Source organism: Anolis carolinensis, unplaced genomic scaffold (assembly GCF_035594765.1).
Source record: "Anolis carolinensis isolate JA03-04 unplaced genomic scaffold, rAnoCar3.1.pri scaffold_10, whole genome shotgun sequence".
Taxonomy (NCBI): Eukaryota; Metazoa; Chordata; class Lepidosauria; order Squamata; family Dactyloidae; genus Anolis; species Anolis carolinensis.
Genome location: NW_026943821.1, coordinates 11,090,843 through 11,225,407, shown reverse-complemented (window position 1 = coordinate 11,225,407; position 134,565 = coordinate 11,090,843). Strand labels below are relative to the sequence as shown.

The window sequence follows — 134,565 nt, the reverse complement described above, 5'->3', positions numbered from 1 at the left end:
AGCAGCATCCACCGCGGTCCTTTTTATCCTGGGCGACGACCGAGCCAGTATAGACTTCGTTTGGGTTTGATTCTCCATAATGCTAATGGGTTAGGTGCTCTTGGTTGTGCTCCTCAGCTGAGGCCTCTCTGGCTTGGTTGGACCTGCCGGTAGTTACACTACCGCCAGCACAGCCCTCAGTCATCATTGGAGCAGCTAAGCCCCCCCACCACGTCAAGGTGGCACCTGCGGGGGGGATTATTATTATTATTATTATTATTATTATTATTATTATTAGGAACCACAGTGGCACAATAGTTAAACCCTTGTGCCAGCTGAACTGCTGACCTGAAGGTTGGGTTGCTGACCTGAAGATTGCCGGTTTGAATCCTTGAGACAGAGGTGAGTTCCCGTCTGTCAGCTCTAGCTTGCGGGGACACGAGAGAAGCCTCCCAGCAAGGATAGTAACACATCCGGGCATCCCCTGGGCAACGTCTCTATAGATGGCCAATTCTCTCACACCAGAAGCAACTTGCAGTATGTTCTCAATTTGCTTCTGATACGATAAAAAGTTATTATTATTATTATTATTATTATTATTATTACTACTACTATTATTATTATTGCTGGACTGGGGTTACAAAAGTGAAAAGTGTTCCTATACGTGTAACAGTTGTGTAGAAAAAGGAATGTTAGCAGGTGTTGTTAGTGGGCAAGCAACAGTGAAATTCACTCTTATCATTAATGGTACAGGAGAGCTCTCCCTTCTTTGCCCTGCCAGCTCTATAACAGACACCACTAATGAGTTTTACAGCATTGCATATAGAATTATTTTCCACTGGCTCTTTGAAATGGTATGTCCTGTTTTGCTAGCTCATTCTGCAGCACGGGGAATTCTGGCACCACTATCACCATCTGATGGTAGAGTCCATCCTGACTCCTGCTAAGATGGCATTGTAAAAAGGCAGCACAGTGCTCAGGAACGAGTAAAAACTTCTGGATTCCATCAGTCTCCAGTTTGCAATGTAAAGTGAGAAAAAGGAACGAAGCCCACAACTCAGCGACCTGCATTCACTCTCACACACTTACACAACATGCCCCTTCCCAGCAAAACATGGCAATGCCTTCACTTGACATCCACAAATATTTCCTTGCGATTATTTCAAATTTGGTTGCATATAAAATTTTCACAATTACAACACAGTTCTTAGAAAAGCACAGCTCCCTCCGCCACCCCCGGCTTGGCGTAACACTGGGCCAGAGAGTTGACACCTTTTGCATTGCTCTGGCACAAAGGCAAAACCTCCCTTCCTTGCCCCAACCCCATTGGCCTTCATGGTTAGTTGTGGCAAAACCCTCCCTTTGGAAGAACAAGGTGTGGGGATGGGGTGTCTTGCTTGTTTGTCATTGTTGTCATGTTTTTAAAAAATGGAATCCTGGATTTTTGTCCCCCTCTCAGAGTCTGGGCTGGTTCTCCTCCTGCTGAATCTGCAGGGAAGATGGAAGCAATGGCAGCTGAGCAAGTCCCAAGACAAAAATCCCTGCAGGTTGTAATATTTTGGGGGGTGGGGTATTCCTGCATCGTCCCTCCCCTGAGTTACAAACTTGTACGGTGGAGAGGAGAACTATGGCCCTGTTTAAACTCACTGAAAATCTTTCCTTGTCCCTTTGCACCTCCAGAAATATGGCAAGGAAGCCAGTTTGAGGTCTGCTTCTCTCTTTCTATCTTGTTTCATTGCATGCTTCCTTTCCCAGCTCCTGGCATCTTCCCACAGCGGAGGGGGAAAGCCCCATGGACCACACGAGGAGCGAACCCTTATTGCCCCTTTATTGCCTCTTCTCTGTAGAGAACTCCTAGAAGGGGTTCTGTTCTAGGGCCAAGCATTATGCTACAGCTTGGTAAAGCACTTTGAATTTAAAGACCTGGCAGAGCCCCCCTTCCCCTTCTCCCACATCGCAACCTAGGGGTCTGCTTTCAAGAGAGTCGATTGGCATTCCCTCAAGGCAGAGGCGGTCCAACAATGAGGCGAATTAGGCGGTCGCCTGTGGTGTAGACCATGCGGGGGCGCTGTTGAGGCGGCGGTGGCGGCGGCGGCGGCGGAAGGCCCAGCCACCCGTCCACGCGGCTGCCCTCCTGTTCTCCCTCGCTGTCCGAGGACTCCTCGCCCACCGCCCACCCGTCGATGGGCCTGTGCCTGTGCGCAGGCCTTCCAATTAACCGTGCGGTTGATTGGAAGGCCTGCGCACGTGCACAGGCCCATCAACCATGCTTTTTGGGTGATGGGCCTGTGTGTGTGCACAGGCCTTCCAATCGACTGCGCGGTCAATTGGAAGGCCTGCGCACATGCACAGGCCCATCGACAGGCGGGCGGTGGGCGAGGAGTCCTCGGACAGCGAGGGAGAGCGGGAGAGCGGCCATGTAGATGGGTGGATGGGTGGCTGGGTCTTCCGCTGCCACCGCCGCCGCCCTGTCACCGATATTTATCAGCAATTTATTTGGGGGGGGGGCACCAAAATTCGGGAGAGGCGCCAAAATTCTGGTCGCCTACTCCCGAAAATTACCTCGGGACGGCTCTGCCTCAAGGGGATGTGGCAGATTAAGGCTGGGGATCAGGATGCCCAAGGAAGCTCATTTCACCCCCTCCCAAAAGTATCAAGGGTATTTCAGGCTAGGAGCAGACTCCTAAGAAATCTTTGAGTGGGGGTCCCAGGTGGGACTGGTTTGGTGGGTAAGAGTGGGGTCAGGACCCACGATACAGGACACTAACCTCAACACTGGTGCTGGCAGTTTAAGGACCTGCTCCGAATGGGAACAGGTGGGAATGCTCAGGTGGGGAAGGGGGGCTGGTGTTATATTTGTGGGTGGCAGCTGTGCTGGGAGGGAAGATCGACCAGCCCTTGATGGATACCTTCTGGCCCAAAGCTCCCCCATTCCTCTGCCCCAATGTCAGGCTGAGTGGCAGCAAGGGAAGAGACAGATTTTGCGTTGTGCTTGTTGATGTTGTACAGGTGAGGGGCTTTGGAAGAGCACAAATGCCAGGTGTTCAAACCGTCCCTCCCCACGTCTGTTTCAAAACGTGCCAGGCAAGACACAGGGTCCCAGCAGCAACTGGCATTTGGAAAGAGAGGGAGAAGTCTCTCTCCTGGTCAGAAAGTCTGCTATGCATCCGAGGATGTGCAGCAACCTGGCACTTCACGTTGAGACTCAAATGGAGTTGGCAGTGTTGCCCAATGACAGCGGGTAACCACCATCCCAGCAGTAGCAGCAGTGCCCAGCCGCAAAGCCAAGTCTGGCCAGTAAGCTCCTGAAAGTGGCAAAGCCAGGTGGGCCAACGTAGGCTCCCTCCTTGCTCCCACTGGCACAAATCCATACTTGTCCAGACAAGACCAGCTGCCAGTCCTGGGAAGCATCCATTATTCTCATTTCCAGATGGCATCAGCCACCCAAAGGGATGCCAAGGAAGACCAGGCCACGCCTGTGGCCTAAATCGTGGTGTAAATGTAGACAAAGATGATGACAAGTAGGTTGAGGATGGTGCCCACAATGCCCAACATGGCAAGGACTCGCTCCTCTCGGTCCTCTTTGGACTCCTTCGGCAGCGAAGGCATCCTGGGAGGGCTGGGCCCCTCGCCAGCCCCAGCAGCGACCCCGGGCACCATCTTCACGTTGAGCTTTTCCACCCTCAGCTTCAGGTCAACTTGCTAAATGGAGGAAGAAATAGAGGAGAAGGAGGCGCAGTTAGAATCAGGGAAGCAAAGTGAAGAACAGAGAATGGATCTATCTGTCTATCAACAATATGTTTCCTTTTTCCCTAAGTGGGATTCGAGGGGGCTCACACAAAGAATCAGTTAGCAAAAACTCTTAACAATAACACTGAAAACATCATTTAAAACTCATTACATCAAAGCCCTATCCATGAATGGTATAAAACCACTCAGAAGCATTTCTTCTTGTTACTTTGTGCCCTCAAGACATTTCTGATTTATGACAACCTTAAGGTGAGCCTATTACAGCAGTGGTTCCTAACCCTTGGTCCTTCAATTGTTTCAGACTTCAGCTCTCACAATTCTTAACAGCTGGTAGGCTGTCAGAGATGTCTGGGAATTGAAGTTTAAAACAATCGGAGGACCGAAGGTTGGGAACTGCTATATTACAGGGCTTTATGAGGCTGAGAGTATGTGGCTCACCCAAAGTCACCCAGTGGGTTTCCATGGCTAAGCAGGTAATCAAACCCTGGTGTCCAGATTTGTAGTCCATTGTTGTTGTTGTTGTTATTGTTGTTGTTGTTGTTGTTTAATACACAAGATTAGTAGATAGCAAACAAGATCACTATGCTGGCTCTTGTATTGGATCACACGTCGGACACTTCCCAAGTGTCTAGGACTATGTGATGTATCGGTGAATAATGCATGCAGATCCAAGTAGAGTGGCCTTTTGCAGCTGACAGATGGTAATTTTGTCAGCGCCGATTGTTTTTAAGTGCTGGCCAAGGTCTTTAGGCACTGTACCCAGTGTGCCGATCACCATTACGACCACCTTGACTGGCTTGTGCCAGAGTCTTTGCAGTTCAATCTTTAAATCCTCATATCGCGTAAACTTTTTCAGTTGCTTCTCATTGCTTCTGCTGTATTATTATTATTATTATTATTATTATTATTATTATTATTATTATTAATATTAATAATAATAATATCCTGCTTTATCTCTCCCAAAGGAGACCCAAAGTAGCTTAACAGAAAAAGCATTAGCATACAATTTAAAATATACAAATATGTAAACATTAAAACGGGATTAAATATAAACAGTATTTTAAAATATAATAATAATAGTAATAATAATTTTATTCTTATATCCCGCCCCATCTCCCCGAAGTGACTCGGGGCGGCTTACATGGGGCCAAGCCCGAACAGAACAATAAAACAAAACAATAAAACCAATAAAACCAATAATCAGACAATAAAAGCAAGTCATAAAAACCACATACAAGATAAAATGGTAAAACCATGGATAGGTTCAAAGAATCTAGGCCAAAGTGCTAAAAGTGCAAATAAATCATGTCATCAAGGAAAGGAGGTTACTCAGCTGTAATGGGTATAAAGTACTATTATAATACTGGGGAAGGCATTCACTAAAATGGACAACAGGTCGATCATACAGAAATCAGTCACCAAAAGCCTCCCGGAAGAGCCAAGTCTTCAGACTCATTCGAAAAGAGAGGAGGGTAGGGGCCTGACTAATCTCCCCGGGGAGCGAGTTCCAGAGCCGGGGGGCCACGACGGAGAAGGCCCTCTCTCTCGTCCCCACCAGCCACGACTGCGAAGGTGGTGGAAGCAAAAGGAGGGCCTCCCCCGACGAGCGAAGAGGTCATGCAGGTTCATAGGGGGAAATGCGGTCTCAAAGGTAGGTGGCTCCCAAACCGTTTAGGGCTTTGTAGGTGATAACCTGCACCTTGAATTGGGCCCAGAAAATAAACGGCAGCCAGTGGAGCTCCTTAAACAGTGGCATTGAACGCGCCCTGTAATTTGCTCCAGTTAGAAACCTGGCTGCCGAGCGTTGTACTAGTTGTAGTTTCCGGGCCGTCTTCAAAGGCAGCCCCACGTAGAGCGCATTGCAATAATACAGTCTAGAGGTAACTAAGGTATGGACCACGATGGCCAGATCTGACTTCTCGAGGTATAGTCGCAGCTGGCGCACAAGTTTTAATTGTGCAAAGGCCCTCCCGGCCACGGCCGACACCTGAGCTTCAAGTGTCAGCGTCAAGTCCAGGAGGACCCCCAAGCTGCGGACCTGCGCCTTCAGGGGGAGTGTGACCCCGTCAAGCACAGGTTGCCAATACCCCGATCAGACATACGACTGACCTGGAGGACCTCTGTCTTGTCAGGATTAAGTTTCAGCTTGTTTGCCCTCATCCAGGCCAATATTCCCCTTTAAAAACCATCAAAACATTTTCAAAGTTAAAACCCACATATTTATGCCAATTTGTTTACCTTTCAGAGACATACAAAAGTTTTAAAAACAGAATACAATGAGAAGAAGTTACTTATTAAAAGCCTGTTTGAAATAGAAAGTTGTCTGCCTGTTACCAAAAGGAGAACAGGGAAGAATGGGGGCAGACCTGGAGAAGGCTCTTGCCCATGTCCTTACTCAATGGGCCTGTGATGGTTGCAGGACATCAGAATGTGATCAAGATGACAGTGTTATTAAAGAGAAAGAACACACAAGCCAGAAGAGGCTGTAACTGTTGCCTGAGCTGCCTGGGAAGAGCAAGAATCTATCCTCTTTTCTCCATTGAGAGCAATCTACCTTTCACTTTGAACTAAGTTTGCAGCCCTTGAAGGACAAAGAGGGAAAGTGATAGGAAGAGAGAGAAACTGAACATTGTAAACGAATCTGAAAAAGCAAAATGACCAAGGATTAACTGAGACTGTGTTTGACACATTGCGTTAGTTGGAAGGCACTTTGCTGTTTCACATCATCCCCTGCTTGTCACCATCTGAACTACTTCTTAAAAACTTTGGGCATGTATAGAAAGACTGAGTGCTCCTCCTCCTTCTGATCTTCTCAAGGGCCTCTTCCAGGCACCAAAATGGTACCTGGACCCCAAACCAAAATGGCACATGGGAGACGGGTATATGAGGAATCATGGCCAGTTGTGAAAGATAAGACTGCAGGACTCTTTCACTCAATCATTTTCAGTTCAGTGCCAAATTGATTTAAGTGTGCAGTGCTGATATGTCTTCTGGGTGTCCCTGGCTCTGTTCTCTTTGCAATCAGAAACAAGGGTTAGCATTCCTCTTCTTCTTCCTTTGCTGTCCATGTTACTTCACCTCCCCCTTTATAACATACTAGTCTTTGCTCTCTTCCTTCACTCACTTCTAATAAACAAAATCCTCGGATATATTTATATCACTTTTTTACCTTGATAACATAATTCACATTCTCCCAGGCTTCCCAAAAGTGGTACAAACGCATTGCTATGATGGTATAACAGCATGGTGTGATGACATCCCTAGACCACTACCATGACCTATCAGTGAGAACACTGCTGCTCTAAATGAGAATTCTACATCCCAATTACATTCGCCTTCATTTCCCAAATTTCTAGCATTGCAGAGACTTCAGCATTGAAAACTATTAGCACCTAAAACTCTTCCCTTTGCTGTGTTTGCATTCCATTAGAAATGTTGCCTGCCCCCTTTTCTTGAGAGGCCTGCACTCTGTTTTGAAAACCTCCGTTGGGGTTTTAAATTACTGCAATGCTAGAAATTTGGGAAATGAAGGAAAATTTCCTCTGGGGCCTTCACATTCTTATATATGAGGCCAGTGCAAGCTCCTTGCTCTCTCTATCAAAACTCTCTACAGATACGCAGATGCTGAAGCAAGTTTGCTTTTGCCCTTCTTCACTACTCCAGTTCCATCTGCCATCAGTCATCCTGATCTCTCAAGCAACTCTGCTCATTCATAATATCCAGAGGTTTGTGACCATCATGGTCAAAGACCAAGAAATCCTAATTTCACCTTGCCCCTTTAGTTAAGATTTCTGCCTAAATTTCCATACAGGTAAATATGTTGTGTGTATTAAAGGCAATCTGTGAGGTGGGTACTTTTTATCATATGTGGTGGTCATGCAAAGAGGACCAGAAATACTGGGCAAAAATACATACGATTTTAGAAGAAATTCTGAAGGTCAGATTTGAAATTAAACTTGAACTCTATCTGCGTGGGATGTTAGATGAACAACTGAGTAGAAAATATTTATTTATTTTATTTTGTATCAAAAGCATGGCATAAATTAGTATAAAACTGGTAAAAATAGAGGGAGCACAGTAATGAAATATGTTTTGACCAAAAACACGCAACCGTGACCGCCTTGGCTGTAACCACAAACAATTCTTCCTCTATATATGAGGCAGAACGCTGCGGACAAGCATACAGATGCAGAATTGTCTAGTTGTTTGTTCTGCTCCACAGTCGCACAAGGTGGAGGATTCTTTGAGGTCGTGCCATTTTGCCAGGTTGTCTTTTGATCTGCCAACTCCACTTCTGAGTCTGTTCAGGGACTTCCAAGTTGCCCATTCTTGATTTGCCCCTGGAAGCAGGCCCTCATGGGATTGCGATTTCCTGGTTTAGCTGCCCAGAGGGATACTCTTGCTGGTGCTGAGGGAACATTACGAGGAATGGTGGTTCTCATGGAACTTTCTCTTGATTTGAGTCTACTGGGAGGAGGCTGATAGCCATGCAGTGGGCTTTTCCTATTTCTTTGGTTGTGGTCCAGAAACCACAATGTCTGGGACAATCCTGAATTCGACACCTTATATTGCATCACTGATATATTCATGTAAGCCCTGCATTGGAAGAGTGGAAATATCTACTCTTTTGCTGCTCCACGTCCTTTTACGATATACCAATAAAGTGCTATTATTCCATCCTAACTACCATGACTTCATCCCCTATTAAATTAATGGGGTTGTTATAAGTCAACAGGCAACTTGAAGGCACATATATACAGAGAGGAAACTCTTTGGTTAAGAATCCAACATGCGCCTTTTCCAACTTCCAATCCTAGAATTCCATAGGATGTTGCCATAGCAGTTTAATAATAGCATTATAACGGTGATGTGTAAAAGAGTCTTCGATCATGGACGACTATTTTGCACTACACAGTTACAACACTATTATTCCTCAAGCTCCTCCTCATTGAATATGTGTAGAAATGCTGTATTTGGATCCTGATTTGAAGAAAGAAAATGCCTTGCATTCCACAGATACCCTTAATTCCTACCTTTTGCAAATAACCCTTGTCAGCCCAAGCCCAAGCACGGGATCCATTGCACTTCAAAGATCAGCCTGCTGATGGTAGAGGAGAGGAGGGTCTGATCCAAGAATGAGATGCCAGATAAGTGGGTTGCTTTTGTCCTGGCTGTTATTGTGTGCTTTAATTTCCAACTTATGGCAACCCGAAAAAGGTTTGCCCTTGCCTTCCTGTGAAGCTGAGAAAGTGTGACTTGCTCAACATCACCCACTGAGTTTCCATGGCTCAGTAGGGATTCAAATCCTGGTCTACAGAATAATGCTGGTCTACAATGCTTAATGCTCAGGGGTGTACAATGCTTTAGTACAGGGGTGACCAAATGAGGCACATTTTTATATCTTGGACCTGTTCTGGGAACCACATGGACAACAGAAAAACAAAATAAAAACCCAAAGTGATTCGAAGTCTATTTCTAGTTCTCAAAAATGTTAAGCAGCACTTGAGCACCTTGTTTCCAGAAGCGTCCAATCACTTTTTTTTGTCAAAAAAAAAGGTCTGAGGATCCCGGAGGCGTCAAGGTTCACAAAATATAACACGTGAAATCCAAAAAGCAGCACCTCTTGCCTAAATCAACTCTATGAAATTCATGGGCTCACCATAAGTTGATAGGTGATTTGAAAGCATATATAAACACAGTGTCACACCAAACTACAAAACCCAGAATTCCATAGGATGTGGCTCTGGTGTTTAAAACGAAATCACTATGCTTTATTCCTGTAGTGTGGAAGGATCCTTTATGTGTTTTTCTTTCGCATTACAGGAGCAAGTTCATCTCCTTGCCCTGACACCTGACATTAGCATCCTGACCTGCTTCTTCCATGGTTTCCATCACCAATAAAACCCTGGCTTTGAATAGAATGACATGATCCCCACATTATACCAATAAAGGTGTGCAAAATGCCATGGAGCAATTGAGCAGAGAGGACCTAGTAATTCTGAAAAGTGCTCAATCTCCCAAATCTACCCCACCAGCACATCATTTCCCCCACAACCAGTAGTAGCTTTCATTTTGCTCTGCCACATGAATACTGTTACCAAATGTTCATGGCACATGAGGGTATGTTTCTGATAACCTCTTCAAAATTACAGTGGGAAAGGGAGCTAAGAGACTCACCACACACTGCATCAGGAATCGGAGGAGAGTCCCATGGGCACCCCATACATTGGCTCTGGAGGCCTTCCTTCCGTTGTCTCAATTCCAGCTGCCCCCGTCTGCTGAGAGCTGGGAAGGAAAGACAGCAGATCACAATTAGCTAGTTATGTTCCATGTCAGAACAGCCTCCAACCTTTCAGAGATGAGCATTGGGACATGCACGGTAAACAACACCAATGTGTAATCTCAATGACAAAAGCACACATGTTGGAAAGGACTAACCCTTTGTCTGGCTCTGTTGGAAAAATTTTGCTCTCTCTCTCTCTCTCTCTCTCTCCCACCCCCCTCTCTCTCCCACCCCCCTCTCTCTCTCCTCCTAAGGGGTTAAGTTTTACAGCAACTGAAGTAAACTGAGGGCTAATGTGGAATGTAGGAGGAGGAGAAAGAAACTTGGACCTCTGAAAAGAAGTTAGAAAAGTGGGATGGCAGAGGACTAGTTGGGGCTGTCCCTGCCAAATCAGGACTGTTGGATACAATGCAACAGTCAGTCTGTGGAATCATTCACCTCCCATAGCCTATGACTAAATATGAAGGAATTAAAATGAGTATCAAATCTTGACAAGCACCTTGAAGGAGTCAGAAAGATTGCTGAAAGGGGAACATGTGTGATAAGCACATGATGTCTTTGGTACAGTCCAAAGACAACCTGTTCTATAACCAAACCTCAGTATCTGTCACTTGGAAATAACCACTATTTCCCTTCTGGGTTGCTGTGAGTTTTCCGGGCTGCATGGCCATGTTCCAGAAGCGTGTTCCAGCAACCTAGTGATTCCAGCCATGAAAGTCTTCGACAACACATTATTTCCCTTCTGCTTATTCCTGCCCTCCAATTCTTCTGGTAATGTCTCATGCTCCATTTGAGACTGCAAGTTCCTTGGAGGCGGGGATCTGCTCATTTACATTTTGTGAATCACACTGTGCAAATAAGTGAGTCTTCTTACTCATTATCCAATTTAAAGCCATTGTTTAGTATCTCGAAGGGGGAGAAACCTAATGAAGTTCACAGTAACAACAGTATAAAAGTAATACAATCAACCTATCAAATGCATTTGTTGTAAAATCTGAGTTCACAAGGCAGCATTTCTGAATGTACATTGGAGGAAGTAACTGGCTGAAAGCGGAGGCAGCACCAAGGAAAGGTGACCCTTCTTGGGCATGAACACATTGGAACCACAAGAAAGGCCCCATTTTTCATTCTTGTTTGCCATATTCCCAACAAGAGGATAACTTGGAGAAGGGGCTTGGAAAGTGGATCATTATAAGGGCCTGGAAACCTCCAATGATCGAAGCAATGAGGGAAGGGGGACAAAGCTGGACAGGAGAACAATTTGTTGTAAACCCCTGTCCCTGCATGCGATTTGTGTGTCTGTGTCCATGTACAAAAGTCACATATGTAACATAGCACTATCTGTGCCTGCATGCAGTGACATGTATTTCTCAAATCAGTGAAAAAGCCATAGTATGTGCGCGAACTACATCCATTTGATGTACATGTACACAACCAGCATGCATAGTTGCAAATGGTGTCTGCCCTCTCTTCTCCCCACCGAATTCTGCTTTGCTAGGCCAAAGTAGGAAAAATATCTCCCCTCCATACGCACATCTCCCACCAAGCCTGCAGCTGTTGTATCTCTTACAGTACTATGGGTGTGTGTTTGTGTGTGCGCGCGCACGCATATGCATCTATCCTCCTATCCCCTAAAAGCAGTTCCTGTTGCATGGGTCAAAAGGCTGCCATTCTATAATGGCTGGCTACTGCAAATCTAGACAAGGAGCTGTGTGCGCCTGAGCACGTGTGTGAGCGTGTGCCTCCTTGTGCTGTCCACTCATGTGCTGTTGCTTCCACTACAATGTTGCACGCCTCACGCTCTTCATTCCAGCAAAACGTAATGCCCATGTCGCCTACGGTCACATCATGCTACGGCTCAAGCCAAGGGATGTGCTCCGCTCCGTGGCTGCATGTTTCTTGGTGCATCTGATCTAGATGCCTCTCTCTTGCCCAGTTGCCATGTTGCAGGCTGTGTGAGCTGTGCCTTGGCCACGTGAAAGTGTCTCGGTCCCTTGGTGCTGTTGCATCTCAATGTCCCTGCCAATGGCTGCAACGTCCCTGTGGTCTCCCATCCCCACAGCAGGAAGGTTGCCTTTTTCATATGGCATATTGGCTCCACAGCGGTGGCGTTCACCCCATACCTGTCTGGCGGCCTTCCCCGATGTGCTGCTTTGGCACTCCGCTCGCCCACAGTTGCCCATGGCTTCGGTCACTGGCGCCCGCCCCTTGCCGCTGCCGCCGCCTTTCTTTGAGCACCGTTAGCCTGGAGGGGGAAGAGAGGCGAGGGCTGGCACATTGCGTCCTCGCTGTTGTCACTGTCGTCGTTGGGTGGATAGGTGAGGGCAGCTAGCTGTTTCTCTCAATGCCTGCATGCCCCATCAAGAGCCTGGCATGTGCTGCATGGCTAGGGCCCCCAGTGGCATAAATGCACCCACAATTGTGACCCCTCCCCTCCAGCCTCCTCCCTGCCATATCACAGAAGCACCTAGAATGGCAGTCACAACGACTTCTCTCCTCCTCCTCTTCCTCCAGCCTTGGCAATGCCACCCTTTGCCCAATCCATGAGCATGGGGGATCGGTGTGCATGCATTGGAGGAGAGAGCCAATCTTGCCCCCCTCTCCTCACTCACCCCAGTCCTGGTAGGTGTCTCCGGCAAAGACCTCATCGGCTCCTTCGGCTGGTGATGCTTCTTCGGTGCAAACCAGGGGCTCCCATGCCCCCCCATCCTTCCTCGCCAGCTGAGCGCCTCTGCATCGGCCGGAGACAGTTGCTAGGCAACCGCCTCCAGGAGTTACATCCTGCATCGGTGCGAACCAACCCCCAAGAAGCCTCCCGGCGGAGGAAGAGCAGAGCGGGGACCTCTCCTTTGAGGCTGGGGTGCCTCACATCGCAGGCAGGGCCCTCAGAGGGAGGGGCCCATGGGCATTTATCTCCTCCAGCTCTCAGGCAGAAGAGCAGCAGTGGTAGTCTTTGCCTGCATCCTGCTTGCAATGCAACAGGAGAGCGCAAGCAATTGGCCTAGAAAAATCACCAGCCAAGTTAGCTAGGGGCGAAATGGAAGGGGAAGCTGTCTCTTCCATGCTATCAATGACAGCACCCTCCCTGGAAGAATGGTGCCCACCCAGGGAAGAGAATATTTCCCATTGCCCAGCCCCATGGAGCCCCAAATAGCTCCCTGCTTCCCAAAATACCTGCCAAGGGGCAAACAGGAGGTGCTGGCCTCAGTAGCACCTCTCCTTATAAATAATAAACTTTTATTTATATCCCACCACCATCTCCCAGAGGGACTCAAGGCGGCTCACAAAATACATCTCTGTGATTCCCTCGTATGAATGCTCTGAAAGTAAGGCATTTGTTGGGATCCTGGAATATTTGGAGGCTTCTCTCCCTGCCTAGAGCAGGGATTGTTGTTTGTTCATTCAGTCGCTTCGTGAATAACAGCAGGGATAACAACATCTGATTCCTCCCACTCCCACATTTGAGATACTAGTGGCAAACACTAACTGGAAAGGAAAAAGCATTGTATGCATGCTCACAGCCATCTACTCACCTCCCAACAAAATCTAAAGGGTGGAGGGACAAGTATTTGGTGGAAGGAAAAAGCACTCTGTATGCAAGGCTCAAATGCTCTCATTACCACCTCCTCTTCCACCTGCAAACTCAAAGTACGTAGGGAATGATGAGCTGCCTAAATATCCTAAAGGCACTAGATCAGGGGTCCCCAAACTAAGGCCCGGGGGCCAGATGCGGCCCTCCAAGGTCATTTACCTGCCCCCCCGCCCTCATTTATAATATAATATTTTTATATCAGTTTTAATAATATATTATATATACATATGATATTGATATTATCATGTTATACAATGTAATACTAATAATAATACCATATAATAATGTTAATTACATGTTATATATTACATATAATATTACAGTATAGTGGTATAGTTCAATAGAGTAATATATAAAGCTAATATTGTGCTATGTTAATAATATAATATATTGTATGTACGTACAGCCGCTCCAAGTCCGGGGTGAGAAGGGCGGGATATAAATGTAAAAAATAAATGTAGTAAATGAATAAATAAATAATTTTAGACTTAGGCTCGCCCAAATTCTGAAATGATTTGAAGGCACACAACAATAACAATCCTAATTAACTTGACTATCTCATTGGCCAGAAGCAGGCCCACACTTCCTATTGAAATCCTGATAGGTTTATGTTGGTTAAAATTGTTTTCATTTTAAAATATTTTATTGTTCTTTCATTGTTGTTGTTTTACACTACAAATAAGACATGTGCAGTGTGCATAGGGATTTGTTCGAATTTCTTTTTCAAATGATAATTTGGCCCCTCAACAGTCTGAAGGATTGTGGACCGGCCCTTTGCTTTAAAAGTTTGAGGACCCCTGCACTAGATCCTGTCTGCTCCTGGAAGCTAACTAGGGTCAGTTCTGGTTAGTACTGGAGGGGAGATTGGCAACAAATCAGGTGCTGTAGGCTCTATTTCAGAAGGAACCACCTCTGAGACTTCCTTGCAAAATAAAACCCTATAAAATAATCGTGTCACTATAAGTCGACAGTAACTTGAAGGCACCTACATACACAGGCACTGGAGGCAGATATTGTCTGTAAGGAAAAAGCATTTTGTATATGCCTGCAGAAATGAAAGTTTGCTGTTATACGCTCATTTTCCTTCCCCCACCTCATTCGCTCTCCTTTGCCTTTCCAAATCTGAAATGTTATGGGGTTATTGAAAAGTACTGGCTGGAAAGGAGGAAAAAACACTCCGTAGATGTTCACAGACACAAGTTTTGCAGTGATGCTCTCACAATCCTCTCCCCTGGCCCTCTTCATACCACAAATCAAAGCATGAAGGAACCCGTAAAGCTGGAAAGAGCTCTGTATATGCTTGCCTCCAAATTCCAAGGGCAAGTTGCAAGGGAAAAGCATTCATAAGCACAGAGAGTATATACCATAGTTATAATCTTACACAAAGCACTCTGTACAACCTCATAGCTTGGGAGCATGTATCGTTATAGTCCCATAGAAAGCACTCTATACATGCTCATAGGCACAAAGTACAATTACAATCTATGGGTGTATATCAAGTAAAAGCACTTGATACACGCCCATAGGCACAGGACATGTCGAGTTATAGTCACACAGAAAGCACTCTGTACATGCTCACTGGAACAACGTGTACTAATAATCTTATAGAAAGCACCTCATAAGCACAGAGCATGTATAGTTATAGTATTACAGAAAGCACTCTGGTCATGGTCCTAGGCACAAAGCATGTTATAGAAAGCACTCTGTATATTGGGTTGCTGTGAGTTTTCTGGGCTGTATGGCCATGTTCCAGAAGCATTTTCTCTTGACGTTTCACCCACATCTATGGCAGGCATCCTCATAACCTCTGAGGATGCCTGCCATAGATGTGGGTGAAACATCAGGAGAGAATGCATCTGAAACATGGCCATACAGCCTGGAAAACTCACTGCAACCCAGTGATTCCAGCCATGAAAGCCTTAGACAATACACTCTGTACATTGGCACAAAGTGTTCTAATAATCTTATAGAGAGCGCTCTGCATATCCTCATAAGCACAGAGCATGTATAGTTTATAGTATTACAGAAAGCACTCTGTACATGCTCATAGCCACAAACAGAAAGCACTCTGTATATGTTCATAGGTATAAGGTTCAAAGGTATAATTCTATAGAACAGTGCCTATACATCCCCATAAGCACAGAGCATAGCTATCATATTATAGAAAGCACTCTGTACATGCTCGCGGGCACAAAGTGTTGTAAAAATTTATAGAAAGTGCTCCATACATGCTTCTGAAGTCCTCCTCTCTTCTCATCACAGCTTGGCTATGATGCTAAAGAGAAGAGAGAAAGGCCAAGGAAATGAGAGAAAAAAGGGAGCTGAGACAGCATTGAAGGAGAAGGAGAAGAGTCGGCAGAAGGAAGCTTTTAAGACAGCAGCAGGACAGTTTGCCCCTGGGCTCTTGGTTCTGGAAAGGGCATTCACACAATCCCAGATACACAAAAACACACACAGGGAGACACAACTGGGTCCAAAGGGAGTGGGAGGGAAGGAGGGAATTCCAGCTAGTGGCGGGAGGGAAACACCAGGGCCAGCTGGCAAGGGGAGACCTGCCCATTGGAGTGGCACCTCAGGCAGCTGCAACCATTAGGAACTATGCCCCCCCCCCCCCCGTCAACAACAGCAGCAGTGGCAGCATTACATAAGACTCCTTGGTGGTGGGGCGGGAGTGTGCCTGGGGGGCACCGGGTGTGAACCGACACTGGAGCTGAGCTGCACTCAGGCTGACTCACACACTCCCAGCCTGGCAGCAGCACTTACATAAGCCAGAGGTTTCTTTTATTTTGGGTGGGGTGGGGTTTTTATTATTCTCCAGGCTCTGGGGAGATGGTGGGTCCCTTCTACAGGAAGGAATTGCCTCCTCAAATAAGAACCCTGCCCCCAAATGAAATGTGCCATTCCTCTCTAAATTCTTTGCAACCCAGAACACTGAAAATCATGCACATGTGTAACCCTTATTAGATTGCTGTGTTCGCATTCCCTTGGTAACTGGGTCTGCGCTTTTTCTTCGGAGACCTAGACTGTGTTTCTAAACGCTTGACTGAAGTTCAAAATCACTGCCAGGCTAGAAATGTGGGGATTGAAGGGAAAAGTATGGTGGAGGGAATCCTATGGGAGGGCAATGCCCTCGTTTTGCCTTCTCCTTACCAGAAACAGTGCGATGGAGTGTTTTGAGCATTGGACCATGACGAAGACCAGGATTCGAATCTCCTCTCAGCAATGGGAATGTAACGGCTGACCTGGGGCAAGTCAAATACTCTCAGCTTCAGAAAATGGTGAGAGCTTAAATTGGGAAAAGGTGCCCATATTCGGCAAGCACTCTGCTTTGAACCAGAGAGAAATATATATGCAGAAAGGATACTGGTTTTCAGTCAAATTCCTAGCCCCATCCAAAAGAAATTGTGCAGAAAGAATCCGAAGAGAAAGTGGCCATGCCAGGCCAATGTGCAAGAACAGGATGGAAACACAGAAGAGGGTCTTCTTGGTGGCTACTCCAAGGTTTTGGACTTCAGTTCCTAGAGACTAGACTGACATTTCCCTGACTATCTTTCCATAGGCGAAACTCTGTTGCTACAGCAGATCTTTAAGGACTGACTGATCAAAGGGAAAGAGTCTTTAATATTGATTAGTATACTCCATTTACCGTTTTTCTAGATCAAGAGACATACTTTTGATAATTCTATTTTACTGGGTTGCTGTGAGTTTTCCGGGCTGTATGGCCATGTTCCAGAAGCATTCCCTCCTGATGTTTCGCCCACATCTATGGCAGGCATCCTCAGAGGTTGTGAGGTCTGTTGGAAACTAGGCAAGTGGAGTTTATACAGTATACTGTATCTATGGAAAGTCCAGGGTGGGAGAAAGAACTCTGGTGTGTTTGAGGCCAGTGTGAATGTTGCAACTGGCCAGTTTGATTAGCATTGAATAACCTGGCAGCTTTACAGCTTGGCTGCTTCCTGCCTGAAGGAATCCTTTGTCGTGAGGTGTTAGCTGGCCCTGATTGTTTAATGTCTGGAATTCCCCTAATTTGTTTTATTCTTGTTATTTATTTAGCCAGATTTTATTCATTTTCATGGTTTCCTCCTTTCTGTTGGAATTGTCCACATGCTATGTCACACTATACAGAGAAGCCATTGAAATCCACAAGCATGTGGACAATCTCAACAGAAAGGAGGAAACCATGAAAATGAATAAAATCTGGCTACCAGTATTAAAAAAAACCCTCTAAAATCAGGACAGTAAATAAATAACAACAATCGGAAAACAGGGGAATTCCAGAAATTAAACTATCAGGGCCAGCTAACACCTCACAGCAAAGGATTCCCCCAAGCAGGGGTCAACCAGCCTTGAAGCTGCAAGGCCATTCGATGCTAATCAAGCTGGCCATTTGCAACATTCACACTTCCCTCCAACAGACAAGAGTTCTTTCTCCCAGCCTGGACATTCCACAGATATATAAACCGCCCTTGCCTCGTTTCCAATATATCTCACAACCTCTGCCATAGATGTGGGCAAAATGTCAGGAGATAATGCTTCTGGAACATGGCCATACAAACAAGAAAACTCACAGCAACCCAATGATTAAATCCATGAAAGCCTTTGACAACACAATTCTATTTTAACTTTTATACAAGATGTGCTTTAAGGCTTGCCCTTTTAATGTCTGTACGCCACCTTGAATTGCAGGACTGGAGATGGAGGCAGAAGATAAATATTTAAAAATAAATAGCATTTCACAGTGATATTACATTTCCCCTCCTTGGCCTCACAATAAGACTGGGAACCTTCCTGAAAAGTAAAAAGAAGCAAGGATCACACACCGGCAATGATCTTTCTTGGGGTCCTACGGTTTAAAACACCAAAAAAGTCCCCCATCTCTGCTAAGTTACATTCTGTATCCCGTCAGGGCCCCACAGAGAATCCAGAAAAAAGCAAGAGAGACCTTTCACTTTTTAATAATTATCATCAGTCGCAGACTGATACAAAATGAAATATATATATATATACTGTATGTAAAACATCTTAGTGCTGCAAAGACCACACAGCATTATTGCTCATCATGAACAGCTTTGGCTTTTCAGAGAAGGGAGGACAGAAGACTGGGATAGAAGTCTTCCAGGAAATGCTCCAGAGAGGACTTCCTACCAATTTATCACCTGCAAGTGTGATGCTTATGGCCACCTGCGCATGTGCAACCTGCCTCACAAGGGAGAAGAACGCCCTTGGAGACCAACACCCTGAGAAGCATGGAAGTCTCTTGGAGAGGGGCGGGACTCACTGAGCAGAGGACGGCGATATGGAGAAGGAGCACATCATTGGAGAGAGGGGTATACTTGATAGCAAAAGGTTTTGTCCCAGAACTTGATCAATGGCTCCCAAAACACAAGGCACACCAGTGGAAGGTCTGGAGAGACACACAGCCCAGATCTGCATCCCACCTAGTAAATAGGAGAGGCTTGCAAAAGAGACGTGGAAAAACTTGGAAATGGTTGCTGCAGGTGCCACTGTCCCTTTCACCACAGAAGAGGTCAAAAAGAGGTTTCACTGAGCCGCTGTCGAGATGGAGCCAGAGGCAGGCTGGGGGACTCTGGGGAAGCTGGACTCAGGCTGGGCGTTCTTTGGACAGCAGGGCTGGCACTGAGCCGCCCGTGCCTGGCTCTGGCCCCGAGCTCCCTGGAGCGGTTGACCCATGGACTTTCGGGCTGAGCAAGGTCCAAGGAGGAGGAAGAGGAACGGGCCAGCTCCTGACAGCGCTCAATGAAGCTCCCACCTTGACGTCTCCTGTCAAGGGCTCCTCGTTGCTGGAAATCAGGTTGGGGCAGGGGCTCTGGGTTCAATCGGGAGGGAAGGACTGGGGAGGCCCTCACTGGCTTGTCCCGGGCTCCGCTGACATTTTGGAACTGGAGGCTGTTGGTAGGACAAAGGCAGGTTACAGTTTCTAAAGGGAGCGGCATCAGTCTGTTGCAGGAAAGACAAGGGAATATTCAGCTATGGACTCTCAAAAGTAAAAAACAGGATTATGATAGAATGAACTCTGTGGACAATGGGCCTCATTTTGACAAGGGGCAAAAACTCAGACAAGTATAGATACACAAGCCACAAGTCATTCTTAGAGGTTTTTTTGCACTAAATTCAGAACTGTGCTTATTTTTTCTGAATCATGTGTAGTTCTTGTGATGTAGCTAATCAAATAATGAATGCACTTACACACTGATATCAATTAGATTCTATTGATACCAGTGTGTAAATGCATTAATTATTCAATTAGTCTCATAGAGAAAAAATAAACACAGATCTGAATTCAGCACAAAAAACTATATAAGAATGACCTAAAGTTATATCTGATGAAAAATAATTGTTGGCTTGTGTTACAGTAATATGATGCAAAATGTGCAGACTTTACAGTAGTTGCTGCAATGTATCTTTTAAAAAGTTGATGTGATGGGAAAAAATCAAGACGTATTTAAAATCAACATAAAAAATTGATTTAAACTGTGCTACTTTCATTTCTGATGATTACAAAAATTCTGATTTTGTTGGCTTGTGATATTTGCCCAAAATACAGGGCAGGCATTTCTTGGTTCATCCTGTGATGCCAGTAGATGAGGCACAGCTCACAGGTGGGCTCACTCCCAAGTCAGGAATCTCTAGCTTTAGGTGAGGGCCAGGGTAGGGGGCTTTTCTAGACCTCCCCCTTTCCATTAAATGTGTGTGCTTCAACCAGTCTCTACCTGACACTGGCAGCGGTGGGAGGATGTGTGGGGGTGAACGATCCAGCCAGGCTCATCTCGAGGGTGTGGGTGAGTGCCAAGTCACACTGTTTCAGCTCCTGCAACAGCTCCTCCTCCGAGAGACCGCCTGTATCTGAAGGATGGATGCAAAGAAGGTGGGAGCTTGTTAGCACAGTAATATGCGCAGGGGGGGAAATATGCCCTTGGCAGGTGCTATTCAGCCAGCCAAAGTCTCCAGGGAAGCTTTAGTGCTGTGCTTTGAGCAGCCAATGGTGCTACCCAACCTGCAAGCACAGCCATTCCCTCTATGGCACTCTGCCCAGCATCCCACTCTGCCCGCTTGCGCACTTGGTGCTTGTTCCACCATCTCCATGGCAGTTGTGAGGTCCCACATCTGGAGGCTGCCATTGCTGTGGCCAGTGAAGAGGTAGCGGCGTGGGCGGGATCCAATGCGGCTGGAGCCCTCGCACTCCTGCACCATGAAGGCCGTGATGGGTGAACCGTCCACAGAGCGCACTTCGCAGACTCTGTTGTGGGAAGGAAACAGAAAAGGAGCCCTGGGTGGGGAGCTCAAAAGCAGGCAAGTTGGCAGAGGAAAGGCACATGAGCCACAGCAAGATATTTTAATACTTCCAGAGGTGACATTTGGTTTCCGAAGTAGCAACAGCATTGAAAAAGGTCAAAGCTGCATAGCATACACCTCTTGCCAATCCCACTAGAGGTCTTTTAAAAAAGGAGGATCTTTTCCAAATGTGGGTGAAAAAGCAGCTTTTCTGAAAAAAGTGTCAAAATTGCTCATGATCAACCATCCACCTCCACATTTGAAGCTGACATTGTTGTTCTTTCCCATCCTGTTCTATTCAACTTGATGACCCTTAAATATGATGTTGGTTATTAAACTAGAATGCATATTGTGTGACCTGCATGCAGCCTGATTTGAGAGCAATTTTGGAAAACTTTCCAAATGCATGTAAAGCCACAAAAATAATCCCACCCCACCAGTACCTTGCACTATCTTCAAATACCCGTTTTCTTCCCCAGTTTCTCAAAATGGTGACTGAAAGTGATGTGACATCACTTCCTGCTGCCATTTTGAGAAGTACTGATAATGAAAACAAAGGTATTGGGGCTTGCCATAGGAGAAGGGAGAGATGTGGCTTCAGGCAGGGCAAGGGAAGAAATTTGCCCTGATCTCCTCCCTATGCAATTGTCCATCCCTCCCTACCATGCAATTGCGCACCCCTGCTCTTAAGAATCAGACGAATCCCTGTTCTCTGCCCCAAACAGTCCTGGGCTCCAGCAAATTCACCTCTTCCCTGTTGAGGATAGCCGCACATACAAGTTGCTAGCATCTGGCACCACCTTCTGGAGGAACACTTGCTGGTCATCCCGTTCACCAAAAGGACCTGCAGGTAAGAAGACACAGAAACCAAGGCCACATCAAGGCTGAGAAGGTCCAGGAACACAGGAAGGTTCAGCAGACCCTGAAGGTCAATCCCTTCCATCACTTCATACCAATGTCTGTGCCAACACTGCAGCCCCCATGTCCATCGACGGATTCTAGAGCTAAGATCTTGAAGGAAGCCAATGGTGTGGAGCCAGGCTGGGTGGAGATCATCCCACGGAACCGGGTCACCGTCCAGGTACGGACATGATTGTTGTCAGCACAGACTGGGAGAAAGAACAGGGGCAAAGGCGTAAAATGGGGATAGAAGTCATTTTAAGGTGTCCCAATGTATCCATCCCCCCTGTTAACCCCATTGGCCAATACCTGAGATGAGGTGCCTTTCTGAAAGCATCACTTTGGTGACAGGGCTGCGGTGGACAGCAAAAGTCTGGAAGAGCTGGGGCCCTGAACCCACAGTTTCTGGATGCCTGACAATCACCCGCACTGTCCCTGAGCTGGTGCCATAGGCAATCTCAATCCAATTCCCACTGTTGCCTGTAGAAGAAAGCAAAGCATTGCGCCAGAGGGCAGTGATGGTCTCACTCCTATAGGCATGTGCCTATACACTTGATACACCGTGACCATGGTACAGGATTTTCTCAGCCAGAATTATTCAGGGGTTTGCTATTGTCTTCCCCTTAGGCTGAGAGAATGTGACTTGCCCATGGTCACCCAAAGTCCTAGTCCAACATTAGCTGAAGTTCAAAACATCTACAGGAACAGAGTTTTGGCCACCTGTAGCCTCAGGCAAGGCACCTAATATTTGCTATTCAAGCTGGATAGAGCAAGGCAGAAGATCCAGGGGTTGGGAAGGCAGGCAAGGCAAGTGTCTAAGTAAACAAGGAGAAGGAAAACAGTGCAGTGTTCCTGGACAATAATAATAATAATAATAATAATAATAATAATAATAATAATAATACTTTATTTATATTCCACCCTATCTTCCAGAGGGACTCAGGGCAAATTCCAAACATAAAAGGCAAATATTCAATGTCTAAACACAACAATACACCCCTAATAACAAAAAAATGATAGCCCAACATATAAAAACAAATTAAGACTTAACAAAAATTAAATAAAAAACGCAACCTGTTATATCAGGCATAAAACAAAAAAATCAAACATCGAACAGGATTCAACCTTAAACTCTACTCCTTACTACTTTTTGGTGTGAGATAGACGCTGAGCGCAGTGATGGCATCCTCAGAAGGGTCACGGTACAGCTCTGTCACAAGGAGGTCGTTGTCCTTCATGCGAAGTGGGAACTTCTGCACATCTGTTGGGAGCAGAGGAAAGAAAGTGCATGGCACAGGTAACCAGGTGGGCAAACTCAGGCTCCAATCACTAATTGCTCCCTTGCCTCCCCTCTCTGTGCATTGCCCTGCCAATAACAAGGTGTCAGGGCTTGGGCGATGCCTGGCTATGACCTCCATGCCTAGAACTGGTATCCCTCCATTCAACCTACCTACATAGTAGATAGAACCATTGTTGCATCCCAAGAGGAGGAAGGAACCGGCAGCATCATAGCTGTTGATTGGGACCATCTCCTGAGTCTATGGAAGCAGAAATAATTGTCAGATGAAATCGGGGGGGGGGGGGTGCTTCTGCATATGAAGCTTCAGAGCCTTGAAGGGTCATGCTTTAGTCTCCCTCCTCCCTTGGCCATCCCACTTGCCCCTCTCCTCACCTGCCAGTGCTTAGTGACAGCATTCCAGACTCCAATCTTGCCTGTGTGGCTGGTGGCAATGAGTTGGTTGCCTACAAAGAGCAGGCCTTCCACAGGAACTCCCAAGTGGAATACACCTAGCAAGAAGATACAGAACATCAGAGAGGAACATGAGACAGGCCAACTCTTGGTTCCGATAGGAGCCAACCAGTACAAGAGAATACCATAAGAAGATATGAATCTCTCTGTGCTTTAATTGCATTTTATGGTGAGCTACCCTGAGTCCCTTTCTGGGGAGAAAGGCTAAAAGTCAATTGGAAAAAAAAAATAACATCCGAGGGTGTGTTGACCATGAACCCATGGCCCTTTCAAGAGGCTTCGCTCCAGATTTGGCTGACTTCCTTTCACAGATACCTTAGCTTATCATGAGGCAGGAAGTTCCACATGAGGAAACCCAAAGTATCTTCCTAAATGCTCTGAGGAACTCACCCAGTCCTCAACAGATATAAAACTTTCTGATTGGGAACTAGATGAGTTTGGAAGGCAGTGGAGTTCTGAAATAAATCTGCTGGAAAATCCGTCACTCTCCCTGCCTCAGTCTCTGGATGCTGAAACTCCCAGGAATCGGGAAATTCTAGCTAGTTACAGGCAAGTCTCCCTCCCCAGGAGATTAGACCCCCACGCTATCCATTTTCTGGAAGGAACTAAAAACTTGGCTATTTTAATGGTTAAACTGGGCTGCGGCTGAGAGCAGTACTATTTGTTTAATTAGTAATTAGTACTGTTTTATTGGGGTTTTTTTAATTGGGTAAGGTGTTATTTTTATCTCAACTGATGATGTAATTTAATTTTTTTATATGTGGATGTAATTTACCTTTGTTTATGCGCTATGGCACTTGTAAGCCACACCTAGTCCTTCTGGGAGATGGTGATGGGGTATAAAGCTATTATTATTTATTATTACTCAAACAGGCATTTGAAAATGGGTAAACTTCATGTCATCTAACGATTGAAGTAATGAGATAAATCTAAAATTGGATCTTACTGTTCCTTTTCACTTGATCAGTAGCTGGGATTTTTAAGGAATAACGTTTCATGTAATTTTAAAATGTTGCTTTATTTTTATATTGTTTTGCCTTGTTATTAACTGTTGATTTAATTTAAATTGGATATATTTATGTGTGTTGTTAACAAAATGATTTGTATAATTATATTGCTGTAAGCCGCTCTGAGTCCCCTTGGGGAGATTATATTATTATATTATTATTATTATTATTGTTATTGTTGTTGTTGTTTCCATGTGTCTAAAATAACAACAGTGGGTTGCCAAAGCATAAGCTGGTACAATGAACATTGCTTCTGCTCTGCCCCAACTTCGCTTGGCTCCTCACCGATCTCAATGCCATTCCCATCAGGCTGGATTGCCCACAAGAGGATCTCACTGCAGGAAGCAGCTGCCACCATCTTGTCACTGTCACCCAGTGAGCCGCCAAGAACTCGGGCATTCAGTGCCACCCGTTCAATGACCCAGTCCAGCCGGGGGCTGCAGAATGCCAGCTGCCAACCAGAGGTCTCTTTCATCCTGTGCAGCAAAGAGTATCAACAGACTGTGATGGAGTGGAAAAAAAGATCTCTCTGTTCCACCATCCCATTTCCCCAAAAGGCATGTACCTGTAACAGACGAGGAACTGAGCATAGGCCACTGCTATCCAGTTGTGGTGCCCATGTACAAGACGCACCATCCCTGGATCATTCGAAGCTCCTAGGAGGAAAGAATTAGGCATACAGAGGCTCTGAGAAAGGAGTTTCCTTACTAACTTCTCCCTAAAACAGAGTTTGGGTCTGACAGTGACATTTCCACTAGACAACTCCCAACCTATCTCAAGCTGTTCCTGTGCTGTGAAGTTTCCACTACGAGGAAAAATGCACATTTTATTGTCTTTCCTTCCTGACACAGCACTTACCTGCCCCTGAATTCCTCTCCTCCAACAACCGCCCCAGCAGCCCCGCATTTCCAAGGTTGGGGGGCATGGTGTTGCTTCGGCGCACAAGGGCTCGCTCCACGAGGTTCCCTGACCGGGCAGCCAACTGAGCCCCTGTGACACTGTGTCGGTTCCATCGTTTGATAGGGAACACTGGAATGAAAAGGGAGAAGGCACTATTGTCCATATTCCTGAGTCCCAATTCCCCCTTCAGTCCTTAAATTAGAGTTTCACCCAAATCTCATTCCTTTCCCAAGGCACAAGTCCAGATTGTTTGAAGGACCATATGAACCTGACCATATTTTATGATCTGAGGAGCCCCTTTGTTCTGTCCCTTGCAAGATGGGGACATGGGAGAGGTCCTTCTCAGTGGCTGACCCCAGATCCTTGAACTTCCTTCCCACAGTTAAATTGGCACTTTCCTTACTATGATTCCGCTGTCAGGCAGGCAGACAGAATTGAGAAATGATTTTTCAAGGGGAAATAGATCTCATACATGTTGTTAGATCGTTTTTTTTTAATGATTGATCCTTTCAGTGGTTCTAAATTGTTTAATTATTTATTTTTTTCATTTCGGTAGTCTGTGAATTTTTTATCTATGTTTGAATTATTTGTAAGCCTTGAGTCTCAAACTGGAAGAAAAGCAAGAGATAAATAGAAATACAACAAAGTGAAGCTACTCTGTACCTGGTGGGGGCAAGTAGCCATTGAAAAGAACGCTCCCACAGGACGATCGTTCTAGCTCCTCATGCAGCTGCAGGCGGCGCACTAGGGAACATGAGATGAAGAAAGGAGCTCAGACAAGGAAGCACCTGCCTCTGGAACATCAACCATTATCATCCACACAACCTGCCAACCTGCCTGGTGTTGTATGAACAAGGGAGAATGGTGAAATATCCCAACATCCCCCTCACATACTTTGCACTCCTTGCTTTCAAGACCGATGCCCCCACCACCACTCAGGCACTGGCATACCTAATGGTGTGATCCCATAGAACTGTGCCTCATGCAACAGCAAGGAAACATTGGTCCTCCTGAAGGGACAAAATGGATGGGTTATGATGAAGATTTGCCCATACCTATGAAAAGGCAATAGGGAATCTAAGGTTTAGAGGCTGGAGTTGCAGCTCACTCACTGATGCTTCCCCAGCCCCCAAGCAGACTGCCTGGACCTTCACGTCGCACCTGATATCAAGCTCTTTGGTCCGGAGAAAGTTTAGGATAGGGGCAAAGACTTCAGGATCCCGGTCAATGAAGATCTAAATGGAAAGCAAAAAAGGTGCCATTTCGCTAGAGTTGCATTCATCCTCTTGCTATTTGAATGGGTCTCAACCCAGATGGCTCTTCTTCTGTATATTCCACACTTAGCTCTACTTAGTCCTGCCCAGTTTACTGAAAAAAACAGTATACTCCCCATCTTCATTTTGGATTTTGGGAATGGAAAAGAGGTAGTAAAGAGAAGAAAAATTGCTCAAAGTTACTTACCGCACCTGTTTCATCCTTCAAGGTAGAGATCCGTCCGCTGAGGAGGCTACAATTAGAAAAATTAAGGTCAGATTCTGACATTTTAAAAGAATTCGTTCCAACTAGGCTAAGCAAGCTCCAAAGCAGTCCTACTTTTTATTTTTGAGCCATAATTTTTAAAGTTAAAGTTTATTTAAAGTTACAAACATACCAACAAACAAAAACTTTTACAGGGAAACATTTTGTTACAATATCTGTGGCAGGGAAGTGCACCATAACAAAGAGTTTGTCTTAATGTGTAAATAAGGTCAGGAAAGGCATTCAACAAAATACAATTATTTTGTATAATTAATAAAATAAAATAATGATTAATGTAATATTAAGAAAGAACCTAATTTATTTTGTAATAATAATATTTTATTTATAACCTGCCCTATCTCCCCGAAGGGACTCAAGGTGGCTTATATCAATATAAGTCAGGGCAGTAAAAATGGATTCATTTTAATCTACAGCATAGATGCACCTCAAGATTTTTTCCATTGCTGGAAGCTTTAGTCCTCTAACACTTTTGTTTTTAAAGAAAGAGTGCAGCAAATGTACAGCACACCTTTTTGGCCAAATTACAAACAGGACACTTTTTGCGCTGTGCATTACATTTGCCAGCAAATACTTTTTTTTGGTTTCCGGGTTTTGAAAACTGAAGTGCGCATTAGAGTCAATGGCACATTAGACTTGAGTAATTACAGTATATGTGGTAAACTAGATGGGCTCTTCTATAACACCATGCTGCCTTCTATAAATGCCATCTGCCCACTACAAACACAGGCTACTTCCTCATTATCCCCACCAAGCCTCCTTCTCCTTGCTTCGGTCACCTAGAAAAAAAGGAATCTGGGATCCAAGTGAGGGTCTGGCGAGAAGTACTGAACCTGCAGAGAGGAAAAGGAAAGGGAGGGGGTTAGGATGAAAGCCGGTGAGGACAGAAAACAAAGGTGCCCATGCACCACGTGGCTTTTTCCTTGGGAGAAGCACTATTTGCTCACATCTGAATCTCCAAAAGAGAAAAGAGAAACTTTGAACTCCTGGGATTGTGAGGTCTGCTGGAAATTAGGCAAGTGGGGTTTATAAATCTGGCTGCCAGTATAAAAAAAAACCCCTCTAAAATCAGAACAGTAAATAAAGAAAACAACATTCCAGACAGGAAACAATCAGGGCCAGCTAACACCTCCCCCAAGAGGATTCATCCAGGCAGGAAGCAGCCAGGCTTTAAAGCTGCAAGGCTATTCAGTGCTAATCAAGGAGGCCAACTGCAACATTCACACTTGCCTCCAACAGACAAGAATTCTTTTCTCCCACCCTGGATATTCCACAGATATATAAACCCTACTTGCCTACGGTAGTTTCCAACAGACCTCACAACCTCTGAGGATGTCTGTCATAGATGTGGGCGAAACGTCAGGAGAGAATGCTTCTGGAATATGGCCATACGACTCGAAAAACTCATAGCAACCCAGTTATTATGTCTCTCATTCTTTCCCCACTGCTATTAGATTCCCACTTCAAGCCCCTCCCCTCTGTGTGCGTGGCCAGGGCGGTCTCCTAGGCGACGCCACGGACGGTCCCTTGCCTTCGGCCGCCGACGTTCAACTGGATCAGTTCGGCTCCAGCAGTAGCAACCGCCCCCGCCGCCATCCCGAAGCCGCTCCGCTTCCGCCTTCCGGGCTCTTTAGCGAGGCACCGCCTCCCCCGCAAAGCCATTGGAGGTAAGATTTCCTAATCCCTCCTCCAATTGGTCTCAGACCACATAGTCCCGCCTATTTCGGCAATTTCGCCTATTTCGGTCAACCTTCGTTGGCTCATTGGCTCCAAAGTGGTAAAGGTTCCGCCCACTTGCTCTTCCCATTGGTTTAAGTGACTCTCCACATAAACAACTATCCGCGGCTTTAAATTGCCCTGATCCTGCCCATTTCGAGCCATCTGGTGATTGGGCGTCGCGCATAAAGGTTGTCCTATCTCGCATTCCTATTGGCTCTAGCAGTTGTCCTCAAACCCTGATCCTCTGAGCTAGTGGACTTCAACTCCCAGAAGCTTCAGCCAGTTTGTCCAGCAGTCAGGAATTCTGGGAGTCGAAGTCCAAAATATTTGGCGGACCAAAGTGTGGGAATCATTAGGCTATACCAGGTATGGGCAAACTTGGGCCCTCCAGCTGTTTTGAACTTTAACTCCCACAATTCCTAACAGCCGGATTATGTAGATTATCTGATTTGATAATCTAGATCATATGGCAGTGTAGAAGGGGATTTAGAATCTGTACTGCCCTATATCCCAGGTTCAGATCCCAGGTTATCTGCTTTGAACTGGATTATATAAGTGTACACTGCCATATAATCCAGTTCAAAGCAGATAATCTGGATTTTATCTGGCAAATGTAGAAGGGGCCTTATATAATCCAGTTCTGTGCAGATGATCTAGATCAGGGTACCCAAACTTTTTAAACAGGGGGCCATGTCACGATCCTTCAGACCGTTGGAGGGCCGGACTATAGTTGGTCACTGATATTAATAATAATAATAATAATAACAACAATAATAAAGAGGGTTGGCAGAGACCCTTTGGGCCATTGAGTCCAATCCCCTTCTGCCTTTGGGCACCAAAAGCACAAGCACAGCACCCCAGACAGATGGCCACCCAGCCTCAATGTTAATAATAATAATAATAAAGAGGGTTGGAAGAGACCCCTTGGGCCATTTAGTCCAACCCCCTTCTGCCTCTGTGCACCAAAAGCACAAGCAAAGCATCCCTGACAGATGGCCACCCAGCCTCAATGTTGTTAATAATTAATAATAATTAATAATTAATTAATAATAATAATTAATAATAATAATAATACAGGGTTTTGGAACACAATACTCCTAACCTCACAATCGTGTTAAAAAACAAAGTATGGATTGTCGATGTTGCAATCCCAGGTGACAGAAGGGTTGAGAAGAAACAACTGGAAAAGATGACACAATATGAGGATATAAAGATCGAATTACAAAGACTCTGGCACAAGCCAGTCAAGGTGGTCCCAGTAGTGATCGGCACATTGGGTGCAGTGCTTAAAGACCTTGGCCTGCACTTAAATACAATCGGCGCTAACAAAATTACCATCTGTCAGCTGCAGAAGGCCACCTTACTGGGATCTGCACACATTATTTGCCGATACATCACACAGTCCTAGACACTTGGGAAGTGTCCGACATCTGATCCAATACAACAGCCAGCAGAGTGTCTGCTATGGACTCATCTTGTTGTGTTTCTAATAAATAATAATAATAATAAGGGTTTTAAGAGAAGAAGAGACCTCTTGGGTCATTTAGCCCAACCCCCTTCTGCCCTTGTGCCGTGGGGGCCGGATAAATGGCTTTGATGGGCCGCATCCGGCCCCCAGGCCTTAGTTTGGGGACCCCTGATCCTGTCCCATATAATTCAGTTCAAAGCAGATAATCTGGGATCAGATACTGGATTATATGGCAGTGTAGATCCAGTATCAATTGAACTGGCCCTTCCCAGTAGCCTCTCCCAGTTTGTGGCTTCATAAATAGCAAAACCAGGCTGTGTCCCAAGCATTTATTCTTTTGGCATCTTGGTTGCCCTCTCATGTTGCTTGGCTATGTGACCGAAAGGATGGCGGTTCGAATCCGGGGAGCGGGGTGAACTTCCGCTGTTAGTCGCAGCTTCTGCCAACCTAGCAGTTTGAAAACATGCAAATGTGAGTAGATCAATAGGTACTGCTCCAGGGGGAAGGTAATGGCGCTCCATGCAGTCACGCTGGCCACATGACCTTGGAGGTGTCTATGGACAACTCTGGCTCTTCGGCTTAGAAATAGAGATGAGCACCAACCCCCAGAGTTGGACATGACTAGGTCTAATGTCAGGGGGAAACTTTTACCTTTACCTAGAAGGGGGCTCAGCCTGGACTTGGTAACCTACAAACTCTTTTGTGGAATATCCATTCATCTTATATTACTGGGGCAGGATAACCTCGAAAAACCACTTTTTAAGATGTTTATGACACTGCATGAAGAAGCATGAAGGGCATGAAGAAGCATGCAAGCCGGAAGGACTGATCTTTCGATCTCATGCAATTAAAAATCTAAAATCTTTACAAATTGGTCTCTGTTTGAAAAACACAGGTCTTCAGAAAGATTTACAGCCAAAGAGAAAAGAGAAAAATGCAACCCCAAATGCTCCAATTTTTGGTGATTCTTTTTCTATACAAGACAAAGAAAAGAAAGAAACCCTTATTTAAAGCAATTACAATATTTTACAGGCTTCTGAACAATCAAGGAAGGCAAGGGGAGCGGAAGCATTAACAAATGAATCTGCCCCAGCTTCAGGGGAGCAAGGTGGGAACTACACCTGGAACAAGGGAGGCCGGATCAGGTCAATTCCCATTTCGGATACATGTAATACTGCTTGAAGAAGCTTCTCCCGACTTATCTGTTCACAAGATCAAGGACTCAACAACCTGAGCTCCACCAGGCTTTATAGCTAATTCATGGGCCCCCCACTGATCAAGCATGCAGCTGGATTCGGGAGTGGGAACTGACTCCACACCACATCTTGGGAGGTAAGGTTTTAGGGCAAAGCCAACTGTGAGCCTCAATGGCACTCTCAACATGGTTTGTGTTATTTGCAAGATTGCCCAAGATCACGTTCAAGATCTACAAGCCTGTAGTTCACATTTGCCGAGAGGCACCAGCGTGTGGTGGAAGCAGGTGGGGTTTGCGGGAAGACCACAAAGTATGGCTAGCTACTGATCACTTTCAATGCCAGAAATGTGTGGCTTCAACACACAAGGGTGCTGAACTTACCCAGACATGACCCATCGTAACCCAGTAGTCACAAAGCAGTGACAGATATGTTTTGCTTATCATGGTAAAGGATAGTAGAGAAGGGCATGAGGTTTTGTATTTAACCTTTGTTGTGGGCCATCAAACCTCACTGTTGTGTTCTCCTTTCCTCTCTCCAAGTAGTGGTAGTAGTAGAAAGATTGCTCATATATCTTGTTAGATTGGATCAAGCCTGAAAGGCTATAGAAACCTCCCATCCCCAAATGACACCCCAACTATCTTGGGCTGATTTGGGCTTTGTTCCACCTGGAGCAGGTTGCCCAACATGTGCTCTCTTCACTGCCACAACCTCAAAGGTCTGGGCAGTTTTGGAGGAGGTCAGGCTGCCAAAAGGTGCACCAAGTCTCTCCAACTAAATGATCCAGGGCTTGGTGGAGCTTAGACAGGAGGCAGCTGGTGCCTTGTCACATATCCAGGTGCAAGTTCTCTACTTTGCTGTGCTCCTTTGTCATCTCCAGCTCGCCTGCCATTTTATTGCATAAAAATACATCTCTGTGCCGAAACAGGCGAGCCCCTCCCTTGTCACAGGGGATTATGGCTTGTTAAGAACAGTGGCAAAGCTGCGTCTACTTGGTCACCCCTCTCTTGTGCTGCTGTTACGTGACCTTGTGCTGTCTGGATGCTGTCCGGCCTAGAGAAGAGGCACCCCCGGCTTCTGGATGTCACTTTGTCCCAAGCTCCAGGTCAAGCTCAAAGATGCCACTCCTCGGGGGCAGCAGAACCCTTGAGTTTCCCTGATGTTTGGGAGGCCTGTGGAGAAAGACACTCATCCCAGGCAATCCTCTTCCCCTTCGATGTTTAGAGTCCATCCCTGAGGGGGTCATAACAGTAGATTTACTCCAAGATGCAGTCAAAACGCTGGACCGCTGCAAAGGCTACTATGGAGGGAGGACACAGGGAGAGAGGCATCAGAGACAGATAGACAAATGGCTGCATAGCAGAATCAGCAGCTAAACCAGATGTGAACATTAATGAAAGGGAACTGGGTTGGCACTCCCTCCTCCACCTACGCACAACGCACAGCAGACCCTTCCTCTTCATTCCTATCTGCATGTAGTGGGGATAGCAGTGTCGAGGCTGTGTGAGCATTTTGCTTTCCTCATCAAAGGAAGTGCCTATGGATGCAGACAACAGATGGGGAGCAGGACACACAGGCAGAGCAATTCGGGACAGTGCCCAAGCAAGAGCTTCCAAATATCCCCAGCTGCTCTGCTCACTGCTTGAGGAATACTTTGCACCCACAGCAGCACCGTTTCGGGCAGGTTCTGCAACTGATTGGAAGACATGAAGCTGGAAAGAGGAAAGGGAGGGGACTGCTCTGAAGGGCTTCCCCTTGCCATCCCCAGAAAAGAGACCAAAGGTATAGCCTTCCTTTGCCACCTCTTAAGCTGGCTGCACCTCACCATCTCAATTAAGGGATCGAGCAGAGGCTGCCGAGTGCAAAGGAGATGCAGACATTTCAGAGAAGGGATGGAGTGAAAGAGCCCATGGATCCTTTTGGCTCGGGTGCTGAGGTTCAAATGACAATGCACCACCAGGAAACAAGACCCAAAGAGAGTGCCAGGTTGTTCTTGGCAACCAAGACTGAGCAAAGACGGCTACACTCTTGGTTCTCACTCCCTATTGATCTTGGCAGGTACAGCAGAGATGGGAAGCATGGGTCTTCTTGTCCCTTCTCCACACCCACCGCACCCTGTTCACTGTTTGCACAGCTTTGACTGGTTCAACCAGGCACCAGATTTAAAGCGCAGAGCTGACAGAGCAGCTCCATCTTCAGGGTCAGCTTGGCTCCCATCTTCTCTTTGGGAGTTTTGGCTTTCCAGGATGACAGAAGCCAGGCCTTGCCTGCCCCCTTCCCAAAGTCCTCCCTGTGCTCTGAAATGATCTCAAGTCTGGCAAAGGCAGTTCCCACGGTCACAGGCCTCTGTGGGCACAGAGTGGCTGGCTTGGACACTGGGGTAACGTCTTGCAGCCTCCAGGCCCCGAGGAGGAGCAGCAGCCACTGCCTCTTATTTCTTCCTCCCTGAAGTACTGGCTCGGCGGTCAGGATCCCGTTTTGGGTTGCCTTCGTCCGTTGAGGAGGTCGTGAGCAGGGCCTGGCCCCACCGAGCAATCTCAGCATGTTCCGCAATTGAGCTGGTCAGAGCCGTCAGCCAAGTCTTCATCTCCTCCTGCAGAAGGAAAGGGTTTGGTGGCATCAAAGCAACGCCCAATTTAATCCCTTGCCTCCCTACCTCCAAGGAATCTCCTTACCTCATCCTTGGCTTGCAAGAGGAATTCACCTCCATCATTGATCCTGCAAGACACAAGCACTTGTCAGCTCTGCTCTTCCTCACTGGGGTCTCTTGGCTTCATGTACACCTCCCATGACACTTCTACCCTCTCAATGTCCTCTTTAGCAAAGGATACCCACTCCATTTTTGTTCTTGCAGGAAAACCTTAACACAGTGGTTCTCAACCTGTGGGTCCCCAGATATTTTGGCCTTCAACTCCCAGAAATCCTAGCAGCTGGTAAATTGGCTGGGATTTCTGGGAGTTGTAGGCCAAAACACCTGGGGACACACAGGTTGATAACCACTGCTAACAGAAAGGAAATTGATGAATCTCAATACAGGTTGAACATCCCTTATCTGAAATGTTTGGGAGCAGAAGTGTTTCATATTTTAGATTTTTTGGATTTTGTTATACCAGCATATACATAAGAGCCAGGCTTTAGCACAGCCGATTAAGCCACCAGCTGCAGTAAATCTTATCAGTTGAAAGGTTGATAGTTCAAAGCCTGGGTCAGGGTGAGCCACAGGCATTTAGCCCAGCTTCTGCTTACATAGCAGATCAAAAGTGAAATTTGAGTAGATAACAGGTACCACTTAAAAGCAGGGAGGTATTAAGGCACCCATATGCAAAATTCCAGAAAAATTCCATCAATTCAACCAAGGAGAAGTTACGAACAAAGCTCTTTGACAGTACCTCCCCATGGCTGGAACCGAGCACAAGCCTCCAAGATGCCGAAGATGGGAAAATCCTATACCTCTATCTATGTACAATTGTCTGTCTTGTCTGCGTATAAACTGCATTGAATGTTTGCTGCATATGTATGTTCTGTGATCCGCTCTCCTTCGGGGTGAGAAAGCGGAATATATATACTGTAAATAAATAAATAGTGCACTATCTTGGAGAAGGGACCCACATCTAAACATGAAATTAATTTATATTTCAGGCATCTCTTATATACATAACTTGAGGTAATTTCATAGGCAACAATTTTAACCATTTTGTGCATTAAATAAAGCATGTTCCAATAGAAAGCAAAGCTGCCACTATCTCAGGCATTAATGGGGCAATTTTGGATTCCAGATAAAAGATGTACAACCTATACAAACAGACATGTAGCTGGGGGGGGGGGTCTTGAGGGGCTTCAGCCCCCCCCCCCAAATTCTCAGGGTGGTCCGCGAGAAGGCCTTACATTTATTATTTAAACTGTTATGTTTATTCATATCATGATTTGATCACCATGCTCAATATATCCCATATGCATGGGGGTATTGGGATAACGATACAAAAGGTTTGCTAGGGTAGACCCTCTCCCGCTCAGACTCAGCCCCCCCCCCAAGCAAAATCCCAGCCCCTCCTGAATCAAAATCCTGGCTATTGGCCTGTATACAAAGACACGTGAGGGAAGAATTTCCTCTGCAGTTTCAGAACCTCAATTTTGCCCTGTTTCCAGAAGAGCTTCTTCTGGCCTGAAACTGGAACCAAGTCGCCTTCACCTTGCCACTTCCTCCACTTTGGAAGGAATGAGGAAAGGGAAAGCCCTCCATCCCACCAACCCAGGCAAAGCTCTCACTTGATCTTGAGTACGTTCTTCTTCTTCTTGTAGTCATTGGCCACCTCGCTGGTGGCGTTGTGCAGGTTCAGGAGGGGCTCGTTGCTGTGTGTGCTGCCAGATTCCCGTCCCTTGGAATCCTTGTAGAAACCCAGTTCCCCTTTGCTAATGACGCAGTAGAGGTTGATCCAAGACCTAGCATAGCAAAGAAGTGGCAGAGGAAGAGAAATCCACATCCAATCAGTGCTTGGTAACAGCAGGCCTCCCCAAAAGCCCCTTTTATTTCTACTTAGAACAAATATACCCAGATTTTTTGGCAGCGCATTCACATTCTTTTGGACTATTTAGCAAAAGGTAGTGAGGCACAGAGTAAGAAACCAGATTGGATTGTAACAATTTTTTGTCATGATCAGCACAACAAACTTGGAGAAAAAGGTTTTTGGAGCATCTTTCATCATTTGTCCATTTTCTATTATCCTCAATGGTACCATTGATTCTTGCTTCCCTGAACAACCAAAACATCCCTCTCCTTCTGTCCTTTATACATGGCATCGACTGTCAATGCCAACACTCCAACTGCTTGCCCGTCCCTTTTAATTATTTTTCCATGCATCATGTAGACCAACCCTGACACAAAATCCCTAATGAGCAAAAGTATAGATGCGAAGTCATTCAGAGCTAGAACTTTAGCCTATTCTTCCTCTGTGTCTGCACTAGTAATACTGACAAGGTGGCAAAATTGAAAAAATAACTACCACAATTCCTAAACTCTCTTAAGTATCTTGGGAACTTGGCTGACGACCTTCCTTTTAAAACAAGCCTTCAGTGAATGAATCTAGGTTGAAGTCAAGAAGGATAATATCCCTTGAGCTGTATGAAGTGCAATAAGACTTGATTTGACGAGATGCCACAATAATGTATTTAGGTTTAAATGCTTATTTATGTTTATGTCTTAGTGATTTCTTATTATGTTCTATATCTGTGGTTTGATTCTGCTGCTTTTGTATTGTATCTTTAATGTATTTTTAACACAGTGGAAGCCACTTTGGGTTCCTTCATGGGAGAAAAGCAGGATATAAATAAAGATTTATTTCTTTATTATTGTACAGGGGGATGAAATCAGTTAGATGCAGGCTTTATTATTCTGAATTTCCACCACTGTCTAATGCCACAGATTAACTGTCTCATCTTTTGAGACATGCTGGGGAGACAACATCCAGTACATTCCATCAAACCTGGCCTGCATCAAGGAACAAAGTAGTAAATATTATACACCATTGCCTTGCTCTTGATCAGTGTTTACCTGTTGGAGGCTTTCTTGTTTGGTCCGTCCAGCTCCAGCTTGCGGAGAAGGTATCCCTCCTGCTGGATAGTGTGCGTTGGGGGAGGTGGTGGCGGTGCACTGCTCTGGGCAGGGGCTGAGCGGGACCGGCGGCTCTCCCCTGGTGCTGCATTGGGGTCCTTGGGCCGTGGCCTCCGGCGGGGCTTGGGCCTGTCGCGAGCACGGGGCCGGTCTGGCCGAGGCGTCCTCTCTGGCAACATGTCAAGGCCATTGGGCAGGCGGGCAGGGGACTCCCGGTCACGAGACTGGTAGTCAGAGAGAAGGGAGTGCTACAGAGAGCCCAGAGTGATTGGGAATGCAACCCACCAGGTCTATCTAGAACACGTTGATGCCATGGGTGCAGCCTGAATGTACCTGGCAATGTGCAATTATTGGTTTCCCCAGTGAGGTGAAACCCTAAATAACTAAGCCCAGCCCAGGTGCTCTGGTCCACTGGCACCACCATTGCCTTGTTTGCTGAGGAGAAGCATGGGGATAGGGAGCTACTCACTGTGGTTGGAGGTGGTGTTGCTGATGGGGCTGGCACTGTGGACTCTTTCTCCTGGAGCTGCTCTACAATGTCCGCAAGGGTAGCCTTGCTGAGAGTCAGAAAGAGAAAGAGTGTCAGTAGAGAAACCGTCCCTGTCTTAATCTTAGTCAGATTGAGGATGGGGAGTCAAGGCAGAGGAGACTGGGATGGTGATATTGTTTTTAACTTACAATTGTCCACTCTGGTCTATTTACAGATGGAATCCCAAAAATAGGACCTGTTCACCCAACACAATTGTTGCCCTGTGATTCCACATCAACAATAACTGATATGGTTGCATCCTATAGAATCTGTAGATTTGCAGTCAGGGGCAGGTACTCCAGTGCCAAACCAAACAACAAATATTGTGTTTCCATAGACATAGCCATGGCAGTTGCCGTGGAATCATAATGCTGTAATTATGCAATGTGAAAGGCCCTCTGATATTTATTCCAAATTTTCCAACCTTGGAGCCCTGACCGCCTGCTTTTCCTAACAGATGGATTGTGTGGGACTCTTGTTTGCACAGCAAGCATCTTCCCCTAGGAAGCTCACCCGCCTCCTTTGGGGTCATTGCGCAGCACTTCCTGCTCGCTGGACTCTTGCCGCTCCAGCCGACGCTCATGCCTCTCACGCCGTGGAGTTTCCTGTTCGCTGGACTCCTGACGCTCCAGCCGACGCTCCCGCCTCTCTCTCCGGCGTTCTGACTGTTCATGACGGGGACCATCCTGCTCGGTAGACTCTTGCCTCTCCAGCCGGCGTTCGTAACGCTCCCGGTGCCTCTCCACATGCGTCTCCACCCGGCTCACCTTAGTTCCCAGTTGCTCCGTCAACGCATTGACTGCACTGACTGGTGCCTTGATTGCTTCCTCCACCACGGCCTTGACCTCTCCTGCTTTCTCCTGGACTTTGACCTCTGCCACGGCTACTAACCCCTCCTGCAGGCGGTCAATTTTAGGCTGCAGACGCTCTGGCTTCAGCTCCTGACGTACATATGCCACCTTGGCTTCTGCCCGCTCCAGGGGCTCTGGTTTGACCCCGTTGAGGAGTGGCTGGACCTCCATGCGGCCCCGAAGGGTGTCCTGGCGCAAGAGCGTGGCGGCCTTGTTGCTGTGCTCATTAGGGTCAGCAAAGATCTTGCGGCCCAGGAGGGGAGTGGGAGGCTGCTTGCTCTGCTCAGCCTTCAGCTTCTCAATCTAGGGATGAAGGCAGAGAGAAAAATCATCTTCCTTTCCCCCAGTCTGCTTTGTAATTATACTTTTATGAAATTCCAGCACACACACCAGTCAGACCTCTTGGCCAAAACCTACAATGTGGGAAAACTCACCAGGTCATCCTCAGGACTTAATCACAATATGCCATAGCTGCCCCTCCACTCCATTGCCCTCCCCATGTGCTTTTTCTCTTTTTAGCCTGTACCGTAGTGAGACGCCGCAGGGAGCTGAAGCGCTCCTCCCAAGCTGCCGCCGCTTTGCGGAAAGCCTCATGGCGCCGAATGAGCTGCTCCACCTCATCCACACTGTTCCCCAGCTCCCGGCTCTTCAGCAATGGCTCCTGGGCTGTAAGCCAAGCATCAGCCACAACAGCTTCCTGGGCAAACTGGTGGACCTCCAGCACTGTTGGAATAAAGCAACTTGATGCTGCAAGACTGATCACTGGAGGACAGACAGCCCCTGCTGCTCTCACTCCCAGCCCAGCTTGTGATATCATGGACAGTATTTAACTCCATTGAGTGGGTTTGGCCATAGGAATGAAGTAAAAGTCCATATGGCATGTAAGAGTCAAAGTCAATTTTCAACTAAAGCCCAAAAGTTCAGGCTATGTTTCTACTCTTTTTCCTGACTAGGATATGGCAGCCACTTGCATTCTGAATGCTGAGGAGTAACATACATGGGGAGAGGGACACTTAGCACCCAAGTATGATGGCTCCCAGACACTCCTGCTGTGTCTGTCTTTTATCTCAGTGCCAGTTCTGCCACCCTCATCTCCCTCCCAACCTAAGAGCTGGTTTGATGAGGTAGCCAAGGACCAAGGCTCACTTTGCTGCAGCCACTCCCAATGCCGGTCCCATTTGTCCACCATCTCCTTCTTCTTTGTCATCAGTCTTTCCAGGTGCAGCTTAATCTGTAACAGAAAGAAGAGAGTCCTGGCTGGAGTGAGTGGGAAGGGGAGGAAAGGGGAGGAAAGTCCCTGTCTCTCAACACTGAGCAATACCAGATTATGGGTACTGCCAGAATGCATGACTCCCTGCTTCTGACTCTTTTACATAGCCCCAGGGCTGTAGGGATTGGATACTCACTTCTTCAGAGGCTGGGCTCTTGTTCAGCACCAGTGTCTTGCCCAGGTCCACACAGGCAGCAATGTTCTTGTTGCGGGTCTCGATCTCGCTCTTGAGGCCTTGGTGGTAATTCATCAGGACTTCTACTGAGGACACATCCCTGCAAGATCATCGGGAAGAGAGCAATCTATGTATTGTGATCAAGAGCAGACACATAGGGCACCGCTCTAGATTCATCCCTTTGCCTCTAGTGCAATCCAGACTCCTGACACAGATACCAGTACATTCTTTTGGCTTCTAGCTCTACACTGTTTCCTCTGACATTCACGGTGAGAGAAAGAGGCAAATATATGAATACTTCTGTGTGTTTGGGGGTAATAATAATAATAATAATAATAATAATAATAATAATACTTTATTTATACCCCGCCACCATCTCCCCAACGGGGACTCGGGGCAGCTTACATGGGGCCATGCCCAAAACCATACAATATGACAAAATATAAAACAACATATCATAACACAATTTAACAATACAATAAATAATAACATACATTACAATCCAAAATTCAGAAAAAGCAATAAAAACCAGGGCAGGCCACATGAACACTAAATTAAAACTTGGTGAGAAAGACATATGAATAAAACCACGGGGAGCAGGGACATAAAATAGTGGAACAGTCTAGAGGATAGATATCCCAAGGGAATAACCAAAGGAAAATATGACAGTTACTCTCCAAAGGCACACCGGAAGAGCCATGTTTTTAAGTCTTTCTTAAAGGCTAGCAAAGTGGGGGCCTGCCTAATCTCAATGGGCAGTGAATTCCACAGTCGGGGGGCCACAGCAGAAAAGGCCCTCTCCCTTGTTCCCACAAGACGGGCCTGAGATATAGGCAGAGGCGACAGGAGAGCCTCCCCTGACGATCGAAGAGATCGGGCGGGTTTATGATAGGAGATACGGTCACTAAGGTAGGCGGGTCCCAAACCGTTTAGGGCTTTATAGGTGATAATCTGCACCTTGAATTGGGACCGGAAGATGAACGGCAGCCAGTGGAGTTCCTTGAACAAGGGAGTGGATCTTTCCCTGTAGTTCGCCCCCGTTATTAATCTGGCCGCCGAGCGCTGGACCAATTGTAATTTCCGGGCCGTCTTCAAGGGAAGCCCCACGTAGAGCGCATTACAGTAGTCCAGCCTAGAGGTAACTAAGGCATGCACCACCGTGGTCAAGTCAGACTTCACGAGGTATGGTCGCAGTTGGCACACAAGTTTGAGTTGTGCGAAAGCCCTCCCGGCCACTGCCGACACCTGAGCCTCAAGCGTCAACGCTGAATCCAGGAGAACTCCCAAACTGCGGACCTGTGATTTCAGGGGGAGTGCAACCCCATCCAGCACAGACTGCCACCCAATACCCCGATCAGACGAGCAACTGACCAGGAGGGCCTCTGTCTTGTCAGGATTGATCCTCAGCTTGTTCCTCCTCATCCAGTCCGCCACAGCGGCCAGACACTGGTTCAGTATCCGAGGGGCTTCCTTGGAGTTAGATGGAAAGGAGTAGTGGATTTGTGTGTCATTTGCGTAGAGATGGCAACACCCTCCAAAACTCCGGATGACCTCTCCCAACGGTTTCATGTAGATGTTGAATAGCATGGGGGATAGAATAGACCCTTGCGGGACCCCACAGGTCAATGGCCAGGGGTCCGAGCAGGTATCCCCCAGCTTCACCATCTGGGAATGACCCTCCAGGAAGGACCGGAGCCACTGAAGAACTGTGCCACCGAGCCCCATCCCGGAGAGCCTCCCCAGAAGGATACCATGGTTGATGGTATCGAAAGCCGCTGAGATGTCCAAGAGAACCAGCAGGGTCACACTCCCCCTGTCCAGCTCCCTGTGGAGGTCATCCACCAAGGCGACCAAAGCCGTCTCGGTACTGTACCCAGGCCTGAAGCCAGACTGCGAGCGGTCCAGAAAATCCGTGTCATCGAGGAACTCCTGGAGCTGCGTGGCGACCACCCGCTCCAGCACCTTGCCCAAAAACGGGTTATCCCAGCTCTCTTACAAAAAATCTCCCCCAAAGGTGTATTGAACTGTGGCTTTTGTGCAATTGCCCAGCAGATGGGTCCCTTGCTTTGGCCACCAGGGGCCTGAGATTGTGAATTGGTCAGATGAAATTGAATCAATTGAGAGTCATAGCCTGGTATCTTTGGCCTGAATGGCAAGCTGCCAAACACTTCTGTTTTTCAGCACAAACCAAGGGCAGGTACAAGGCAGGGCAGGGCAGGACTCATGAAAGTTGTTGGCATTGACTATGGGACACATACTTGGGAGTAAAATGGAGGGCATATGCTTTCAGGATATTTCTATCCTAATTAATGGGGAAAGGAATTTGCCCTCCTCTGCAAATAGATCAAATTAATAACAATCTGCCTGACAGTGTTGTTAGACTGTGTGATGCAAATCTGTACCCCATTCCCTACCCCACACAGTACCTGGGCTTCTCGCCAGTGCCAATCTGGCAGATTATGGTGTCCATCCAGGAAATGAGGTCTCGGACCATGCTGGTGAAGCGCATCTTGTCAGTGGTGGTCGTGATCTGCAGCCGGCAGTCTTCGCATGATGTCAGCAGCTCCTTCCAGGAACGCATCATCTCCTGCTCCTTGGTAGCAATGGCCTCAGCATTCTCACCTGCATACACTGTCCGCAGCTGGGCTGCCACCTCCTGAAGCTGCCGCACCTGTCAAATACACCATTATCACATGGTGAAATACGATATTTGAAAACTTCAGCAGATCCAAAATGCTAAAACGAGGCTGGGGGTGCTTACAGGGATCGTGCAACTCACCTACTGAAACAGCTTCACTGGTTAATGGTACAATTCAAAGTTCTGGTTTTGATCTCTAAAGCCCTATCCAGCTTAGAAAAGGACTAGCCTAAAGAATGTATGAGCTGGTCTAAGTTCTAAGATGCGGTGGCGCAATGGATTGAACCCTTGTGCCAGCTGAACTGCTGACCTGAAGGTTGGATTGCTGTCCTGAAGGTTGCCGGTTCAAATCTGCAAGATAGGGTGAGCTCCTGTCTGTCAGCTCTAGCTTGCAAGAACATGAGAGATGCCTCCCAGCTAACACATCTGGGCATCTCTGTAGACGACTAATTCTCTCACACCAGAAGCAACTTGCAGTCTGTTCTCAAGTCATTTCTGACACGATAAAAAAAATTAAGACCACCAAGAAGGCCTTTTTCCTGGTGCCATTACCATCGCATGCTTTGATGGGAGAAAAATCAAGGAACAGTATATTTTTTAAAATGAACTGTGCTTTAGGATGGGCTCCTTTTGAAGCTATACCTGCTTCCCCTCACCTGAGATACCAGGATCTGGACATCATGTTCAAAAGAGTTCAGCATCCTTTGCAAAGTGCCAGCCGATGTCTTGGACTCCCGGGATGTGATTTCCGGCAGACGCTGCTTCTTCTCCTCAATCTGGGAGAGCACGTCCCTGCAGTCATTGAAGAACTTGTGCAATTCATGGGAGGCTGCCAACATCTGTGCCCGCGTCTCCATCAGCTCCAGCAGGTCAGCCCAGGCCTCGTTCACTCCATCTTTCCACTCGGCTATGGTGGCGGCATCCGCGTGCCCATAGTCAATGAGCTCATCCACCATCTGGTTGACAGCTGAGATCCTCTCATTGCCGATGCTGCCCGTCTCGCTGGCAAACTCAGTGAACTTCTCTTGCAGGAGCTGAAGGAAGTGGGAGGGAGGGAATGTGCCAGAGGGTAGTATGTCAGAAATTAGGATAATTGAACACAGACAGCAGACTTCAGAGGGAACATTAATAGGCAGAGGGGCTGGCTTTGCTGCAATTCCAGCTACTTTCTCTACCCTGGAAGCTCTGTGTCAGAGGTGTTCAGCTGAGAAGAAAAGGCATTCTGCATAAGCCTACCTTAATGAAGTCTTAATTCCTATGCTAAATGTCAACCTCTTTTCTATCCTTACTGATATTTCTGCTTGGCAGCTTGTGAAATCATAAGATGTCAGCAACTGGGGGCATGCGCAGAGCATTCTCTCCTAACCCTACATAAGGGACCCTCGGCCACAAGGTGACCTCTCTCTTTGTAAATGTGGTAGGGACCACAGGGCACTGGCCCAACCATGATAATGCTGGCAATCTCAAGGCAATAACCCCACAGACGGCAAAACCTGGCATGCAAAAGGCAAATGTATGAACTAAGATCACAACTAAGGATAATACTTAAACCAAATGACTGCAACAGTATGTAATATGTCAAAGGTATGAAAAAAATAACAATCCAATGTGGTAGTATTAACAAAAGGAAATTGCAGGCACAAATGGTAAATAATCACAACATTGCAGATCCATGACAGATAATGAACTACTTACACTGTAGAAATGTGCATACAGCTGTCAAAACAAAGCTTGAAAATGCACATTTACTCAAATCCACTTCACTGCAGTCAACAGACTGGTTCAAGATTGGGAAAGGAGTAAGGCAGGGCTGCATACTTTCACCCTCCCTATTCAACTTGTACGCAGAACACATCATGCGTCATGCGGGGCTTGAGGAATCCAAGGCCGGAGTTAAAATTGCTGGAAGAAACATTAACAACCTTAGGTATGCAGATGATACCACTCTGATGGCCGAAAGTGAGGAAGAGCTGAGGAGCCTTATCACCAAAGTGAAAGAAGAAAGTGCAAAAGCTGGGTTGCAGTTAAACGTCAAGAAAACCAAGATCATGGCAACTACACCTATTGATAACTGGTAAATAGAAGAAGAAAATGTGGAGGCAGTGACAGACTTTATATTTTTAGGCGCGAAGATCACTGCAGATGCAGACTGCAGCCAGGAAATCAGAAGACGTTTACTTCTTGGGAGGAGAGCAATGGCCAACCTTGACAAAATAGTGAAGAGCAGAGACATCACACTGGCAATGAAGGTCCGCATAGTCAAAGCAATGGTATTCCCCTATGGATGCGAGAGCTGGACCATGAGGAAGGCTGAGCGAAGGAAGATAGACGCTTTTGAACTCTGGTGCTGGAGGAAAATCCTGAGAGTGCCTTGGACCACAAGAAGATCCAACCAGTCCATCATCCAGGAAATAATGCCCGGATGCTCACTGGAGGGAAGGATACTAGAGGCAAAGCTGAAGTATTTTGGCCACATCATGAGAAGACAGGAAAGCTTGGAAAAGATCACGATGCTGGGGAAAATGGAAGGAAAAAGAAAGAGAGGCCGACCAAGGTCGAGATGGATGGACGGTATCCTTGAAGTTACTGGCTTGACCTTTAAGGAACTGGGGGAGGCGACGGCCCACAGGGAGATCTGGCGTGGGCTGGTCCATGAGGTCACGAAGAGTCGGAAACGACTAAACAACTGAGCAGCAGCAGCAGCAGTCAAAGAATGCTAATAACATTTCAGAAAATATTCATATGAAAGTCCATGTAGATAGCAACTAAGCAATGGTGGACAATCACAGAAATGCTGGCTTAATAGAATTCCTTAGAACATAAAACTGTAAACACAGACATGGAAAACAACTCAACTAGTAAAGTGAGCAGAAAGAACATATAATGAACGGAGCCCCCAGTGACGCAATGGGTTAAACCCTTGTGTTGGTAGGACTGCTGACTGAAAGATCAGCAGTTCGAATCCAGGGAGCAGGGCAAGCTCCCGTCTGTCAGCTCCAGCTTCCCATGCAGGGACATCCCACAGGATGGTAAAACATCTGGGTGTCCCCTTGGCAACGTCCTTGCAGACAGCCAATTTTCTCACACCAGAAGCAACTTGCAGTTTCTCAAGTCATTCCTGACACAGAGAAAAAAAATGAAAGGAGGTCTGTGTGAATATAGTCTATGAATGATCATACATATGAACTGTTCACAGATGGATCATTATACAGCTCATGCTGAATATGAAAATGTTGCCTTGCATATAGAACAGTCAATGCAATAGCTAGACTGAGCCCGGTCACCTTGACATGGGTTTTCAAAAGATAAGGAAACTGAGAACGAATCACTTCACACACTTGTAAATTGGGAACTAGTGGGCTTTCGTGCTCATTCAATCTCTGTCTAGCTCTGAGAAATTGTATAGGTGCCCCTTTATTATCTGTTGGAGCAAATATAGAAATGTCTGTGCTGTACAGCCAAGCCTTTGGTTTGCCTTCCCCCACGAATTGAGGCTATGGAGATCTCCCAAAGATGTATTTCCTATGCATTGAGGCCCTCTGTGATAGGAGTGGGAAGCTTTCTTTGCTATGAAATGTCTACTGCATTCATTACCATCTTTTTTTTTACTGTAGTGGTGCTGTCTATCCTAGTTAATTTTGATGTGTTGGCCAATGCGCCATGCACCTTTCCCTGGATGGTCTTCACTTCCCCCCACTCACCGTCACATGCTCATAGTCCTGCCCCAGCTCAGGCGACCCTGCCACCACCTCCTTCTCTGCGATCCAGTGCTCCAGCTCGTCCACTTCACGATTGAGCTGGTAGAGCCAGTACTGCTGCTCCAACTTGGCCTTGCGCTCCTCCACCAAGTCCTTCAGGGAGACATAGAGCCGGTCGACTTGGGATTGCCGCCTGCTGATCTGTTCGCTGGTGGGGACAAAGCCCAGTTGTTGGTGGAGGGGGAATCTCATGGCAGGGAGGGGAAATGAGGAAAAGGAAAGCAATCGCCCTACCTGTCAGGGTGTCCCAGCTCTAGCAAGGCACGGCATTGCCGTGACAATTGGGCAATAGTCTCTGCATAATTCTCCACTGTCTGTTCCGTCATCAGATGCTTCTTCAGCAGATGGAGGGTGCTTTGTTCATCCTGAAAGCAGGGAAGGAAAGTAGGCACAGGGGTCAATAGTCTGAGCATTGGATTATAACTATTGAGACCAGGATTCAATTCCCCATTCATTTTGTGATCTTGGAGAGTCGCACAATGTCATTCTCAGAAGAATTCATGACATATTCACCATAAGGAAGTCTTTTCCTGGCCAGCCACTCACCTTGCCTTTCTCCTCATTCATCATAAAGAGCTCTTGTTCACTCAGCCAGGATTCAACCTCGGCCACATCAAAGTAGTACTGCTCCACTTGGTAGGTTGCATCCAGGAGATGCTGCCGCCGCTCCGTCTCCTCCTGGAGGGCTATCCACAACTCTGAGAGCTTCTCCAGCAGGAGACGCACAGGGTCAACCTCGGGGCTCTTGATGGTGGCAATGCTGGTGGCACGCTCCAGGACGTCATCCATCCGGGGTTTGTGCACCTGGATCTCTCGACGCAGATTCTGATGTGTGGAGGAAGAAAAGGAGAACTTTTATTGAATTGAACAGGTTAGGGATCAGCCCTAAAGAATGGGAGAAGGTACAGCTAAAAAAATGGAAGCTTTAGGTAGTTTGGTAACTCCAATAATAAGCTCTTGCACCACAGTTTTGATGTGGTTTAAGATTACCTGTCTACAATGCCCAAAGTCCAACCGAGTTCTGCATGGCAGTTGCATTAAATCAAAGACTGGATTTTGTTTCCCAAGCCCTTTCACCCTTCCAATGGCAACCCTGGCTCAGAACGAGGCAGGACTCTTTGTAAACAATGTTGGAGATGTGGCATGCATAAAGGAACATATTTTCATTTATGGTGGGTGTAATGAAGTATGAATTTTGGTTTACAGATGTTATGTTTAATTGTGTGTTTATGTTTTAAAAGGGTAAGTATTATCGTTATTGCATGAAGGGAGTAGCCATCTCAGCACTCAGAGGCTGGTTGCCATAGAAACGTAGCTGCTTCTGTAGAAATATAACTATTTCGAAGCTAGCAAGAAAGGGTGGAGCTAGTTGGATGAAAAAGGAGGGAATGTTTTAAAAAGAGTTCAGTCTGTGATGGGAGGAATCACAGGGAAAGACTGGTTCTGAGGTGGTTAGAACCAGGGAAGTTAAAATCTCTGTAATCGGGAAATCACAGAGAAGTTAAAATCGCAGTCTGTGATCTGAGAGTCACAGGGAATAGACTGGTTCCAGGTTTAGGGAAACTAGGGAAGCTCAGATCTCTAGTTGTGTCATATTAAGCAAGTTAATTGGCTTGTTTGGGTTTATTCCTAGAGTCTGAGTGGTAAGGGGAAGCAATCCCAGTTAGATCCAAAGTGATCAGTTGATTGCATCGGTTGTAAGAGAAGAAAAAGGTTTAAACTGCTCAAGGAAATGAGAAAGTATTTTGAAAGTGGATTCATCATATGTTATTATTGCAACTGTTGAAGAAAGTGTAACTCTAAGTGAGAAACTACATTGAAACCACTAAGCTCTGTGCCTGAATAAACTTGTTATTGTTCTTTCAACATCCAAGCCTCTGTCGCATACATTCTAAACCAAGTTACGCTACCATCTAAAGTGAAAAAGAAGGGGAAAAAAGTAAAAGGTCTCCTCCCTGCGTCTTTGGTGGTTGCATCGTTACAAATTGGTGGCAGTCGTTAATTGCATCTTTCTAAATTGGTGGCAGTCGTTATTTGTGCTTTACAAATTTGGGGCAGCAGGTGGGATAAAAAGATTCTCCCTGCCTGAAGGAGCCTTAGACGTTCATAGTCCTTTACAAATTGGTGGCAGCAGTGGGATAAAAAGATTTCCCCTGCCTGAAGGAGCCTTAGATGTTATTAGTCTCTTTCCAGTGGGAATGCCCCCAGGTGAAGGGTTTTTGGAATAACATATTTATAGAAATTAGTAACATTATAGGTTTAAACATCACTCCGGATGCAAGGCTAGCATTATTAATGGACACCACAAAGTTGAATTTAGAAATGGAAAAGAAAGAATTGGTGATTATTTTACTCACAGCGGCGGGACTTATAATTGCAAGGAACTGGAAGGTAGTAACCAATCTCACACTGGAAACATGGTATGGGGAGGTACAGAATGTAGTTCTAAATGATAAATTATCAATGGAAATGAGGGTGTTTGGGGGGAAATTAATAGATCTGATTTTGATTTATACTGGTCAGTTTTCATTAAATATGTTCTAGAAAGTGAAAAAGGAAAACAATATAACCCTGTTGGTCAGGAATTTTGGATATGACATTGGTTTAATAGTTGAATTATAAATTTTATGGTAAATGAAATGATACTTGTTCAGGCCTTGGTGGTGGGGTTGTTGTTTGTAAAATGTTCACTGTTTTGTGTTCTGTTTCACTGTAAGTTATTAATGTATGTAAATAAAATTAATATATTATTTTAAAAAAACAATGTTTGCCACTAGATTGGGAGGTTCTCCCAGCACTGAGTCTTCCTACCTGGTTCTTTTTGATGAACTGTTGGACTGTTTGCAGATTGCTCCCATGGTCCTTCAGTGTGGCCAGTGGCAAGCGGTCCTGTACCCAGAGCTGAACAGGAGAGTGACAGGTAGAATGAGTGGGAAGCCACCCGCATCCCAGAATACAGTTGAGCAATAGTACTCCCCCTCCCCCATTGCAGTCTTCTGCATGGGCAACAATTCTACATAGATGAAAGTTCATAATGTCATTGAGCTGGAAGGGATACCAAAGATCCTACATTTTGGTTCTCTGGGTGCTTTGTACTTCAGCTCCCAGAATTCCTTTTTTTACTTCTTGTCCATTTATGGTCCTAGTCCACTAGTTGAGGAACAAAACCTTTGTGGCATGAAAGCTTGCCAGCCGGGCGATCACTGCACATCTTTGTTTGTTGGAAATAGCAACCTCCCAAGCCTATCACTATTTGTTTGTTAATGTATATATTCGCTAACCTGTATTTTATGTGTATGTTGATTTGCCAGTTTGACTGACCTCTTTGGTGTGGGAGGGTTTATCGACATGTGATTGTACTGAGCATGTTCAGACTCAGGACTCTATTTTGTATTCACTTTTTCATCAGACCTCAGTGGAGGTGGATGCATGTATGCTTATGGACTTCAGCAAGTACAACTATACTAAAGACTATGGACTATTGATTAAGAATGATACCCTGTGTACACAACACAGTGAGAAGCTACATCCTATCTGTAACTGAACTTTAATAAGAAATGTGCCTGTATGGTGAATTAATACAAGATGTTTTATAAGTAAATGAAATGCGTTATTTTTCAAAGAAGACTTTGCTTTTATCTCTGAGTGTATATTTTAAACTAAGAGATTTCAAGGGAGTGTATATGTTTTGGGCAATTGCAACTGCAACTGCAATTTCAACTTAAAAGAAACAACCGTCCTCTGCTGACCAAATACATTTTTGTAGTGGCATGTCTTTGTCCTTGGCAGTTCAAAGACATGGTTCTTCTGTTTAACAGCTGAGTGACCTGTGTGCCATTACATGAATGCTTGTGAATATCACTTGTTCAAAGGGTTGACTTCTAACAAGGTCATGCTTTTCAGAACTAGCGGTTTTCAAAAGGTGGTCTCTACATGTTCATGGAGATTCACATTTGCCAAACGGATATGACATCATTTTTCCTTTTCAACAAGATTATTATTGCTATTTATTTCCAATAGGTTATGCCCCCAGAGAGTGGGTACAGTTATTTTTCAAAATTGTTATTGTTATTTGTGGCTCCTGAGACTTCCCTTATTATTTTTTCTTAATCTGGCTTCCAAAACTGCCAGAAAGGTGAGTCTGCCATCGGCCCCATCACTCTAGCAGCTGTATCAAAGATTGCAGTTCTTTGTCCCTCTGACAACAGACTTGTACCTTCCTTCTCCATGTTTCAACCCATGTTCAACGCACTTCTTAGCATCCCAATTTGTGGGCCTTCACCACACACTACTTACAATTTCATCCTCCAGGTCGTGGCTGACTTGGTGCACTTCCTTGGAGGCCAGCAGGATTCTCCGGCGCTCCTTGAGCGGCTCAATGAGGCGCACGATGCGCGTCCCAACTGTGTTCTGCCTCTCCTCTACCATTTCCATGCTGGTGGCTTCCAAGGGGAGACCAGCCACCTGGGCCTGCAGCTCCCCCACTTCTTTGTACCACTCTTCTACCTGTGACTCCATGCTCTGCAAGACAGCAAGGAGGAAGAGAAGGAGAAAAGGAGAAAGTTTGTGTTAGCTAATGAAAAACGAACTTCCCAGCCCCAGCTCTCCTGGCAGTGTGGCATATCTGGGTATCCTGCTGTCCTCTGCCAAATCTTGGGCAGGAGGAATCTTGGGCAGAGAGTTTTGACTCAGGGTTCAATCCCACAGTTAGAAGCATCCAACTGCATACATTTCTCCATCCTAGGCAGATCTCATGATGAATTAACCCCTGCCCAAGTTGTTCTTTGGCTGCACCATAAACAGTGAAGACAACGTAGACAACTCATCTGTTTCCCCCTTGTCATCATCTGGCATTTGGGAAGAAACAGATATAAATGTCATTTTGGTCTTTGCAAGGTTTTATAACTTTTGCAATCATTGGGTTTGGGTGAAATGGAGGGCAGCTTTGGCCTGGCCTTCCAGAACCATTTCTGTGACGGTTTGGAAGGGGGAAGCAATAACTGAAAGCAGGTGCAGGTATCCATAAGAGGGAGATGGGTGGCAAAATGGATATTCTAATTCCAGAAGGTTCCCACTGGCTTTTAGGTCTTGAAGTTTGCCCTAGGGTTCTCCTTCCCTTCTTGCATGAACCATGTCTCTATAATGAAGGGATCACAGAAACCATGCAGAAACAAACCACCCTAAGATATGCATTATGAAACACACAAGTAATTCCCAGCAGATGCATTTGAGACAGAGAATCAGGAAGCAGAAATTGCCAACACGGAGCCCTTTCCAGGGCTAGTTCCCCTCCATTCCATGCTCCCTTCCAGCACCAATAGCCACGCCAATGGCCATATCTGCAGCTCTATTTGCCCTTATCTTATTTTTTTTGCCTTTAATATCTTGGGAGTGGAATAGAACAGGGCATGATTATGCATACTTCATACGTTTTCACAGCTTAGGCAAGTGGGGTTTAACTATCTGGAATGTCCAGGGTGGGAGTGATGAAGGTGTATTGGGAAAATATAATACTTGTATTAGAAACTATATATATTGAATGTAATCATATTAGAAATAGGAGTAGGAAAAATGTAATCACAAGCAGATTGTGTGCATATAGCCCCAAAATACATTCTGCTCAGCAAATAACCGTCTCCCCATAAGCAGAAGACCAAAGTTCACCCTAAGTGCCAGAGACATATGTTAAGTGTCAACAAGAATAGACAAGCTAATAGACAAAAGACAAATTAAGGCTTTTGGGATGTCAAGATAAGACCTGGCGCCATGTAGGAGTACTAATGACTCTCTGACAAGCTAAGATAGAGGGGAATTCCTTAATTAATGGATCCCTGAGAGCTTAGATGGGAATTCCTTAGATAAGGCCTAATGGAGGGTCAGAGGTCTTGAAAGTAGTCTATATTTTAGGAAAATGCAAAAGTAGCTTTTAGTAAAGTGCAAAGTAAGACTTTTTTGACACTAATTGGTGATGGATAATGCTTAGATGATGCAGGTAAATAATAATAATAATAATAATAATAATAATAATAATAATAATAATAACAACTTTATTTTTATATCCCGCCCCATCTCCCCGAAGGGACTCGGAGCGGCTTACATGGGGCCATGCCCGACAACAATACAATAACAGCAATAAAACAATAAAACAAGGTCAGCAATAAAACAATGTCATATCAATAAAAACATAACATCAATGAACAGTTATAAAAGTCAGCACACGGCATAAAATGGTTAAAAACAGAGCTAAAAACGCGGAGCTGGGCCCAGAGGAAAAACTTCAGCGTGGTAGAGGTAGTTACACAATTTAAAATCAAATTTAAAATAAAATGGTATAAAAGAACCTGTGTTTCTTTGTTCGGTACCCTTTTTTCCTGGAGACAGGAGGGTCTATATTCTCTCTGGTCACTGAGAATAAACGTCTTTCTTCTACAGCCACTGGAACTCTCTTTGTCTCATTACCTCAAACCTTTGTCTGCCATTTCAGGAGAAAGAACTCTTGTCTGTTTGAGGCAAGTGTGAATGTTGCAATTGATCACCTTGATTAGCATTGAATAGCCATGCAGTTTCAAAGCTTGGCTGTTTCCTAGCTAGTTTCCAACAAACCTCACAACCTATGAGGATGCCTGCCATATATGTGGGTGAAACTTCAGGAGAGAATGCTTCTGGAACATGGCCATACAGCCCGGAAAGCTCACAGTAACCCAGTGATTTGAGCCAGGAAAGCCTTCGACAACACAGAAAATTTGAATGTTCAGGTGTGTGGCCATTCCTCCAGGCAGCATTGTTGGACGGAGGAGATAGTAGGAGGCAAAGCTGGTGATGGGAGTTAGCATTCAGTCAGAAATTTCCTTTTTTCCGGTTTGAATTTTTCAAAAAAATGTGTTGTTGTGTATAGATGCTCACATACCGGTACGATAGCATTAGTGCACCTCTACTCAACATAAAATGCTCACAAAATGGGAGGGTCCATAGCTGTGTGACTGAATGTGAAGGATTCAAAACGTGGACTGGCTTTTTACAGAAGTGAATTTGCCAGGAGGGAAATGGTGGCTAGTTAGAGTGATCTCACTAGGACATGTGTAATGTGTGTGGAATTAATGGGGTCACTGCAAGATCAAGGAAGAACATAACAATGTGGTGCCAAACAGATTTTTTTCCATCAAGCTCCTGGCCTAAAACTAGATCAGCCTGAACCATTCCCTTCCCTGGCTCATCTCCTTCACAACAGAAATGTTCCTGTAATGTTCTTCTCTTGATAAATACCATCAAATGTGGTGAAATTATTATAGTTAAGCTGAGTGCTGCAGATGGGGGCCTGTGCATTTCCCAGGACATTTTCTTCTTGGACAGCCTGCTCAGGAAAGCAGCAATCATTGTCTCTTTCCAGCTGCTTGTTCAAGGCCATGCAGTGATCAGGAGCTGCACAGAACCCAAACACCAACCCTTAGACTCTACTAGACTTTCTATTTCCCCTTCTGCAAAGCATGTTTGGAAGGGGGCACAGTGCCATGGAGGAGGCAAATAGCTGGCAGTGGAAATTACTTGGCAACTGACAAGAGTTCATGGGAGATGTAGAACCATTAACACAAAAAACAGGATGGTGGAACATAACATGGGAAAAGGAATCGCCGGAGGGGAGGGTGCCTCCGCCCCCACATCTGCTTGAGGCAACAAGAAAAAGAGGAACAAGGAAAGAAAAAGCAGAATGCAACACAGATGGATTAAAAGAAAAGGGCTACTGTACCGCCATGCAGCATGATGAGACAAACCGCACTAGGATGTGATGAGCAAAGGCGGGCTCTGAACTGCCTCGGGCTGCTGAGGATGGAAAACGGAGAGATTGGTGTGAGAAGACAACCAGGTAGCTGGGGTGCCTTCATCTCCAGAGGACCATGTCTGTTGCCCCTGCCAAGGAGAGGCGTGCGGCTACAGGACGGCAAGGGCCAAAAGGAGGAGAAGCAAGCAAGGGCCACCTGCCCTCCATGACTGGTCATATAAGAAAGCAGCACCCGAGACTCCTGCCACATTCTTATGAAGGTGTGGACACTCCTTCCTTCCATCCTTCCTTCCAACAAGTTGCTGCTTTAGATCATAAGCGGGAAACTTTCCTGGAAAGGGACTGAGAACCTCATGTAGCACATGGATCATATTTTCCCAACCCTGGCTTTAGCTCTGGCATCACTTCCACACAGCTGAATAAAACCCTACATTATTTGCTTAGATAACCCAGTTCAAGGCAGATATTGTGAGATTTTCTACCTTGATATTTACTTATATATTTATTTATATATTTTGGGTTATATGGTTATGTGGAGGTCCCTGAGAAGCAATGGGTGATAAATCCCACAACCTTCCTGAATTAATAAGGCTGGCGAATTCTAGGATTATTAATCAAATCCTATAGCCTCCGGTAGTGCAATGAGTTAAACTCTTGTGCCGGCAGGACTGCTGGCCAAAAGGTTGGCAGTTCGAATCCAGGAAGCAGGGTGAGCTCCCGTCTGTAGCTTCAGCTTCCCATGCGGAGACATGAAAGAAACCTCCCACAGGATGGTAAAACATCCAGGACAACGTCTTTCCAGATGGCCAGTTCTCTCACACCAGAAGCAACTTGCAGTTTCTCAAATCACTCCTGACAATGAAATGGGAGATTTCCTCTCCCGCCTCCAGATAATTTTGCAATATACAGGGTCAGCCCAAGAAAAAGGCTGAATGAAGGAGCTGCCTCGGGTTGCTGAATTGGGAAGCCAAGAAGAGACAGAAAATTGTGAGCCCCTTCTACACTGCCTATAAAATCCAGATTATTTGCTTTGAACTGAGTGTAGACTAAGGCCCCTTCTACATGGCCATATAATCCAGATTATTAAATCTGTTAATCCACATTTTCTGATAGATTATATGTTTCAAAGTTCAAAGCCGATAATCTGTATTGTATATGGCAATGTAGAAGGGGCCTAATATAATTCAGTTCAAAGCAGATAATCTGGATTATCTGATTTGATAATCTGGATTATATGGCAGTACAGAAGGGGCCATGGCTTCCAGAATGTATTATTATTGCTGTATGTTTACATCCATGGAGAGTTTTGCATATTTAAACAATACTAGTGTGATTAAAACACTTCTTGGCATTTTCAGTAGGAATTTCCCGTCTCAGGGATAATTTTACTGTCTTTTGTCCCATGGATGGTCATTTGCAATTCTGCCTCAGGTAACAAAATGTCCTGGGTCAACCCTGTTTGCAAAGTCATAATATAGGAGTGTGGCGAATAGTCTTTACACAGGCTGGGTATTCCACGTGGCCTGTCAAACAAAGAATCCAGGTTAAAATACAATTCTAATTGAAGCCGCTGAGATCTATAGGGACTTTGCAAGTCAATGCTTCCAAAAATTCCAATCAGTGGGCCTATTCTAACTGGGATTAACAACTGGATTGAGGCGCTGTATGGCAAATCACATGGAAAAGCTCTAGTTCTAAAATGTCTTTGTGAAACTCTCAAAGTGCTTCCCTTGCTCCTTCCTAGGCAGGTCTGAACAAACAAATGTGTGGAATTAGAATAATCTATGAATTTCTCTTAAAATGATAAATATAGAAGCAGCTCTTTCAGAAGGACCAAAGTCTTGACTTGGCAGAATGCTGACGAAGCCCTCCCACCTATGGAGTCAGGTCCCGTGACCGCATAGCCCACAATTCAGAGAGAAAGCATTGGAAAACAAAACAAGATACCATCACGTTCTTCCCAGCCTCTCCTGAAGATCCCTTTGAAAGAGAAGACTATGAACCGTTGGGAGAATCAGCCAACCAGGGACAGCGGGCAGGATCTGATGCTCCTTGTGAAAGGATAACAAAAGCATAGCCTGCTCCTCTCAGCCCCCATTAACTAGTCATCTAATCTTCAAGGGACTCACAGTTCTATTGCCATTAGATAAGCTGAGTTCCTACCTCTCCTGGTACAACTTTAATATCTGCAAGACACTCCCCTTTCTACTGGCTGCAGCTTCAGCTTCAACCCTTCCTACATAACTCACTATTACTGGAGTTCTTATCTCCTTGGGCAATGCTAGTGCTTCCATCTTGCTATTTCTTTCTTTTACTGGAGGTATTTTCTAAGTGGAGGTATTAAAATTCCAGTGGATGGCCTTCTGACCTTCAGAAAGGATGCTTGGTTGCTTTGGAAAGAGTCTCTATCTTTTCTTTGGCCCAAGTGCCAAGGGAATTGGCAACTAGAAAGTAGGATACGTGACCACTGAAAGGTGGCACTTCCCTCCCGTCAGCCCAGTTGAAAGGGCAACAACTCTACTCTTTTCTACTACAGGATGGGGAATCACTAGCACAGAGCATCTTTCTGACTCCTGGCTGTACAAGGGAACAGCTATCAGAGACCCAAACACAACCCAGGATGTTATTTGTATAGCTCTGCCAGCTATACCCCACGTTGGGTTGCTTTGAGTTTTTCGGGCTGTATGGCATGTTCCAAAAGCATTCATTCTTTCCTGATGTTTCACCCACATCTATGGCAGGCATTAGATGTGGGCGAAACGTCAGGAGAGAACATGGCCATACAGCCCAAAAAACTCACAACAACCCAGTGATTCCAGCCATAAAAGCCTTCAACAACACATTATACCCCACATTCCTCTCCAAAGCTAGAGTCCTACATCTTGGATGCTAACAACTATCTCTCTGCTTGGAGTCCTGTATCCGCAATTCTGCCATGATGGGATTCTATAGACACATAAATAAACTCCCAGTCTCCAGCTCCTAAACTCACTTGTAGCTTTTTGAGGTTGCTGTTGACACTGGTCAAGTCTGGCCCAGGTTCAATCGTATGCACCTGGCTCTCCATTCGGAGAAGCCGCTTGTCGAGGTCCGTGTAGTTCTGCACCAGTTGGTCAGCTTTGGTGGCTTCCAGCAGCTGCCGGGCTTTGGCCTGCGTGGTGGACTCCAGCTCTGCCCAGCACTGCCGGATCTCACCCAGTTTCTTCCGGACTGTTTCTGCAAGTTCTGGCTTCTCTTCAATCAGTTGCTGGCCCTCCTGCAAAGCAAAAGGGAGAGGTGGTTGCCCATATGTCACCCTGCCTTCAAAGCAAAAACCCCTTTGCGGAAGGAACCCTGGACCTGGGAAATAAAGGCCAGAAGCTGGGGGGAAGTTTTGCCCAGACATTGCTCTGGTTTCTTGGGATGCTAGTTGAGCTGCTCAAACACTTTTTTTTTATTTAATTATTTTTTATTTAAACTAATACAGAACCTACATATAGATGTAAAAACAAACAAAAATAAAGTTTAAAAACTTTTTATAAAAGAAAAGAAAACATATTACTACTACATGTAAAGAGTCAGAAAACATTACATACATACAATCTACATTCGCTAATCTAATGTGGAAAGTTATTGCTATGTATGACAACGCAGCAAGAATTATCTATGCTCAAAAATGGAAAGAGAATGATTTCTAAAGAGGTTTTGCTTAGGAAAATAAGTGAACATACAGAAATGGATAAACTTACTATGTTAATTAATGAATGAGAGATCTCTAACCAACTTTAAGAAAGACTGTGGCCCATTCATTGTGTTCTTCCAGCAAAGATGGGGTCAGACTTCCATCACTGTTTTTTTGGATTAGAAAAGTGTGATTATGTGAGGAAAGGATGTATCAATGGTTCTTTTTCATTGAATGGGTGTAGAATATTAAGAATATAACCATCAGGCAGAGAACGTAAAGCCCTTAGATTTATTTATTTATTTATAGTGCCAGAAGTGAATTGAGGATACAGTTATAATGCATATAAAAATACAAACAAAGTTAAAAACTTGGCATTATACTAGATTTTCTTTGTCCAGAAGAGTGTCCCTGGTGTTGCTGTGAGAAGTCCTCTATTGTTCATGTGGAGGGCTCAGGCTGTCGTGGACTCCACTTTTAGCCCCATTTCCTAAGATTAGCTCTGCATCTCATAGTGCCAGAGTGCAGTCTGTTCAGCGCTTTCCAAGTTGCCCTATATGCTTAGGAGGAAATTTCTCATCTGGTATCAGCCATGGATTGAGGTTTTGGGTTTTAGCTTGCCACTTTGGACTCTTACTTGCTGAGATGTTCCTGCGAATATCTCTGTTGATCTTAGGAAGCTGTTTCTTGATTTAAGGCATTGGCATGCTGGCTGATATCCGAACAGAGGATGGGCTGGAGATGTCACTGCCTTGGTCCTTTCATTACTGGCTGCTACTTCCCGGCGGGTGTCAGGTGGTGCAATACCAGCTAAACAGTATAATTTCTCCAGTGGTGTGAGGCGTAGACATCCTGTGATAAAGTGGCATGTCTCATTAAGGGCCAAGTCCACTGTTTTAATGTGGTGAGATGTATTCCACACTGGGCATGCATATTCAGCAGCAGAGTAGCAAAGCGCAAGAGCAGATGTCTTCACTGTGATCCTCTCACACCAGAAGTGACTTGCAGTATGCAGCTCTCAGATAAAATACTTTCAACCATGATAGACAGACATTTGCTTTGTAAAATATGAAACTCTCAGGTATATCCAGTACCATGATTTATTTTCTTAAAAACTTCTAAAGATGACAGTACGCCAACAAATAGCTGATATTTCACTTCTCTTCATGCATCTCAAACAGTTACCCCCACTGGTGATATCCTTTTGAGGAAAAGACATGAATGAATTGATTTTTTTTTTCTCTAGCAGCCACTGAATTTGTTAGATTATATGTGTTCTTCAACCAATTATGCTTGCATCTTGGAAATTAATTTTCAATCAGAGGAAGCGATTTTTAGTACATTTTAGGGAGATGACAGGCTTCCTTTGTAGCACTAAAAAAAAAAAAATCAAATGCTCAGCTTCTGTTATTCGATGGAACCAGAATCTCCTTCAACAGTCCAATGTGTGGCATACAGACAGCAACTCTTCATAGACTCTTATCTAGAAAAGATAACCCACTGTTGAAATTAATTCATAGGCACTAATTTGGAGAGTGGGTTATCTTTTCTAAAAGTTTCTGTGTTATTCTCTCTGTGTATATTCTTTTGAATTAAGTTTTCTTTCTTCCTCCTCTGTTGTAATATAACTTTGGCACAATTATAAAGAGACATGCAAAAAGAGACATTTATCTGTACTTCGGTAGAGTGGTAGGAAGCATAGGTAGGTTTTCCAGAGCGACTTACTTGCAAAATCATTGTTCCAAAGCATGCTTTCTTTGAGTTGTTGAAGGCTTTCATGGCAGGAATCACTGGGTTGTTGTGAGTTTCCTGAGCTGTATGGCCCTGTTCCAGAAGCATTCTCTCCTGACATTTCGCCCACATCTATGGAAGGCATCTCAGAGCTTGTGAGGTCTGTTGGAAACTAGGCAAGTGGGGTTTATATATCTGTGGAATGATATCCAGGGTGGGAGAAAGAACTCTTGTCTGCTTGAGGCAGGTGTGAATGTTGCAATTAGCCACCTTGGATAGCACTGAGCGGCCTTTAAGCTTCAAGGTCTGGCTGCTTTTTTAATGTTTTTGAGCAACACTCAAAAATCAAGTGAAGTCAAGACAAGAAACAATCAGGGGCAGCTAACACCTCCCAACAAAGGATTCCCACAGGCAGGAAGCAGCCAGACTTTGAAGTTGCAAGGCCCTTCAATGCTAATCAAGGTGGACAATTGCAGCATTCACACTTGCCTCAAACAGACAAGAGTTCTTTCTCCCACCCTGGACCTATCACAGATATATAAACCTACTTGCCTAGTTTCCAACAGATCTCACAACCTGTGGGAATGCCTGTCATAGATGTGGGCGAAACGTCAGGAGAGAATGCTTCTGGAACATGGACATACAGCTTGGAAAACACACAGCAACCCATGCTTTTCTTTATTTCTTGTTTATCTCAATTGTCTTTGCTATTTCTTCATTCCACGATGATGAGAATTTAGACTACTGAAAAACTGTTGTCCTCAGCCTTCAAAATGCCCTCCTAAATTCCGGCTGTGCTCTTTCTATCTAATTGTGTTTACTCATCTTGATATAATCATGAACTCTGGAGGCTCTAGGCTTTGTGTCCTCAGAAAAACTTCATCCAGATGAACAGTCATATCTATGGAGAATCCCTTCTAGCAGTAGATTATCTCCTTTGTATGAGGTTTGGAGGGAAGGGATGTCATGGTTGAGGACGTCCAGGGAGCTGCCAAGACCCAAACAGGAGCCTCTAGCTGTGAAGCTCAGGTGCTGCTTTAAATAGGCGCAGACCTGTATTCTTTGCCTCCTTTCCCCCCAGCACCTTCAAGAACACCGATGACTTGGCATTCAACACTATACTATCCTCCAAGGAAAAGGGTGTCCCACATCTCTTGCTTTCCACAGCATTGTTCTTTTCACTGTACTACCTGTCATGTGGGACTTGGCCTGAGTTTGCCATTGCCACATGCAGAATCTTTTGCAAAATTCAGATTTCTTTCGTCCAGACAGGTCCTATACAAAGTGAATTGAGAAAGGTATACTACAGTAAATCATATCCTCTTTCCTTGTAGCTTTGGAAGTCAAGGAATCACACAGGACGGCTTTTCCCGATCATCAGAGCAAGGTGGAACCAGCTGCTTGTTGTGACTGGAAGGGCAGTCTCATTCCCCATCCTTTCCCTTTACATCAGTGGTTCCCAACCTTTTTTGACCACGGACAACTTGAACAGGGACCACTTGTCCGGAGATCACTTTGACTAGGGTCCACTTGAGCAGGGAACACTTGACTGGGGACCATTTTGACCAAGGATCACTCTCCAATATTAGTACCAAAAGAATTATGAATCAGTTTTTGGTCAACTTTTGATTCCGTTTGATTATTTGGGGTGCTGATTCAGAAAATTGCATTGGATAGACCACATCGGCTCTAGTTTCTGACACAGAACATATGCCAACCAGTAGTCGCCATCTGTTCTCCTATAGAAAACCATATTTAATAATCTAGAGCTGATGTGGTCTATCCAATGCAATTTTCTGAATCAGCATCCAAAATAACCACAGGAACAGCCCTAAAAACAAAGACACTAAGAATTTTATCCCCCCCCCCCCCCCGGGTATGTCTCACGGACCTAATTTTAGGTTTCATGGCCCACTGGTTGGGAACCACTGCTTTATATCCTCTTTCCTTCTCTGCATCCCCCTTTTCTCTAGGAAAAGTAGAACTTGAGCTTGTGCTTGAGCTGCTAAAGGTGTTCCAGGGATCTTGTAGAGCGCATGGCTGTAAAAGTGGATAGTTGGCCTTCTTGGGAAGCTCAGATCGGAATGAGACTGTGGTCCCTCTCCAAGTAGGAAATGATGTTCCATAGAAAGCAATACCATTCCTACCAGTGCAAACATGGATTGGCCCAACTGCATGGGCCATGGGAGTACTGGCGACTGTAGTGGACTTGTCAAGCTTGTGGGTAAGAACATCCCACAAAAAGGCAAGAAGCAGCCAGACTTTGAAGCTGCACGGCTATTCAATGCTAAGCAAGGTAGCCAACTGCAACATTCACACTCAAGCAGACCAGAGTTCTTTCTCCCACCCTGGACATTCCACAGATATATAAACCCTACTTGCCTGGTTTCAAACAGACCTCACAACCTCTATGTCCACCACAGATGTGGGCGAAACATCAGGAGAGAATGCTTCTGGAACAAGGCCATACAGCACAGAAAACTCACAGCAACTCAGTGATTCCAGCCATGAAAGCCTTTGACAATACAGTAATTTAAAACTTGGTCTCCAGAATCATAATCCAATGCATACATTCCAGACCACAGCAATCCCAAAGAAAAATTAACACGGGATCAGTCCGAGTATCCTGTTGCCCAGACTGCCCAACAAATGTTTCAGCATGGAACCCACAAACAGGGCATGAGCACCAAAAGCATTTCAGAGGCATACATCTGATACAGAAGATAATATATAGCTCATCATGATTGGTAGCAACTGATGGCTTTATTTCCCATGAATCTGATCAATCTGGTGCTAACAGGGTTTCAGCACAAGGATCCTTAAAGTTTCTATCTACATCCGCAAGTAACAAGATTTTTTCTCTTTTCCATCATATTTATATGGTGTGGTTCCTCAGGGAGGAAAGGATTTGTGTTTTCTTGAAGGCCTTATTCATTTGACAGGGCAGTGGCATATTTTTCTAGCCTTCTGGTTAGATGCCTTCAAGTTACCTTTGACTTATGATGGCCCTGGCAAGATTTATTCAGAGAGAATCGAGACTATTTCCTCTACGGATGACAGAGTCCGACCTGGCCAAGGTCACTTAATGAGTTTCAATGGCAGAGCCCTAGCCTTTCAGAGACCTGGAAATACATATGTTCAAGCCACTATTACACACTGCTTAGAAGACATGTTATGAGTATTTGTATTGCATAAAGCGCTTAACATGCTTAGAAAATTTGAAATATATATGAGTTTTGTTTAAAAACTGGTATCTGCCTGGGCTTATCCTTATTAGATTATAAGATTTTTGCAATTTCAGATTATTGTAAAAGCTGTATTTAGTTATTCCCTTTCTATGACAATGTTGTGCAAAGAAACCGACTACTGCTTAGTGGCAATTAAAATATATTCTGCATGCATTCCGAAAGTCAGCTTATAGAATTTGCTGCTGCAAGATATAGATATGGCTGCCAGTTTGAATTACTTTAAGGGTTCATTGCAGTAATTCATTGAATTTAAGACTAGTGAGGTTGGTTATATATCGCTCCTGTATCTAAGGCAGTATAAGTATCTGTATTTCAGTTGCTGGGGAACCTGCGATGAAAAATAATTTCAGACAGGATACAATCAGGGCCAGCTAACATCTCCTAACAAAGGATTCCCCCGGTAGGAAGCAGCCAGGCTTTGAAGCTGCAAGGCCATTCAATGTTAATGAAGTTAGCCAATTGCAATATCCACACTTGCCTCCAACAGACAAGAGTTCTTTCTCCCACCCTGGACCTTCCACAGATATATGAACTTCACTTGCCTAGTGTCTAACACACCTCACAACCTTTGAAGATGTGGGAGAATGCTTCTAGAACCATGGCCATACAGCCCAGAAAACTTACAGCAACTCACATGGCCACTGAGTGGACTTCCCATTAAGATACTAGATGCCCATGTTAGATTACACAATTATAGCACTATCATTCCATGTTAACTGCCATAGCAACATCTTGTGGGATGATGGGATTTGCAGTTTTACTTAACTACAAACCTCAACATTCCACAAACTACAGCCATACTAGTTAAAGTGGAATCATAGCATTATAACTGTTAAGTCTGAAAGCACTCCTGGTTGGCAACTCTGGGAACAGAATGCTGGACTAGCTTGTCCTGTTTTCATCTGTTTCAGTTTCAGGGAACTTCTAGTTTTCTTAAAGAGTTTGTCATGCACCATATTACATAACAGCATCTGAGAAAAAAAAAGCTTTGGTTGTATTTTTTTAACCAGTCTCAGAGCAGCTACAGGATTTCTTTAGATCTTCTTATGACAGGTTAAGCAACACATCTCTTTCCCCGATATCCGGGACTATAATTCCCAAAATCCACAAACAGTATGGCCCAAGTTCAGGGCCAATGACAGCTGTACTCCCAAACATCTGGAAGGCCATCAGATTGTCAAGCCTTGGAAGAGCAAACATTACACAACTCTGACTAACAACAACATTACGCAACTTCCGCAAAAATGCTGCCTCACAAACTGACCTCATTCCTATTAACCAATGTGATTTTACTATCTGTGTGGATTGAGGGGGGGGGGGAGGAATGGCACACTCCTCAAAATACTATCTTCCGCTTGTTTCTCTCTCTTACAAAGAAAAAGCCTCATATCACCTCCTTACAGAGATGCTCATGAGCCTCCTCAGCCCTTAACTGCGAAAAAAATCCACTTGCCACTCAACCCAAGCTGGGGGAAAGGGCATTCAAATAGCTCTTGTTACACCAGTACAAGACATTTCCCCCCAAAGCAAGAGTTATGTTTCCAAATGGACAATTAATGGAAGCAAATGGACACGATAGCAGGTCCAGGTGTGGCAAGGATAATGTCATGAGTGCCTTGCTGGGTTTAAATTAGGTGTTGGGATTCACAGCATTTCAGAGAAGACAACTCTGCCATGGGGAAACAGTCTTCTGTTCATGTAGTCAAGTTTTCAAATATTTGACTCTTGTAATGTCTAGATTCTTGTTTCATGTTCATTCTTATGTAACTTGGAAGAGTTTTGCCTGGATTAAGTTTCCTGTGAGGTTGTTGTGTGTTTTCTGGGCTGTATGGCCATGTTCCAGAATCATTCTCTCTTGACGTTTCGCCCACATCTATGGCAGGCATCCTCAGAGGTTGTGAAGTACCGTATATACCTCACAACCTCTGAGGATGCCTGCCATAGATGTGGGTGAAACGTCAGGAGAGAATGCTTCTGGAACATGGCCATACAGCCCGGAAAACACACAACAACCCTGTAATTCCAGCCATGAAAGCCTTCGACAACACAAGTTTCCTGTGTTCATGTTCCTGAATTTTACCTTGGATTATTTCTATGGTCTTGGATTTCTAGTTCCTATGAAGTTTCCATGGATTTCTTAAGGAGTTTTATTGAACTCTGACTGATTTTGTATATTGCTGTTTATTTCCTGTTACTTTTGGATACAATCCTTTCCCCCCTTGTATTATTCCTTATTCAATAAACTCCTTATTATTGAATTATTGGCCTCTGGTGTGGTGCTGGGTGAAGAGGTGCCTCAGGGCTAGGGTGCAACATACACATAGTAGTTTTATATATAATATAATAAGGTTAATAATTTTGGGTATGAAACAAAGCTAGGGTACACAGAACCACCAGAAAGCAAAAGCTTCACTCTCTCAGCCACCCTTGGGGACAGTTTTCCATTTCAGAGTTTTTCATATTTTGATGTTCCGGATAAGGGATACCCAGTTCTAAACAATTTATCTTTAAAATGTCTTGCATCAGCATTTCTCTCCAGCGGTGGATTGTGACTCTTTCTAGTTGAAGGGAAGGAAATGGGTCAACCTTGGCATTCGTGCATTTCTAGGAGACCTGAGGGTTTTCAAAGACTTGGGACAGATCAAAACCATCTGCCTAAATTCTGCAGGAGAGAAAAAAAACCATCCAGACAAATGGATGGTTTTATAAAAGAAAGGCCTTCCCCGCATTAAATTCCTGATCGGTTGCTGTTTTGTTCCCTTCTTGCTCCTTCCCCGTCCCCATCCGCTGGCTTTGCACGGGGTCTCCTGCATTTTGGAGCATGGACCTCTGGAGAGAGGCCTCCTCCACAATGCCATCTGCCACTGCGAGAGATCACAGGGTGGCACCGTGCCAACAAAAATACACAGCAGGCCCCAAATATTGCAGGAGTCTGTCCTCCTCCCTGGATCCCTCCTGGCTGACAACTTCATGCTGACAGAACAGAGGCTTGTTTACACAGATAGGAACACGTGCATAGCGTTTCCAGAAATATATTCACAGCAAGTCACAGAACAGCCATGTTTCCTTTTGGGCAAAGCCAGCAGGGTGCAGCATTTGAGGACTGGACTACAAGCCTGGACAGCAGGGTCTGTATACTCAGTTCTAGCCTGGAAACCTTAGGCAAGTCATGCTCTCTCAGCTTCAGGAGGAGGCAAAATCTGGAGGAACTCTGGCAACCCCACCCAAAAAAAACCCTGTTATACTGAGGTTTGTTTTACACTTTCATATAATCCAAATTATCAAAGCAGATAATCCACATTATCTGCATTTAACTGGATTATCTGAGTCTACACTGCCATATAATCCAGTTCAAAAGCAGATAATCTAGATTTTATATGGCAGTGCAGAAGGGACCTAAACTGGAAACAACTTGAAGGCACACAAAACAATAACAACATCTAAAGACACCAGATGCAATCTGAGTTTGGAAGATAAGAAAGGTCACTTCTGGCCCCTTCTATACTGCCATATAAAATCCAAATTATCTGCTTTGAACTTTTTTTATCGTGTCAGAAGTGACACTCTGCAAACCACTTCTGGTGTGAGAGAATTGGCCATCTACAGCAGGGGTCCTCAAACTTTTTAAGTGGAGGGCCGGTTCATGATCCCTCAGGCTGTTGAGGGGCCGAATTATCATCCAGTTTAGAGGGCTAATCTCTGCCCACTTGGTCTCCTAGCAACCCACTCAGCCCAGGGGACAGGCACAGTTAGGCCTCACTTAGGCTTCTTCCACAGATTATCTAATTTGCACTGGATTATATGGCAGTGTAGACTCAAGGCCTTTCCACACAGCTATATAACCCATTTAGAATCTTATATTATCTGCTTTGAACTGGATTATCTTGACTCCACACTGCCATATAATCCAGCCTTCCAAGCAGCAAGTCTATTCCTTTGTATTCCAGCTCATCAAACAAGGATTCCCATAAGAAGAAAATGGCCAGGCTTTGAAGCTGCAAGGCTATTCACTGCTTTTCCACCTGGCCAACAAAGCATTCCCATAAGCTACAGCAACACGTGGCCGGGCACAGCTAGTTTAATATATAATGTATAATTAATATTATTATATTGTATAATTATTAGTATTATATTGTTTTACATTATAATATTAGTATCAATACTATATGTATACACAATATATTCAATTATTACCATAGCACAATATTAGTAAATGAAAGAACAATACAATATTTAAAAATAAAAACAATTTTAACCAACATAAACATATCAGGATTTCAATGGGACGTGTGGCCCTGCTTCTGGCCAATGAGATAGTCAAGTTAAGTAGGATTGTTGGTATTGTGTGCCTTCAAGTCATTTCAGACTTTGGGCGAGGCGAAGTCTAAAACTGAGGGTGGGGGCCAGGTAAATGACCTTGGAGGGCCGCATCCGGCCCCCGGGCCTTAGTTTGGGGACCCCTGATCTACAGAGATGTTGCTCAGGGGACGCCCGAATGTGTTAGATGAGAGGCTTCTCTCATGTCCCCTCAAGCTAGAGCTGACAGATGGGAGCTCACCCGGTGTCATAGATTCGAACTGGCAACCGTTAGGTCAGCAACCCAATGTTCAGGTCAGCAGTTCAGACAGCACAAGAATTTAACCCACTGCACCACTATCTGCATTATATGACAGTGTAGACTCATATAATCCAGTTCAAACCAGATAACGTGGAATATTTGCTTTGATAATCTGCATTATATGACAGTGTAGAAGGGACCTCTGATTAGTATCAATGAATAGCAGGTGTCATAGTCTATTTTTCAGAGGAAGAAACAAGCTAAACTACATCTGAGTGAGTATTTCTTGCCTAGAAAAACCCTAGAAAATTCATAAATCATCAGGCAACTTGAAGACAGACACATTCACAAGGAAACAACCAACTTTAAAAAAAGAAACTCACAAAGTCAATAAATAACAGAAACGAGTAGCAGCGGCAAGCCTCTTGAATCAAAGAAAAGTAGTCTTAACCAGAATGAAGAATAAATAAAGGTGCCAGCAAGTGAACCTTTCCTCAGCAAGAATATTCCACAAGAAAAATGCCACCACCAAGAAGGATCTGCCCTGCAGTTTCATAAAACTTTACCCAACACATAAAGTGTTTGGATAAGATCCAAAGAGGACACACACTTCAAGATATGGGTTTTTGTAAACAACAGAAGCTGACATCTTTTGAGCCACTTAATCCAGCCGATGGAGCTGCGGTGGGGCAATGGGTTGAACCCTTGTGCAGGCTGGACTGCTGACCTGAATGTTGTCAGTTCGAGTCTGCGAGATGTGGTAAGCTCCCATCTGTCAGCTCCAGCTTGCACGGACATGAGAGAAGCCTCCCAACAGGATGATAACACATCCAGGTGACCCCTGGGCAACATCTCTGTAGATGGCCAATTCTCGCACACCAGAAGTGACTTGCAGTATGTACTCAAGTCGCTTCTGACATGATTTTAAAAATCCAGCCTAGAATCCATTCACACTACAGAATTATGGTGCTTTTTTTTCGTGTCAGGAGCAACCGGGGTTGCTTCTGGAGTGAGAGAATTGGCCGTCTGCAAGGACGTTGCCCAGGGGACGCCCGGATGTTTTGATGTTTTTACCATCCTTGTGGGAGGCTTCTCTCATGTCCCCGCATGGAGCTGGAGCTGATAGAGGGAGCTCATCCACACTCTCCCCAGGTGGGATTCGAACCTGGCAGCTTTTAGGTCAGCAACCCAACCTTCAAGTCACTTAGTCCACTACGCCATCTGGGGGCTCCAATTATGGTGCTAATATTCCCCCTTAGCTGTCATGGTTCAATCCTATAGGAGCCTCGCTTTGGCCAAGAATGTTAAATGCCTCTTTGTAAAATGCAAACTCCAAGATTCCTGAAAATGCTGCCAGGGAATGGCATGTGAGATTTTCAACGTGCAAAGCACTTGTTCTTCCCCCAAATTTACCACCCACACACATATAAGATACACATACAGAAGGTGCAACCTGATCTCTTTCTCAGCAGGGTCGCATGAGAGCTCCATAAAGCCTGATGAAATCAGGAAAAGGGGGAGTTTGAATCAGTCATATGACCCCAGGCCATGAGGGGCTTTACTATGGCACTCCTCTCTCTAAGCCATATGGTGATCTGGAGGGGAAACCTATTCCAACACCATCTGTTTAGGATGAAATCTGAGATGGACTACGTTGCAAAAACCCCATCCACTCTGGGAAACCATGCATACTTGCTTATTCTTACAATGAAGATCAACCCATGTTTGGCTAATTCCCATTCAGACATGTCAAAAATCCATCAAATAAAAAATGGGTATGTCGGTTTGTTGTTTTATGGAGGAAAATTATGTGCAATGCCATGGAAAAAGTGAAAGCTAAACATTTTTAGGAGTATCAGGACAACAACCAATGCATGTCGAAGCATATGCACAACCAGTCGGCATACATTTGGAACATGGGAGAAGGAAGGGGTAGAAGAAAAGATTTCCTGGCCAGAGAGTTTGACTTCTCCAAAAAATATCAAGAACGCATGTCTCAAAGCAAATCCAGCCCTTCATGTCATTTTATCTAGCCCTCCAGATGCTGGACTCCAACTCCAATATTCCTTATCATTAGACATAATAATTAGCACTGATGGGAGTTGTGATACAGTCACACCTGGATGCTTGCAGGTTATTCTGTGCAGACAGGATTTTTTGTGTGTGTCAGAAGTGACTTGAGAACATACTGCAAGTTGCTTCTGGTGTGAGAGAATTAGCCATCTGCAAGGACGTTGCCCAGGAAACGCCTGGCTATTTTACCACCCTGTGGGAGGATTGTCTCATGTCCCCACATGGGAAGCTGGAGCTGACAGACGGGAGCTCACCCTGCTCCCCAGATTCGAACCACCAACATTTTGGTCAGCAGTCCTGCCAACACAAGGGCTTAACCCATTGCGCCACTGGGGGCTTCTTGCAGACAGGATAATGGAGTTTGAATTGAGATACAAGGCTTGTGGATATGTTGTTTGAGCTTATAATGCCCTCTAATCTTTCCTCAACCTCAGAGTCACAAGGACTGTTGGGTTGCAATTCCCATTATCCCCACTTCCAAATGGCGGGTCATCAAAAGTGATGGGAGTTGTCGTTCAAGAACATCTGGGGACCCAAAATGGATACAAAACTAGAGCACTGACCACTGTTAAAATACAGTAGAGTCTCACTTATCCAACATTCTGGATTATCCAACGCATTTTTGTAGTCAATGTTTTCAATTCATCGTGATATTTTGGTGCTAAATTCATAAATACAGTAATTACTACATATAATTACTGCATATTGAACTACTTTTTCTGTCAAATTAGTTGTATAACATGATGTTTTGGTGCTTAATTTGTAAAATCATAACCTAATTTGATGTTTAATAGGCTTTTCCTTAATCCCTCCTTATTATCCAACATATTTGCTTATCCAACATTCTGCTGGCCCGTTTATGTTGGATAACTGAGACTCTACTGTAATAATAATAGTTGGCTCTCTTTATGCATGGATTCTCTATACATGGATTAGTTGGCCCTTTGAAAGATTATTAGTATTAGTATATTAGTATTTATTTTAAGAACAATCCTAAGAAGAAATAATGAGGAACTGTTGAGAATTCAGAACATTTTGTGAATGAGAACGTATTGTTTAATGTCTATTATGGACATTTTTCTTGACTGAATAATTGATACTGATATGTATTTTGCCCATGGTATTGATACTAATAATCTTACTGTACATATTATATGCATTGTACAAATCAGTGTCATAACTGATTTAGTTACAGAACAACTTAACACTTATACAGAGATATATAGATATCTGTTGCTCTCTATAACTGCATGGAGCACCATTACCTTCCTGCCGGAGCAGTTCCTATGGATCTACTCACATTTGCATGTTTTCGAACTGCTAGGTTGGCAGAAGCTGGGGCTAACAGCAGGAGCTCACCCCGCTCCCTGGATTCGAACCATCAACCCAGGATGAAGAGGAAGCATTGGGGAGAATTACCCTTTGGGTTCATTCACTTAGCCAATTACAGATCCACCTAACCGTAGTTTTCTAAAGCCCATATTTGACTAGTTTGTTTGCCAGAAGGTCATGTGGCTGTTAGGAATTGTGGGAGTTGTAGTCCAAAACACCCGCAGGGCCGAAGTTTGCCCACACCTGCATTAGACAGTTGAGTGCTATGGTCCATGATTCCAGTCTATCAGATCCCAAAAGGGATTTTATTTTGGGTGAGAATTCCCATCTCTCTCCCCCCCCTCCCCCTTCTAAACTGCAAATCCCAGGATCCCATAGGATGTTGTCATGGCAGCTGAAACAGAACCCTTGCCTTATAATTCTGCAATAACCAGGCCCCAAGGGGAAGCTTCCAAAGGATGCAAAGAGGAAAACACGCAGACCCAAAGGAGTATGCGAAAGTCAATTCACACGTGCAAAGGAGGACACAGGAGTGGCGACAGGCATCCCCAACCTCCTCCCTCAGCTCTCCAGGGTGCTGAAGCTCACCTTCTCGATCTTCCGCAGCCACTCCTTATTCTGGGCCAGCTCAGCCATGAAGGCGCGGTGCCGGAGCCATCGCTTGGGAGCCCGCTGCAAAGGCTGATGCTGCGGATGCTGCTGCGGATGCTGCTCCTGCTTCCAAGAAGAGGCGTCCCTATCGCGGGAGCCCTCGCCGGCCATCAGCGCCTCCTTCTCGGCCACCCAGCCATCGAGCTGCACGGGTTTGGTAGAGGAAGAGGAAGAAGGAGACGCGCGTCAGTCCTTTCCTCTCTAACCCCGCGTCTCCCGCAGCAAAGAGCAACAACAACTCCCCCCCCCCTTCCCGCATTGGTTCGCTCCGCTCTGGTCCTTCACTGGCTGCTGCGGCAGCGGACGAAACCACTGAGGAGGAGGGGGGAAAGGGGGGGGGAGGCGCTCTCTCTCCTTTTCCCTCAACAGACGGGAAGGAGGGGGTTTGAAAGGCGCCTTGGTGCCCCCTCCTTCCAATACATCAAGGAGGGGGGCTCTCACGTGTTCGCCTTACCTCAGCTGACCTCTCCATGAGGACGGGGAAGCCCATATGGCTCTCAAGGGGGATGTTTAGGAGGGGGGGGTGATACCAAAATAGTGTCCCTCTGCCCTATTCTAAAATCTCCATCAGGAAAGACAGGCATACATTGCTCCCCCCCCCCCCTTCCAGGTGAAACTGGTAGGCAAATAAATGCGTCCAAAGCCTCTCCTATTTGCAGGGCAACCTCTCCCTTGCAAACCCCACTAGGAGATGTGTTGTCCAAGGCTTTCATGGCCGGAATCACTGGGTTGCTGTGAGTTTACTGGGCTGTATGGCCATGTTCAAGAAGCATTCTCTGCTACGTCTATTACTCTGTTAATGTGCTAATGTAGCAATTGGCCACTTTGATGATTAGCATCGAATGGCCCTGGAGCTTCAAGGACTGGCTGCTTACTGCCTGGGGGAATCCTTTGTTGGGAGGTGTTAGCTGGACCTGATTGTTTTCTGTCTGGAATTCCCCTGCTTTCTGAGTGTTTCAGGCAGTAAGCAGCCAGTCCTTAAAGCTGCAGGACCATTCAATGCTAATCAAGGTGGCCAACTGCAACATTCACACTTGCCTCCAACAGACAAGAGTTCTTTCTCCCACGTTGGACATTCCCCTCTTGACTAGTTTCCAATAGACCCCACAACCTCTGAGACCTCAGTGTCTGCATTGCAATGTTCTCAACCGCCTTCAATTTGGTCAAGCAGTGTTTTCACATTATTTATTTATTTATTTATTTATTATTTACAGTATTTATATTCCACCCTTCTCACCCCGAAGGGGACTCAGGGCGAATCACATCTATATATATAAAAGAGTGATGGCATCACGGCAGCGGACAAAACAACAAAAGTAAACACCCCACAACCTTGAAAATTGACAGCACAACCCCTCATCCATGCCTCTAGGTTGATACAACAAAAAGAAAAGAAAAATAAAGTCCTAATTAGAGGGAGAGGAATAACTGTTTTTATCCAATTGCTGCCAGTTAGAAGGCTAAGCTCAGCTCACTTGGTCTCCTAGCAACCCACTCAGCCCAGGGGACCCTTAACCTAAACTACCACCAATTCCTCAATACTTTATTTCCCATACCACCATACTTCGCCACAGCAACGCGTGGCTGGGCACAGCTAGTTACACATATAAGGCAAACATTCAATGCCTTGACAAAGACAAACGCAGTCTCTGAGCTGGCCTCGAACTCATGACCTCTTGGTCAGAGTGATTGGTCTCAGCTGGCTGCTCACCAGCTTGCGCCACAGCCCGGGCCTTTATTGGGGAAGGCAAGTGTTACTGTAGCAATTTGCCACCTTGATTAGCATTGAATGGCCTGCAGCTTCAAAGACTGGCTGCTTCTTGCCTGGGGGAATCTTTTGTTAGGATGTGTTAGCTGGCCCTGATTGTTTTCTGTCTGGAATTCCCCTGAGTGTTATTCCCCCAGACAGTAAGCAGTCAGGCTTTGAAGCTGCCAGGCTTTTCAATGCTAATCAAGCTGGCCAACTGCAACATTCACACTTGCATCCAACAGACAAGAGTTCTTTCTCCCACCCTGGACATTATTCCAGAGATATATAAACCCCATTTGCCTAGTTTTCAACAGACCTCACAATCTCTGAGGATGCCTGCCATAGATGGGGGCAAAACATCAGGAGAGAATGCTTCTGGAACATGGCCATAGAGCCTGGAAAACTCACAGTAACCCAGTGATTCCAGCCATGAAAGCCTTCGATAACACAACTGTCTTTCTTGCATCCCCAACTCTAGCTGCTCAGACATTTTGCATATTGTCCTCTGTCCAGGCCTCCTTTGGCTGCCTACCATCCCCTTAAAGCCAATAGTGCATCTGATCCTGTTTGCAGGACCCGACCCCCCTTTCTTTGCAATGCAGGGGCATCTGGCCATATTCTGGTCCCACATGGGGATTACTGCGGCCATTGCAACCCACATGCACCATAAATGAGGAAGGTGGATGTGCTAGAAAAACTGTGGGATGCGGGGAGAGGGAAAACTGGCACACATATGCCCAGCAAAGGGTTCATTAGCATAACCAAAGGACAGCCTGGAAACATATATGCTACCCTAATTAAGGAGAAATAGAAAATGTCTTCCTGGGTGGGACCAAAAATGCAAATTCAAAGAGAATCATTAGAGGAAAGGAAGCTGCATTTATTCCCGAGAGTGGCATGGGAGGGGGGCATCTTTTTGATGTCCCTAGGACCAGGGCCCCTTGGGTCCTTCATCCTTCTTCTGACATTCTCAAATACCTCTAAGATCAGATGTATCCATTCAGCAGAACCGAGTGGTGGAGCTTTCCCTGGATTATATTACTGCAGATTACAAAGAGGAGGAGTTGCATGCTTGTTCTTTATGTTAAGAAAATACCTTGCCTGTAGAAAGCTAGCAACTCAGGAAGTTGACATCAACTTACATACTCACTAGAGAGGGTTCTTTGGATGGTATCAAAGTTCCTCCTGTTTTCTACCGAACATCCATGGACTATCTGGAGCATATTGGTAGCAGGGGATTAGGGTATGTTCAGATGGGATTTATTCAGGCATCAAGGAGGCATGGGGAAGCCATGTCTGAATAAGTCCCATCTGAACATACCCTAATCCCCTGTTATCAGTATGCCCCAGTTTGTCCATGTATTTCAGAAGACATGATAGCCAAAGGGCTGAAAAATTCCTCCATAAATCCTATTGGCAGTGGAAGTTGCAACCTACCTCATGGCAGTTCTGCAAAAAGCGCTGCAGCTCCAGGTGGTCACAGAGGCGCTGCATCCACACTTGGGCCCGCTGCACATTTTTTTCGCTTCTAAAAGAAATGAAGAGATCAACAAGTCAAGGTAAACAGCTGCCGGCAGACCTGAAGGGGAATGGGATTTCTTTTGGTTAGGATGGGCCGAGTGCGGTTTCCTAGAGGGCAAGTCTATTCAACCTATAATAGTGGCTGTTTGCTCCCATGTCAGGAAGAATAGTGAATCTGGGGTTTCATCCAGGCTTAAGAGAAGCTCCCCAATATGCTGAATGCTACTCCTAAATAGCTTCAGCACCTCGGGTAGCTCCTTTAAAGCCAGGAATGGATTCACCGCCCACAGGACGAGAGCCACCAGCTGCCGCCGCAGCCAATATTGAAGGATGCTGGAAATTCAATAACATCTGAAAGACTATATCATTCTCATTGCGCCTCCTGAGGACACACACTGAGTGGTTCTCAGCTTTCCAGATCCATTTTTCGTCATCGTTGGATGGCACCTGACAACGGGGCAAGGGCAAATGCTATTTCTGCCCAGTTGTTTATGGTGGAGGTGGTAGTTGCTGTCCCATCTATACACATAATAAAAGTGGAAATATGTATTTATATGTATGACTGAGGTATCTACTTCAAACAAGCTTCAACTTCCACAAACAGCTATGGCCAAGGCTCAGGAGACACCAATGGCCCTCCCTCCAATGTCCAAGAGCCCTACCAATGCCCTCCACGAACACAATACTGCCCATCACCCAAGTGAAGGCTTTCATATGGGGACAATTTCCTTCTAGATTTTATGCGTTTCCTCCACCATAGACATCTCAGTGTTTCTGACTCTCTTCATTGATGTGGAATTGGCATGACTCTGCCCTGCCTCTCCAAGAACCCTTTCCTATCGTTTTCATGACAAACAGTAGACAGAGGAATTGATCAGCAACTGAACTTACTGGAGGGGTATGGGAAGCATTCACCATGATTTATAGAAGTTGTAGGTCCTGGGATGTATAGTTCACCTGCAATCTAAGAGTACTCTGAAGTCCACCAATGATGGACCTGGAACTAACTTGGCACAAAGAACCCACATGATCAACAAAAAATACTGGGGGTCTTTGGAGGGATTTCTAGGAGTTGTAGTTCACCTACATCCAAAGCACACTATGTACCCAAACAATGATGGATCTGGACCAAACTTGGCATTCATACCCGATATACCCAAATTTGAATACTGGTGGGTTTTGAAGGGATTTGGTCTGGATATTTGGGAGTTGTAGGTACTGGGATGTAGAGTTCACTTGCAATCAATGAATTCCACCAAAGATGGAATTGGACCAAACTTGGCACAAAGAGCCCCCATGACCAGCAAAAAATACTGGAGGTCTTTTGGGGAAATTGTTGTTAATTTGGGGGAGTTGTAGTTCACCTACATCCAGAGTGCACTGTGAACTCAAACACCGATGGCTCTGGACCAAACTTGGCACACATACCTGATACACTGAAATTTGATTACCAGAGGGGTTTAGGGAAAACTGACCTTCTTATCTGGGAGTTGTAGTTCACCTGCAACCAAAAAACCAGTGACCTCCACCGCTGATGGACCTGGACCAAACTTGGCATACAGAACCCCCATGACTAGCTCAACCTACTGGAGGGGTTTGAGGGAACTGACTCACCATAGCGGGAGTTGTAGTTTACCCTACAGCCAGAGAGCACACTGAACCCCGCCGATTATGCAAGCTTGCCCAACATAACAAAGTTTAAGAACTGATGGAATTTTTCAGGGTCAACCTGGTGTGTTGTAGTTCACCCACAAACTTATGCATTTTGTACAATTAAAATAACCTGGACTATAACTTAAAACACAGAAAACTGGGCAGACAGTAAAAGCATTTTCAAACCCTTTTAGGGCATATTCCTAAAGATATGCTAGGGGTGGAATCCAGGAAGGAGTCTCATGACTTTCAGCTGTCTCTTTCTTGCTCTTCCTTGCTTTTCTTGTTTACTTGTAACATCTGCCTTCTCCTTAGTTTGTGTCAAGTGGGAGCACCGAAGCCAATCACGCTACTTAGGTTAGGCAAAGTTTATCTTAGGTTACACATGTTTTGCATGGCTCATTCTCAGAGCATCTGTGATGGGAATTGTGTGGCCCTCCTGTTGTTAGCGGATTGCCACTCCGATCAATCTTTACCAATGTGGCAAATGCTGGGAGTGGCACTCCAATATTTGAAGTCTACAATTTACAGGCGTGCTATTTGGCAAAGCATTCATTGTGATCCATGTAGCCACACAGATCTTTGTAACACAGGTCACTAGAAAACATTACATAACTGATTTATAACAAAATACTAGCCATTGGGCTGCTTACGTGCCTCTATCACAGGCTCATTGCGCCATCCTATTCCTAATTCTGTAACACACAAACAGCCAGCAGTAACAATTCCTCTTCTTATATAGTAGTCCTAGACACTGGATTCCTTTAAATCCACCCAGCAAATGCCTAGGAAGCATGATTGCATTGCAGCATTTCCAATCCTGATCTCTGCTAAGCCTTTTATTTTTAATCCACCGACGGCTGAAACAAGCTGTTCCTGATATTGTGAATTTTAAACATGGCCAAGCTTGTCACTCGACTTTATTAGCAGCAAGATAGAGTCGCAGCCCTCATAAAATGCCAAACAAGGCAGTCCGGCGTCTGGAATTACATTTTCCAAATAATAATCAATAATAACAATGATGCTACCAACATGCCATTTTCCTGCTGCCTCAAGGCAAAAATAATAACACAGACACAGCCCCTGCGCTGCGTTATCTATCTGGAACAGATAAATATATTAAAGATTTGACACCAATTAAAACGTCAAATGAAATTAGCACTTGGTCCTTCGTAAAGGGAGACTTCAAAGAGCGATGGGAGCTGTTTCTGCATTAATGAGGGAAGGGGTACTTTAATTGGCTCCACTTGGCTGAGGGTCCTTTCTTCTTTCAGTCTCAAGCTCCAGCCGCTACCTCCCTTCAAATATGTTGAAACCTCGAGACAAATTTCCTTGTTGTTGGACAGATCTGGGCCATGAAGCCGCCGGGACAATGGAAGAAAGCTTGGGCTTTTATTCTTTTTCAAGGAGGCTTCCCATGGAGATAAGGGGGCCCACTGTTGATGCATCTAGAGCAAACTTGCCCAACATAACAAAGTTAAAGAACCAGGGTTAACCTGGCATGATGTCAATTGCAGTTAATCCACAAACTTATGCATTTTGTACAATTAAAAATTGAATTTTTCAAATTACCCTGGCCATGCCGGGTACCCAAGCTAGTAAATAAATAAATAATAGATGAGAGGTAGCTCTTTGTATAACAAAAGTTTTGCCATAATTTAAAAATATAAATTAATCTGAAGAATTCTCACTGCCTAACTCTACCGATTAATTCATATGTTCAGATTGTGGTGAAGAATGTTTCCATGTGAACATATATCCCTGCTCACAGAGCTATTAGATATCAGGCAGATTGTGAAACTGGAAATCTCTTCTGCAATGATGACTTTCTATAGGCTACGATATTTTTAGATGGAAGCATTTCATTTATGCAGTTCAAGAAAAGTCTTGCTCCTTAATCCTATTCCTAGGAGTGATTTTTCAACAAGTGATGGCTGCCAGAGTGAAGGGGAAAGGACACAGCTGCTCACAAGAGAAGACAGGAGAAAAAAAATATCCAGGATTCAGCCACTATAATCATTTGACAGCTGTTTGTGCCTGTATTTTTGCATCACCCCTTTTTCATACCAGAAATGCACAAAGTGGAAGCGGTCGGTGGGCTTTTGGACTCAGTTCTTCTGGAACTGAAAGATGAATTGAATGGGTGGAATAAACCATCCAAGATTTCCATAATGGATGCTGGAGAGAAGAATCTACACTGCAGAAATAGTGCAGTTTAACACCACTTGAACTGCCATGGAGCAATGCTATGGAATGCTTGATCTCCTTACTTTGCCTGCAGAGCTTCCATCTTCTCCTTCACCTGCTCGCTGTAGATGTTACCCTGCCGGATCAGGCTCTTGCCGGCCTTTAGGGCCGTCGTGGTCTTCTGCAAGTTGAGCTCCATGGTTGTCATAAAGTCCTTGTGCTTTTTTATGGCCTTCTCCGCTGCTTCCACCGTCGTGGGCACCTTGGCATGGGCTAGAGTAGTTTCCTGAAAGACAGTTCCAAAAGAGTTGACTGCTGATGTATCCACATTGTAGAATTAAACTGGATTAATTTACACAATTTTCACTGCCATGGCTCAATGCTATGGAATCCCAGAAGCTGTAGTTTAACAAGCTCCTTAGCCTTCTTTTCCAACGAGTGGTGGTGCCTCACTAAACTACAGCTGCCACGATTCTACAGCATTGGGACATTGGAGTTAAATCAGTGCCAAAATAGTGTAGATGCATTTTATGATTCTGTAGTCCAGGGTTTCCTACTCAGCCATGGAACCTCACTGGGCCTCTTCTACACTGCCATATAATCGAGATTATCAAAGCAGATAATCCACATGAGTCCATACTGCCATATAATCCAGTTCAAATCAGATAATCTGGATTTTATATGGCAGTGTAGAAGGGGCCTCACGGGGACAATGGGTCATATATTTTCCCACCCTTGATATAGAGCATGTTGATCATCAACATCACAAATTGAAGCATTTAGGACCTCCTATATCCAGGAAGAAAGAAAGACTCTGCAGCAAATAAAACTTTGAGTGATAGGCAAAAAAAAAAACCTTCCTGGCTTTTCCAAAAATGAAGGTTTGGTGTAAGAGGACTCTGAGGCCAAAATCCACCATTAGTTCTGAAGCAATTGCTGAATGGTGAGTTCCATCAATACAGTGGCTGGACTTTTGCAGGGATTAGCAGCTGGATTTATCTATATATATAAAAGAGTGATGGCATCACGGCGATGGACAAAACAACAAATCTACAGCCCCCCCAAACTCGAAAATTGGCAACGCAATCCATCATCCCCGCCTCCAGTAAGATACAACAAATTTACACATAAAATACTATCACAACACCAAAAAATGCCAAAACTAAGTACGCATGCGCAAAAACACCATGCTTCAACCCTTTATGGCGCTCGCGCGGCTCCAGTAAGATTTATATGACAAACACAATCACAGGGCCACAAACGGCCAAAAACTGCAACAGGCGATGTGCGCCTGCGCGCACCCCCCCATCCCTTCCCGCGCGCGCACACACACACCTCGCCTCAGAGCTGAAGGAAGGAAGGCAGGGAGGCCGATTCCTTGCTGGGCGCGGGATGGAGGAGGCCGCGCTGGGAGGCGTGCGGGCCTCACGTCGCTCTCTGCCCTCTCCCCCTCAATGTCCTCCCCCCTCAGGGCCCATGGAGGGCCCCGGTTGCCGTCCAGGCCCCCTCCTCCCGCCCCTCTCCCCTCCCCCCAATGCGAGGAAGGCCCCGCAGAGCCCCCCCCCCCGCCTCACCCTCTCTCCTCCTCCCTTCTCGGTTCTTCTCGGAGGTCTTCAAGCTCTTCAAGGTGAGGGGGGAAGAGGAGGGCACGGCCCTCGAGCAGGCCTGGACCTCCCCTCGAGTGGTTTGGGGCGCCAACCCCCGCCCTTCCCGGCCTCAGGGCCCTTCCTTTTCCCCCTCACCCGGTTCAACGGCTGATGGGGAAAAGGAAAGAGCCTCAGGCCAGGAAGGGTGGAAGTTGGCGCCCAAAACAAGTCAAGGGAAGGCCCCAGTTGGCCCAGGCTGAGCTTCCCCCTTTTCTGTTGTTGTTATTGTTGTTGTTGTTCTCACCCACAAATGACAACCCCTCCAATGCCTCAGAAGCCCCCCTTTTTCCCCTCTCAAACCCTATCGCCCTCACCTTTCCCTTCCCTGTAATAATTATTAATATAATAACTGATCATCAGTTAAGAATGTAATAATCACCAATAATAATACTAATTTATTATTAGTATAATACTGATAATCATTCGAGAACATAATAATTCATAATAATAGTCAGTTCTTATTATTATAACACTGACAATCATTCAACAATGTATTAACAAATCGTAATAATAGAAAATTATTATTATTATTATTATAGTAATAATCATTCACAAATTAATAATTATTATTATAACATTGATAATCATTCAACAATATAATAACAACTAATAATAAGTAGTTATTATTTTTATCACAATGATAATCATTCAAGACTATAATAATTATTATTGTTATAACAGAAGGCGCCTCATATAATCCACTTCTAAACAAATAATATCACATTATAAATATACACTAGAATCTCACTTATCCAACATAAACAAGCCGGCAGAACGTTGCATAAATAAATATGTTGGATAATAAGAAGGGATTCAGGAAAACCAATTACACATCGAATTAGGTCATCATTATACAAATTAAACACCAAAACATCATGTTATACAACAAATTTGACACAAAAAGTAGTTCCATGCGCAGTAATGCTATGTAGTAATTACTGTATTTGCAAATTTACCACCAAAATATCACAATACATTAAAAACACTCACTCCAAAAACATTGACTATTAAAAGGCAGACTCCATTGCATAATCCAGAACATTGCATAAACGAATGTTGGGTGAGATTCTACTGTAATATGAAATAATTACTGTGGTACAATAATACACAACAATATCATCTCAGGACAGTAAATAAAGATCAACACTCTAAAAACACAGCTATTCCATCCAGGAAACAATCAGGGCCATCTAACACCTCCCACCAAAGGATTCCCCCCTTCACACAGGAAACCACCCACACTTTGAACCTACAAGGCCATTCCGTACTCATCACTCTCTCATCTCAGCACAGTAAATAAACAACAACAGTCTGAAAACACACAAATTCCATCCAGGAAACAATCAGGACCACCTAGCACCTCCCAACAAAGCATTCCCCCCCTCTAACACACGGAACCACCCAAGCTTTGAAACTACAAGGCCATTCCGTACTCTGGGGCCAATTTGCAATATATTAATATATATAATAATACAATACATATATAATACAATACATTGTATATACATATAATACTGCTAATAATATTATAATACACTACAATATAATACTAATAACAAAACAAAACAATATATATATATATATATATATATATATATATATATTACTACTAATATTGTGAAATAGTCGTATATGTTATAGCGTAATATCCTATCATATGTCTTTAATGTAATAAATGAATAAATAATACTGTATAATTTTTGTTGACGGTCACAACAAAAATAAAACCCAATGTAGATTGACCAACATCACTAAAAAAAAGCCACAGCAACGCGTGGCCGGGCACAGCTAGTATTATATAAATCAATATGCTTAATCACATCCAGAGAACAACCTTCTGAAAAGGATCAGAGGGCACAGTGGAACAAAACCACTTTTTTCTTACGAAGTAGAGAGAATAATGCATCTTTTGCATCCACAAATGAACCAGAGTTCCCAGTTTTACTGGGCACTTTTACCAGTACAGAGAAAAGGTGGAAACATCAAATGGATTATAATCAGGGAGGGGGTGATGAAGTGGACCTAGCAAAGCTGGTTTTGCACATATCAGTGCTTCTGTGCTCCTTGTTCTGGTCAAATAAAGGAGGTAAATTTCCTCTTTTAGAAGCCTCTCAACATTATTGAATGTTTTTACAATATCACACTATGTAACACGATTTTTGTTCCTGGGTTATAAATCTCATTTCCTAATTGGTTCTATCATAAAAACATGGGCCGGACTAGCACAGCAGTTTAAACTGTCTGCTATAGAAGATCCTGCCGACCAGAAGGTTGGCAGTTCAAGCCAGGTCAGGGTGAGTTCTCACCGTCAGCCCAGCTTCTGCTCACTTAGCAGTTCGAAAACAACAATGTAAGTAGATAAATCGGTAACGCTTTGGCGGGGAGGTAAAAGGCACCCCAAAAAACATGATGGCAATAATCCAACCGGAAAAGGCGTCCATGGACGACAGGCTCCACGGCAAGGAAAATGAAACGACAGCACCTCCTCATGGCTGGGTTGAGCACAACCGGATGCCGAAGACGAAAAGAGGGAAGCCTTGCCTCTGTTTATGTACTGTCTGTCCCTGTCAATTGTATAATGGCATTAAATATTTGTTATATATGTACCCGTAATCCGCTCTGAGTTCCCTCGGGGAGATAGAGCAGAATATAAATAAAGTATATTATTATTAAAAGTTTATTTAACTGCAAAAACATTTTTGCTATAGTTTTTCAATGAATATCTCATTGAGCCTCAACCAATTCAACACAGTTTGTGGCAGCAACAAAAACAAAGTTTCTGGAGTATAACAACTACTTTTAATAGGAAATAGCACTTTAAAACCAGAAACAGATTTTTTTCAAATTTTGTTACATAGTGTTGGGATTGAATTGCAATTTGTCAGAAAACCCTGATTTTTAAAAAAAAACTACAAAAAAATTCCTTAAATTTAATTTAAAGACATGTCAATGTTGAGTGTCATAAAACTATGCAAAGGACTCCGTGGTTTTCACCTGACTTGCAAAGGGGTCCATGGGTAAAAAAAAAGGTAAGGTAACCCTATGACAGAGTTTCCCTTTAGTATTATTTATTTATTTATTTATTTAGGATATTTATATTCCGCCCTTCTCACCCAAAGGAGACTCAGGGCAGATCACAGAACATACATATGTGGCAAACGTTCAATGCCATTTATTCACAGACAAGACAGACAATTGAACATAGATAGAGGTATATAGGCTTTCCCATCTTCAGCTTCATGGAGGCGTGCTCAGTTCCAGCCATAGGAAGGCGGTGCTGTCATTCCATCTCCCTGTCAAAGTGCCTTGTTCGTAAAGTCCTCCTTTTGATCGAATCACTGGTATTTTCCTGGCATTTTCTTATGGGTGCCTTAATACCTCCCCGCTTTTTAAGTGGTCTCTATTTATCTACTCACATTTTGCTTTCGATCCGCTAGGTCGGCAGAAGCTGAGCTAATGGTCGGGAGCTCACCATGACCTGGGCTTCGAACTGTTAACCTTTTAACTAACAAGATTTATTACAGCTGGTGGTGTAACCTGCTGTGCTAAAGCCTGGTCTAAATCACTGAACTTTCTGTTAGCCTTAAGCAGGGGTCCCCAAACTTTTTAAACAGGGGGCCAGCTCACGGTCCCTCAGTCCGCTGGAGGGCCGGACTAGTTTTTTAAAAAACTATGAACACTGCACATATCTTATTTTGAAGTAAAAAAACAAAACGGGAACAAATACAGACTCAATGTTAATAATCATAATCATAATAAAAATAATAAAGAGGGTTGGAAGAGACCCCTTTGGCCATTTAGTCCAACCCTCTCTGCCTTTGTGCACCAAAAGCACAAGCAAAGCACCCCTGACAGATGGCCACCCAGTCTCAATGTTGTTAATAATAATACAGTAGAGTCCCGGTTATCCGAGATAAAGGGGCGGGCCCAATCTCGGATAACTGGAACTGCTCGGATTGCCAAGAGGCCCTATTATCCCTCCCAGCAATCTGGTTTAGGGAAGCGCCTGTGAGCACTGCTGCCTAGAAACGCTCACGGGCACTTCCCAAGGGGTGAGGGCTCGCCAAGGGACGTCTCCCCGGATTTCCCTCGGCCAGGCCCTTGCTAGAGTTTCCTCCAGCAAGGGCCTGGCCGAGGGAGATCCGGGGAGATGTCCCTCAGCGATCCCTCAGCCCTTGGGAAACACCCCACAAGCGCTGCTGCAGCAGCAATCACGGGGCGCTTCCTCCTCCCTCTCCTTCTCTCGAGCGCCCTTCGCTCGAGAGGAGAGGGAGAGGGAGGGGCGCCCCCGGCAGTGCCTCAGATAATACGACTCTTGGTTAACCAGAACATGGTTAACTGGGACTCTACTGTAATAATAATAATCTTAATAATAATAATAATAATATACATCACACAGTCCTAAACGCTTGGGAAGTGTTCGACTTGTGATTTTGTGATACGAAATCCAGCATATCTATCTTGTTTGCTGTGTCATACAATAATAATAATAATAATAATAATAATAATAATAATAATAACAACAACAATAAAGAGGGTTGGAAGAGACCCCTTGGGCCCTTTAGTCCAGCCCTCTTCTGCCTTTGTGCACCAAAAGCACTAGCAAAGCACCCCTTAATAATTAATTATTAATTAAATGATAATTAAAATACCATTATAAACAAGCAAAGCTTTGGAATGAGTGCACCGGGCGAGGGAGGAGGTGGGAAAGGCTTGCACCTTTCCATTCTCCCTTGTGCCACATGCACCTTCCACGAGGAGGAGGGAGCCGCCGCTGCGGGGGCCGGATAAATGGCTGACCTTAGGCAAATGGACATGTGTCCCCGGGTCATAGTTTGGGGACCCCTGGTCTTAAGGATCTCTTAAAAGAATCTGTTCTGAATTATTGCCACAAGGCAATGTTCTATTGGCAAATGAATCCACTATTTGGTAAAGGCAGGATAGTTAATAGATTGTCCAAGAAACACCCAGCTCCAAAAGCTATTTGTAAATCATCCATCTATGGCTGGTTCTACTCTGCCATATAATGCAGTTTGAAACTACATTATATGAGAAGTGTAGACCTATATAATGCACCTTAGAAGCATTATACAGGTCTACACTGACTATATAACGATGCATTGTATGACAGTGTAGATCCAGCCAATACCACTGGCTCAAAAAACAGAGCCTCAAGAATGCACAGCCATACAGCTAATGAAAAGACAGGCAGCACGAGCACAGTTCATCATAAGGTATCTGGGCTAAAGACAGATGGTGGTATGTATGTTATGTGTAGAGTAAGGGGGAGTTCCCGTTCCCAAGTCCCAGATCTCTTGGGATGGACAGGCTGCTGTTATTTGCTAGGTGCCCAAAGATAGTGAGGTGCTCTCTTCTTCTCTGTTATTATTTCCCACCTCCCTGGACTCATACGAGGCATTCTTCGTTGGCTCACTTCAAGCCCCAGCTGCAAAGCGCTAACCAGACTGATTAAATGGACCATGATTCCGTGTGCAGCCAAGCGCTGGAGTTGCACACACTCTCCCAAAACCCTTTGACATCTGCTAAGGCAGAATGATTGGCACTTTAGCTCTGCTTTGTGAAGCCGCAAAGGGCCAAGAGGCAAAAACACCAAGGGTACAGTGTGTGTGTGTGTGTGTTGACAGTCTTCAACCTGGAAAGTAAACCCGAACACACACACACACACACACACACACACACACTGCCTTCACTGCAGAGCCATCGCCAGGCAAAACGAGACACTGCAAGACCTATTCAGAGCAGCATGATGAGGAAAAAAAATATATGGAGAGGCCTCTTTGCATTATATTTGAGGAGTCTGCCCAGTCGCTGATCAATTATTTGTGTTTGCTTGCTTTGCTGCAGAATAGGATGAGATCCCTTCTTCTTTCTTCTTCATCCCCACCACCATCACAATTCTTAAAAGGCAATTTGGGGGGAGGGGGGGCTTTTTGAATAGCTGTGCATTTAATATAGTATTGCTTCTGGCAACCGAATGAGGCAAATACCACCCCGCTCCTAAGCGACAACAATTATTACTTTGCAGAAGCTATGCAATTTGTAAAGCACTTACTTGATCAGTACCTGTGTGAGGTATAATAGCTGCCTTTTTTTAGTAACTGTGAGTCACAATCCAACAGAGTTGCTGTATACCTTCTGATTTATGTCAATCCTAAAATGAATCCATCATGGGTTTTCTTGCATGATTTGTTCAGAGCAGATTTGCCTTTGCCTTCCTCTGAGGTTGAGAAAGTGTGACTTGCCTAAGGTCACCAAGTGGCTTTCTATTGCCAAACAATGATTTAGAACTGTGTTGCTGTGAGCTTTTCTGGGCATGTTCCAGAAGCATTCTCTCCTGATGTTTCACCCACATCTATGGCAGGCATCCTCAGAGGTTGTGAGGTCTGTTGGAAACTAGGCAAGTGGGGTTTATATATCTGTGGAATAATGTTCAGGGTGAGAGAAAGAAGTCTTGTCTGTTGGAGGCAAGTGGGAATATTGCAATTGGCCACCTTGATTAGCATTGAATGGCCTTTAAGTTTCCAAGCTAGGCTGCTTCCTGCCTGGGGTAATCCTTTGTTAGGAGGTATTAGTTGGCCCTGATTGCTTCCTGTTTGGAATTTCCCTATTTTTTAAGTTTGCTCTTTATTTACTGTCCTGATATTTGAGATATTTAATACTGGTAGCCAGATTTTGTTCATTTTCATGGTTTCCTCCTTTCTGTTGAAATTGTCCACTTGCTTCATGTGGATTTCAGTGGCTTCTCTGTGTAGTCTGACATGGTGGTTGTGAGAGTGGTCCAGCATTTCTGTGTTCTCAAATAATATGTTGTGTCCAGGTTGCTCTGCTATGGCTGACTTCTCTGGTTGAGTTAGTCTGCAGTGCCTTTCATGTTCATGCAGGAGTGCATATACCATGCAGCTGTGGAGAAATCTACATAGAGATCACCAAACGCAGCACCCAAACATGAATCAAGGAACATGAACACAGAAATGCTGGACCACTCCAACAATTACCATGTCGGGCAGGAAGCAGCCAGGCTTTGAAGCTGAAATGGCATTCAATATTAATCAAGGTGGCCAGATGCAACATTCACACTTGCCTCAAACAGACAAGAGTTCGTTCTCTCACCCTAGACATTCCACAGATATATAAACCCCACTTGTCTAGTTTCCAACAGACCTCACAACCTCTGAGGATGCCTGCCATAGATGTGGGTGAAGCATCAGGAGAGAATGCCTCTGGAATAAAGAAAACTCACAAAAACCCAGTGATTCCGGGCATGAAAGCCTTTGACAAGTAATTTAAAACTTGGTATCCAGAGTCATAGTCCAATGCTCTTGACAGACCATTTAAAACTAAACCAGAATAGTGAAACCATTATAGACTTCTTCATTCCATACTGAGTCAATCCTTTATTCTGCCAAGAACACAGAGAAACGTGCTCCCCTAAGATGGAAGCGGAACAGATGCAAGATATATTGGGATAGTTTGTCACCCACCCCCCACCCCATATCCGCATATTCCTTCAATAAAGCTCAATGAAGAACCAGCAATAAGCAAACGCTGCAAGGATCATTGCATCCTTTTTCTGGAGCACAAAGCATCTTGTGGCAAACAACATCATTATTCTGGCTGGGGGCTTTCTGGAGAGAAAAACAAACACCACACACACATTCAAGCTTCAGTGACTATTAATCTCAGGGTAGTCAGTGTGGTAGCTTGAGTGCTCAACCAAGCATGCATCTACACCAGGCATGGGCAAACCTGGGCCCTCCATGGTGTTTTGGACTTCAACTCCCACAATTCCTAAAAGAGGCTTTTAGGAATTGTGGGAGTTGAAGTCTAAAACACCATGGAGGGCCCAGGTTTGCCCATGCCTGGTATATCTTGCCCTTTCCTTTCCCCCCTCAGCCGCTTAAGCCTTAAAGACAGACTCAGCAAGAAAACACAAGGAAAGAGTCCCCATAAGTCCAGACATAAGAGATGGATTGATAGTACATAGTAGCAACAATCTGTCCGCCACAAAATTGGCAGGAGGCGCTGACAAAAGGCAGCATCCACTGGCAGACTATTTCTACGAGATCTGGGTTGCTGTGAGTTTTCCAGGCTGTATGGCCATGTTCCAGAAGCTTTCTCTCCTGACGTTTCACTCACATCTATGGCATGCATCCTCAGGGGTTGTGACATCTGTTGTAAACTAGGCAAGGGTACTTGCCTAGTTTACAACAGGAATTCATGCCTGGAATTCCCTGTTTTCTGCGTGTTGCTCTTTATACAACACTCAAAAACAGGGGAATTCCAGACAAGAAACAATCAGGACCAGTTAATCACCTTTCAACAAAGGATTCCCCCAGGCAGGAAGCAGACAGACTTTGAAACTGCAAGGCTTTTCAATGCCAATCAAGCTGGCCAATTGTAACATTCACACCTGCCTCAGGCAGACAAGACTTCTTTCTCTCACCCTGAACATTATTCCACAGATATATAAACCCCACTTGCCTAGTTTCCAACAGACCTCACAACCTCTGAGGATGCCTGCCATAGGTGTGGGGAAAATGTCAGGAGAAAATGCTTCTGAAACATAGTCATACAGCCTGAAAAACTCACAGCAACCCAGTAATTCTAGCCATGAAAGCCTTCGACAACTCAACTGCTTGTCTACTGGCTAATAGCAAGACCCAAACTGCAGCCATCCAAAGGGCTGCTTTTATTATTATTATTATTATTATTATTATTATTATTATTATTATTATTATTATTATTATTTTGCCATGTGTTTATTGAGTTTTCAACGTTAAATACAGTTAAAGTGGGGGAGCAACAAGGGGCTGCTTTTATTACCTGATTGTACAGGCAAGCCTCAGCCTGCTTAGCATCTCGTAGGAAGAGGAAGAAGATATGAGCCTGCACCAAGACTTCTCGCCGGTTCTCCCACATCTCCAGCAGCTTGTTCCAGCCCACATCGAGCTTCTGCAGCCACTGCTGGAGCGAGAGGTAAGGGAGTTCGGCTTCCTCCAGGGCCAGCACATCATTGACTGCCTGGATCTTAGTGTAGTCCTCTTCGTAGCGGTTGATCTCCTCCTTGAGCGAGGCATGGTGGTTCAGCAGCCGCTCAGCCTCAGATAGGTTCCCTGGCAGCTCATCCGAGGCCACGGCTGCCTGTGTTTTCACCAGCCAGGTGAGAAAGCTGTCTAGGTCCTGGATGAACTGCTGCAACCTGGAAGAAGGAGGAACATGGAGCAGAGGGTTGAGACATTCCTACCAGAGGTTGGACTAGTTAATTTGGGCAGAGCAGAGATGTAACATGTGAGTTTAACAACACACTATTGTGCCACAGATATTATTTTAACTGCCGTATGGATTCCTGGGATTTCTATTTTCATGAGATACTTAATTTGCCAAAGACTTCTAGTGCTGTAGGTCACAGAACTGCACCAAATGATAAATCCATAGGATGAAGACATGATAGCTAAAATGATATGAAATCAAACCACTGCTGGAGGTGACATGAAGTTGCTTCTACGTAGTTTCCTTTTCTTGAATGCCTTTTCAATCATTTAGAGGGGGTCATGAGAAAAACCATTTTATTTTGCCACTGTTTCTTTGGCGCTGTGGGAATATTAAAAAAACGTAGCTCAGAAAAGGATGTGGGAAATCTACGGATTTGGTATTCTGCCCATGGAGCATCAAGGCTACCAAAAATGTAATAAATGTAGGGCTACGTGTAGCTAACTAAATACACCCCTTCCCCCACCATACACTAAACCCAGCTGCCCTTGTGTCCATGTGCTTTTGAGAGCAATTGATCATCCCCTGCTCCTGACCTGCTGGCCACGGTGAGTGAGTCCTCGCAGCCCTGCAGAGTCCTCTTCAATGCCTCCCATTCCTCACTGATCTCTTCAAACTGCATCAGGATCTCCATTGCCTGAGCCGGGTGTGTGTTGGCCAGCAGCTCCCCTTCCTGTTGCAGCTCAATCAGCCGGGGCTCCAGGACCACCAGGGCAGCTTCCATGGTGGAGAGGCGTCTCTGGAGGGAGAGGACGCTGCCCAAGTCACCGCTGTTGTACTGGGTAGACTCAACAGCCTTGCGTTTCTCCTGGATTTGGGACTTGATCTCATTGCATTCTAGCAGGTAGTTCTGGATCTTTAGGATGGAGTTGAGATGGTCCTTCTTGTGCTCCACCAGCTCAACCACCCGGTTCCACCTAGGAAACCCAGGGAAGAAGCATCAAAACAATGTCAAATCAAGTTCACCAGCAGCCTCTTGCCTATTCATTCTTGGTAAGCTGGAATTGCCTCGGGGCAACCTCCATACCTGCTGTTCAGGTGGTCCTGGCAAGCCCGGACTTCAGAAGAACTTGGGTGGCCCCCATCGACCAGCTGCTGCACAATCTGGTTGACATCCAAAATCCGACCCATAAGGCTGTTCATCTCTTGGTCAAGACTTTCAAACCTGAGTAGAAAGCAGATGTTGGCACATTAGCGTTCCAACTCATTTACCTTCATAACAACATATAAGAGAAATCCTTTTCTGACTCATATGTCTGCACACACATTCAACTCTGTTCCTAAGATTTCATGTTCCTAAGATTCCCTATCAACCCAATAGGCTGATAACACTATGTAATGTGATTTTTGTTCCTATGTTATAAATGTCATTTCCTAATTGGTTCTATCATGGAAACATGGAAAACATTTACAAAACTGTAAAAAAAACTTTGCGTCTCAACCAATTCAACATAGTTTATGGCCAGAGCCGGCCCTAGGTATTTTTCAAGTGTAGGCGAACAGAATTTTGGCGCCCTCCCCAAACCAATCATTGAAAAATAAAAGTGTTGGATAAGTGAAAATGTTGGATAATAAGGAGGGATTAAGGAAAGCCTATTAAACATCAAATTACATTAAGATTTTACAAATTAAGCACCAAAACATCATGTTTTACAACAAATCAACAGAAAAAGCAGTCTCGACTGCACCCCCGTATGTTTTGCGCCCCAAGCGACCGCTTAATTTGCCTCATTGTTGAACCGGCTCTGTTTGTGGCAGCCACAAAAATGAAATTTCTGGTATAACAACTACTTTCAATGTAAGTACCATGCAATTAAACAGGACATAACACTTTCAAACTAGGATCAGAAAAAAATTCAAATTTTGTTACATAGTGTAATATATTTTATTTCACACATTTATTGGCTTTAAAAGCACTCCCAACGGTGCTGAACCCTAATGCCAAAATATGATAAATAGCATGGATAAATCCTTTAAAATCTACAGTATAACCTAAAGTAGATTCATATCACATTGACACACAAAACATTGGTTGTCACAGTTCTCATAAACTGCTATTTCATCAGATGTACTAACTATTTAAAATAATGTCAAGTACAAAACCCAAACTCTAAAGCTCCTGCTCTTAAGGGCCTCCTAGAGAGCATCTCCTCCTCCTTGGTATGGGATCCAGGAATCCTGAGCACACTTACCGGTGCTGCACCACCTCAACATCTTCCAATTTCTGGGGAACGTCCATCCGGTTGAGCCACTGCTCTTTTTCATCAATCCAAACTTCGCAGGCGTTAACCTCACTGAACATGTGGTAGACGGCCAGGGCATCTTGCAACCACTGACGTCGCAGCACAGCCACTTCAACCACTTCCCCATACAACTGCTCTACCTCCACAATACGGATCTGCACATCTACCAATTCATGGTATTCAGGTGCCAGAGCACCCAGTTGCTTGCGCAGGGCCAGGACAGCTGTTCGGTGCTTGTCAATCTCATCCACCACTCCTTTATGCTTCTTGACCAGCGATTGGGTCGAGTACTCATCATGGCCAAAGTCATCGCTGGACACCAGGCGGTAGGTGTCTTGCAGCCAGACAACTAGGTCTTCAGTATCGGCACTGAACTGGTGAAAGCTCAGGGCTTCCTGCAGCTTCTGGAGGTGTGATGATGAGAGTTCCTCCAGCTTCTTCCAGCGCAGGCGCACCTCCCGGATCTTCTCCTGGATGTTGATGGGGCCAAAACGTTTCCGCAGGAGGATCTGCTCCCCTCGTCTCATGGCTGTCTGTAGCAAGGAGCGACGACCACCCAGCTCGCCCAGAAGGATGCTGTGCTTGCTCAGCAGCTTGGCTACGCTGTTCAGGTCCTTGCCGTAGCCCTGTGAGGAGGACAGAATGCTCTCCTTCTCTCGCGCCCAGGCTTCTGCCTCTTCCATTTCTTGGAAAAAGGACCACAGCTGGCGGGAGGCCTCCAACTCCTTCCGCCGCTTGCCTGCCAGCTCCTGTAGCTGCTCTAGGCAGCTTTGGACGTGATTCACCCGGTTGCAGATGATCTGTGGGTCACAAGGCTGGTAGCCTGGACAGAAACAGAGAAAAAAGTGGTGGTGGAGGCAGAAATAGCAGAAAAGCAGAGAGGGAAGGCAAGACCATCCAGGACAGCCTATACTTGCACACACACCCAACTCCATTCCTAGGATTTCATAGGGAGTGTTGTTGGGGTTGGGTTTTGTTTCCCAGAAAGCCAAGATTGCTGAAAGGATGACATACTCTTCCCATTTACCTTCTAGCTCTGAGAATTTGAGGGCTGCAGTGTTGAGGGCCTGCACACGTTCACTCTGTGCAGAGACGTCAGCCTCCAAATGGCTATGCTTCTGTAGCAAGTCCTCCACTTCTAGAAGGTGTTTCCCATAGTCCTTGGATGCCAGCTGGGCCTAGCAGGAAATGGGCAGAAAGAGGGATGAGGAATTTTTCCATGGTCCCCCAACTCTGTTGGAAATAACAACCTCCCAAGCTTTTCACTATTTATTTGTTAATGTATATATTTGCTAACCTGTATTCGATGTGTATGTTGATTTGTCAGTTTGACTGTACCTCTTTGATGTGGGAGGGGTTATAGCCATGTGATTGTACTGAGCATGTTCAGACTCAGGACTCCATTTTGTATTCAGTATCTGCTATTGCCTCAGTTGAGATGGATGTGTATATGCTTTACACCTCAGTGGAGGTGGATCCATGTTTGCATCAGACCTCAGTGAAGATGGATGCATTTTGCTGTTAGGATTTCAGTAGAGAAGTATGACTTATGGACCTCAGTAAGTACAACTATACCTAAAGACTATGGACTATTGATTAAGAATGATACCCTGTGTATACAATATTGAGAAAAGCTACATCCTATCTATAGCTGAACTTTTATAAAAATGTGCTTTATGGTGAATTAATACAAGATGTTTGTGAGTGAACAAGATATGTTATTTTTCAAAGAAGACTCTTTTTTAAATCTCTGAGTGCATATTTTTAAACAATGATATCTTTTGGGCAATTACAAACTACAACTGCAATTTCAACTTCAAAGAAACAACCATTCTCTGCTAACCAAATATATTGTTGTAGTGGCATGTCTTTGTCCTTGGCAGTTCAAAGACATGGTTCTTAAGTCTAACAACTGAGTTACCTATGTGCCAGGCATGTAGCCGGGGGGGGGGGGGGGGGGCTTGAGGGGTTTCAGCCTCCCCACTCCGAAATTTTCAGGGTGATCCGCAAGAAGGCCTTACATTTATTATTTAAACTGTTATGTTTATTCCTTTCATGATCTGTTCACCAAGCTCAATATATCCCATATGCATGGGGGTATTGGGATAACGATACAAAATGTTTGCAAGGGTAGACGCTCTCCCGCTCAGACTCAGCCCCCCCCAACCAAAATCCCAGCCACCCCCACCACCACCACCACCACCACCCCGGAATCAAAATCCTGGCTACGGGCCTGCTGTGTGCCATTATATGAATGCTTGTGAATATCACTTGTTCAAAGGGTTGACTTCTAACAAGGTCATGCTTTTGGTTTTCAAAAGGTGGTCTCCACATGTTCATGGAGATTCACATTTGCCAAACGGATATGACATCATTTTTCCTTTTGCATAAGGTTATGCAAAGGAATATCTATTTGCAAAGGAATATCTGCCCAGATACTGGGTCCAGTTATTTCCAATAAACTCTTAGAGGCAGCTTGTGACATGACACAGTGAGGAGCAAAGTGTGGGCATTCTAGAAACTCCCAGAATATTCAATATTTGTTCTGTGTATTTTTTCTTCCCTGTCTCACGGATTCCCAATTTACAAGAACCCTTGAAAAATCAGCCCAAAAATTGGCCAAAATAAATAAAAGAAAGTGACTTTTCGACCAATGGCAGGCGTTTAACATATAACATCACAAAGAACTTCTACCAAAAGATTTAGACCTTCTGTGAACTATCTACCCCCTTTTTCTGTCTGGTGCTTTCTTATCTGAATACCTAGGAAAGAGGTCATGCTTGGAAACATCAAGATGAGAAGGAAAATACAGCCTCTCAGATAAATGGATACAAAACCAACATGCTTCCTTTGAGCTGGTTTTCATGGAAAGATGGGTCACCAGTGCAAACAGCCATGGTAAGTGGTTCCAGAAAAATGACAATGGAATGACCAACTCGTTTAGCTTGGTTCTTCCAGACCAACACTTTGGAAAGTTACATCATTGGATTACAACTACCAAAATCCTACAACTAGCATGATCGTTGAACATGCTGCGTGAGGGACTGAGAAGTTATCATCCAACAAAACTTTTTAAAAGCTTTTAAAAAACAAACCTGCAGTATATTATTGTGGGGATGGGGTCCTTGATCTGGATAGGGTGGATCACCAATACCCCCCTCCATGCCCTCACCTGCATATCATCCATCCAGTCAATCATGTAGACCATCTCTTGGAAGATCTTCTGAAGGGCCAAATTCTGCTCCAGTCGAGCTCGCCGGGCACTGACCAGCTCCGTCAAGAGCCCCCACTGGCGCAGGACATTGTCCTTCTGTGCATTGATCCGCTTGCTGTCATAGTAGCTCTCTGACTCCATCTCTTGGGCCAACTCTACCACCACCTGGATGCGCTCCTGGTAGGAGGAGATGTCTGCCTCAATGGCCTCATGCTTCTTCATGGCGGCCTCCACTGCAGGGAGGTCATAGCCAAAGTTGTCCTGGGAAGAGAGATGAAACAAAGGGGTGGGGAGCTGAGTCAGGCAGATAGGATCATGTAACACATGAAGAGCAGCAGATGAATTTGCATTGTTTTCCATTCACTGGCTGGAAAAACAACACAAACCCACTTCCTGAGCTGGAATTAAAATTTTCCTCCCTACCCTTTGTAATTTCTTCCATGACTTCTTCCAGGTCTGCACAAGCCTTTACCCTCCAATTACCTGAGAGACGAGCCGCTGGTTCTCGTTCAGCCAGGTTTCCCGCATGATGGCCTTGTGGTCAAAACGCTGAGCCAGCAATTCCAGCTTCTCTTGGCGGATCAGCTCATTGCGCAGGGCTACCTCTCGTTCATGTTCAGCCTTCTCCAGCCTGGTCCAGGCCTGGCAAGAGGAGAGGAAATAGCAGGAGAAAGAGATATGGAGTAAGATGAATGGGGTTGGGGGGGGGGGGGGGGAGAAATGCAGGTTTCGGTATTTCTTTACAAACTTTGCATTTGTGTCTCTGATGAGCTGACTGCCTACATCCCAACCAGAGCCAGTCCAACAATGAGGTGAATTAAGTGGTCGCTTCAGGCGCAAAACATACGGGGGTGCAGTTGAGACTACTTTTTCTGTTGATTTGTTGTAAAACACGATGTTTTGGTGCTTAATTTGTAAAATCTTAATGTAATTTGATGTTTAATAGGCTTTTCCTTAATCCCTCCTTATTATCCAACATTTTCGCTTATCTAACGCTTTTATTTTTCAGTGATTGGTTTGGGGGGCCCTGCCAAAATTCTGTTCGCCTACACTTGAAAAATACCTAGGGCCGGCTCTGATCCCAACCCTGCCTTTTGACCCAATTTCTCACCTTGTTGATGTCAGAGATGCTCCTTCCCTCCTTGGGGATGTAGAGTTTGCGGTTGTTGGCTCGGAGTTTGCTCTGGATGGAGAACAACAAGACTTCCAGGTTCCCCTTTTCCTGAAACCTGCAGGCAATAAGCAGTAAGCAAAAGATCAGCCTTTCAGAGGGCCAGCTTCTGCTTGTACCATCATCAGACTCATGGAATTCTCCCATATCCTCCAACTGCCCCTAATTAATGCTCCATCATTTTATTTTAGTACCTGTGGTGGCATAATGGGTTAAACCCTTGTGCCAGCTGAACTGCTGACCTGAAGGTTGGCGGTTCAAATCTGCTAGATGGGGTGAGCTCCTGTCTATCAGCTCTAGCTTGCGAGGACATGAGAGAAGCCTCCCAGCAGGATGGTAACACATCCAGGCATCCCCTGGGCAACGTCTCTGTAGACGGCCAATTCTCTCACACCAGAAGCGACTTGCAGTATGTTCTCAAGTCGCTTCTGACACGATTTAAAAAATTATATTTTTCAGTAGCTTTAAAATGTCCCAGTCTCTTTCTCCTCCTACTTTCCTCAGTTTTGTTCCCGGTTTATTTCAATTGCTCCTAAGTTCAAAAGTGCAAAAGTAGTTTGCATTCAATTAACTCAACAGAAGGGAAAGGAAGGGAAGAAGCAAAACCTTGCCCTTTCCAATAGGCTCAGGCAAAAACAAAGTGCTGCACTGCCTTCCAGTTGTGTGTTCTTCCTCCACAATAACATTTGCCATCTTGATCGCACTTTGATGTTGCTTGGCCACATATACCCTGGTTTTCATCCATGGAATGTTGGAGGGCATGCATCAGTGTGATGTAGTGGTTTAAATGTTGGACTATGTTTCTGGAGATAAAGGTGCAAGTTACTCAGCCATAGAAACCCACTGGGTGATCTTGGCTGAGTCACGTACTCTCAGCTCCACAAAACCCCATCGTAGTTTTGCTTTAGGGTCACTATAAATCAGAAACAATGTGAAAGCACACAACAATGATGCACTCCTTGAACTCCTGAAAGCTCCTTCCCTCCACCACTTCTTTTGTTGCCTCATTCAGCACCAAGCCACCATCTCCCCACTGTCTTGCTGCAACACTCCTTTCCCATCCACTCACTTCACAGGCTTTTCTAGTGTGCAGAAAGCGGTGAAGGCTTGCAACTGCTGTTGGACCCCAGCCAGGGAGTTGGCGAACTTCTGATTGCTGATGATGGCAATGGTGAGCTCGATCCACTCCAGCAACTCACTGGCCAGAGACTCATATCGCTCAATGATCTTCTCAATATCCAGGACTTGATCTAGCACCTGCATAAAAGGAAGGGCATGAGTAAGTTGCACATCCACAGCCAGATTGGGACAGACATGGGAAAAGAAAGTGATGTGGAAAACCTTTCTTAGGTGTCAGGGATGGAACGATCCAAAGAAAGAGGGGCTCATAGACTCAAGGCTATTCTTACAAAACCCATCCTTCCAGCATCCTTCAGCTTGAGCTCTTTGTTCATTCAGCTGGAATAACGAAGCTTCCTCAATTATTTACATCATGATAAGTTCCTCCATTAGTAGCAGTTCCTTGATGGATGGCAATTCTCCTCTGCTAATCACAGAGGTTAGCCATTTTTTCCAGAAATATCACTGTCACCACATGAGTTTTAGATAGTCATTAAACTAAGCATCCTAAATTAGCACATATTGTTGTGTGCATTCGGTCCTTCTCGAGTGATAGCTGAGTTTCCTACAGCTTGTCTGTTCTAGACAACTACCTTGGAGAGCCACCACTATGCCTTTTTCAAACATCACAGCTTTCCCAGCAATAGAGGAAGAAAGACCTCCTGCTTGAGCAAAGAGGGTCAGGACCACTTTCCTCCCATTTCAACTTCACCTTCCCGATCCTCTTTCCTTCTACAGCCAAGGCCTTCATCTTGGAGAAGTAATGGTAGTAGGAGACGACATATGTGATGATGGACTTCTCATCAGGATGCTCCATGTTAACATCTGTAATTGCAGGCAGAGAGAAAAGGATTGGGAAAGGGAGAAGATATGGCTTGGTGCATTCACACCTGGAATGCATATCAAGCAGAAGATGGAAAGAAACTACAGACTTTGGCTGAGAACACTGAGCAAAAAGTTGAGAAAATCAGCATATCCAATTACCTTGAAAGATGATTCTGTTCTCTATTGGTCTGTGGAACCTTAGTCTATGGAGAGCAGTGGTGGGCGAAGGGTGCTCTCTGGGCTACATGTCACAGGATGCAACTACACTGTAGAATTACTGCAGTGTAAGACCACCTTTCCTCTACCATAGCTCAGTACTATGGAGTCAGAAGAGTTGTACGTTGGTGAGGCACCAGCAAATATTGGCCGGGGGGAGAACCTTTGTGAAACTACAAATCCCATGATTCCATAGCATTTGAGCCATGATGGTTAAAGTAATGCTAAATTGCATTAGTTCTACAGTGTAGTGGAAAGGAAATCCATTCCTGGAAGAGTTATCATGGGGAAAAGTTGTCTCCATTGAAGCTTGATCAGCAATCCTTGTTTCCACAACAAGCAAAATTTTTCAAAATCCAATTCTCACAAGTGAGGAGAAATCCTCTCAACAGGGGCACAGACAACAAAACAAACACTACAGGGGTATTCACCCTTCCCTATGTGTGCTCTATCTATCTATTTGGCTAGAGTTACACTTAAAATGTACCAGTTCCAACTTGCAAACAAATTCAACTTGAGAACAACCCTACTGAACATATCTTGTTCATAATTTGGGAACATATAGCATTTGCAGTTTCAGGTATCTATGGTAGGTCTTGGAACATATATCTTGTGGACACAGGGGCCAGAGAAGCAGATGGCAAAAACAAAAGAACAACCTGCCTCCGGAGAGTGTGTTTCTTCTATCAATGTTTAATATTTACACAAATGATCACTCACTGTCAGAAGGGACAGAGAGTTTCATCTATGCTGACAATTGTGCCATCAACGCTCAAGCAGGGAGCTTTGAAATGGTTGAACAGAAGCTCTCCAAAGCTTTAGATGCCCTTACTATCTATTACAGGGAAAACCAGCTGATTCCTAATCCATCTAAAATGCAGATGTGTGCTTTTCACCTTAAGAACAGACCAGCATCTTGAGCCCTGAGGATTACCTGGAAAGGAATCCCACTAAAGCATTGCAGCACACCAAAATACCTGGGAGTTACTCTGGACCATGCTCTGACTTATAGGAAGCACTGCTTGAATATAAAGTAAAATGTGGGTGCTAGAAATAATATCATGCGAAATCTGACTGGCACAACCTGGGGATCACAACCAGACACAAGGAAGACATCTGCATTTGCTCTTTGCTATTCTGCTGCTGAGTGTGCATGCTCAGGGAAGAACACATCTCACGACGTTAAAACAGTGGATGTGGCTCTTAATTAGACATGTCGCATTATCACAGGATGTCTATGCCCTACACCACTGAAGAAATTATACTGTTTAGCCAGTATTGCACCACCTGACATTCATTGGGAAATAGCAGCCAATAATGAAATGACCAAGGCAGTGACATCTCTGGCCCATCATCTGTTCTGATATCAACCAGCATGCCAATGACTTAAATCAAGAAACAGCTTCCTAAGATCTACAGAGATACTCGCAGGAACACCTCAGCAAGCAAGAGTCCAAAAGTGGCAAGCTAAAAATCCAGAACTTCAGTCCATGGCTGATAACGGATGAGAGACTCCCTCCTGGGCACACAAAAGACTGATCGACTTGGAAGGCGCTGAACAGTCTGCGCCCTGGAACCACGAGATGCAGAGCTAACCTTAGGAAATGGGGCTTCAAAGTGGAGTCCACAACATGCGAGTGTGGAGAAGAGCAAACCACAGACCACCTACTACAGTGCAGCCTGAGCCCTGACACGTGCACAATGGAGGACCTTCTTATAGCGACACCAGAGGCACTCCAAGTGGCCAGCTTCTGGTCAAAGGATATTTAGAATAATGCCAAGTTTTAAACTTTGTTTGTGGTTTTTAAAATACATTATAACTATTCTCAATTTGCTTCTGACACAATAAATAAATAAGGGGCCATACTGTAGTTGCTTACTAGACATAACCTTTTGGTGAGGATTCTAGACATTTCTGTCAGGAAATTGAAAAAAAAAACCAGTGGATAAAAGCAGAGATAAAATCAAAATGAAGCTGGAGGCAGGGAGAATGAGCAGGATGGACAGAATGAGCGGGTTTCTATCAGATGTCTAGTTCAGCAGACAGCGGATGAAATCCTTCGCCTACAAATGAGAAAAGTGTGGCCTGGATACAGGGAGTTCCGCAACACAGCTGGGCGGTTTGCATGTCTCACGTTTCATCCAGCGCAGGAGGGATTCCAGAAGGCGGCTCAAGAAGAAAGGACGGCAAGGCAGGCAGGAGGGAGCGAAATGGCTGGCAGAGGCAGGAGGAGGAATTAAAAGCCAGCGAGGCAGATTAAAAGGCGGCCTGATTAGAATGATTAGATTAAAACCAATCAGATCATGGCAGATCAGGGAGATGTGATTAGAGTAAAGAGATCACAGCAAGCACTGCACACACGCACATACACAAACACACCAAGGAAGCCAAAAGGCAAGCGAGAAAACACAGAGAAGTCCTCAACTGAGCCTTGGTAAGCAACTGAATGCTCCCCAAAATTAGGACATCCCTTTTTTGCTGGAGATTTCTATGACAGTGCTCTAACTTACAGAGATCCTATGATTTTCTTGAATATAGGAATATAGGATTTTCTACTATAGGAAGAGAGAATAGCCTGCATGTGTAACACAATTCTTATCCTCTGGAACAGTCGTGGACCTCAAATATCAGCCTGCCAGGTGTGAATATACAGAAAATATACTCCAATATAGGTCTGTAGTTTCTCCTCACCCATAACTATCTCTTGTTTCCATTAGCAGTGGATCTCCAGCAAAATTGGACCCGCCTGGCTTTAAATAGGAATTGCTGCCTAGAATGGAACATCCCAAGTACACGTTCTCCTATCTCAAAGCAGCTATAGATAGGTCCTCCTCCTGTTCATCACTCAGCAGGTCAATTGAGGACATTACCTTCTGGATCCAGCAGTTTGGCAAGGCCCAGCTGTTGCTCTGCCGTGTTGAAAGCCTGCTGGAGGTTGTAGGCAGCATTGGATTTGGTTAGCTTCCTGAAATCAATGACGTCCGGCCTGCGGAGAGAATCAGAAGGTGATACTGAGATGAAAGATCCCAGTTCTCCCCTTGCCCATATTCCCTCTGTCTTTGTTATAACAGAGAGGGGTGGCTTTAAACAACAGGTGAGGTAGAGACTTCCAGATGCTGGAATACATCTTCCATGACCCTAGGTAGCACAGAGTGAGAGATGCTGGAAGATGCAGTCCAATGAAATTTGGAGAGTTCAATGATTGCCACACCTACATCAAACAAACTTCTTGTGATGAATAATCACGGTTTGTAACTCCAGCCCTCAGTGTGTGAATGCATTTTAGATTCCTCCCTCATTCTGATTGACACCCACTTTATGGAGAGGGTAAACTGATGTGACAAGTTACATTTCTGCTCCGCACTCCTAACACACCATTGACTGGAGACATGAGCTGCTTACGAAGACACTAGATGTGTTTTTGCCCTAGACTAACTAAGAGGCAGATATTGTGTCCCTCTTAGGCAACTACTGACATCGATAATCCAAACCCAAACCCAGCCTGACTCAATTGTGCCATAGCAGCCTTGACCCTTCTTCATACCTGTGCTTGTGGATGAGAGCATTGAAAGCTAGCCCGTCTCGCCAGCTGGTAGTGAAGTTCTGGATATTCACTTCGGGGTACCTGAGAAGGGAAGAATAGTTAAAGCAAAGCAGGCATTCCTGCAACTTTATATTGAAGTGATCATTCTTGACCATTTCACTCAAAGCAAATGGCAAAAGGTAACTTAGAGCAATGTAATTGGGAGCTTAGGAAAATGAGGGGCCCTACTGACATGGGAGGATGTTCCTTTTTCTAAAACACTTATAATATTTAAATCTGTTTGCTTTAGTTTGTGGCAAGCTGCCTTGAGTCCCAAACTAGGGGAAAGGTACGATACAAGTAAATAAACAACAACATTCCTTTGCTATGGCTTTTCATGCTCACCAAAGTTGTTGCTGGGGCCCCAATTTATTAATTTAGTGCAAATTCTTTTTACAAATTTTGGATGTAGTTTTCTGCCATCTGTACAATGCAGAACTAGAACTTTTCACCATGAAATGTTAAGGTTTGGTGGTTAAGGTTTGGTAGTATTCAAATGGGGGCTGGTGGCTCCCAAGTAATGAATCCATTCTATCAAAGGAGCTATCCAAAGTTCTGAACTTAATTAAGGCCACCATTCCACACCTTGGAGTGCTCCTTTAAAACCTGGATTAAAATATAGCATGGATTTACCATGCCACTGACATGGGAACCGGCAGTTACCATTGGTCGTATCATTTGTGTTTTATTTTTAAACTATAATATGAACTGGGAAATGTTTTTTTTAAAGTAAAATAAAACGACATAAGACTCTGATCATGATGGGAGAGGGGATCAAGAGGGGTTTTACTCAATTGCCCATTGAATAGAGACTTAAGTCTGAAGTCGTGCTTCTGCTAACAAATCAGTCACCACCACCATCCTAAAAACCCTCCCCTGCTCACCCAGCCGTCTTCATTTGGCACCAGAGCAGCAAGGCATCCTTGGCTGAACGGGTCTCTCGGTTGTCTTCAGTCTCAATTTTAATCACCTGGATCTGAGAAGGAGCCATGGGGAAAGACAGAATGGCAAGGGTCCATACCTACCACTCCTCCCTTCCCACTACAACCCTGCCATCAAAATCTGGACTGGTGCAAGCTCCAGGAGAGGCAAAATAATAGCCACAGCTCTCATGGACCTCTTGTCCATTCCAGAGTTTCTTTTTGTGGACTCAGCAAATGTCAGGAAGCCACATGCAGCACCACACTATGCTCCCCATTTGTCCCTCACCCTTACCTGGAACCTCAAGATGATAGTCCAGATCAGGCCCAGCGTCAGACGATGGTTGCCGTCAACAATGTCATGGGAGCCCACATTCTCTAGATGAACTCGCTGCTCCTTCAGGAACTGCAGTGCCTTGTCCACATTTTCCAGGGAGTGGATTCGCATCCGGCCACGTGTTGGCTTGGGCTTCCAGGAAGGAGAAGAAAAACAGGAGTGAAGTGTCCCCAAGGAAATGTATCTCATATTAGTTTTTCACCTTGACTCTACCCTTTATTCCCTCCACCCAGCCTTCTCCAATGAAGGAGAACTCATCACCTTCTGAAGTAGTCCACTCTATTGTTAGAATGTTCTTCCTAATACTAGGCAGAGTCAGCTACATATCTGGCTTTATGGAACCGGCCATTTTGCCCTTGGAAGTAAATGCTAGATGTCTTCTCCAGCACCCAAGGACATATGAAGACACACACATACACCACTTACCAACTGCTCTCCAGACAGAACTTCCAGCAGCTTTGTCAACATGTAACCATCTCGCAGGTCTGTATAGAGGTCATTGATCCGACAGGAGACTTGGCTCAGGTGAGAGTTGACCCACTTGGTGAAAGTCTTCTTCTGGACAGCATCTCGTTCATCTGCCAGAATTTGAGCTTGTTAGGTGACACCCCTCACCCTTAACAAGACCTGGGAGAACCTAGGGGTCCAAAATGCAGACCCCTTGCAAACCACTCATGGCTTTCTCTTGACATGCATCAGAGGAGACAATGGAAACTCTCACTGGATTAAAATGCTGTTCCCCTTGTAAGAATGTCTTATAGTTATGACCTATACAGCCTCACGGCCTAAAGGGATAGGTTTTGACCTATACAATCCCATACATCCTGGATCCAAGCGATCGGATGGATTGATTGAGCTAGTCACATTTTGAGCCTGCCCATATTTTTAGGTCTTTTAGGAAGCCCTTCTCCCTATTATACCACCTTTACAGATACATCTGGTGGGGACATATGAGAGGACATTCTTGGTGACAGTTCTAAAGATCTTAAACTGGGACTCACCCTGCAATCTTTTATAGGCAGATGAAAACCTTTAGATTTCAGCAAGAATTTGATGGTTGATTGTTCAAGTGACCAAATATGCTAGTAAGAGAAAACTGGATGCATCATGCTTCAGCACCCTGCTCACCAGCTCTACAAAAACCTGTCTGTTGCTGTGGCTGTATGTATTTTAATGAGGCATTCATAATGATTGTAATGGCACCATGATAATAAATGTGAACAGGAACCAGTTATGAAATGGTGAGCCCAATTTGCAATGTCGTAACTGATTAAAAGAATGCCAGCCACTACTTTTTAAATTTCTAAGCTTTATGTCTTTCAACCTTTGTAATCCACCTTAAGACCCAGACTGGGAGAAAGACAGGAAGGCAAAGACTACGATTAAGATCTGATACTGTCTGGACCCAAGCCCCCGACCTACCAGCTAACGCTTTGATCCGAGAGCATTCAAACAGTTTGGCAGTGGCAGTGGTCTCATCCCAGGGTCGGTGGGGATGATGGTGTTCAGCATTTTCCCAACGATTGTTGTTATTTTGTTGTTGCTGCTGCTGTTGTTGCTGCTGCTGGGCTTCCATGTTATCCAGTTTAGCTGGAGAAACGTTTGCCATCTTGCTGTGGCGGCGGAGAAGCAGATCCCGTCACGGATCCACATGCGGGGACTTCATAAACTCCTCAAGCTGCAAGAGGCTGGTGGAAATTCCTGTTGGGTTAAAGATTTCAGAAAGAACCAAATCAACTCAGAAAGAAAGGTTCTGGAGAAGCTTTGCTTACAAGCTACAGCCAACAGGGTAGCATCCTTTGCAGTTTGCCCCCAAAACAAGCCTCCCATCCGCATAGGATTCCAGAAATGTCCTAGCTCACAGAACTGCAGGTCTCTCTTTCTCCTGTTAGCTTTTCAGGCTTGTTTGGTGGAAACAAGGGAGAGGGCCTTCTCAGTGGCTGCTCCAAGACTTGAGTACTTACTCTCTAGAAAGGCTAGGATGGTTTCCCGATTGTTCTTTTCCCATTGTCAAATAGAAACATCTCTGTTTTGTCAGGCTTTTAGGAATTGACCATGATGGGCTTTTAATGGCGTACTGTGCAGTTTGTTGTCTTTAATGATTTTAAATTGTTTTACTCATTGTGATTCTTGTTTGCTTGCATGGCTGTTTCTGCCTTAATGCTGAGCTGAATGCAAGAGGTTTTCTGAGGTCAAGACTGCTCAACTTGCCCAAGATCACCTGGTAAGTTTTCATGGTTGAGTGGGGATTTGAAACCTGTATAAAGAATTGCTATAATTCAAAGATTGTAAGCTAGCTGGAGCATAGGACGAGAAAACTGTGTTGAGGTGCCTTGTATGCTTGCCTGCTTAGTCTGCTGCCCAGATGTGCCAACTGTTGCTGGACAACTCTTGATCCCTAGCTTTGGTTCTAAGCCTAGAAAGTTTTTTTCTACAGTTGCTTTTCGGAGACTTTCTTTCCTTCCAATCCTTACCCCAAACTCAACATTTTCAAACAGCCTTGGGCCCATTTCCCACATTTCTTTACATGACAGGTATACATAATCAAGTCTGTAACTACGCCTTAATATGTGTGGAGCTAAACAATTATACACTTTGTGTTGTTGAAGGCTTTCATGGCCTGAATCGCTGAGTTGCTGTGAGTTTTCCAGACTGTATGACCATGTTCCAGAAGCATTCTCTCCTGATGTTTCACCCGCATCTATGGCAGGCATCCTCAGAGGTTGTGAGGTCTATTGGAAACTAGGCAAGTGGGGTTTATATATCTGTGAAATGTTCAGAGTGGGAGAAAGAACTCTTGTCTGCCTGAGGCAAGTGTGAATGTTGCAATTGGCCAGCTTTATTAGGATTGAATATTTTTGCAGCTTCAAAGCCTGGCTGCTTCCTGCCAATTGCAACTGTCCTTGGGACAGGGCCCTTCTTTCTAATGTAAGTAAAGCACCAATCACTCTTAGGGAATTTCCAAAATAAATGATCATCCTGTGGTGGAAGCTCCTTCCTTGGATGCTTATAAACAGATGCTGGATGGCCATCTGTCAGTGGTGCTTTGATTGTGCTTTTCCTACATGGTAGGAGTTGGGCTAGATGGCCCATGTGGTCTCTTCCAACTCTTTTATTCTATAATTCTATTATTCTATTGTCCTTACAACCCATCTTCAGAATCGGTACTCTCTCTGGAAAAGCCATGCATCACAACAAGGCAGAAAAGGAAGGTCTGCCAATTATAAGACTCCTGCTTTGCATACAAAAATCCCCTGCAAGTTCAGTCCCCGCTGGGAAAGCTCTTTCTCTTATCTAGAGCCCTGGGAATATGTTGCTAGTCCTTCTGCCCTAGATGAACCCATTTAAGGCAGCATCCTAGGAAAGAATCTCCAGTCAAAATGCAGCTTTTGCCCTGGCTTTGGGTGGGGCTAGCTCTGTAAAATTGCTCCTTGCAATTTCGAACATGATTTTCTGCTTTCTCCCAGAGTGAAAGTGATTCCCTCCAATGCCTGGCCTAGTCTGGGAAGCAGTTCATCCTAATCCAGGTGGCCTGATCCCACCCCAGGCTCACGGCTGCAATAAGGTGATGAGCACAGGCTGGGGCTGTCCATCATTTCTCAGATATTGATAAGGCACCCACTGCATTATTGGCCTCCAGCCAGTCCAGTTGCTAACCAAATAAATATCCAAAAGAGGATCCAATCCAAACCGAGGAACCTCAGGCAAGTGAACCTCAGAATCTTCTTCACAGTAGAGACAATAGCCTGTTAGGTCATATTTCTTGTGGAGTGTGGAAGAAACAATCCATAGTCTGAATAGTTCCTGCCAGATAATCAGCTGTTTACAACTTCTTATTGCACTTTATCACTGCTCCCCACCTTTCCTGTGTCTTGATGAGACCGTTCCTCTGCCCTTACCCCAATTCTCCTTATTCTGTTCATGAACCCTATTCAGAGTCTGGCACAAGCATCCCTCCACACATGCAATATCTATGGCCAGGTTTTTAAAGTTAATCGCTGTGTTTTATGTTGTTTTATTTATTTTTATTTGGTTTATACTGTTTTAATTCATGGACTGTCTTTTTACCTATGTTACTGCTGGGCTTGTTCCCATGTGAGCCGCACCAAGTCCCTTTGGGGAGATGGTGGCGGAATATAAAAATAAAGTACAGTAGAGTCTCACTTATCCAAGCTTAACGGGCCGGCAGAAGCTTGGATAAATGAATATGTTGGATAATAAGGAGGGATTAAGGAGAAGCCTATTAAACATCAAATTAGGTTGTGATTTTACAAATTAAGCACCAAAACATCATGTTATACAACAAATTTGACAGAAAAAGTAGTTCAATAGGCAGTACTGTTATGTTGTAATTACTGTATTTACTAATTTAGCACCAAAATATTACAATATATTGAAAACATTGACTACAAAAATGGCTTGGATTATCCAGAGGCTTGGATAAGTGAGGCTTGGATAAGTGAGACTCTACTGTAGTAGTAGTAGTAGTAGTAGTAGTAGTAGTAGTTAGGACATACACAAAGGCGGGAATTACAGAGAGCCTTATCCAGTGACTTACCAAAGGACCTGTTTTAGTAATGTAAATTGAGAACAAGAGGCCATCAAAACATGAAAAACTCTACAGCCATTTCTATCAGTGTAGAGTATTTCATACTCTCAATGTAATGAGCACGATCCATTGGGAACTCATTTCAATGGGACATGAGCAGGATAAAAATCCCAATGGGTTGTACTGTCTGAGATGTCCCACATTTCCACTGTGAAGGGGAAGCCAAGAAAAAACAAGACCCTTGAATAGATCATTCTGATGAAGGTCTTCAAGACAAGCAGCTTCTAAGAAATCCTGAAGGCAACTTGGAACCAATGTCAGTCAAAGCCAAAAGCAGGTGAGATTTTTGATACATGTGTTTGCTATGTTAAGTCCACCCTTGACCACTAAGGAAGTAAAACTTTCAAACTGGATTTGAGCAAAAATGGCTCCTTCTGTGAGAAGCCAGAGATCTTAAAATTGACTTTTTTCACTACAGCTTCCAGAATCCCAGCTCTGAAAGCTCAGATCCAAGCAGCCCCCAAGCAAACTCTGCATTGAACATGCAACATAGAAAAGGAAATACCAGGTCCAGCTTAGATGCATGAGGAAGAGGGATCCAGCTCCTTCTGTCCTCCCTAAGTTGAGATACAACCAAGATGTGGTGCATCCATGAGTATGTACTTATCCTGGGCCACAACAGTTTATGCATGTATCTTGCTGGCCCACATAGGCTCCGAAATCTGAAAGGACAATCCTTAAAGCAGGTTCTTTTCAAAACTGTTTCATACAAACTATCCACGGCCATATTAAACTGGGAGTTCCAAACCACAAAACTGGGGTTAATGGGGCTGGAGAGAAATATGGCTAAGACCTCTCAAGAGCAGTAGCCGTTCAGAAATGCCTTCCATGGCAAAATGCATGGCAAAAATCCCAACCATCCTCACTTTAGCCATTACCCAGAGATGTCAAAAATGAGATATTCAAGATTTGGAGCAGGGCAAGCTAGAGAGCGTCCAACTGGTCCTCAACACCTTTCTTCTGTCTCCTTCCAGTCCTTGTCCACATAGATAGGGCCTGAACCTATAATAGGAAGACAGGCACACAAGACCTCATTTTTATTGGGGATGGCAAGGATTCACGCGGTTTCATGCTGCCAACCCTAATGTGATCACAGCCATTAGATGTGGCCTCCTCTTTGTCTTACAACACCCATTGAAAATGCTCCAGTCTGTGTCAGCAAGTAGTACCCTGCTTCTCAATTCCTCTACAACACAAGACTGTTTCCCTTCCCCACTTATTCTAATATTTGATAGCTTTAATATATTCAGAATTGAAGTATTATCTCTTTTGTAGGAAGTCTATACTTTTTTTGTGCATTCTCTTTTGATTTTGACTCTGAAGTAAATGACTTTGCTAACCCACTTTTTAGCTGTTGTTGTGCTCATCTTTCACTTTATTTAACAACCCACAAATGTCTGTTTTGGAAACCAGAAATGGCCTCCTGGTTAGTTATGGATGTTGGGAAAGTGTTTATTATTTTGTTTTGCAACCCATGCAGCCTGCAGAAGATCCTGAGCAGAAGACATTGGCCCACAGACGCATCACAGTTGCCCAGTTTACAGTCAGACCTTTTGCATAGGCTCTATGAAAGCACACCAAAGGATATCAATAGCTTGCTGAGAGTTTTCCAGACTGTATGGCCATGTTCCAGAGGCATTCTCTCCTGATGCTTCGCCCACATCTATGGCAGGCATCCTCAGAGGTTGAGAGACCTATGAGGTCTATTGGAAACTAGACAAGTGGGGTTTATATATCTGTGGAATGTCCACAGTGAAAGAAAGAACTCTTGTCTGCTTGAGGCAAGTGTGGATATTGCAATTGGCCCCCTGATTAGCACTGAATGGCCTTGCAGCTTTAACGCCTAGTTGCTTACTGCCTGGGGGAATCTGGACATGAAAGCCTTCAACAACACATTGATAATAATAGCCTCTTTCCAATCGTGGTTGGTCAGGAGCTTCTGGGGAGCTCTTAAGAAGGGCACAGTGACCATTCCCCACTATTGCTGCTTATGGTGCCACTGCCTATGGAGAGGCCTATACAACCACGAAAAGTACCCACAAATTCCTGAGGGAAAGACATCCTTTTCCCACCAAGCCCTACTTCAGACCTCTGAACATGCATGGATCAATATCGCTCTTTCCTCAAGCAGCCCCAAATAAAAGGAGCGAATACTTGTGTACTCTGATCCACACTGCATCGGGGCTACCAGATCCCCCCCCAAAAGTTTGCCTGACTGTGAATGCAGACTTCCATACACATTAAAAGAAATCCAGACATTTGCAAGGATAGGCTTTGGGAAAGGAGGGGAGAATTCCACAGAAGGCCTAGGCTTCCCTTATCTTCAGTTACCAGCCCAGCTAATTAAACAATGGATACAAATAAGTCATCACAACACCAAGGCTGCTCCTTGGTTGACTTGATCTCTCTTTCCCGGCGTTACAGAAACCTAATTTGCAAACCACTGGAACGTTCCGAACGGAAAGCTCAGCACTTTGTGTGCCGAAATGTTAAAACAGAGTTCCGCCAGTCCTTAAGGGAAGGGAAGCAGTGGGGTGCCCGATCCCCCGGGAAGCTATTCTGCAATGAAGATCCACACAAAGGAACTGCAGGCATTCCGACCCTTTTAGTGGGGGCTTTGGCAGAACGTGGATAAGCCCCTCATGCTTTACCGGTCAACACAACGATGCATAAATAAAATCACCAGCTAGGGCTATTGATACAGCAGGTGAACGAGACACGGCGGCATATCCACGATAGTTGATAGTCTCGATAGTCGGGATTCCTGCTTCCCTCATTCTCCTTCGACTCAGCAAGGAGACCTCCTTTAGGAGATGCCATGTGTCCTTCCTTGCTGCACCTGGTCACCATCTTTGGGCCTGGTTTGGCCTAAAAACACCAGAACATCAGCCACAGAGGGGAACAAGGAGAGACCCAAAGGCAAAGCAGGCCTGGTCCAGATGGGCAAGGAAGGCCTCCAATGACCTTTCCTGGGAGGGAGAAAGCGACCATGGACAGCGCCGCTTGGGGAGGGATGGCATTGGGGGAATGCTAGGGCTGGCTACTCAGTGTTGCTTTATCAGAGGGGAACAATGCCAATCCCATCCCTTGGCATGACTGGGGAGACCAAGAATCTCCAATTCCAAAGAGGAGGGATGGAAAGGGAGGGAGAAGGGGTCTGCCCCTCCCTGTTTATTCAGTAGCTGCTGGTCTCCTCTCTCTTTGGGCAGTGGCACAAGGAGATACAGAGATGCCAAGGCCAGGTGCCCACCACGCACGTACACACTCACATCTATGGGGAGAAAGGGTTGAGAAAGCCCCCCCTTTAGCCACTCACCTCGCCTTCTCCAGGGCTGGCCAAGAGATGCAGGAGGAAGAGGAGGAGGAAGGCAGAGCGGCGGTCCTTTGCGCTCCGGCTAAGGCAAGCTCAGCCTCCAATCCCCGCCCAGCCCAGCCCCGGAGAACGGAGGGAGGAGGAGGAAGGGGAAGAAGAGGAGGAGGAGGAAGAGGAGGAGGAGGAGGCGCGCTTTCCAGGAAGGACGGAGGGGAGACAGGCGAGGCGCATCTCTTCTCTAGTGTCATCACCAAGGAAAGGGATGCCTCAAGGATGGCAGGAGGAGGAGGAGGAGGAGGAGGAGGGCTCTAGCCATTTCAGGCCTGGAAGTTAAGGGGAGCAGCTTTGTCTTCCTTCCAGTCTCTTCTTTATGTAAAGTGCACAGCACTATATATATTTTGTCTTGTTTTTAAGGAGTTTTTGGACTTCTGTTTCTGAAGATGACATTGGAACACCTTCAGTTCCTTTTGGGCTTCTCCCAGCATGGCCCAACCAGAATTATAGACTTGGAAGAGACCCCCAAAGGCCATCTAGTCCAACCCCCTGCCCTGCAGGAAAAGCACAATCAAAGCACCTCCGACAGATGGCCATCTCATGTCCCCACAATCTAGAGCTGACAGATGGGAGCTCATCTCATCTTACGGATTCAAACTGGCAACCTTCAGGTCAGCAGCCCAACCTTCAAGTTAGCAGTTCAACCGGCACAAGGGTTTAACCCATTGCGCCACCGCGGCTCCTCAATAATAATAATAATAATAATTATTATTATTATTATTATTATTATTATTATTATTATTGGGTTGTTGTATGTCTTTCGGGCTGTGCGGCCATGTTCCAGAAGTATTCTCTCCTGATGTTTCGCCCACATCTATGGCAGGCATCCTCAGAGGTTGTGAGGTATGGATAAACTAAGTAAGGAAAGGAAATTATTATTATTATTATTATTATTATTATTATTATTATTATTATTATTACAGGCTCATTGATGGTTGTTTTTTTTCTATCACAACTGCTATGTTGCTTATAATTGTTGCTGTTTTATTCTGTTTTATGATACTGTATATGTGGTTATATTCTGTGATGTTGACCGGGCTCGTCCCCATGTAAGCCGCTTCAAGTCTCCTTGGGGAGATAATAATAATAATAATACTTTATTTTTGTATCCCGCCTCCATCTCCCTGAAGGGACTTGGTACAGCTAACATGGGGCCATGCCCAAAACAAATCATGAGCAGGATTAAAAGCATATATAAACAACATCAACAAACCAGGAGATTAAGTTATTCAATGCTAATTAAGGTGATTAATTACAACATTCACACTGGCCTCCAACTGACAAGAGTTCTTCTCCCACCCTGGACCTTCCACAGGTGGTAAACCTTCCTTTCTTAGTTTTCCTATATACCTCACAACCTCTGGAGAGAATATTTCTGGAACATGGCCATACAGCCTGGAAAACATACAACAAACCAATATATACATCCTTTTAAAATTGACATTTTGCTCATTTTTAGTAATAAAAGACCACTTGTGTTGCCCACCCATCACTCATCCCTCCAACCACATATTCTCTCATTATTATTATTATTATTATTATTATTATTATTATTATTATTATTATTATTATTATTATTATTACAGCTCTTCTGATGTTTGTGGTGGAGTCTCCATTGGTCTGTCAAGCCCAGTTTAGGTGGTTCAGTTCTTTTTTGAAGGAAGTGGGGTTCGCAAATTATTTTTGCACAGTCTACCAGGGTTTTAATTGTGCTTCTTTTTTGACTCCACACAGACATCCAAAGAGTTGCAAGACCAAGAACAAACCATGAGAGGAAAGACAAAGATCCACCCAGAGGGAAAGTGTTCTTACCATACATCAAGGGAACTACTGACCGCAGAGGGAAGCTCATGAAGAAACACAACTTACCATCTACAGACCCACCAAGAAAATCCAACAAATTCAGCAAAGAACAAGAGGGATCCTCTCACCTCTGCAGGGCCTACCATATACCATGCAGCTGTGGACAAGTCTACATAGGGATCACCAAACACAGCAGCATTGCCCAGGCACAAATCAAGGAACACGAAAGGTACTGTAGACTAACTCAACCTGCTGTTTCTGAGTGTTGTTCTTTATTTATTACCTTGATTCTGGTGTTCATTAATACTGGTAACCAGATTTTGTTCATTTCCGTGGTTTCCTACTTTCTATTGAAATTGACCACATGCTTGTGGATCAGTTTAGCTGTAGGATCTCTTCCAGCAGGAGACCCATGAAAAGGTTCTGTGAACAGATTTGTGCCCGATTGGAAGATGTCATCTCAAAAAAGACCTAACTGGGTTGGGAACTGTCCAGCAAAGGAATTGGCCGAGGGCCCTTCCAGATAGGCCCTATGTCCCAGAATTTGACTCCAGTGGCACAGTGGGTTAAATCCTTGTGCTGGCAAGACTGATGATGACTTGAAGGTTGGGTTGCTGACCTGAAGGTTTCCGGTGCGAATCCAACCTGGGGAGAGTGCAGATGAGCTCCCTCTGTCAGCTTCAGCTCCATGTGGGGACATGAGAGAAGCCTCCCACAAGGATGATAAAAACATCCGGATGTCCCCTGGGCAATGTCCTTGCAGACAGCCAATTCTCTCACACCAGAAGCGACTTGCAATTTCTCAAGTCTCTCCTGACATCTTCTATATATATAATAAAAGTGAAATCGGAGTGTGTATCAGCGTTTTGATTGGCCTGGCGGAATATGTGCTCGCGATTTGATTGGCCGCCACTATCCCAGGCCACTGAGACCAACAGGAATGACGGATCTGCACCAAACTTGGCACACTTCATCCCCACGATGCACTTTATGACCTGCTGCCATTTGGGGGAGGATGGACCACAGATGATGGGATTTGCAGTACTTTCAAACACTTTAACTCCCACAGACTACTGCAATGCCCACCAATGATAGAAATGGACCAAACTTGGCACACAGAACTCCTGTGGACCCCTTTACGTCCTGATGTATATTGGGGCAGGATGGACCAAGGATGATGGAATTTGCAGTACCTTCCCTCACTTCTTGAGACCACAGCAACTGCCACAAATCACAGAACTGAACCCAACCAGGCATACATATCCCAAATGACACACTTCACATGCTGCAGCAGTTTGACGGAGGGTGGACCAAGGATTATGGGATTTGGAGTACATTCATCCAATTCACCTCCCACAAACCACTGTGATGCCCATGAATGACAAAACTGTATCAAACTTGACACGCAGGTGCAGGGTAGCCCACTTTACATCCTGGTGCAGTTTGGGGAGGAGGGACCGTGGATGATGGGACTTACACTATCTTCACTTACTTCCTGGGACTACTGTGACCCCCACCAATGACTGATCAAGACCAAACTTGGCACATAGAGCCACCATGGCCCACTCTACATCTTGGTGAGGTTTGAAAGAGCTTGGACCTTGGATGATGGGACTTGTAGTATATTCATTCACTTCCCGAGACCACTGTCACCCCATCAATGTCTCATCAAGACCAAACTTCAAACAAACAACACTCATGACTCACTCTACACCTAGGTGCAGTTTGGAGGACGATGGGACTTCCAATACCTTCACTCACTTCCTGAGAGCACCGCGACCCGCACAAATGACTGATCAAGACCAAACATGGTACATGGAGCCCTCATGACCTACTCTACATACTGGCTCTGTTTGGAGGGGGATGGACACTGGACGATGGGACTTGCATATGGGAGTTGGAGCTCACCCGCACCCACTGAACCCAGCTGACATTGGATATAGGCTACACTTGGAACACAGGCAAACAATGCCTTTCTCAAATGACCCGGGCATCGCCGGGTCTCCAAGCTAGTGAAATAATAAATTCCAGGTTTTCTGTTTATCCCAGACTAGCTGTGTCTGGCCATGCATTGCTGTGGCATAGTCCTAAGTGGGGTTTTCTTCGTGACATTCAAGGAGGCTTAGAAAGGATTCTCTTAGGTATGAAGCAGCCAGGCTTTGCAGCTGCAAGGCTACTTCTGGTTTCCCTGAGCAAAAGCTAAAAATTCCAGTATTTACGGGGTAACTCATGACGAAGTTAAAATGGAATCACAGTGCTATATGTGACATGAAAGGGCCATAAACGGCACCTACCAAAAACCAAACACCTGCATGCAGAAGGCTTCCTCTTGCAGTATTCCTACCAACAGTAGCACATATAAGGTCCTAAACCAGTGTATTACAAGAAAGGTTTCCCTAGGTATGAAGCAGCCAAGCTTTGAAGCTGCAAGGCTACTCAATGGTATGCAAGGTGGCCTAGAAAGGATTCCTCTAGGTATGAAGCAGCCAGGCTTTGAAGCTGCAAAGCTATTTAATGGTATTCAAATTGGCCAACAAAGCAGTCCCCTAGGTATGGAGCAGTCAGGCTTTGAAGCTGCAAGGCTATTCAATAGTATTCAAGTTGGCCAACAATGGAGTCCTCTAGATATGAAGCGGCCAGGCTTTGAAGCTGCAAGAGTATTCATTGGTATTCAAGTTGGGTAACAATGGGATTTTTCTGGCCTTATCTCTGTTTTCTTTCTTTGTTTGTTTCTTTGTTTGTTTCTTTGTTTGTTTCTTTGTTTGTTTCTTTGATGGTCACTCCTTGGAAAATGATTAGTATTGTGGCCAAATTTGGCGCAATTTGGCCCAGTGGTTTTGTTGTTAACTCAGTTTTAATTATCAGTCAGTCAGTCAGTCAGTAGCCTTTATTTCGGTCAACAAACCATTGGCTAGGATCAAGTTACATACTCTGGTTTTAATTATGCACATTACATTTATATATATACAGTAGAGTCTCACTTATCCAACACTCGCTTACCCAACGTTCTGGATTATCCAACACATTTTTGGAGTCAATGTTTTCAATACGTTGTGATATTTTGGTGCTAAATTCGTAAATACAGTAATTGTCAGAGCGCGCGGTTTGGATAAACACACATGCAGCGGAAGATCAACGAAGAATCACTGGCACCAATAAATAGGCTGAAGCCTGTTTGGCTTTCTACAAAAGATTTACTGACAAACGGAAAACTCTCAAGATGACATATACATACAGAGTGCAAATAGGCAGAGAGCAGAGGGCAGAGGGAAGAACAGATAACACAGCAAGCTATTTATAACCACCTCTGCTGTCTGATGCAATACACAGTTAACTCTTTACACACTCGCATAATGGACAGCAGACAGCATGATGCAATCTCCAGCTCACATTGCAACACTATAACTCAATTACATTTAAACAACTCTATATACAATCATTCCCACTTCAACAGTAATTACTACATAGCATTACTGTGTATTGAACTACTTTTTCTGTCAAATGTTTTGGTGCTTAATTTGTAAAATCATAACCTAATTTAATGTTTTATAGGCATTTCCTTAATCTTTCCTTATTATCCAACATATTTGCTTATCCAACGTTCTGCCGGCCCGTTTACGTTGGATAAGCGAGACTCTACTGTATAAATTATCTGGCAGTGTGGACTCATATAATCCAGTTTAACGCAGGAAATCTAGGATCAGATCCTGGGATATAGGGCCCTGAGGCTTTCCAAAGAAGTCACGTTGGGCAGGATTGTGTAGTGAATATGGCCACACACACAATTCCTAGGTTGACTGAGACTGCCTTTCCCGTGTTGATCGCAAGAGGGCGCTGTCCGGTTGGCTTTGAGCGACCACTGGGCTGGCTGACCGTTTCTCGGTTTGGGAGCCTCCAAGGAAGAAGACCCGTCGGGGGTTAGTTTAAGGGAGGGCGCTCCCGATTGTGGCCGCCTCCGTGGAACCCGATCGGGGCGGGGAAGCCAAGCCAAGCCTCTTCTTGCTGCTCCTCCTCCTGGGAAAGGCGAGCGCCGCCCCCTCTCCTCGCCCGTCCTGCCTCCCGGAAGGCTTGGCTCCGGGGCTGGGAAGGAGCCGAGCAGCCACCGCCTGGACATGGCTGCAGCCTGCAAGAAGATCGCCATCTTCGGCGCCACCGGCATGACCGGCTTGGCTACCTTGGCGCAAGCCATCGAGGCCGGTGAGCAGGCAAGGGTTCCCCGGGTGGGCGAGAGGCTGGCCGCGGACCCGGCTTGGGGGAGAGGGGCTACATCCATAGGGAAGCCTTCCTCCCTTCGCTTTGCCTAAACCTGGTCTCTCAATGGCCACTTGCCCAATTATTTTGGGCTACAGCAAAGGGTCATCGGGTTGCTGTGAGTTTTCCGGGCTGTCTGGCCATGTTCCAGAAGCATTCCCTCCTGCCGTTTCGCCCACATCTATGGCAGGCATCTGCAAATGTTGTGAGGTTTGTTGGAAACTAGGCAAGTGGAGTTTATATATCTGTGGAATAATGTTCAGGGTGGGAGAAAGAACTCTTGTCTGTTGGAGGCAAGTGTGGATGTTGCAATTGGCCACCTTGACTAGTATTGAATGGCCTTGCAGCTTCAAAGCCTGGTTGCTTCGTGCCTGGGGAAATCCTTTGTTGGGAACCCTTTGTTGGCAGTATTAAACACAGTAAATAATAAACAACACTAAGAAGACAGGGGAATTCCAGACATGAAACAATTAGGGCCAGCAAACACTTCCCAACAAAGGATTCCCCCAGGCAGGAACAGCCAGGCTTTGAAGCTGCAAGGCCATTCAATGCTAATCAAGGTGATCAATTGCTACATTAAAACTTGTCTCAAGCAGATAAGAGTTCTTTCTCCCACCCTGGACATTATTCCATGGATATATAAACCCCACTTGATTAGCTTCTAACAGACCACACAATCTCTGAGGATTCCTGCCATAGATGTGGGCAAAACGTCAGGAGAGAATGCTTCTGGAGCATGGCCACACAGTCCAAAAACTCACAGCAACCCAGTGATTCCAGCCATGAAAACCTTTGACAATACATCTTGTTCTGTTTAGTCAGGAGAGTGAGGTCTGAATTTAAATGCAATTGATGGATAGAAATAATAATAACGGATAGGATGCCTGACGTTAAAATAGCCTCTAACCATTCCTCAACCTCAGAGCCACATGTGCAGTTGGGTTGCAGTTCTCATTATCCCCAGTTCCACATGGCAGATCATCAAAAGTGATGGGATTTGTCATTCAATAACATCTGGGGATCCAAACTAAACTAAACAACTGTTATGTAAAAAAAAGAAGATAAATTGTCCCTCAGTATCCACGGATTCTCTGTCCATGGATTCAACGGCCCTTTGAAGGCAACCCTAAAACAGATGTGGCCCTTGGTGAAAATGAGTCCGACACCTTTAGGCCCTTTCCATATTACCATATAATCCAGATTATCAAACCAGATAATGCAGATTATGTGGACTATATGAGTCTACACTGTGATATAACCCAGTTCAAAGCAGATACTCTGGATTTTATATGGCAGTCTAGAAGGGGCCTTATAACACAGCCATATAACCCAGAATATCAAGGCAGAAAATCCCACAATATCTGCTTTGAATGGGTTTTCTGAATCCACACTGCCACACTGCAGTTCAAAGCAGAAAATGTAGGATTTTATTCAGGTGTGGACGGGGCTCAAGTCCACACTGAACGTATAATGCAGTTCAAACTGAATTATATGGCAGTGTTGATCCAGCCTTAGAAAGGGTCATTATTATCCTTTCCTTGCACTGTACCATCACTGTACCACAGACAGCCCTGCAAGGTAGGTCCAAGCACTGCGTCATTGGAAGAACTGAAGCTGACAAGGACTGCCAAATTGTCACTTTGGCCCCACTTTAGAGGCTCAAGGCTATAAACATCTAGGACTTGTAGTTTGTGTGCTGTGTTTTTTCTGTCGTAGAGCACTGGTTCCATAACTGACTACAGAGCTAAAGGCTTTGTTGGTGCCAAACTGCCATGAGTCTGCAGTGTGGCCACAACCCAGCGTTTGGAGGGGACATTTGTCAAACCCGCCCCCTCTGAAGAGGTGGGAACCGGCTGTCTACTTGAGCAACAGAGATAAGGAAGCGAAGGGAGCTTCTATCAGGAGTTTGGAGCAACAGGTGGGCTCTGGTGATAGGGAACTGGCAAGCCAAGCCCCAAAATGACTGTGTAGGTGAGGACAATCCTGGGCAGATCCATACCAAGAGCACACTAAGGAAGCAGGATTCCTTCTGGTTGCAGCTTGATCAGATCTGCAACCAGGTCTAAGACCTTGGCGCATAGCATGAAATAAAAACCCAACAATAATCCACTTTCTGAGCATGTTTGGCCTGCTTATTCCAAAAATGATGCCATTTTCCCTCTATCCACGCAAGTTTTGGGGATACACAACACATGCCATCTACCAGTTGCCATCTGCTTGCCTGTAAGAAACCATGGTAACCATATTTAAAAAAACAGTTTGATGCAGCCTGTGCAATGCAATTTTCTGAATTGGCGTCCCAAATAAATCCCAGAATCAGGCCTAAAAGCTAAGACAGTGAGAATGATTATGGTTGGGTATTATTTCTGAGGTTTCTAGGAGGAGAAATGCATGATTTTGTGGGGACATAAAAGGTTAGTTTGGAGACTCTAGAGCAGGCATGGGTAAACTTGAGCTCTCCTGGTGTTTTGGACTTCAACTCCCACCATTCCTAACAGCCTCAGGCCCTTTCCTTTTACCCCTCGGCTGCTTAAGCGGCTGAGGGGTAAAAGGAAGGGGCCTGAGGCTGTTAGGAATGGTGGGAGTAAAACACCAGGAGAGCTCAAGTTTGCCCAGACCTGCTCTAGAAGCATGAAGCGGCATTTAAAAAATCCCAAATACATACAATTCATGACCACATCTTTGCACTCCATCGAACTAAAAGGGAAAACCTTTAGCATAGCAACATTATTCAGCAAGAGCCTCCTGGGTGTGGCGTGTTTTTTGCTGTGGTTGTGCCATTGTTTGCATCCATGGCAGCCGGTGAATGCCAACTTGTTTCCTTGGGGCACCAACGTTTGGCGAGCTGTATCTTTGGTCTGAGAAAATACCCCTCCTTGCTCTCCCAGTCTTTTGGCCTTGCTTTTCTTCCTTTCTCAGTTTGCTGTGACTGAACTACTCTTGCCATATTCTGTGGCCAATCTTTTTGGGGAAGCTCCTCTCTCAGGAGAAGAAGGCCTGACGCCTTTATTTAAATGCCTTTTCTGGTGGCAGCAGCAGCAGATCATAGGACTTGGGTCTGGGCTTCTTTCCAAACTTGTGGAAGACAATTAAGATTTGTCCTTTGGAACAATTAGTCATGGAAGCCGCCCGGGGGAGATTTAAGGCTAACCAACCAGGGATTCCAAACAGCATCGAAAGGGGCTACTTGGAAACAGTGGTCATGGTGCTGTAAAATATCAGCACAATATAGTAAAAGGTAAAGGTTTCCCCTGACGTTAAGTCCAGTCATGTCTGACTCTGGGGGTTGGTGCTCATCTCCATTTCTAAGCCGAAGAGCTGGCGTTATCCGTAGACACCTCCAAGGTCATGTGGCTGGCATGACTGCATGTTACCTTCCCGCCGGAGCGGTACCTATTGATCTACTCACATTGGCATGTTTTCGAACTGCTAGGTTGGCAGAAGCTGGAGCTAACAGCGGCCGCTCACGCCGCTCCCGGGGTTCGAACCTGGGACCTTTCAGTCTGCAAGTTCAGCAGCTCAGTGCTTTAACACACTTCGCCATTGGGGCTCCTTATTCAGCACACATAAAGAGAGGGAAAATGCCAGGGAAGACTGACACAGATCTATATGTGTTGTTGAAGGGTTTCATGGCCGGAATCACTGGGTTGCTGTGAGTTTTCCGGGCTGTATGACCATGTTCCAGAAGCTTCAAAGCCTGGCTGCTTCCTGCTGGTCGAATTCTTTATTGGAAGGTGTTAGCTGGCCCTGATTGTTTCCTGTCTGGAATTCCCCTGTTTTCTGAGTGTTGTTCTTTATTTACTGTCCTGATTTTAGAGGGGTTTTTTTAATACTGGTAGACAATTTTTTGATTATTTCCATGGTTTCCTCCTTTCTGTTGTAATAGTTGAAATAACCCATCTGCTTCTTGTGAATTTCAATGGCTTCTCTGTGTAGTCTGACATGATCAGAGTGGTCCAGCCTGTCTGTGTTCTCAAATAATGTGCTGTGTCCAGTTTGGTTCATCAATTGCTCTGCTATGACTGACTTCTCTGGTTGAGTTAGTCTGCAGTCCTTTCATGTTATTTCATTCTTGTTTGGGCAATGCTGCGTTTGGCAGTCTCTATGTAGGCTTGTCCACAACTGCATGGTATATGGTAGACTCCTGCAGAGGCGAGAGGATCACTCTTGGCCATACAACCCAGAAACTCACCACAACCCAGTATCTAGAATGGCCATGCCATCCCCATCTAGATTTACTCCCCAAATGATTTCGCTTTCTCTCTTGTGATCTGCTGGGTCATTGCTAATTATGTTCTTATTGAATCAGCCCAATGAGTGCCTAATTTCGTAGTGTTCCTTGCTTAATTCTTTTGACCTGCAGTAGCCCCACAGTCTCTGCAGCTGCACCAGGGCAACTGAAGGTTGAAAGCATGAAGGGAGGAACCCTATAAAAACAAAAGAGATGGTGAAAACGATTTTTCAAAAATTGGCTGTGCCACTGCCTAAAGGATAGCCGCACCTCCACTTTCGCAGGCTTAACTGTCGGGGATTTGATTATTTGCGAGTTTGCCATTATTAATATAAATAATAACTTTATTTCAAGAAAGAAACTAAATAAAACACCCAAACATGCATTTTAGACATATAAACCTTCCAAAATAATAACACTGCTAAACAACCAGTAAAAAAATCCAAATAACTTACCTGCTACTATCTACCTGATGGTTGTTATCCCTTATTAATCTACTCCCTTTAAACAATAATGTGATCACTTTATTGTTGAAGGCTTTCATGGCCGGAATCACTAGCTTGCTGTGAGTTGTTCGGGCTGTATGGCCATGTTACAGCAGCATTATCGCCTGAAGTTTCACCTGCATCTATAGATGGCATCTTCAGAGATTGTGATAGTAGTGAAGCTAGTGGAGTGTACATAAACCTGTGGAATGTCCAGGGTGGGAGAAAGAACCCTTGTCTGTTTAAATCAAGTGTGAATGTTACAATTAGAAAACTTGAATTAGCATTTGAGTAGCCATGAAGTTTGCAAAGTCAATCAGTGAGGGTATCTGCATAGAAGTAGCCTGGCCAGTAAATAATGAACACCACTCAGAAACAGGAAAACTCCAGACAACAAGCAATCAAGGGCCAGTTAATACCTCCTAAACAGATGATGCTACCAGGCAACAAAGGTCAGGCTACCTCTATGCCAGTGGTTCTCAACCTGTGGGTCCCCAGATGTTTTGGCCTTCAACTCCCAGAAATCCTAACAGCTGGTATACTAGCTGGGGTTTCTGGGAATTGTAGGTCAAAACACCTGGGGACCCACAGGTTGAGAACCACCACTCTATGCAGATCCCCTCACTGGTTGACTTTGCAAACTTCGTGGCTACTCAGATGCTAATTCAGGATTGCTGATTGCAACATTCACATTTGCTTTAAACAGACAAGGGTTCTTTCTCCCACCTTGGACATTCCACAGGTATATATACACTCCACTTGCCTCACCTCCAATAGAACCTCTGAAGATGCCAGCCACAGATGCTGGCGAATCATTAGGAGGGAATTCTACTGGAACATGGTCATACAGCCCAAATAGCCCACAGCAAAACCAACATGATAATTCATTATCATGATAATGATACTTTAGACAACACCCTATTAATTAATGAATGCCTCTATTGGGTTTGCCATCAATAATTCAATGGGAATTTGGGGGGGGGGGGATTTTGCAGCCAACTGCGAGAAATCGCAAATAATGGGCATCCACTAGAAAATGGAACAAAAACTAACAAAAGGTTTAGCAAGTCATTAATGCATAAAATATATGTATTGTACCTTTTGTGTGGTAAATGGGGCTGCGTTGGCACAGCAGGTTAAACTGCTGGGCTGCTGAACTTGCTGACCAAAATATTGGCGGTTCAAATATGCGGACAGGGTGAGCTCCTGTTGTTAGCCCCAGCTTCTGCCAACCTAGCAGTTCAAAAACATGCAACTGTGAGTAGATCAATAGGTGCCGCTTCGGCACGAAGGTAACAGCGGTCCATGCAGTGATGCTGGCCACATGCCCTAGGAGGTGTCAAGGGGAAACCTTTACCTTAAATGAGATACTAAGCATTAAGTTTTGAGATATTCACAGTTTTTTCACTTTCACCAGGGTTCCTGCTAGCCGAAACAGATAGAAAAGCTTAACAGAGGTTTGAAAAAGTTGACAAGAGGCAACAAAATGATTGCATGGGAGTTCTGCAACTCATTCCCTTATTTTTAAAACTCGGGGGGGGGGGGGGGGCAATGGATGAGAAAGTGATAGTGAGAATAAAATTAGGAACATTGGGCCGGCAGGGGAAAGATCTCTTCTACTTTCGGGTTAATTTTGAGCTTGAGATCTCTCGCTGAAGAACAAATGAAAGGCTTTCCCCACCCAGTCAGACCTTTGGACTTGGCTGAGCTCCAGCATTTCTCTTGGTCAAAGGGACTCCCTGGACAATGTCCATTCCATTATTCGTTTTTTATGTCCCTCTTGCCTGTTTCCCTTCCTTGTCCTGCAATCTCCAGAACTTGATGGCAAGGCAAGACTTCTAGGAAGCAGCCAATAATAATTTGTAAGGTGGTGGGTCTCAACATTGGTAGGTAGGCAGGTCATTATGGGTTTTGGATACTTGCATGTATGTTTTTTTTCAAAATCACAAAAACACATGGTACTGTGAAGAAAAATGATTGCTCCACTCAGCCATACAAACCCGCTTGGTAACCCTGGACAAGTGACACTCTCTCAGCCTCTGAAGAAACCAAAGAAAACCCCCTTCTGAACAAATCATGTTGAGAAAACCCCAGGATAGGCTTGCCACAGAGTTCCCTTCCACACAGCTGAATAAAATCCCAGATTTTCAGCTTTGAACTGGAATATATAGCCGTGTGGACTCAGATAACCCAGTTCAAAGCAGATATTGTGGGGTTTCTCCCTTGATATTCTAAGTCATATGGCTGTGTGGAAAAGCCCAGAATCATCACCATAGTAAATCCAAATATTTTTTGCCATAAGGTCACCTTAAGTCAGAAATCTTTGATCAGCTTCAAGAAAGTTTGGGATCTGTTTATCAGCTCATCACAACCATGATGGAGACATTTGTAAACTGTATGTTAGGTAGGTAAAGGTTTTCCCCTGGCATTAAGTCCAGTCATGTCTGACTCTGGGGGTTGGTGCTCATCTCCATTTCTAAGCTGAAGAGCTGGCGTTTTCCATAGACACCTCCAAGGTCATGTGGCCGGCATGACTGCATGGAGTGCCGTTACCTTCCTGCTGGAGTGGTACCTATTGATCTACTCACATTTGCATGTTTTCAAACTGCTAGGTTGGCAGAAGCTGGGGCTAACAGCAGGTGCTCAGTCTACTCCCCAGATTCGAACCTGCGACCTTTTGGTCTGCAAGTTCAGCTTCAGTACCACTATATCTATATAGATAGATATAAATGTGCAACCTTGATTCTAATACGCACCCCCTTTTTAGAAATATTTATATGAGGGGAAAGCATGTCTCAGAATCAAAGAAACAAGTAATTATAATTGTATAGCAATAAATAGCATGCAGTTTTGTCGTTTTTAGCCTCTTAGAGCCTAAGAATTTGCTTGCTCATTTCGTCATTGCTGTTCTGTTTACGGTTTTTCCTTTTTGAATAAAAATTACTTATTTTAAAAAAAGACAGAAATGACTTAAAACACACACAAGAATAAAGACCCTGCCTCCTGGACATAACCTACCTCACAACTCTGTTTATAATAATTATATAATAATAATAATAATCGTAATAATAATAATAATAATAATATACTCAAAACGGCTTAGCATAAAAGCATTAGCATACCCCTCTCTTTTGTTTCAGGTTACCAAGTGACAGTGCTGGTGCGGGACCCCATTAGACTGCCCCCAGAGCTCCAGCCGGCACAGGTGGTAGTCGGTGATGTCCTGAACCTGTCAGATGTAAACCGGACTGTCAAAGGCCAGGATGGTGTGATTGTGATCCTCGGCACCCGGAATGACCTCAGTATGTGATGCTGCACCCTTCCCTCTCCTCTTTGTTAGGCAGTCCTCAGTTCCCAACCAACTCTTCTCATGATTTTCCTTCTTCCATCTCCCACCCAACAGGTCCCACCACTATGATGTCTGAAGGCACCCGGAACATCGTGACCGCCATGAAATCCCATGGCATCCGCAAAGTGGTGGTGTGTCTGTCAGGTAGGGATGGGCACGTATGGGATGGATAGTGGGGGATGGCTCTGTGGCAAACATAGATGGATAGGTCTCATGGTTTGACACCAACTGTGTCATTCCCTTGGCATGTCAGACCTGGCCATGACTGCACATGCCCTGGGTGCATCTACACTAGTGTTAGGAATTGTGGGAGTTGAAGTCCAAAGCACCTGGAGGGCTGAAATTTGCCCATGCCCGATCTAGAGTGTGGAATTAATGCAGTTTGATAGCACTTGCCATGGCTTCATGTTATGGAATAATGGGTGTTGTCATTTGGCAATGTCAAAGAATGCTGAGGCCTCACCAAACTACAAATTCCAGGATTTTTAATAATAAACCATAGTAAAACCCATGGGTTATAATCACCCAAATTAGCATCCTTCTATGAGCAAGTAACTCAAATCCATTCTTCCCCCATTTTTTTTTCTCCATTGGGAATGTCAAGCTGAAGAAACACAGCTAGTGGCATTAGTATATTATTATTATTGTTATTATTGATACTACGCTTTATTTCTCCCAAAGGAGACTCAACATAACATAAATAAATCAGTAGCAAAGATATACAAACATATAAACATTAAAACCAGATTAAATATAAACTGTATAAAAAATTCCCAGTTAAAAACCATTAATAATAATAACAATTTTATTTCTTACCCACTCGAGACAGGTTACAGAAAAATTAAAATACATAAACGTAAAAATACCACAAATACACATATTAAAAATGTATTTCTATAAAAGATACCTATTAAAACATGTAATAAAACTGTATTAGTTCCCAAGTCATACCTCTGGTTCCTCGCTCTTCTTTTATCATTACACCTTGTTTTGCATTGCTATCATAGGATTTCTTTTGCATGATTGAATCAGATTTTGTTTCTGATTTGGGCCATTGTTTTCCTTTTTGCCTGAAAAAGTGTGAAGCCTTGCCCAAGGTCACTTAATGGGTTTCCATTGTTCAGTCCTTTGCAACTTCTATTGAGAGGCAGATTGCCTCTGGACATGGAGGCTTCATTCATCTGCCACAGCTGGGAGTTACTGATATCATTCAGTTCCCCTTGTTGCTTGATCCTTAGCAACTGCTATTGAGAGGTAGATTGCCCCTGGACATGGAGGTTTCATTTAGCTGGGAGTTGTTGATATCATCACTCCATGAATGTGTCGCATTATATTTCAAAGTCCTTGGTTTGATTGCCTGACTACATCCGTCAGCTTCTGGTGCATTATATAATAGATGCCTATTTGAATGCATCTATATTAATACACATCCCTGGTCATGGAAAACTAAAATGTCTTGCTTTCTGTTTTTTTTTAGATAGGGAAACATTTCATTACTGCAGTTCAAGAAAAAATCTTTTTACTTAACCATGCTATATAAACTGCATTTAGACCACATTCTGGGGCTGTTGATACTATTTGAGATTCAAGTCCACTTTGACATATGCAGCTTTGTAATGAGGGCCTTCCAAGAGTTCATGTAAATATTTGTGTAAATGTTGTAAAACCTTGCCAGAAAGATATCTGTCTGAACCCAGGTTTTGTTTATTGGACGATCCATAGGATTTGACTATGTAGAAGGCAATTTAGTGTGAACTCAGCCTCTTGCAGCATCTCATGGTATGTGCCATATAATTTCTGTAGGTCATGCACCTAGTTTTCATAAGAGTTGGAAGAGACCCCAAGGGCCATTTAGTCCAAAGCATGCAGGAGCATACAAGCAAAGCCCTCCCAACAGATGGCCATCCATCCTCTCATTTGACACCTCATTAGGCTCAGAGGAATGAGCCCGCGGTGGCGCAGTGTGTTAAAGCACTGAACTGTTGAACTTGCAGACGGAAAGTTCGCAGGTTCGAATCCGGGGAGTGGAGTGAGTGCCTGCTGTTAGCTCCAGCTTCTGCCAACCTAGCAGTTCGAAAACATGCAAATGTGAGTAGATCAATAGGTGGGAAGGTAACGGCGCTCCATGCAGTCATGCTGGCCACATGACCTTGGAGGTGTCTACGGACAATGCCGGCTCTTCAGCTTAGAAATGGAGATGAACACCAACCCCCAGTGTCGGACATGACTGGACTTACCGTCCGGGGAAACTTTACCTAGGCTCAGAGACAACGTATCCCAATGCCAAACAGCTCTTACGATCAGGAGTTCTTCCTAATGTGTATGTGAATCTATTTTTCCTGCAATTTGAAGCCATTGTTCTATGTCCTGGTTTCTAGAGCAAAAGAAGGCCTGTCCTCTCTGTAATGTGATATCTTTTCAGTTAAATATGACTCTCATGTCCCACTCAACTTTCCCTTTTAAATGTCAGCAATACTTGTAAACTGGATCCACGTCCCATTCTGTGTCTGTCTTTGCCCCCATGTAGCCTTCCTCATGTGGGATTTGGACAAGGTCCCTGCCAAGCTGCGGCCAGTGACGGAAGACCACATCCGGATGCAGCAGATCCTGAAAGAGTCGGGGCTGGACTGCGTCTACGTCATGCCGCCCCACATTGCAGGTATGAGTTCATGACCGGTGCCCATCCTGGCATTGGGGATTTGTTACAACTGGGCTACCAATGTGAGCAATGACTTGTGTTAGGGCATGGTGGTAGCTCTGTTTATTTAGACTCTATATATTTATGTAAGGGAAGCCTCTATGCAAATAGATTCTTGTTGCTGCATGTTTTGGCTTGCTTTTCCATTCATGTTTGGCATAGGGCTTCACGTGGTATTTGAACAATGCAAGCCACCCACCCACGCTGTTCAGAGCTAAATTAAGAGCGGATTCTGATCACAGTGGAACTCTGCTAAATATGCAGTGTACTTTCTTCATTAAAATGGCAGGGAAGAAACATTTCCAGAGCTGGGAAGTCAAAGTTATGTGTGATTTAGGTGGGGCATAACCCTCCGTGACCACAGTTTTGTGTCCTCTTCTTGCCATGGTAACTTTCAAATTGCAAGAACTGAACTTTTGACAAAATGTTTAAATTTCTGGTAGTAATATTATCTGAGGGCAGAGAGAACAGCTAAGGAGGAGGAGAAAATACAATACAATATTATATTGATAGCAGGAGCCCCCTCGATAGATTGTCACCTTGACGTGGTGAGGGGGCTTGCATGTTCCAATGAACCTGAGGGCACAACCACTGGAGTCACGCACTCCAGACCAAGAACAATCCGAAGACCCAAATACCTCAATAGCGGAGCAGGCGAAGGATAACATGGTACATGTTACAACAGCTGTGAAGGCGGAAGGAGGCTGCAACAGACTGAGAAGCCACTCTCCTTGTGTTAATCGCACCACTGCTGGGACCTCAATCTGTGAAGACTGTGTGTTGACCGGCCATGCACCGACCCCCACACATTAAAAAAAACTACGCACAGAAATGGAGGACCATCATCCTCGAACTACAAGGGATCACCTAAGAAGAAGTGGGTTAAGCGACCAAAAGGTCAGCGGTTCGAATCCGGGCGGTGAGTTCCCACTGTTGGCCCCAGCTTCTGCCAACCTAGCAATTCAAAAACATGCAAATATGAGTAGATCAATAGATACCGCTCCGGCGGGAAGGTAACAGCGCTCTATGCAGTCATGCTAGCCACATGACCTAGAACACTGGCTCTTTGGCTTAGAAATGGAGATGAGCACCAACCTCCAAAGTTGGACATGACTAGGCTTAATGTCAGGAAAATCATTACCTTTGCCTCTTCAGCAACCACAAAAAAATGAAGTTTTTGGAGTAGAACTACTACTTTCAAAGTAAGTGTTGCACAATTAAACAGGACATAACACTTTCAAACCAGGAACTGATTTAGTTTTTTTCCCCAAATTGTGTTACATAGTGTAATATTTTGATAGTTGCCTTTGCTGGAGGAGAGGAAAAATCAGTTGTGTTTTGAATGTGTGTGTGACATCATACCAACCTGTCTCCTGTTCCATCAGTTGGGAGCCCCTCCCACCAAGGAATAACTGCCACTCTAGGACCAGAGTGAGGAACGAGGGGGGAGGGGGGGAAGGAAGACATCATATCAACCTGAGAGCCAGGAAAATAGTTCCATCTTGTCTCCTGTGCCATAGCAACATGCTATGCTAATTTTATACACACACACATATAATATACAATAATTTATAAATATATAATATATTGTATATACTTATAATATTGATAATAATATTATAATGTAATACAATATTAATACTAATAATAATATTACAATATAATATTAATTATATATTATATATTAAATGTAATATTACTAATATTACCATATAATGATATAGTGCAATATAGTAATTTAGTGCCGCAGGGCTCCGTCCTGGGCCCGGTTCTGTTCAACATCTTTATTAACGACTTAGACGAAGGGTTAGAAGGCACGATCATCAAGTTTGCAGACGACACCAACTGGGAGGGATAGCTAACACTCCAGAAGACAGGAGCAGAATTCAAAATGATCTTGACAGACTAGAGAGATGGGCCGAAACTAAGAAAATGAAGTTCAACAGGGACAAATGCAAGATACTTCACTTCGGCAGAAAAAATGGAATGCAAAGATATAGAATGGGGGACGCCTGGCTTGACAGCAGTATGTGTGAAAAAGACCTTGGAGTCCTCGTGGACAACAAGTTAAACATGAGCCAACAAAGTGATGCGGCAGCTAAAAAAGCCAATGGAATTTTGGCCTGCATCAATAGGGGAATAGCATCTAGATCCAGGGAAGTCATGCTCCCCCTCTATTCTGCCTTGGTCAGACCACACCTGGAATACTGTGTCCAATTCTGGGCACCGCAGTTGAAGGGAGATGTTGACAAGCTGGAAAGCGTCCAGAGGAGGGCGACTAAAATGATTAAGGGTCTGGAGAACAAGCCCTATGAGGAGCGGCTTAAAGAGCTGGGCATGTTTAGCCTGCAGAAGAGAAGGCTGAGAGGAGACATGATAGCCATGTACAAATATGTGAGGGGAAGTCATAGGGAGGAGGGAGCAAGCTTCTTTTCCGCTGCCCTGCAGACTAGGACACGGAACAATGGCTTCAAACTTCAGGATAGGAGATTCCACCTGAACATCAGGAAGAACTTCCTCACTTTGAGAGCTGTTCAGCAGTGGAACTCTCTGCCCCAGGCTGTGGTGGAGGCTCCTTCTTTGGAAGCTTTTAAGCAGAGGCTGGATGGCCATCTGTCGGGGGTGCTTTGAATGCGATTTCCTTCTTCTTAGCGGGGGGTTGGACTAGATGGCCCATGAGGTCTCTTCCAACTCTACTATTCTATGATTCTATATTGTGCTATGCTAATAATATATTGTATGTACATTTGATTTGTAAGCCACTCTGAGTCCCCTTCGGGGTAAAAAGAGTGGGATATAAATGTAATAAATAAATAAATATGTGTGTATTCCTACCAATGGGGATGCATTGTGAGGTGAGATATTGTGAGAGGGTTGAATTTGTTTTTTTGTTGTGTGTGTATATTCGCTTTTAAATGAAAAAAAAATATTAAAAAGAATGTGGTCCAAAGGGTTTGACTGGGTGAGGTATTGGTGAAGAAACCCCTCCTGAGCATCTAATCTGAGCTCTCCTTCCATTCCAGGTGACCAGCCGCTCACCGGGGACTATACAGTGACAGTAGACACTTCAGGTGGATCCAGAGTCATCTCCAAACACGACCTCGGGCACTTCTTCCTCAAGTGCCTCACCACTTCGGAGTATGATGGGAAGAACGTCTACCTCTCCCGGCATTACCCCAAGGAGTGATGCCTCCTGTCCTGCCCTTTTTCTCCTTCTTCCCTCTTCCAGGATGGAGGCTGAAGGCTCCCCCGGCTCCTGTTGACAAAGGGAAACTCAATCGCTTTGCTGTCCTCTCCCTTGATACTGTCTCTCTGCCTTTTGTGCTCTCCAGTGCCTTTCTCCTGTGTGAACCCTGGAAGGGGAGATGTACCCTACAAGTGTCAGGAAATCACGTGGCCACCAATGCATGCCAACATCTTTCTGAATTAAGGGTAGAAGGGGGAATGGGACCTCATATGTCACACTTCTGCCCCGCGCGTGCTTTGTGCGGTGATGTTGAGCTATAGCTTACTGTCAAGGAAAAATTAGACGTGTTATATGTTCTGAGTTTGAGGCCTGAGTAAACAAGACATTGGGTTGCTGTGAGTTTTTCGGGCTGTATGGCCATGTTCCAGCAGCATTCTCTCCTAACATTTCGCCTGCATCTGTGGCGGGCATCTTCAGAGGTTCTGTTGGTATATACCTGTGGAATGTCCAGAGTGGGAGAAAGAATCCTTATCTGTTGAAGCAGGTATGAATGTTGCAATTAGCAAGCTTAAATTAGCATTTGAGTAACCATGGAGTTTGCAAAGTCAATCAGTGAGGGTATCTGCATAGAGGTAGCCCGGCCTTTGTTGCCTGGAGGCATCCTCTGTTTGGGAGGTGTTCTCTGTTTGGGAGGTGTTCTTTCTGAAGATGCCAGCCACAGATGCAGGTGAAATGTTAGGAGAGAATGCTGCTGGAATGTGGCCCGAAAAACTCATAGCAACGCAGTGATTCCAGCCATGAAAGCCTTCAACAAATAAGGCATTGCTTTGTCATGCACAAATGTAGTTTTTAGACTTACGCAGTCCTAAAAAGGCAGAACAGTAACCACAAAATGCCCGAGGGTACATCTACACTGTAGAAATAATGCAGTTTGATGTCACTTATGTTATGGAATACTGGGATTTATTGTTTGATGAGGCACCAATTTTCTCTGAAAAGGACTATGTCAACTATAACTCCCAGGATGCTATAGAAGTTAAAGTGGTGTCAAACTGCACTAACACTACAGGTCCAGATGCACCTCAAGACTCGCCAATCAAAAAAGCGACATTGTGAGACATTCCTTAGCTGGAAAGCAAATAACAATTGCATTTTTAAAGTTTACCCACCAGGGCAAAGTGCTCAAGTTTGTTTTGGACTGGAAACTGCAAGATATATTTTCATTCATGTTAACCGGCTACCTTTTTTTCTGTTTAGCGGCCAAGAGATCTTGTTCCATCTTCACTGCTGAGAAAGTCTGTGTAACTTGAAAGCATACATCCTGATAAGTCGTTGATTGAATAAAAAAAGTATATTTTGACCTATTTCATTTGTCAGAGTCTGATATTGCCACTGAGATCTAATTGGGTAGAAAACATAATTCCTATTATCTTTGAAAGCAACATAGCACTATTAATCTGCACATCAACATTATTGGGTAAACAATGCAGAAAGCCCAAATATTGCTAATTAGTATTATCTATCGTGTCAGAAGCAAATTGAGAATACAGTTGTAATGTATTTTTAAAATTCACAAAGTTAAAAACTTGGCCACTTGGAGTGTCTGGTGTCACAGTGAGAAGGTCCTCCATTGTGCATGTAGCAGGGCTCAGATAGCATTGTAGTAAGTGGTCTGTGGTTTGCACTTCTCTACACTCACATGTCGTGGACTCCACTTTGAAGCCCAATTTCTTAAGATTGGTTCTGCACCTCATAGTGCTGGAGCTCAGTCTGTTCAGCGCCTTCCAAGTCACCCAGTCTTTTGTGTGCCCAGGAGGGAGTTTCTCATCCAGTCTCCGCCACCAATTGAGGTTCCGGGTTTTAGTCTGCCACTTTTGGACTCTTACTTGCTGGTGTGTTCCTGTGAGTATAGAGGCCACAAATCCCCTATCTTCCTATATATTAGGAAGAACCCAGGTCGAGATGCCCCAGAATTAAAGCCCAAACAGTTCTTCTACCAAGAGGCTTTTTTTTTGTTACCTTGGATTTTGCAAGCAAGGTATAGTAGCCTCAAAAGTACCGGAGAAGTTAAAGAGTTGAGGTGAATGACCACGTTCCAGAAGCATTCTCTCCTGACATTTTGCCCACATCTATGGCAGGCATCCTCAAAGGTTGTGAGGTTTGTTGAAAATTAGACAAGTGAGGTTTATATATATGTACCTGTGGAATGATGTCCAGGGTGGGAGAAAGAACTCTTTGTCTGTTGGAGGCCAGTGTGAATGTTGCCATTAACCACCTTGATTAGCATTTAATAACCTTGCAGCTTCAAGGCATGACTGCTTCCTGCCTGGGAAAAATCCTTCATCAAGGAACATGAAAGCTGCTGCAGACTAACTCAACCATAGAAGTCAGTCATAGCAGAGCCCTTGATCAACCAACCTGGACACAGTATATTATTTGAGAATACAGAAATGCTGGACCACTCCCATAACCACCATGTCAAACTACACAGAGAAGCCATTGAAATCCACAAGAAGCAAGTTGGCAATTCCAACAGAAAGGAAGAAACCATGAAAATGAATAATATCTGGTTTCCAGTATTTAAAAAAAACTCTAACATCTGGGCAGTAAATAAAGAACAACAAACAGGGGAATACCAGACAAGAATCAATCGGGCCAGCTAACATTTCTCAACAAAGGATTACCCCAAGCAGGAATCAGACAGGCTTTTAAGCTGGAAGGCTGTTCAATGCTAATTAAGGTGGTTAATGGCAACATTCATACTTGCCTCAAGCAGACAAGAGTTCTTTCTCACACTGTGGACATTCCAAAGATATATAAACCCCACTTGCCTAGTTTCCAACAGACCTCACAACCGCTGAAGATGCATGTCTTAGATGTGGGCGAAATGTCAGAAGAGAATGCTTCCGGAACATGGCCATACAGCCCAAAAAAAATCCCACAACTCAGCAATTCAACATAGGGCCCTTCCACACAGCCCTATATCCCAGAATATCAAGGCAGAAAATCCCACATTATCTGAGTATGGACTCAGAAAACAATATCAAAGCAGACATTGTGGGATTTTCTGTGCAGAAGGGCCCATAATTTGTGGCAGCCACAAAAACTGTTTCTGGAGAATAACAACTACAGTAGAGTCTCACTTATCCAAGCTAAACGGGCCGGCAGAAGCTTGGATAAGCGAATATCTTGGATAATAAGGAGGGATTGAGGAAAAGCCTATTAAACATCAAGTTAGGTTATGATTTTACAAATTAAGCACCAAAACTTCATGTTATACAACAAATTTGACAGAAAAAGCAGTTCAATACGCAGTACTGTTATGTTGTAATTACTGTATTTACGAATTTAGCACCAAAATATCACGATATATTGAAAACATTGACTACAAAAATGGCTTGGATTATCCAGAGGCTTGGATAAGCGAGGCTTGGATAAGTGAGACTCTACTGTACTTTCAAAGTAAGTACTGCATAATAAATAACAGGAAATAACACTTTCAAACAAGGAACAGGGAAAAAGTATGCAAATTTTGTAATGGGAGTTATAGTTTTGCAAAGTCCTGAGCCTTCTCTGCTGGGGCCACAGTAAACTGCAGCTCCCATGATTCCCTAACTTTGATAGAGAATGCCAAACTTCATTAGAGGCACTCAGTCTCTGTCTAGAAAACCTGGAAAA

General features: G+C 44.8%; 4 protein-coding genes across 6 annotated transcripts in view; 2 read left to right on the top strand and 2 right to left on the bottom strand.

The window, feature by feature from the left end:
• Nucleotides 1-18,543: 18,543 nt before the first annotated feature.
• Nucleotides 18,544-28,991, bottom strand: shkbp1 (SH3KBP1 binding protein 1). Of its 2 annotated transcripts, none has more exons than XM_062962230.1 (18): nt 28,522-28,991; nt 27,770-27,823; nt 26,916-26,961; nt 26,616-26,689; nt 26,406-26,509; nt 26,118-26,198; nt 25,413-25,583; nt 25,120-25,210; nt 24,840-25,030; nt 23,470-23,585; nt 23,248-23,335; nt 22,942-23,058; nt 22,107-22,277; nt 21,851-22,006; nt 21,645-21,741; nt 20,684-20,862; nt 20,336-20,468; nt 18,544-19,511 (listed from the first exon to the last, which is right to left on the bottom strand). In XM_062962230.1, the coding sequence occupies exons 1-18, from the start codon at nt 28,650-28,652 to the stop codon at nt 19,133-19,135; spliced, it is 2,379 nt and encodes a 792-aa protein (XP_062818300.1). In that variant the 5' UTR covers nt 28,653-28,991; the 3' UTR covers nt 18,544-19,132. The 2 variants fall into 2 exon arrangements, with proteins under 2 accessions (XP_062818300.1, XP_008112015.2); XM_008113808.3 differs by having other exon boundaries at nt 26,406-26,464; nt 28,522-28,989.
• A 3,649-nt stretch (nt 28,992-32,640) lies between these two features.
• Nucleotides 32,641-111,116, bottom strand: sptbn4 (spectrin beta, non-erythrocytic 4). The gene is made up of 37 exons (XM_008113809.3): nt 110,833-111,116; nt 104,330-104,608; nt 103,334-103,485; nt 102,866-103,039; nt 102,535-102,626; nt 101,612-101,692; nt 100,938-101,053; nt 97,738-97,850; nt 96,976-97,163; nt 95,847-95,964; nt 95,219-95,377; nt 94,694-94,996; nt 92,549-92,699; nt 91,471-92,344; nt 90,306-90,443; nt 89,815-90,195; nt 88,832-89,207; nt 78,425-78,627; nt 74,418-74,508; nt 71,168-71,374; nt 56,969-57,232; nt 50,496-50,720; nt 49,011-49,100; nt 46,746-47,024; nt 46,434-46,564; nt 46,143-46,347; nt 43,098-43,475; nt 42,230-42,474; nt 39,765-39,903; nt 39,505-39,589; nt 38,885-39,081; nt 38,021-38,661; nt 37,448-37,535; nt 36,919-37,202; nt 35,637-35,810; nt 34,046-34,088; nt 32,641-33,963 (listed from the first exon to the last, which is right to left on the bottom strand). The coding sequence occupies exons 2-37, from the start codon at nt 104,514-104,516 to the stop codon at nt 33,802-33,804; spliced, it is 7,734 nt and encodes a 2,577-aa protein (XP_008112016.1). The 5' UTR covers nt 104,517-104,608; nt 110,833-111,116; the 3' UTR covers nt 32,641-33,801.
• A 5,443-nt stretch (nt 111,117-116,559) lies between these two features.
• On the top strand, nt 116,560-132,251 carry blvrb (biliverdin reductase B). The gene is made up of 5 exons (XM_003222879.4): nt 116,560-116,883; nt 124,794-124,955; nt 125,057-125,146; nt 127,530-127,661; nt 130,724-132,251. Exons 1-5 carry the CDS (start codon nt 116,799-116,801, stop codon nt 130,885-130,887), a joined length of 633 nt encoding a protein of 210 aa, XP_003222927.1. The 5' UTR covers nt 116,560-116,798; the 3' UTR covers nt 130,888-132,251.
• Nucleotides 132,252-132,377: 126 nt separating this feature from the next.
• LOC103279312 (uncharacterized) overlaps nt 132,378-134,565 on the top strand; it is a 6,067-nt gene continuing 3,879 nt past the window's right edge. For both annotated transcript variants that reach the window (XM_008113810.3, XM_062962234.1), the window contains exon 1: nt 132,378-134,565. This exon is cut by the window's right edge. The gene's annotated coding sequence lies outside the window, so the exon portion shown is untranslated.

Coding starts and splice junctions, on each gene's coding strand:
- shkbp1 (XM_062962230.1), bottom strand. CDS start 28,652: ATGGCTTTGCGGGGGAGGCGGTGCCTCGCTAAAGAGCCCGGAAGGCGG. Junction 27,824..28,521: donor TTGAACGTCGGCGGCCGAAG/GCAAGGGACCGT, acceptor TCCTCTCTGCAG/GTTCAGTACTTCTCGCCAGA. Junction 23,336..23,469: donor CTGTCACTAAGCACTGGCAG/GTGAGGAGAGGG, acceptor CTGCTTCCATAG/ACTCAGGAGATGGTCCCAAT.
- sptbn4 (XM_008113809.3), bottom strand. CDS start 104,516: ATGGCAAACGTTTCTCCAGCTAAACTGGATAACATGGAAGCCCAGCAG. Junction 97,164..97,737: donor AAGGAAAGAGGATCGGGAAG/GTGAAGTTGAAA, acceptor CCTTTTATGCAG/GTGCTAGATCAAGTCCTGGA. Junction 50,721..56,968: donor GCAACCTCAAAAAGCTACAA/GTGAGTTTAGGA, acceptor GCTGTCTTGCAG/AGCATGGAGTCACAGGTAGA.
- blvrb (XM_003222879.4), top strand. CDS start 116,799: ATGGCTGCAGCCTGCAAGAAGATCGCCATCTTCGGCGCCACCGGCATG. Junction 116,884..124,793: donor GGCGCAAGCCATCGAGGCCG/GTGAGCAGGCAA, acceptor CTTTTGTTTCAG/GTTACCAAGTGACAGTGCTG. Junction 127,662..130,723: donor CATGCCGCCCCACATTGCAG/GTATGAGTTCAT, acceptor CTTCCATTCCAG/GTGACCAGCCGCTCACCGGG.